We start from the raw sequence: 121,896 nt of genomic DNA on the forward strand, positions 1-121,896 counted from the left end.
GAATGCCTAGGGATGGAACACCCCACACCCAATCTTCCCCATACGTGGAGCCAAGATCATCCCAATCTAAAGGCTTGAAAGTGACATTGAAGTCACCTGCTACAATGATTTTAAAATATTGGGGGCACTGCCTAAGAAATGCTTCCAGCACGTGAAGTGTGCCGGAGGACACGCCCGACCCCTCTTGCATAGAGATTAATAATAATTACTCCAGCCCAAATGATAACTGAGTACCTAATATATCAAAAGAGTCAATGGGTAACTGCAAAGTATGATAGTTTAATGTTGTTCTAACCCCTGTGGTTAGACCACCAGAGGGTCTACCCCTCTTGCTAGGAAGTGCTGGAATATGGAAATTCAGAAACCCAGACTGAAAGAACGATATAATGCCCCTGTTTCCTGGAAAAGGCAGATATTTTAATTCTCAATAAATTGATCAAAAACTTGCGAGGAGGTAGTAGAACTTAAACCTGCCACATTCCAGGAGACAAGACATACCCCATCATTATCAGATACCAGGTGCAACATGTATGTAGTTGTGGCACCATTGCCTGGGCAATTAGCTGACTGATTTAGCAATGTCTGGCAAGAGCTGTCAAAGATAGGGGAACTAATACACTCAGGGACAGGAGCAGGGAGAGCGCTAATGCCAGGACCGACTACTTAATGCAAAGCGGGAACTACAGATGAATGGACTGGAGCAATCTTAGATGAAACAACGAGTCGATCATTGTCATTTAAACATGGTGAACTACCCCCTGAAGGAGCGTTGTGGTGGGTAGGGAGCCTGGGGTATTTAAACTGGATGCGGGAGTTCCTTGGTGGACATGTTGTTGCATCTAAGGCCACCAGATCATTTACCATGCTCATGCCCCTGACTATCAACTCGATCGCATCATGTTGTGTATCCCGATCTGGTCCCCTAACTGCTCTAATTATGTCCTCACGGATCACAGATCGACAACATATCACTTAACGTATCTAGTGGATTATGTTGTTTTTAGTGGCTTCTCCAGTCTCTCTAAATGCAGCAGGGTGTATCTTGGGTACATTAACCATCAAAACAGTGTTTGTGAGTTTGTGCCTATCGAAAACAGAACCTCCCGCACATTTAGAGATACCATTATCTGCAGGCTCCAAGGGTTGGCAGTCGTCTCTTGGCTCCTGACCATGGCTATGTTACTACAGTTGGAAACCCCGCAAACATTCCCCAGCCTCGTGCCTGCTGGCCATTTGGCGACACAAGGAGCCAATCTAGCACTAGCAGAGCCAGGCATAGGGATAAAACTCTTGTTATCAGCTGCAAAGGAAGATTAGACAACACAGATACTGGACAGGGGGAACTGGACACAAGGCCATGGGCACCAACCAAGGGGGTCATCACGGCCGATGGAGTCATCTGCCAAACCATGGAGATTAATGTAGATACCATAGATTTGAGCTCAGCCACCTCAGCCTTTAAATCTTGTATATGAGAGAGATGTTGTGACTCAGCCGTATTGGGGGTGACCTTTGTGACTATGGCCTGTCCTGCTATAATACTGGGGACAGGGTCATCGTGTGTGTCTAGGGTGTCTCTTAGAGGACTAAAACGATTAATGTGAAGCAGGACATTACTGTCATCAAGTGGTGATTTATTCACCCACGTTGGTGATGTGCGACTGCCATGACCCCCCCCTTTCCCTTCATATGGACATTCCGGCAGGTCTCGTACTTTAAACGTGTCAGGGATTTTCTTGCATTTAACACCCCAATTTGTGGAAGAACACACACCCTCAGCATTTTCAGGGACATTATCGGTGGGGGGAGCTTAGTATTTCTTCACATTCGACTAGAAGATTATCAATCCTTGTCATCACACAATTATCTGCTGCATGCTTCCGGTTTTTACGTTTTTTTGTTCTGCATTGCCCCAGCCCCGCCCTCTGCCGCCTTTTTTTTACCCATATCACTTTGTTAAAAATAATAAATAGATTGGCCCCTGCAAGGCCTGTTAGATCAGTAACACTCCTGCCAAAATACAATAGCTACACCTGCAGCCTAAAATTAAAAAAGAAATGTTAGAGGGGTGGCCCAGCCCAGCCTCCTACGAGCGTGGACCGGCCCGCCCGTGGCCCGAGTTCTGCCCAGGTGCGTCCCACGCGCCTCCTGTGCAACAGTGATCTCAGTAGTGGTTTACAGTGCTCGTCATTAGTGTGAGCAGCTGGGCAGGAAAGATGGCCGTCTCCGGGGGCCAAGAGAGGTCTGGGATGTGTAGTCCCCCAGGCTGAGTTCACTGCGTCCCGCGCAGCAGGGATCGCGGTAGATCACCACTTTACATTCACATTTATTTGAAGTGAAAGGTTCCAACCATGAACTTTAATAACCGTCTCTTCTGACAACACCATGGGGGTTATTACAACTTTGGAGGAGGTGTTAATCCGTCCCAAAAGTGACGGTAAAGTGACGGATATACCACCAGACGTATTACGAGTCCATTATATCCTATGGAACTCGTAATACGGCTGGTGGTATATCCGTCACATTTGGGACGGATTAACACCTCCTCCAAAGTTGTAATCAGGCCCCCATGAGTGGACAAAGTGAACCACTTGCCTAGTGGCCCTTACATCATGGCCAAAGTTATTGTGATGGAAGGGGAAGATTACAGGCTATGAAAGCATATACGAGTGAGGTTTTTCTACAGGATCCACCTTGAACCAAATTCTTTGAAAGTGCGCTCATGTCCCTATCAAGTAAATTAACACACATGAAGTAAACTGTTGTGACTTATAGCACACAATTTAGTCACGCAGAGAAGCTGGGATTTGAACCCAGGTTTCCTGGTTGGCGCCGTGCAGTTACGCCACTGACTAGACTGACTAGATTTCTCAATCCCCTTTAACAATGGAAGGCAGGATTTTTATACTGATGAATAGTGCACTGTGTAAAACAAATACAGATAATCTCACACAATTGTCACAAAAAACAGGTCCATAGTGAAGGTAAGGGGAGCCAGGACACTGTAGGTTAAACCCGCTGGCCGTCTCAGACTCGGCTTTACGTAGCTATTCAACGCAGACGTCATTAAAAAAGTATGGATACTATGATCCCGAGTGCAGTGGGGATGGGGCGAGTGAGCATGCAGCTGGAGTCCAAGCATGGCTGAAGAGAACAAACTAATCTGTAAATATTTTGCTGATCTTTTTCCGTCAGGTAACTGCATATAAAATTAAGCTCCCTAAATGAAAAAAAAATGCAGGTTGCACTAATCAGTGGGAAATGCACTACTTTATGTTATGAAACCAGTATTGGTTAATGCAATCACCGCAGATGTCAGTGTGTGCAAGCAGAGGCCCAGAGAACTGAATCTTGTTCGGTGCAGCAGGGAATAGTGAATTGTGTATTTTTAGTGCTAGGAGTCACCAGCCTGTCACAGGAAGCACTATGAGCGTATATCTCATTATTTTAAGCTTGCATTACCACAGTATGAGATAGGCTGGCACAAAATGTACAAATACATTTAGGTAAAAGATAAAAAGTGCTTCCAACGTATAGATTCTAGTAATATGCAAGTTGTACTTAGTGCAAACATTATTTATAACTGTCCACTTAAAGAATGTGCTCCGCAACTCTGCTTACAACACACTTACAGGACTTCTCAAGAAGAATAAATATCTGTCATCAGAAAGCTTAAAGTGACTTCATCAATTAACATGTAGACAGGCATCCAAGCTGCCTTTTCATTAAGGGATTAACCACTTGCACAAATATTTAGATCTCTTTCAAGCAGCAAATCCCTGGCAAGAAGGCTTGTTTCTTGTTTAGCTGCCTGCCACTCCCTCTGGATCGCAGCACTGGAGACTCCCTGCCTTCTACTACAGCTGAGGCTTCTCAGCTGTGGGAATGAGCCATTATCTTTTAGCAGAAAGGCTAAGATTACAGACAAATGCTGTCTTTTGAAACATTGGTCATGGGCAACGGACATTAGGGTTAATTTATGGATAGTGCAAGTAAATTACAGAGGGGTGGTGTGAAAAATTGGGTTATTGGTTGGGGGTGTGATCCAACTGCAGTCTCTTTCAGGGTGAAACACAAAAAGTCAATAAATTAACCTGTGCTTAACCGTGTACTAGCTTGCCACAGAGCAGTCAGGCTTCCCTTATTGTCAATGTGTATAGCATTTTGGTGCTTAATTTGTAAATAAAAACATGCCAGTGCGCAAAGCTCTTCTCTGAGACACATGGCTACTGCAATTAAATGTGCAAGATCGGAATACTGAGGCAGCGTAATCCTGAAGCCATCTCGGGCCTCTTTAATCCATTTACTGCCACTCCCTGCCCCTTCAGCTCACTCATGCAGCTTTCTACTTTCTCCCTTTGTGACACTTTTTCGTTTTTCCCTTCTTTCATCTTTCCCACATGTCTTTTGCTTGCAGTAAATGCCTGAGTCAGAAGAAGAAGTGCGGGCCATCAAAAATAAGTGCTGGGGCTCCGCACCGGAGGCAACAAGCACAAATTAAGGGCTGACGTATTTATGCAGCACTTAAAGAGTAACTAGGTGAAAACACTACACACAAAATATTCCAAACACGTTTAGAAAACTAGAGTAAAATGTAATAAATAAAATGAGACCAAAATGACAAAAACATGATTAGTTAAAACAAAGATGCGCAAAGTTAGTTAAAAATAGTTCCTAGAAGGACAAAGCACTAACTGTGGTTATCTGGTTACACACAGCCAGGACAAAGTCACAAGTTCAGGCCATCTGCGAAGGTGCGCAGGCCGGATATAGGGACCAGGGTGGGTCTTCCGAGAACTGTACCTTATGTCTTGGATGTGGAGCATGTGTAGCAGTGGTTCCAAGGAGCGATGCGGCACTGCATCAAATTGTGTCATGCTGTGTAGGTCGCACTGAGGAGCTGTGATGTGCGGTCTGCGTTGAGTTGCTTCTCGTGCATTGGTTCTGTTAGGGTTGTCTGTGTTGTCAGCAGGGGTGTTTTTGTGGAGGAAGGGATAACTTATTAAAAATAATCCAGAGAGGCATTTCCCACTTTCTGTGTGTGCTGCAGAATGCAAGACACATGGAAAGAAGAAACAACGAGAAGAAATAAAGGTATTTCTCCTCATTGCACCCTCCCTGCGGAGGGGGACAGTTTTGATGCATTCCCAGGTTTGCAGAGTTTTGTAAATCGGGGGCAGCGTCAAAAGCCGTTGGTGTTGTGTGGGAACACTCACTGTAATGCCCACGGAAGTGGTTTTGCGTGGCGTTGTAGATATGGGTCTGCACTCTGCGCCACCCGAGTATCTCAAAAAGTGGCGCACCAGCGGCACACAGGGCTTGTAAATAAGCCCCTAACATTTCATGATAGAAGCCACTACTTGAAACCAAACTGGTATGTTGTTCAGAGTAAATTGTGCAGCCATTGAATGCCCTCTCTTTTTAGCAGTGAACGTGGGCGGAGCGGTGTGTCCAGAAGTCGGAATCTCTTATTACCAAGGCTAATGTTGGCAGCCGCGCCTCTGTTTGCCTGGATTAAATGTTACAAAATGGACGACACCCAGCAGTGTGCCAGGGATAACGAAGGATGTAATTGTGTCTGCACTTGGGGCTGGTGAGTGTTGTCAGTGTACATACAGATTGTGGTTGATAGCTTAGAAATGTGATAACATATGTGGCTTGAACAACAGCCTCTGTTTCCCGTTGATGTTTACATAGTACTAAAACCCAAGCAGGAGGCTAGCACTGCTTACTGCCTTGAAGATTTCCAGGGATGCGGTTTTGCCAAAATGCCATGGAAAGTGCAAGTGACATCACGCACTCTTCCACCCGCCCCTTTATGACATCACAAGAGGTGACTTTTGACACCGGTGGCCCTGGTGACATTCCAAGCTGTGACATCATTGATTTTCAAATACACACAATAAAAGGAACTTGTAGTAGTAATGCAGAAGATACAAAAGTGGATTTAAATGTTGTAGTGAAGGCGAAGTTCCAGTCCCTGTAGAGTGGGGGTGCACTGTCTGCTGGGTTCCTAACATTAGGAAGGCACTTCATGTCCCCCAGGGGAGATTAGAAGGGGATTCACCCAGGGGTGGGTGGTGTCCACTGTCAATGAGTGCACTCTGGAATTATCGTGGAAAGGGTTTATTTTTTTTACAAAGCAATGAATCAAGGATTTGTCACCCATGAGGGCCTCAAGGTGCTGGAACACAAAATGTAAGAAAAACAGTGAAAATGAGGGAAAAGCAAGGAGAAAACACACAAAAACAGGGGAGAAAGCAAGGAGAAGGCACACAAAAACAGGGGAGAAAGCAAGAAGAAGGCACACAAAAACAGAGGAGAAAGCAAGGAGAAGGCACACAAAAACTGGGGGAAAAACAAGGAGAAGGCACACAAAGACAGGGGAAAAACCAAGGAGAAGGCACACAAAAACAGGGGAGAAAGCAAGGAGAAGGCACACTAAGACAGGGGAAAAAGCAAGGAGAAGGCACACGAAAACAGGGGAGAAAGCAAGGAGAAGGCAGTGAAAAGAAACACAAATCAAGGAGCGGGTACACACAAAATAAGTGGAAAAGCAAGAAGGAAAGCAGTGAAAATGAAGGAAAAGCAAGGAGAGCACACACAAAAATGTGGATAAAGTAAGGAGAAAGCAGTGAAAATGAAGGCAAATCAAGGAGCGGGTACACACAAAAAAAGGGGAATAAGCCAGGTGAAAGCAGTGAAAATGTGGGAAAAGCACAGAGAAGGCACCTGAAAAGCGGGGAGAAAGCAAGGAGAAGACAGGAGCAAGAGCGATGCAAGAGCGGGGGAGAGCTGGGCCTGGGAAAACTTACAGTAAAACTGGACCACACATCTTTCACAATATAAAAGAGGGTGTTAATGTTTCATCCCTTGTTGATAGGAGAAGCAGGGACGTGTTCCCTGATTCTGCAGCCTCATATCTGAATACTTTTGATACATTTTCTAAATGCACTTGCACCATCAGATCGCGCACGGAGCCCCGCAGAGAGTGCGTTGACTGGGTAAACTATCTTACTTCTGCGTCTAGAGCTGGCACTGCGACACTACACTTGTTTCATGAGGACACAGGTGAGCTGAAGGTTGATTAAAAGGCACTAATGCAGGTCATGCCTTGTCTTTCAAATAAGACTGTCTAAAGCAAAACTCACAAAGGCCTTTCAAAGTATCATGCCAAGGATGAGGTACCTATGTTGTACCTCTCGCATCGAGCATTTTAAATTATATCAAGGACCCAATGGGCAGGATTATACTTCTCCTTTCTTTGCTGCAGGTATACAGCAACCAATCAAAACATTGGGAGTATAAACTACATTACCCATAAGCACAGGAGCATGTCATAATGCAGTCCACTGATCAACATTAATGTAACCCTCTAAACACAACAGACACAATTTTTCTGCCTCTTTCTTTTAGAAATCCTTGCCTTGTTATGCATCAATCTTAAAGTCTCAACTTCCAAATAACATTTCAACCGTACTGCTGAGTTCACCCTCATTACGACTGTTCACTCCTGGGCAAGCTTGAACTACAGGTTCCTATGCCAAGGCCGGTAACTGCAATGCGCCCCAGTTGTTCGACACAGCAGTCCCATTCTCATTTTTGCTTCTGTTCCTTTCCAGAAATGGGCACCAAAACATAATCCTTATGTCTGGAGATGAATCCTAACCATAATGTCAAGGTTGGGTATTCAGACATTTCGCAGCTAATTACATTTCAACTTTTCATTTATATAAGTGACAACCAATACCGATGTGTGGGAAACTCCTCGCCTCTGTGTCCTGAATAGGATTGAAAATTCTTGACGCATTAGCTAGAAAGTGTTTTATTCTATGGCAGGACTGGAGGCTTAGATTATGCTTGTTTACAGCTGTCCCACTGCAACAGATGCAATATCTTCAATACATTTACAATAAAACCTTTTAAATGTAGACTCTGAGGACCAGGCAGCGACTCCCATAACGACCCCCAACACAGAGACAAAAACACAAGACTTTGATGCCATTGCACCTCTCACTGAATGTGCCCTGTTGGAAATTACTATCTTTTGTGTGGTTTACTCCCAGGTTTTTGCCTGGACTACTTTGCTGGCTGTAGAACCTTCAGCAATTTTCCTCTGCTAGTTTTAAGACAAACCACAATGGAGCACAGGTCAGATACCGGGACCAAGCTTGCCTCTGTTGAAAGTTTTACCTTCTGGCTTAGTCCCTGCAATGGAAGTCAAAAATTCTCAGCGTGGTAAGGCAGCTGACTGTGACCAAGATGGCTTCCACCAGGCTAGATAGCCACCAGCAGAAGCCCCAGCAAAGCCATTGACTTTTGGTGTGAAAGCTCAGAGCGGGTACAATTCAAAACTTGTGCCCAAGAAAGGTCCCTCACAAGCCACGTACTTTGGTGTCTTCGCCTGGTGAAGATTTTTACCTTCAGACTTAGGCCCTCATTCTGACCCTGGCGGTCGGTGATAAAGCGGCGGCCAAGCCGCCAACAGGCCGGCGGTCTAAAATATGCAATTCTGACCCTGGCGGGAACCGCCAACACAGCCCGCCAACTTAACACTCCGACCGCCACAGCGGTACAAACAAACAGCGCGGCGGTTCCCGCCAACAGCCCGGCGGCAGACAAAGTACCGCCCACCCTATTACGACCCACCAATCTGCCACCTTTTCCGGGGCGGGAGCACCGCCGATAAGAACACGGCGGAAACAGACTACGAACGGGAAAACGCTCACCTCTACGCACTCCACGCGAGATTCCGGCAGTATGGAGCCAGAGTTACAGGTCATCCCCGCACTCCTATTCCTCCTCATATACCAGGAGCACGCCCGGCGGCGCGGAAGACATCGGTGAGTACTGCACCTACGACACAGGGGAGGGAAAAGATTACCGGCACACACCCACCCACCCACACCCACTACAACACACACATCAATGCATTCCCACAGATCACTGTCACAACCCACAAACCACCCCCCTCCGAAATAATGCAAAGACCAAAAGAAGAGATCATAAACGGGCAGATATATTGAAATATGTACGCCATTAATCCCAATAAATAAATAAACTATGTACAAAATATATACAGCTACTAAATGTAGTCCAACCACTGTCCGTGGATCACAGGGGTCCTGTGCAAAGGGGCAAGGCCCAGTCCCACGACAAGAACTCCACGGAGAGAACACTGCAGGGGCATCAGAAAGAAAATAGGACAGGCACCTCAGGGGGAAGGGAAGGGGGGGCACCTCAGCCACTTGAGTACACGACGCCAGATCCACGAGGGGACACAGTCCATACAGTCCATACAGTGGGTGGCCTGCCCACTGGGCCATCCTGGGGAGAGCAAAGCCACAGTCCATACAGTCCATACAGTGGGTGGCCTGCCCACTGGGCCATCCTGGGGAGAGCAAAGCCACAGTCCATACAGTCCATACAGTGGGTGGCCTGCCCACTGGGCCATCCTGGGGAGAGCAAAGCCACAGTCCAAACAGTCCATACAGTGGGTGGCCTGCCCACTGGGCCATCCTGGGGAGAGCAAAGCCACAGTCCATACAGTCCATACAGTGGGTGGCCTGCCCACTGGGCCATCCTGGGGAGAGCAAAGCCACAGTCCATACAGTCCATACAGTGGGTGGCCTGCCCACTGGGCCATCCTGGGGAGAGCAAAGCCACAGTCCAAACAGTCCATACAGTGGGTGGCCTGCCCACTGGGCCATCCTGGGGAGAGCAAAGCCACAATCCATACAGTCCATACAGTGGGTGGCCTGCCCACTGGGCCATCCTGGGGAGAGCAAAGCCACAGTCCAAACAGTCCATACAGTGGGTGGCCTGCCCACTGGGCCATCCTGGGGAGAGCAAAGCCACAGTCCATACAGTCCATAACAGACCCCACTGCCACTGGAGGAGGCAAGTTGGCCAGAGGACATCCTGCAGCCCTGCCCGAGATAGATCCTGCCCTGCCACGTCTGCCAAAGGGCCAGCGGTTCTTGCCCTGAAGGGCCCAGTTCAGCGGTTCATGAGACGGCGGGGCCCAGTTCAGCGGTTCTTGAGACGGCGGGGCCCAGTTCAGCGGTTCTTGAGACGGCGGGGCCCAGTTCAGCGGTTCTTGCCTTGAAGGGCCCAGTTCAGCGGTTCTTGAGACGGCGGGGCCCAGTTCAGCGGTTCTTGAGACGGCGGGGCCCAGTTCAGCGGTTCTTGAGACGGCGGGGCCCAGTTCAGCGGTTCTTGCCTTGAAGGGCCCAGTTCAGCGGTTCTTGCCTTGAAGGGCCCAGTTCAGCGGTTCTTGAGACGGCGGGGCCCAGTTCAGCGGTTCTTGCCTTGAAGGGCCCAGTTCAGCGGTTCTTGAGACGGCGGACGGTCTATGGCCAACTGCTAAATGCCTGGTGGTGCCCTCCTGGGCAGCGGGGATGGTGCTCCTTCACTGCCCACCTGGGCTGTGGGTGGTGGGGCCCTCCTGGCCAGCTGGGCTGGGTCCTCCCTGGGCAGCGGCTATGGGGCTGGTGGGCTCTCCCGGGGCAGCTGTGCCGGTTCCTCCCGGGGCAGCGGCTATGGGGGTTGTGGGCTCCTCCTGGGCAGCAGGCCTGCTGCCTGACCTCTCCAACTTGCTGCCCTTGCCCTCCTTAGTCGTCGGCCTGTGGCCCTTTCCTCCCTTTGGAGCTGTGGCTGGTGACTGTCTCTGGGTGGTGTCCGGGGGGGATGTAGAAGGCGGGCTCCTGCGGCGCCCCTTCCGCCTTCTGCTCCTCTTCCCAGGGGGTGGGCTGGCTGTCCCCTTGCTGCTGGGCGAAGATCCAGACATGCGGGCTGGCGGGCTCCAATACCCCTGCACCCTTGTCAAGGGGGCTGCAGGGCTGGTGGTGGCTGAGGTGCTCTTCTTACCCCGACGAGAAGGAGGGGGGGGCTCAGGGTCAGGAAAGAAGTTAGTAGTGGCGAGGAAGAGCTTCTTGGGACAATGGAGAGTGGTAGGTACAGTGGGAATGGGAGTGGAGGGAGAGGATGTGGTTGTAGGTGAGTCACGTTTGCTGTCTTTGGGTGCAGGTGCAGGAGGGATAGGCTTTCGTGAGGTGGATGGCTGTTGGGTGGGTGGGTGGCTGCGTTTGTGTGGTGTGGAAGAGGGGGTGACAGACACAGTGGGAGAGGACACAGGGGACGTGTAAATGGCAGTGGGGGTGGTGACTGCACGTGTGCGGACTGGAGTGGAGGGTGTGCTGTTGATGGAAACACTGGCTGATGGTGAGGTGAATGGAGGTGTGAGTGTAGACGTCACAGGGAGGGAGGAGGGAGACGAGGAGGTGGGGGTCACAGAGGTGGTAGTGACTGTTGGCATGTCTGCATCGGAATGTTGCGTGTGTGAATGTCTGCGTGATCTGTGGTGCTTATGTTTGGATGAGCTTCTCTTGGGTGTTGAGGTGTGTGCAGGCTGGTCTGATGGTGTGGGTGGGACAGGCAGAGGAACAGGAGACTGGGAGGAGGGAGTTAGTAGAGGCAGGCAGGAGACAGGGACAATGGCTGCCGTCAGTGCTGAGGCCAGAGCCTGGAACGATCGCTGATGGGCAGCCTGACCCGAATGAATGCCCTCCAGGTACGCATTGCTGCGATGAACCTCCCTCTCCACCCCCTGGATGGCATTCAAAAGGGTAGTCTGCCCAACAATGAGCGTTCGGAGGAGGTCAATGACCTCCTCACTGAGGGCAGCGGGGGTAACAGGGGCAGGGCCTGAGGTGCCTGGGGCGAAGGAGATGCCCGGCTTCCTGGCAGAGCGGGCACGGGGCGAACGCGGAGGGGCTGCTGGGAGGGCGGAGATGGTGCGCTGGGTGGCGGCTGTACCTGTAATGGCGGGGGCACGGATGGTGCCACCCCCGCAAGGGAGCCCCCTTCCGAGGACGTGTCCGTGTCGCTGCAGGCTCCAGTCGTCCCCGTCGTGGAGCTCCCCTCGCCCTCCGTCTCACTGGTCCAGTCTGACTCTGTGGCATGGCCCTCCTGGGCCATGTGAGATGCAGCTCCCTCCTGCCCCGATGCCACTTCTCCTCCGCCTGATGATGCTGATGCACACAAGCACAGAAAGACAAACAAAAAGGGGGGGGGAGAGAGAAATAAAGGGATATTGAGTACATGGATCTCCGGTACAGTTAGCGGACATGACAGACACAGATGCCCCCTGCACTAAGTTGCGCACTTGGGGTACGCTACGCATTCCGTGGAACATGCCCTACACGCCTAGAGTTGACAACTGCACCCATGGATGACACGGCCCAGGGATGGCTGTACTGACAAACTACTGAGGGTGGTGGCTGGGGACACAGGGGCTTACGGGGGTGCCCAGCCTACAGATATCGCCCTGGCCTAGGGGGACCCCCAGCCCTCCTCCCCCACCCAGACACCTCCACTGCGCGACAACAGAGTAGATAATGCTTGTACTCACCCCCTTGTGTCTGCTGTGCTGCCCTCACGCGCCCATCCAAATCAGGGTAGGCCACCGCCAGGATCCGGAACATCAGGGGGCTCAGTTGACGGCAGGCACCCCGCCTACGTTGGGAGGCCATCCCCAGCAGAGACTCGACGGTCTTCTTGGTCCCGCGGCGGATGTCCTCCCACCTCTTGCGGCAGTGGGTGCCCCGTCGATGGTGGACCCCCAGGGCCCGGACTTCCTTGGCGATGGCACGCCAAATCCCGATCTTCTCATGGGCGCGGACCTATGTGACACGTACAGGGAGGGAGAAATACCACGTTCAAGTTACTCAGCATTTTCCTTTCCAGTGGCCCAACGCCCCCCATCCCCGCCAGGCCCCCCGCCAGGCCCCCCGCCATGCCCAACATGCCCCCCATCCCCGCCAGGCCCCCCGCCATGCCCCCCGCCATGCCCAACATGCCCCCCATCCCCGCCAGGCCCCCCGCCAGGCCCAACATGCCCCCCATCCCCGCCAGGCCCCCCGCCAGGCCCAACATGCCCCCCATCCCCGCCAGGCCCCCCGCCATGCCCCCCGCCATGCCCAACATGCCCCCCATCCCCGCCAGGCCCCCCGCCAGGCCCAACATGCCCCCCATCCCCGCCAGGCCCCCCGCCAGGCCCAACATGCCCCCCATCCCCGCCATGCCCCCCGCCATGCCCAACATGCCCCCCATCCCCGCCAGGCCCCCCGCCAGGCCCCCCGCCAGCCCCAACATGCCCCCCATCCCCGCCAGGCCCCCAAGCCAGCCAGTGGCCCCAAATCCATATTGAATTAAACTCACTTGTTGGTCTGGAGGACCGTAGAGTAGCGCATACTGGGGGAGGACCCCATCCACAAGTTTCTCCAACTCCTCTCCAGTGAAGGCAGGGGCCCTTTCCCCAGTCGCAGCAGCCATTGTCCCTTCCAGACCGAGGTCACAGCAACACTTGCAGTATAGGTCCTCTCCTGTGAAAGTTCAAGTCGCAAGTGGATAAGTAGATAGAAAATGGCGGTCACGTCCGCGGCGGTGCGTACCGCGGCGGTGCGTCCCGCCACCGCCGGCGCCCTTCGCCATTGGCTCCTGAAACCCATAGGCTTCAATGTTAACCAATGCGGCTTCGCGCCGCGGTCTTGGCCCGCCGCCCGCCGCGGTGTGCCACGCCAGCGCATTGACCTCACATCCCATTGTCACACTTCACAGGTCAGGCAGCCGCCATTTCCAGGGCCCACATGGCTCAATTTCAACTGCGTCACACAGGCCTAGGCCTTGCATAGCCACTCAGACACGCCATTCACTGCATAGAGAATCGTATACTGTGCTAGCTGTGAGTACGTACCTGTGGGTTGCTTGACTGTGTGCTCCATGTTGTCCTTCCTAGGCACCGTCCGCTGGGTTGGGCGAGGAGACGGATGAATCCTCCCGTGTACCGACCGCTGGTGGACCTGTCGACAATGGAAGAACGCCACATTATCCTGACCTACCGTCTTAACCGTGCCACTATCCATGAACTGTGTGCCCGGCTGGAGCCCGACCTGATGTCCCCCATCCGCCAACCCACAGGGATTCCCCCTCTGGTGCAGGTCATGTCAGTACTACATTTCTTGGCAAGTGGGTCATTTCAGACAACTGTGGGAATTGCTTCTGGGATGTCTCAGCCCATGTTTTCGAAGGTGTTATCCAGAGTGTTGTCTGCCCTGATGAAATCCGTGAGGAACTACATAATTTTCCCTGAGGTGGGCGAATTGGCTACAGTGAAGGGTGATTTCTACGCCCTTGGACATATTCCCAACGTAATTGGTGCCATTGATGGGACCCATGTGGCTTTGGTTCCCCCAAGAGACAGGGAGCAGGTGTACAGGAACAGAAAAAATTACCATTCAATGAACATCCAGGTGGTGTGTTTGGCTGACCAGTACATCTCGCATGTAAATGCCAAATTCCCAGGGTCAGTGCATGACGCCTACATCCTCAGGAATAGCAGCATCCCTTACGTGATGGAACAGCTACAGAGACACCGTGTCTGGCTAGTGGGGGACTCTGGGTACCCCAACCTGTCGTGGCTACTGACCCCAGTAAGGAATCCCCGGACCAGGGCAGAGGAACGGTACAATGAGGCCCATGGGCGTACTAGGAGGGTGATCGAACGCACCTTTGGCCTCCTGAAGGCCAGGTTTAGGTGCCTGCATATGACAGGTGGATCCCTAATATACTCACCTAAGAAGGTGTGTCACATCATCGTGGCCTGCTGCATGCTTCACAACCTGGCTTTGCGCCGCCAGGTGCCTTTCCTGCAGGAGGATGGTCGAGACGGTGGTGTTGTGGCAGCGGTGGAACCTGAGGAGAGTGACGAGGAGGAAGACGACGGGGCTGAAACAGACAACAGGGACAGAATCATTGAACAGTACTTCCAATAGGACACAGGTAACATTTCAAAGATAATTTAGTAAATGTTAACTACTCTGCTGCATCTCTGCTGCCTGTCTATTTGCCCCAGTGTATGATGACTGAGTTTTGGCTTTTCCCTCCCTATTTCAGATCTGTGGTCCCCACTACGAGTCCTGTGCTTCGTTTCCCCATGGACTACAGCTTTGTGGCAGCTGTTTGTTGACTTCACCATGTACAAGGACATATTTGCACTGTCATGTCAATTACAATCTATTGAAATCACAGCCAGACTCCTGATATTTTGGTGCAAAATAGGTGTTTATTGAAGTGCTCAAAATGGGATGGGTGGTTTCAAGTGGGTGGGGGCTATGGTGAAGGAATGTCCATGGCAGAGTCCAGAGTAACAGTCACACAGGTGCATTGTCCAGAGGCCTGTGGAGAGATGGAGCATGGGCAGTTCAAGGATGGACAGGGTGACAATGTGGGACAGTGGGATGACATCAGGTGGTATCCATTGCTGGCGGGGGTCTTGACATCCTACTCTGTCTTCTTGCGAGATCTCAGGGCCCTCTTGCGGGGTGGTTCTTCTCCTGCAGGAGGTGGGGGTCTGGTGGGCTGCTGCTGTGCGGGGGCCTCCTGTCCACTAGCGCCGGCGGAGGTGGATGGCTGTTCTTGGTCCAGGCTAGTGGCAGGGGCCCTTGGGTGTTGTTCAGTGTCCGCCCTGCTGTTTACGAGGTCCTGCAGCAGCCCTACCATGGTAACCAGGGTGGTGTTGATGGCTCTGATGTCCTCCCTGTACCCCCGATAGTGTTCCTCCTGCAGCACCTGGATCTCCTGGATGCCGGCCCAGTACCGTCGCCATCGTCTCCTGGGAGCGGTTGTATGCTCCCATGATGGTGGTGAGGACCTCGTGGAGAGTGGGTTCCCTGGGCCTCTCCTCCCCCCCCTGTCGCAAGCTGCCCGCCGAGTTGCCCTGTTTCCCTGGGCCTCTGCCCCCTGGCCGGTGTGCCCACTACCACTGCCCCCAGGTCCCTGTTGTTGTTGGGGTGGTGGGTTATCCTGGGTGCCCTGTAGTGGTAGACACACCGCAGATTGACGCGCCCTGGAGACAGAGGCATGGGCCCGCTGGGTGGGAGCTGTGCTGGTGTTCCCAGAGGGGTTAGGGTCTGTAGTGGCCTGGGCCTGTGTGAGGGGAACCGACTGTCCAGAGGTCCCCGATGGTCCGGGCTGGTCATCGGTGTCCAGGTCGACAGAGCTGCTGTCATCGCTGACGGCCTCTTGGGTGGGGGGTGTGGAGAATTCTGGCCCCTCCGCCGCGGTGTGTTGACGGTCGGGTCCTGCAGGGGTATAGAGGTATGGTTATAGTTTCAATGTGTGGCATATGGGTGTATCTGTGGGTTCTCGTGTCCCCAAGTGCTGGCATTCGTGTGTGGGGGCTTTGGTGAGGGTGGCTTGTGAGGGGGATGTGTATATGCATTGGGCATGCTTTGGTGATGGGTGTCCATGCTTAGTGGACGCATGCAGGCCTAGGTTTTGGGATGTGTGGGTTGTGATGGTGAGACATTGGCGGGGAATAGGTGTGCTGGGGGTGGGGGTGAGGATGGTGGTGGGGGTGAGGATGGTGGTGGGGGTGAGGATGGTGGTGGGGGTGAGGGTGGGGGTGAGGATGGGGGTGGGGGTGAGGGTGGGGTTCGAGGATGGGGGTGAGGGTTGGGGTCTGATTTGGCATGCAGGTGGGGGGGAAGCAGTATTGAAGCTTCAACTTACCAGTATCCATTCCTCCGCCGACTCCTGCGAGGCCGTCAGGATGCAGGATGTTCAAGACTTCCTCCTCCCATGATGTGAATTGTGGGGGTTGAGGTGGGGGTCCTCCGCCAGTCTTCTGCACGGCGATGTTGTGCCTGGATACCATGGAACGCACCTTCCCCCGTAGGTCGTTCCATCGCTTCCTGATGTCTTCCCGATTTCTGGGGTGCTGTCCCACTGCGTTCACCCTGTCGACAATCCTCTGCCATAGCTCCGTCCTCCGGGCAATGCTGGTGTATTGTATCTGTGTGCCGAACAGCTGGGGCTCTACCCGAACGATTTCCTCCACCATGACCCTGAGTTCTTCGTCTGTGAAGCGGGGTTGTCTTTGGGGTGCCATGGGGTGGTGTGTATGATGTGTGGGGTGGAGTATGTGTATTTAAGTGAGTTGAGTGTGGTGGTGTGTGTTGTTTTGTGTGTGGATAGTGTGTGGGTGATGGTGTTGAGTGGCTGTGGCTGTTATGTTTTGGATGCTGGTGTCTCGCTCTTGTCTTCTTTACGAATTTTTAAGCGTAGGGGTTTGTGGGTGATGTGGGTGGGTGTTTTATATTGTATTGTGTGTGTGGGAGTGGTGTGTGTATGTGTATCAGGTGTGTGGGATTCAAATCGTCCAATGTGGGTGAGTTTTGTTCGTTTGTGTGTATTCTGACCGCGCCGGTGTGTCCCGCCAATGGAATACCGCGTTTGAATGACCGCCGCGTGGATTCGTGGGTCGTAATGGCATGGGCGTATTTCTGTTGGCGTGGCGGTGGAGGTTTGGTCACCTCCACCTTTCCGCCGACCGCTGGTCTGGCGGTCTGTTGTGGCGGTCGGATTTTCGGAGGTTTGCCTTCTGCGGGTCAGAATGACCGTGGCGGGTTTCCGCGACCGCGGCGGGATTATGGAGGATTTCTGACCGGCGGTAGGCGCCTTTTACCGCCGAGGTCAGAATGACCACCTTAGTCACTTATTTGGAGGTCAGATTCCTCCAGCAGAGCAAGTCTGCGTGTTAAGCAAGACTCCCAAGGCTAGATACCTTCTCCGCTTTGTTCCACTGAAATTAATTTGATGCTGCAGAAAAGCCGAAACAACCTCAAACTTTGGTCCCCCAGCAAAGCTCCTTCATTGAATTGTCTTGGTAGTTTTGCTCCAGTGTTCTGTTTGTTCTTCATACAAAAAGCCTTGAAGATGTTTCTAAGTCCCAGGTTATTGAGTTTTGCAATGTGTTTGAGGAGTGAACTCTGACACCAGCCAAGGGTTCTAGAACCTCAGGAACAGGAACTAGGGATCAGGACTCACTTCATAGAAACCACCAGCAGGGCCAAGGAAGGTCCGATTCAAAATGGTCAGGTCAGTTCCTTCAGGAAATTGGAATTTGTTAGAAATTGGGTCTTTGGTTGGCAGTCAGTTACTCCCTGTCCAAGCAAGGACCTTCACTCTAGTCAGGGTAAAGAAGAATCACCTTCAGCCAACCCCCCCTCATCTCCTTGGTAGCTTGGCATGAGCAGGCAGGCTTAACTTCAGAAGCAATGTGTAAAGTATTTGTATCAACACACACAGTAACTCAGTGAAAACACTAAAAAATGACACAACACAGGTTTAGAAAAATAGGTAATATTTATCTAAACAAAACAAGACCAAAACGACAAAAATCCAACATACACGAGTCAAGTTATGAATTTTCAAAGAGTAAGAGTCTTAAATCCTTTAGAAAACAGTGAGAACATTGGTAGCTTACAAAAGTACCTGGGTAGCGTCAAAATAACACCACACAGGCGAGGGTGCATCGTAAAAGGGCCAGCGATGCATTGATTTCTCACTCGTACGCAAGACCGTGCCTCGTTCCTCCTCCGGTTGGGTCGGCGTGCGTCGTTTCTTCTCTCCCGCAAGAGAGCAATGCGTCGACTTGGACAGGCACCTCAGGTCCAGGCAGGCTTTGCATTGTTCTTCCACCCGTTGAAAATCCGGTTGCACTGTATCACAAAACCGTGCTGCGTGGAGTTTGCATCATTATCAGGCCTCCGTTAGTGGGTGTTGTGCATGGTGTCTCCAGCTGCGTTGCATAGATCTTCCCTGCCGGATTTTAGACTCGAAGCCGGCGGCGTGTCGTTTATCAGCCGTGTCACGGAAGGTGCATCGAAAATGTTCCCGCACGGCGGTCTGTGAGTGAATTTTCAGGCTTTGTTTACCAGCTTCACCTTTCAAGGGCCCAGTAACTGGATAGGGCACCACTTGGCAGGGCAGGAGTCTCATCTGAGACTTCAACAACAGGAAGCAAGCTCAGTTCAAGCCCTGGGAGATTCTTTACAAGCAGGAATGCACAACAAAGTCCGGTCTATGTCCCCTTTCACAGGCAGAAGCAGCAACTGCAGGATAGCTCCACAAAGCACAGTCACAGGCAGGTCAGCACTTCTCCTCAGATTCCAGAAGTGATCTCATGTTCAGGGGTTGTGGGTCCTTTTTTTCTACTCCTTTCTGCCTTTGAAGTAGGCCTACTTCAAAGCAAAGTATCTCTTGTTTGGTAGTTCCTGCCTTGCCCAGGCCATGCTACAGACACTCACCAGGGCAGGGGGAAGGAGACTGCATTGTATGAGGACAGGCGCAGCCCTTTCGGGTGTAAGTGACCACTTCTCCCCTCCCTCCTAGCACACATGGCTCATCAGGATATGCAGGTTACACCTCAGCTCCCTTTGTGTCACTATCTGGAGAGAGGTGCAAACAGCCCAACTGTCAAACTAACCCAGACAGGGAATCCACAAACAAGCAGCGTCACAGAATGGTTTAAACAAGAAAATGCCCACTTTCTAAAAGTGACATTTTCAAACACACAATCTCAAAACCAACTTCACTAAACGATGTATTTTTAAATTGTGAGTTCAGAGACCCCAAACTCCATATTGGGGAACTGCACTTAAAAGATATTTAAAGGCAGTCCCTATGAGAGAGATAGGCCTTGCAACAGTGAAAACCGAATTTGGCAGTATTTCACTGTCAGGACATATAAAGCACATAAGTATATGTCCTACCTTAACCATACACTGCACCCTGCCCATGGGGCTACCCAGGGCCTACCTTAGCGGTTTCTTACATGTAAGAAACGGGAAGGTTTAGGCCTGGCAAGTGGGTACACTTGCCAAGTCAAATTGGCAGTTTAAAACTGCCCACACAGACATTGCAGTGGCAGGGCAGAGCCATGTTTACAGGGCTACTAATGTGGGTGGCACAGTGTAGGAAAGTACCATCTTGCCTGGCATGTTACCCCCATATTTCCCTGTATATATGTTGTTTTAGTGTATGTGTCACTGGGACCCTGCCAGCCAGGGCCCCAGTGCTCATAAGTGTGCCCTGTATGTGTTCCCTGTGTGATGACTAACTGTCTCACTGAGGCTATGCTAACCAGAACCTCAGTGGTTATGCTCTCTCTTTACTTTCCAAATTGTCACTAACAGGCTAGTGACCAATTTCACCAATTCACATTGGCATACTGGAACACCCTTATAATTCCCTAGTATATGGTACTGAGGTACCCAGGGTATCGGGGTTCCAGGAGATCCCTATGGGCTGCAGCATTTCTTTTGCCACCCATAGGGAGATCTGACAATTCTTACACAGGCCTGCCACTGCAGCCTGAGTGAAATAATGTCCACGTTATTTCACAGCCATTTACCACTGCACTTAAGTAACTTATAAGTCACCTATATGTCTAACCTTTACCTGGTAAAGGTTGGGTGCTAAGTTACTTAGTGTGTGGGCACCCTGGCACTAGCCAAGGTGCCCCCACATTGTTCAGGGCAAATTCCCCAGACTTTGTGAGTGACGGGACACCATTACACGCGTGCACTGTACATTGGTCACTACCTATGTATAGCGTCACAATGGTAACTCCGAACATGGCCATGTAACATGTCTAAGATCATGGAATTGTCACCCCAATGCCATTCTGGCATTGGGGTGACAATTCCATGATCCCCTGAGTCTCTAGCACAGACCCGGGTACTGCCAAACTACCTTTCCCAGGGTTTCACTGCAGCTGCTGCTGCTGCCAACCCCTCAGACAGGTTTCTGCCCTCCTGGGGTCCAGCCAGGCTTGGCCCAGGAAGGCAGAACAAAGGACTTCCTCAGAGAGAGGGTGTTACACCCTCTCCCTTTGGAAAAAGGTGTCAAGGCTGGGGAGGAATAGCCTCCCCCAGCCTCTGGAAATGCTTTGATGGGCACAGATGGTGCCCATCTCTGCATAAGCCAGTCTACACCGGTTCAGGGATCCCCTAGCCCTGCTCTGGCACGAAACTGGACAAAGGAAAGGGGAGTGACCACTCCCCTGACCTGCACCTCCCAGGGGAGGTGCCCAGAGCTCCTCCAGTGTGCTCCAGACCTCTGCCATCTTGGAAACAGAGGTGCTGCTGGCACACTGGACTGCTCTGAGTGGCCAGTGCCGGCAGGTGACGTCAGAGACTCCTCCTGATAGGCTCTTACCTGTGTTGCTAGCCTATCCTCCTTCCTAGGTAGCCAAACCTCCTTTTCTGGCTATTTAGGGTCTCTGCTTTGGGGAATTCTTTAGATAACGAATGCAAGAGCTCATCAGAGTTCCTCTGCATCTCTCTCTTCACCTTCTGCCAAGGAATCAACCGCTGACTGCTCAGGATGCCTGCAAAACCGCAACAAAGTAGCAAAGACGACTACTGCAACCTTGTATCGCTGATCCGGCCGCCTTCTCAACTGTTTTCCTGGTGGTGCATGCTGTGGGGGTAGTCTGCCTCCTCTCTGCACTAGAAGCTCTGAAGAAATCTCCCGTGGGTCGACGGAATCTTCCCCCTGCAACCGCAGGCACCAAAAGACTGCATCACCGGTCCTCTGCACGACGAGCGTTGTCCCTGGAACTCAGCAACTCTGTCCAAGTGACTCCCACAGTCCAGTGACTCTTCAGTCCAAGTTTGGTGGAGGTAAGTCCTTGCCTCACCTCGCTAGACTGCATTGCTGGGAACCGCGTGATTTGCAGCTGCTCCGGCTCCTGTGCACTCTTCCAGGATTTCCTTTCTGCACAGCCAAGCCTGGGTCCCCGGCACTCTAACCTGCATTGCACAACCTCCTGAGTTGTCCTCCAGTGTCGTGGGACCTTCTTTTGTGACTTTGGGTGAGCTCCGGTTCACTCCTCTTCCAAGTGCCTGTTCCTGCACTTCTGTGGGTGCTGCCTGCTTCTGTGAGGGCTCCCTGTCTTGCTGGACGCCCCCTCTCTCTCCTCACGCAAGTGGCGACATCCTGGTCCCTCCTGGGCAACAGCAGCATCCAAAAACCGTAACCGCGACCCTTGCAGCTAGCAAGGCTTGTTTATGGTCTTTCTGCGTGGGAATACCTCTGCAAGCTTCTTCACGATGTGGGACATCCATCCTCCAAAGGGGAAGTTCCTAGTCCTCTTCGTTTTTGCAGAATCCACAGCTTCTACCATCCAGTGGCAGCTTCTTTGCACCCTCAGCTGGCATTTCCTGGGCATCTGCCCAATCTCGACAATGTTGTGACTCTTGGACTTGGTCCCCTTGTTTCACAGGTACTCAGGTCCAGAAATCCACCTTTGTTGCATTGCTGGTGTTGGTCTTCCTTGCAGAATTCCCCTATCACCACTTCTGTGCTCTCTGGGGAATATAGGTGCACTTTACACCTACTTTTCAGGGTCTTGTGGTGGGCTATTTTTCTAACCCTCACTGTTTTCTTACAGTCCCAGCGACCCTCTACAAGCTCACATAGGTTTGGGGTCCATTCGTGGTTCGCATTCCACTTTTGGAGTATATGGTTTGTGTTGCCCCTGTACGTATGTGCTCCTATGGCAATCTACTGTAACTTTACATTGCTTGCATTACTTTCTTTTGCTATTACTGCATATTTTTGGTTTTGTGTACATATATCTTGTGTATATTTGGCATCCTCATACTGAGGGTACTCACTGAGATACTTTTGGCATATTGTCATAAAAATAAAGTACCTTTATTTTTAGTATATCTGTGTATTGTGTTTTCTTATGATATTGTGCTATATGATACAAGTGGTATAGTAGGAGCTTTACATGTCTCCTAGTTCAGCCTAAGCTGCTTTGCCATAGCTACCTTCTATCAGCCTAAGCTGCTAGAAACACCTCTTCTACACTAATAAGGGATAACTGGACCTGGCACAAGGTGTAAGTACCTCTGGTACCCACTACAAGCCAGGCCAGCCTCCTACACACAACCAGTGCTGCAGGCCCTCTAGTAGCATTTGATTCACAGGTATCGTGGTACCATGTTCAGTGGTGCCTGGATATTGCAGAAAAATAAGTCCTCCCTATTACTGCTGGTCCTGGGTATCTGGGCGTGCAGATACGAGAGGACAACTGTAGTCCCCAGTCGTGGTGATGAAGATTAATGTGTCATGATGAGGAAACTTTTTTTCAGTGTTATTTAGCACAAACGTGATGCAAAGTTTTTGGAGCACTGTACACATGCACAACCAAGCCCGGTATCTTGGATGCTGAAGCCACACTAATCCTCAGTTTGAGGTTATGTTCACATTAGGCTTTTTGCTACTTCATGTGCATACATTCCGATAGACCTGATTCAGGCTGGAGACTCAAAAAGAGTTTTATTTTGGTTGTAGGTACAGAAGATGGATTAAACAGCCGTCTATGGGACACTAGCATGCCAAAAGGATCACCTTAAAAGACCACACTAAATAACGTTCTTTAAACTGGTGTTAGCGCACAAACTTGTCTTAAATGATCATACCAATCAATCAATCAATCAATCAGGAATTTGTAAAGCGCACTACTCACCCGTGAGGGTCTCAAGGTGCTGAGGAGGGGAGGGAGGGATTGGGGGGATGGTGTTGCTCCTGCTCGAGCAGCCAGGTCTTGAGAAATTTCCTGAAGGCAGGGAGGTCTTTGGTCTGGCGCTGGTGGGTGGGAAGATTGTTCCACATTTTGGCGGGGAGGTGCGAGAACGATCTACCGCCGGTTGTAATTCTGCAGACGTGTAGGATGGTTGCGAGGGTGAGGTCAGCGGAGCGGAGATGTTGGGTCGGGGTGTAGAAGGAGAGCCATCTGTTGAGGTATTCTGGTCCAGTGTTGTGCAGTGCTTTGTCAGCGTGGGTGAGGAGTTTGAAGGTGATTCTCTTGTTGACTGGGAGCCAGTGCAGGTTTTTCTGGTGGTCTGTGATGTGGCAGTGGACAGAGATGTCCAAGATGAGGCGTTTGAAGGCGTTCTGGATGCGTTTCAGCCTCTTCTGGAGTTTGGGCATGGTTCCTGCATAGAGGACACTGCCGTAGTATAGTTTGCTGCTTACACGAATGATACATTTTTATACATGAACAAAGTCACATCACCTCTGTTAGATTCCCCCACTGTGAACTTCCTGTCAATCCCAGCTCTGAGGTACGTGGTCAGGCAGGATCTGTGACCCAGGCCTGGAGGTCAATGACTGGCAGGTCTCAGGTGGGGTAACAGCCGACAGCCAAACGTACAAACAGTGAAACTTAGATCAGATCCCACAGATAGGCAGCAACACTGCAATGGTCCCCGGAGATCGGCCCCAGTAAAGCACACATGGCCAGAGGGAAGTGTTTATTTCCAAACCACCATAAAGTTAGATGCCACATGTAGTTAGGCACACTTAGCCCACCAGGACACAGAGCACACAGCACACACAGTGCCCGTGCACCCCTCAGGCGGGACATCAGGACACATACTTGCTGACCCACATTGTGTTCAACTGCATTCCCTGTCAGAAATTGTATTTACCACTCCTTGACTACTGTTGCATTTTTCACCAAGGAAGTAATGTTTTATCATTTTACTGCACCCAGAGAGTTGTATAAAACGCACCTCAGCTCAATGTACAGTGAGAGACAGTCCTCATGCCCCGGAGTTGTAACTGCTTTCCCGGCCGTAATGTTTAATTAAATAAACTGTTTCCTGTTTTGCCAGAATCCTCGTCTCTCGTTTTTTAAAAAGTAAATTCTCATTCGAGAAACAAAAGGTTAGCAGCAAAGAGTACAATTCATAATTACAGGGACCCCAGTGAAGTTCCTCATGAATTCCGGCATATATTCGCCGTCTAAAGGTGGGAATAAGGGACTTCAGGGTACAGAGAAATGCTTGTCTTTTATGGGACTTTTACACGCAACGGTGGTGCTAAACAGTGCTTTACACTGCTCCATGTGTACAAACAGGCGCACTGGGCCCAGTGCATCAGTCTGTAAAGCCTTGCGTCACATTATACCTGAGCCGGGTATAATGTATCCCAGGTAGCGTTCCCAGGCAAGAAGCCACGCAGAGCTGACGCAGTGAACTTTACAACATTTCACTGCGTTGTTCTGTGACTTCACTGCATCAGAATTTTTACACCTGCTCAGAGCAGGCGTTAAACTGATGCAAGGCTTTTCTCTATGGGAGCCTTCTTGTCTTGCTGGAGTAGCGTAATTGTTTTTTACACTAGCCCAGCAGCTTGTCAGTTTAGTGCCACAGATGCATCAGATTTTCTGAAGCATCCGTGAACATGTGTACCACGGAGCTCTGCATTATAAATACAGTGCATCCATGGCGTCGTTAGAGGGTCGCAAGGCACAACAAGAAATCTGACGCATTGGAGCCGATGCGTCAGATTCTTGTAAATGATGCCCAAAGACATTCATACATTCTACACAGGTACCTGGTTCCTCAGTGTGAGAAGGTAGCCTCTTTCTAGCCTTGTTACCCCCACTTTTGGCCTGTTTGTGAGTGTATGTCAGGGTGTTTGTCACTGTTTTCACTGTCTCACTGGGATCCTGATAGCCAGGCCTCAGTGCTCATAGTGAAAACACTATGGTTTCAGTATGTTTGTTATGTGTCACTGGGATCCTGCTGGTCAGGACCCCAGTGCTCATAGGTTTGTGGCCTATATGTATGTGTCACTGGGACCCTGTCACACAGGGCCCCAGTGCTCATAGGTGTGCATGTATATGTTCCCTGTGTGGTGCCTAACTGTCTCACTGAGGCTCTGCTAACCAGAACCTCAGTGGTTATGCTCTCTCATTACTTTCAAATTGTCACTAACAGGCTAGTGACCATTTTTTCCAATTTACATTGGCTTACTGGAACACCCTTATAATTCCCTAGTATATGGTACTGAGGTACCCAGGGTATTGGGGTTCCAGGAGATCCCTATGGGCTGCAGCATTTCTTTTGCCACCCATAGGGAGCTCTGACAATTCTTACACAGGCCTGCCACTTTACACTGCACTTAAGTAACGTATATGTCACCTATATGTCTAACCTTTACCTGGTAAAGGTTAGGTGCAAAGTTACTTAGTGTGAGGGCACCCTGGCACTAGCCAAGGTGCCCCCACATTGTTCAGAGCCAATTCCCTGAACTTTGTGAGTGCGGGGACACCATTACACGCGTGCACTACATATAGGTCACTACCTATATGTAGCTTCACAATGGTAACTCCGAATATGGCCATGTAACATGTCTATGATCATGGAATTACCCCCTCTATGCCATCCTGGCATAGTTGGCACAATCCCATGATCCCAGTGGTCTGTAGCACAGACCCTGGTACTGCCAGACTGCCCTTCCTGGGGTTTCACTGCAGCTGCTGCTGCTGCCAACCCCTCAGACAGGCAGCTGCCCTCCTGGGGTCCAGCCAGGCCTGGCCCAGGATGGCAGAACAAAGAACTTCCTCTGAGAGAGGGTGTGACACCCTCTCCCTTTGGAAAATGGTGTGAAGGCAGGGGAGGAGTAGCCTCCCCCAGCCTCTGGAAATGCTTTGTTGGACACAGATGTGCCCAATTCTGCATAAGCCAGTCTACACTGGTTCAGGGACCCCTTAGCCCCTGCTCTGGCGCGAAGCTGGACAAAGGAAAGGGGAGTGACCACTCCCCTGACCTGCACCTCCCCTGGGAGGTGTCCAGAGCTCCTCCAGTGTGCTCCAGACCTCTGCCATCTTGGAAACAGAGGTGCTGCTGGCACACTGGACTGCTCTGAGTGGCCAGTGCCACCAGGTGACGTCAGAGACTCCTGCTGATAGGCTCCTTCAGGTGTTAGTAGCCTTTCCTCTCTCCTAGGTAGCCAAACCCTCTTTTCTGGCTATTTAGGGTCTCTGTCTCTGGGGAAACTTTAGATAACGAATGCATGAGCTCAGCCAAGTTCCTCTGCATCTCTCTCTTCACCTTCTGATAAGGAAACGACCGCTGACCGCGCTGGAAGCCTGCAAACCTGCAACATAGTAGCAAAGACGACTACTGCAACTCTGTAACGCTGATCCTGCCGCCTTCTCGACTGTTTTCCTGCTTGTGCATGCTGTGGGGGTAGCCTGCCTCCTCTCTGCACCAGAAGCTCCGAAGAAATCTCCCGTGGGTCGACGGAATCTTCCCCCTGCAACCGCAGGCACCAAAAAGCTGCATCACCGGTCCCTTGGGTCTCCTCTCAGCACGACGAGCGAGGTCCCTCGAATCCAGCGACGCTGTCCAAGTGACCCCCACAGTCCAGTGACTCTTCAGTCCAAGTTTGGTGGAGGTAAGTCCTTGCCTCACCTCGCTGGGCTGCATTGCTGGGAACCGCGACTTTGCAGCTACTCCGGCCCCTGCGCACTTCCGGCGGAAATCCTTCGTGCACAGCCAAGCCTGGGTCCATGGCACTCTAACCTGCATTGCACGACTTTCTAAGTTGGTCTCCGGCGACGTGGGACTCCTTTGTGCAACTTCGGCGAGCACCGTTTCATGCATCCTCGTAGTGCCTGTTTCTGGCACTTCTGTGGGTGCTACCTGCTTCAGTGAGGGCTCTTTGTCTTGCACGACGTCCCCTCTCTCTGCAGGTCCAATTTGCGACCTCCTGGGCCCCAGCAGCGTCCAAAAACGCCAAACGCACGATTTGCGTGTAGCAAGGCTTGTTGGCGTCCTTTCGGCGGGAAAACACATCTGCACGACTCTCCAAGGCGAGAGGGATCCGTCCACCAAAGGGGAAGTCTCTAGCCCTTTTCGTTCCTGCAGAAACCTCAGCTTCTTCTGTCCAGTCGAAGCTTCTTTGCACCCACAGCTGGCATTTCCTGGGCATCTGCCCATCTCCGACTTGCTTGTGACTTTTGGACTTGGTCCCCTTGTTCCACAGGTACCCTAGATTGGAAATCCACAGTTGTTGCATTGCTGGTTTGTGTCTTTCCTGCATTATTCCTCTAACACGACTCTTTTGTCCTTAGGGGAACTTTAGTGCACTTTGCACTCACTTTTCAGGGTCTTGGGGAGGGTTATTTTTCTAACTCTCACTATTTTCTAATAGTCCCAGCGACCCTCTACAAGGTCACATAGGTTTGGGGTCCATTCGTGGTTCGCATTCCACTTTTGGAGTATATGGTTTGTGTTGCCCCTATCCCTATGTTTCCCCATTGCATCCTATTGTAACTATACATTGTTTGCACTGTTTTCTAAGACTATACTGCATATTTTTGCTATTGTGTATATATATCTTGTGTATATTTCCTATCCTCTCACTGAGGGTACACTCTAAGATACTTTGGCATATTGTCATAAAAATAAAGTACCTTTATTTTTAGTATAACTGTGTATTGTGTTTTCTTATGATATTGTGCATATGACACTAAGTGGTACTGTAGTAGCTTCACACGTCTCCTAGTTCAGCCTAAGCTGCTCTGCTAAGCTACCATTATCTATCAGCCTAAGCTGCTAGACACCCTATACACTAATAAGGGATAACTGGGCCTGGTGCAAGGTACAAGTACCCCTTGGTACTCACTACAAGCCAGTCCAGCCTCCTACACTCAGGATATGCACCAATGGGAGACAAGCAAAAAGGAACACTTTACTATGGAATATACTCAGGGATGCTCTCATAAGCTGTGAGAAAGTAGCCTCTTTCTAGCCTTGTTACCCCCACTTTTGGCCTGTTTGTGAGTGTATGTCAGGGTGTTTTCACTGTCTCACTGGAATCCTGCTAGCCAGGGCCCAGTGCTCATAGTGAAAACCCTATGTTTTCAGTATGTTTGTTATGTGTCACTGGGACCCTGCTAGTCAGGAACCCAGTGCTCATTAGTTTGTGGCCTATATGTATGTGTTCCCTGTGTGGTGCCTAACTGTCTCACTGAGGCTCTGCTAATCAGAACCTCAGTGGTTATGCTCTCTCATTTCTTTCAAATTGTCACTAACAGGCTAGTGACCAATTTTACCAATTTACATTGGCTTACTGGAACACCCTTATAATTCCCTAGTATATGGTACTGAGGTACCCAGGGTATTGGGGTTCCAGGAGATCCCTATGGGCTGCAGCATTTCTTTTGCCACCCATAGGGAGCTCTGACAATTCTTACACAGGCCTGCCACTGCAGCCTGAGTGAAATAACGTCCACGTTATTTCACAGCCATTTTACACTGCACTTAAGTAACTTATAAGTCACCTATATGTCTAACCTTTACCTGGTAAAGGTTAGGTGCAAAGTTACTTAGTGTGAGGGCACCCTGGCACTAGCCAAGGTGCCCCCATATTGTTCAGGGCCAATTCCCCAGACTTTGTGAGTGCGGGGACACCATTACACGCGTGCACTACATATAGGTCACTACCTATATGTAGCTTCACAATGGTAACTCCGAATATGGCCATGTAACATGTCTATGATCATGGAATTGCCCCCTCTATGCCATCCTGGCATAGTTGGCACAATCCCATGATCCCAGTGGTCTGTAGCACAGACCTTGGTACTGCCAAACTGCCTTTCCTGGGGATTCACTGCAGCTGCTGCTGCTGCCAACCCCTCAGACAGGTTTCTGCCCTCCTGGGGTCAAGCCAGGCTTGTCCCAGGATGGCAGAACAAAGGACTTCCTCTGAGAGAGGGTGTTACACCCTCTCCCTTTGGAAAATGGTGTGAAGGCAGGGGAGGAGTAGCTTCCCCCGGCCTCTGGAAATGCTTTCTTGGGCACAGATGTGCCCAATTCTGCATAAGCCAGTCTACACCGGTTCAGGGGACCCCTTAGCCCTGCTCTGGCGCGAAACTGGACAAAGGAAAGGGGAGTGACCACTCCCCTGACCTGCACCTCCCCTGCGAGGTGTCCAGAGCTCCTCCAGTGTGCTCCAGACCTCTGCCATCTTGGAAACAGAGGTGCTGCTGGCACACTGGACTGCTCTGAGTGGCCAGTGCCACCAGGTGACGTCAGAGACTCTTTCTGATAGGATCCTTCAGGTGTTGCTAGCCTATCCTCTCTCCTAAGTAGCCAAACCCTCTTTTCTGGCTATTTAGGGTCTCTGTCTCTGGGGAAACTTTAGATAACGAATGCAAGAGCTCATCAGAGTTCCTCTGCATCTCTCTCTTCACCTTCTGCCAAGGAATCGACTGCTGACCGCGCTGGAAGCCTGCAAAACTGCAACAAAGTAGCTAAGACGACTGCTGCAACTCTGTAACGCTGATCCTGCCGCCTTCTCAACTGTTTTCCTGGTGGTGCATGCTGTGGGGGTAGTCTGCCTCCTCTCTGCACTAGAAGCTCCGAAGAAATCTCCCGTGGGTCGACGGAATCTTCCCCCTGCAACCGCAGGCACCAAAAAGCTGCATTACCGGTCCCTTGGGTCTCCTCTCAGCACGACGAGCGAGGTCCCTCGAATCCAGCAACTCTGTCCAAGTGACTCCCACAGTCCAGTGACTCTTCAGTCCAAGTTTGGTGGAGGTAAGTCCTTGCCTCACCTCGCTAGACTGCATTGCTGGGAACCGCGACTTTTGCAGCTACTCCGGACCCTGTGCACTTCCGGCGGAAATCCTTTGTGCACAGCCAAGCCTGGGCCCACGGCACTCTAACCTGCATTGCACGACTTTCTAAGTTGGTCTCCGGCGACGTGGGACTCCTTTGTGTAACTTCGGGTGAGCACTGTTTCACGCATCTTGTAGTGCCTGTTTCTGGCACTTCTCCGGGTGCTACCTGCTGCTGAGAGGGCTCTTTGTCTTACTCGATGTCCCTTTTACCTCCTGACACAATTTGCGACATCCTGGTCCTTCCTGGGCCACAGCAGCGTCCAAAAACGCTAAGCACACGATTTGCAGCTAGCAAGGCTTGTTGGCGTTCTTTCGGCGGGAAAATACTTCTGCATGACTCTCGACGGCGAGAGGGATCAGTCCACCAAAGAAGACGTCTCTAGCCCTTTTCGTTCCTGCAGAAACCTCAGCTTCTTCTGTCCAGTATAAGCTTCTTTGCACCCACAGCTGGCATTTCCTGGGCATATGCCCATCTCCGACTTGCTTGTGACTTTTGGATTTGGTCCCCTTGTTCCACAAGTACCCTAGATTGGAAATCCAGCATTGTTGCATTGTTGGTTTGTGTCTTTCCTGCATTATTCCTCTATCACGACTTCTTGGTCTTTGGGGGAACTTTAGTGCACTTTGCACTCACTTTTCAGGGTCTTGGGGAGGGCTATTTTTCTAACGCTCACTATTTTCTAATAGTCCGAGTGACCCTCTACAAGGCCACATAGGTTTGGGGTCCATTCGTGGTTCACATTCCACTTTTGGAGTATATGGTTTGTGTTGCCCCTATCCCTATGTGTCCCCATTGCATCCTATTGTAACTATACATTGTTTGCACTGTTTTCTAAGACTATACTGCATATTTTTGCTATTGTGTACATATATCTGGTGTATATTTCCTATCCTCTCACTGAGGGTACACTCTGAGATACTTTGGCATATTGTCATCAAAATAAAGTACCTTTATTTTTAGTATAACTGTGTATTGTGTTTTCTTATGATATTGTGCAAGTGACACTTGTGGTACTGTAGTAGCTTCACACGTCTCCTAGTTCAGCCTAAGCTGTTCTGCTAAGCTACCATTATCTATCAGCCTAAGCTGCTAGACACCCTATACACTAATAAGGGATAACTGGGCCTGGTGCAAGGTGCAAGTACCCCTTGGTACTCACTACAAGCCAGTCCAGCCTCCTACATTGGTTGTGCAGCGGTGGGATAAGTGCTTTGAGACTACTTACCACTCTTGTCATTGTACTTTTCATAAGAGAAAAATATACAAAACAAGTTCAGTGTGTGTACACATAGCTAAAAAGTTTTTGCATTTCCTCTTTTCACTCTTTTCTAAAGTGCTGAAAAGTACTTCTAAACTTTCAAAAAGTTCTTAAAAGTTTAAAAAGTTTTTTTTCTGTCTTTCTAAAAAGCTCTGACAAACTTTTTTCTCTTTTTCTATCACTTTTAACTCTCTCTAAAAATGTCTGGCACAGGCCAAAATGTTGACCTGTCTAAGATTGCATATGACCACCTTAGCTGGAAAGGAGCAAGGAGTCTCTGTGTAGAGAGAGGTTTGAGTGTAGGGAAGAATCCTTCCTTGGAATTGTTACTTAACATGCTTAGAGAACAGGATAAGGCTAAAAGTGCCCCATCTGTTGAAAAAGTAGCTAATGGTTCTGTAGGAGGCTGGACTGGCTTGTAGTGAGTACCATGGGGTACTTGCACCTTGCACCAGGCCCAGTTATCCCTTATTAGTGTATAGGGTGTCTAGCAGCTTAGGCTGATAGATAATGGTAGCTTAGCAGAGCAGCTTAGGCTGAACTAGGAGACGTGTGAAGCTACTACAGTACCACTTTGTCACCCCCTGTATGAACTTTTCTGTTCACCCTTGTTCTGACCCATTTGTCTGCCTTCTTTCCCAATTCTTGGGGAGAGGTCAGATCAGAGTCTACCAGGTACTGGTGCAACAAATCAGACACACAATTATTAAGAATATGCTCTCTCAGGATCAAGTTATACAGGCTTTCATAATCAGTAACTTTACTGCCATGTAACCACCCCTCCAAGGCCTTCACTGAATGGTCAATGAAATCAACCCAGTCTTGTGAAGACTCCTTTTTGGTCTCTCTGAACTTTATCCTGTATTGTTCAGTGGTTAAGCCATAACCATCCAGGAGTGCATTCTTAAGAACTGTAAAATTATTGGCATCACTTTCTTTCACAGTAAGGAGCCTATCCCTACCTTCTCCACTAAATGATAGCCATAGGATAGCAGCCCACTGCCTTTGAGGGACATCCTGTACAACACAGGCCCTCTCAAGTGCAGCAAACCACTTGTTAATGTCATCCCCCTCCTTATAAGGGGGAACTATCTTGTGCAGATTCCTGGAATCATGCTCTTTTGCAGGATGACTATGGGGAATACTGCTGCTGCCACCATGGGTTTCTAAACCCAGTTTCTGTCTCTCCTTCTCTACTTCTAAAGTCTGTCTATCCAAATCCAGCTGTTGCTTCTTGAGCTTCAGTCTGGTTTGTTCCACTCTCAATCTATTGAGCTCCCTTTCTAACAATCTGTCATCAGGGTGGGCGGGAGCGACATTCCTTGAAACAGAAGTATGGTGAGAATAGACAGAAGGAGACCTGTCCCTTACAGAGGGCACCCTAACAGCTTGGCTCACAGTATAATGTGAGAGCACACCATCAGTATGGTGTGATTCAACCTCTGTACCAACTATGCTAGACTGTCTAGTAATGGGCAGGCTGAGAAGTTTATTTCCTGAATCTTTTCCTGGGGGAGTCCCTGGATCAGATTGAGAACCATTAGCTACTTTTTCAACAGATGGGGCACTTTTAGCCTTATCCTGTTCTCTAAGCATATTAAGTAACAGTTCCAAGGAAGGATTCTTCCCTACACTCAAACCTCTCTCTATGCAGAGACTCCTTGCTCCTTTCCAGCTAAGGTGATCATATGCAATCTTAGACAGGTCAACATTTTGGCCTGTGCCAGACATTTTTAGAGAGAGTTAAAGTGATAGAAAAAGAGAAAAAAGTTTGTCAGAGCTTTTAGAAAGACAGAGAAAAAAACTTTAAAAACTTTTTAGAACTTTTTAGAAAGTTAGAAGTACTTTTCAGCACTTAGAAAAGAGTGAAAAGAGGAAATGCAAAACTTTTTGGCTATGTGTATATACACTGACCTTGTTTTGTATATTTTTCTCTTATGAAAAGTACAATGACAAGAGTGGTAAGTAGTCTCAAAGCACTTATCCCACCGCTGCACAACCAATGTAGGAGGCTGGACTGGCTTGTAGTGAGTACCTAGGGGTACTTGCACCTTGCACCAGGCCCAGTTATCCCTTATTAGTGTATAGGGTGTCTAGCAGCATAGGCTGATAGATAATGGTAGCTTAGCAGAGCAGCTTAGGCTGAAATAGGAGACGAGTGAAGCTCCTACAGTACCACTTAGTGTCATATGCACAATATCATAAGAAAACACAATACACAGTTATACTAAAAATAAAGGTACTTTATTTTTATGACAATATGCCAAAGTATCTTAGAGTGTACCCTCAGTGAGAGGATAGGAAATATACACAAGATATATATACACAATAGCAAAAATATGCAGTATAGTCTTAGAAAACAGTGCAAACAATGTATAGTTACAATAGGATGCAATGGGGAAACATAGGGATAGGGGCAACACAAACCATATACTCCAAAAGTGGAATGCGAACCACGAATGGACCCCAAACCTATGTGACCTTGTAGAGGGTCGCTGGGACTATTAGAAAATAGTGAGAGTTAGGAAAATAACCCTCCCCAAGACCCTGAAAAGTGAGTGCAAAGTGCACTAAAGTTCCCCTAAGGATAAAGAAGTCGTGTTAGAGGAATAATGCAGGAAAGACACAAACCAACAATGCAACAACTGTGGATTTCCAATCTAGGGTACCTGTGGAACAAGGGGACCAAGTCCAAAAGTCACAAGCAAGTCGGAGATGGGCAGATGCCCAGGAAATGCCAGCTGCGGGTGCAAAGAAGCTTCTACTGGACAGAAGAAGCTGCGGTTTCTGCAGGAACGCAAAGGGCTAGAGACTTCCCCTTTGGAGGACGGATCCCTCTCGCCTTGTAGAGTTGTGCAGAAGTGTTTTCCCGACGAAAGAACGGCAACAAGCCTTGCTCGCTGCAAATCGTGCGGTTAGCGTTTTTGGATGCTGCTGTGGCCCAGGAGGGACCAGGAGTTCGCAAATTGGACCAGGAGGTAGAGGTGACGTCGAGCAAGACAAGGCGCCCTCTTAGCAGCAGGTAGCACCCGGAGAAGTGCCAGAAACAGGCACTACAAGGATGCATGAAACAGTGCTCACCCGAAGTCGCACAAAGAAGTCCCACGTCGCCGGAGAACAACTTAGGAGGTCGTGCAATGCAGGTTAGAGTGCCGTGGACCCAGGCTGGACTGTGCACAAAGGATTTCCGCCGGAAGTGCACGGAGGCCGGAGTAGCTGCAAAAGTCGCAGTTCCCAGCAATGCAGTCTAGCGAGGTGAGGCAAGGACTTACCTCCACCAAACTTGGACTGAAGAGTCACTGGACTGTGGGGGCCACTTGGACAGAGTTGCTGGATTCGAGGGACCTCGCTCGTCGTGCTGAGAGGAGACCCAAGGGACCGGTAATGCAGCTTTTTGGTGCCTGCGGTTGCAGGGGGAAGATTCCGTCGACCCACGGGAGATTTCTTCGGAGCTTCTAGTGCAGAGAGGAGGCAGACTACCCCCACAGCATGCACCACCAGGAAAACAGTCGAGAAGGCGGCAGGATCAGCATTACAGAGTTGCAGTAGTCGTCTTTGCTACTATGTTGCAGGTTTGCAGGCTTCCAGCGCGGTCAGCAGTCGATTCCTTGGCAGAAGGTGAAGAGAGAGATGCAGAGGAACTCGGCTGAGCTATTGCATTCATTATCTAAGGAATCCCAAGAGACAGAGACCCTAAATAGCCAGAAAAGAGGGGTTGGCTACCCAGGAGAGAGGATAGGCTAGCAACACCTGAAGGAGCCTATCACAAGGAGTCTCTGACGTCACCTGGTGGCACTGGCCACTCAGAGCTGTCCAGTGTGCCAGCAGCACCTCTGTTTCCAAGATGGCAGAGGTCTGGAGCACACTGGAGGAGCTCTGGGCACCTCCCAGGGGAGGTACAGGTCAGGGGAGTGGTCACTCCCCTTTCCTTTGTCCAGTTTCGCGCCAGAGCAGGGCTAAGGGGTCCCTGAACCGGTGTAGACTGGCTTATGCAGAATTGGGCACATCTGTGCCCAAGAAAGCATTTCCAGAGGCTGGGGGAGGCTACTCCTCCCCTGCCTTCACACCATTTTCCAAAGGGAGAGGGTGTAACACCCTCTCTCAGAGGAGGTCCTTTGTTCTGCCATCCTGGGCCAGGCCTGGCTGGACCCCAGGAGGGCAGATGCCTGTCTGAGGGGTTGGCAGCAGCAGCAGCTGCAGTGAAACCCCGGGAAAGGCAGTATGGCAGTACCAGGGTCTGTGCTACAGACCACTGGGATCATGGGATTGTGCCAACTATGCCAGGATGGTATAGAGGGGGTAATTCCATGATCATAGACATATTACATGGCCATATTCGGAGTTACCATTGTGAAGCTACATATAGGTAGTGACCTATATGTAGTGCACATGTGTAATGGTGTCCCCGCACTCACAAAGTCCGGGGAATTGGCCCTGAACAATGTGGGGGCACCTTGGCTAGTGCGAGGGTGCCCACACACTAAGTAACTTAGCACCCAACCTTTACTAGGTAAAGGTTAGACATATAGGTGACTTATAAGTTACTTAAGTGCAGTGAAAAATGGCTGTGAAATAACGTGGACGTTATTTCACTCAGGCTGCAGTGGCAGGCCTGTGTAAGATTTGTCAGAGCTCCCTATGGGTGGCAAAAGAAATGCTGCAGCCCATAGGGATCTCCTGGAACCCCAATACCCTGGGTACCTCAGTACCATATACTAGGGAATTATAAGGGTGTTCCAGTAAGACAATGTAAATTGGTAAAATTGGTCACTAGCCTGTTAGTGACAATTTGAAAGAAATGAGAGAGCATAACCACTGAGGTTCTGGTTAGCAGAGCCTCAGTGAGACAGTTAGGCACCACACAGGGAACACATACATATAGGCCACAAACTTATGAGCACTGGGGTCCTGACTAGCAGGGTCCCAGTGACACATAACAAACATACTGAAAACATAGGGTTTTCACTATGAGCACTGGGCCCTGGATAGCAGGATCCCAGTGAGACAGTGAAAACACCCTGACAGACACTCACAAACAGGCCAAAAGTGGGGGTAACAAGGCTAGAAAGAGGCTACTTTCTCACACAAACCCCCCCCCAAACGAAGGACAATAAGGCTAACCTTGGCCAGTTGAGACTTTATTGTCTAAGTGGTGATAAGTAGAGAGTAGCTCTGCAATAGACTGGTTACTCCCTTTATCATCCACTATATGGTTACTTCCCTGTGGGGATGTAAACCACCCTGTTTGAAGTTTTTCAGCTTAGCAACAATGTGAAGATGTATTTTCAGAGTTTCTATCAGTAAGTTTTAGTTTAGAGTAGTGGGAATTGTCCACTGAACCTATTTGTAGTGATGGAAATGCCAGACAGGGATGCTGCCTCAGTAAAGCCATAGCTGGGCAAAAACTTTGTCCATATGGCTGGAAGAGAGAACAGGGATGCTGTTTCTCTTGAGTTGGAGCAGGGCAGGGATGCTGTCCTATCAGTTCCACACTAGGGCAGGGATGCTGTCCTAAGTGTTGTGAGGCAGTGCAGAGTTTCTGCACTAAAGTTTCTCTGGGAGGGTTAGAGGGATGCTCCATGTTAACTAAAATGGTGCTCTTTTTCTCACCAATGTTAGTTATCCCACAGAGAGGTACTTCTACCTCAGGGAGTACAGTTTTGCCAACTGATGATTCCCTTGGAACAGGTGCCACCCCAGGAGAGGTTTCTCCCACCACAGGAATGGTATCCTGAATGGTAGGGTGGTTAGGGGATACTGTGATACCCCTTTTACCTGTTGTTGGAGAGGGATCCTGAGTTTTCAGGCCTTCTCTCCTTTGCTTTTTCATTTCAGTAGAAATGAGAGGGAACAATTCCTCTGGGATGCCCAGCATGGCTGCATGGGCATAAAACTCTACATCAGCCCAACCTGAGGCCTCTAGGTCATTACCTAAGAGACAGTCTACAGGTAAGCTAGGTGATACCACCACCTGCTTAGGGCCAGTAACTCCACCCCAACTAAACTGAATTATAGCTAAGGGAAGAAACTTAGTGGAGTTATGGACATCAATAATTTTATACTGTTGTCCAATGATGTGTTGTTCAGGAGGCACTAGGTTTTCAGTCACCAAAGTGATACTGGCACCTCTGTCCCTGTAGGCCAAGGCCTCAACACCATTTATTGAAACTGTCTGCCTGTACTTATCCATTGTAAGGGGACAAGCAGCCAGTGTGGCAAGGCCAATGCCACTAGGTGTGACAGAAACTGTCTTGGGACTGACTACCCCAGTTTCTATGATGGACCCATAAGTGAACCCAACTACACCCTTTGCTTGACTGTTGCCAGCAGTCCCACCACTAGTACCACTACTGCTAGGGGCACTAGAGCTTGATGTATTAGTGGTGGTAGGCTCAGGGGGTTTACCTGGACAGGACTTATCCCCTGGCCTATGGCCTCTGTTTTTACACACAAAGCACCAAGGCTTTTTAATGTGTGCAGGTTGAGAAGAAGAGGAAGAATTAGTTTTATCACCACCCTCTGAAGAGTGTTTAAGATTTGAAGTGGGATCTTTGGTTTTACCCTTATCCCCATGCTTATCTTGAGATTTTTCACCATCTTTCTTCTTATTGCCATCTTTGTCACCCCCTGTATGAACTTTTCTGTTCACCCTTGTTCTGACCCATTTGTCTGCCTTCTTTCCCAATTCTTGGGGAGAGGTCAGATCAGAGTCTACCAGGTACTGGTGCAACAAATCAGACACACAATTATTAAGAATATGCTCTCTCAGGATCAAGTTATACAGGCTTTCATAATCAGTAACTTTACTGCCATGTAACCACCCCTCCAAGGCCTTCACTGAATGGTCAATGAAATCAACCCAGTCTTGTGAAGACTCCTTTTTGGTCTCTCTGAACTTTATCCTGTATTGTTCAGTGGTTAAGCCATAACCATCCAGGAGTGCATTCTTAAGAACTGTAAAATTATTGGCATCACTTTCTTTCACAGTAAGGAGCCTATCCCTACCTTTTCCACTAAATGATAGCCATAGGATAGCAGCCCACTGCCTTTGAGGGACATCCTGTACAGCACAGGCCCTCTCAAGTGCAGCAAACCACTTGTTAATGTCATCCCCCTCCTTATAAGGGGGAACTATCTTGTGCAGATTCCTGGAATCATGCTCTTTTGCAGGATGACTATGGGGAATACTGCTGCTGCCACCATGGGTTTCTAAACCCAGTTTCTGTCTCTCCTTCTCTACTTCTAAAGTCTGTCTATCCAAATCCAGCTGTTGCTTCTTGAGCTTCAGTCTGGTTTGTTCCACTCTCAATCTATTGAGCTCCCTTTCTAACAATCTGTCATCAGGGTGGGTGGGAGGGACATTCCTTGAAACAGAAGTATGGTGAGAATGGACAGAAGGAGACCTGTCCCTTACAGAGGGCACCCTAACAGCTTGGCTCACAGTATAATGTGAGAGCACACCATCAGTATGGTGTGATTCAACCTCTGTACCAGCTATGCTAGACTGTCTAGTAATGGGCAGGCTGAGAAGTTTCTTTCCTGAATCTTTTCCTGGGGGAGTCCCTGGATCAGATTGAGAACCATTAGCTACTTTTTCAACAGATGGGGCACTTTTAGCCTTATCCTGTTCTCTAAGCATATTAAGTAACAGTTCCAAGGAAGGATTCTTCCCTACACTCAAACCTCTCTCTATGCAGAGACTCCTTGCTCCTTTCCAGCTAAGGTGATCATATGCAATCTTAGACAGGTCAACATTTTGGCCTGTGCCAGACATTTTTAGAGAGAGTTAAAGTGATAGAAAAAGAGAAAAAAGTTTGTCAGAGCTTTTAGAAAGACAGAGAAAAAAAACTTTTAAAACTTTTTAGAACTTTTTAGAAAGTTAGAAGTACTTTTCAGCACTTAGAAAAGAGTGAAAAGAGGAAATGCAAAACTTTTTGGCTATGTGTATATACACTGACCTTGTTTTGTATATTTTTCTCTTATGAAAAGTACAATGACAAGAGTGGTAAGTAGTCTCAAAGCACTTATCCCACCGCTGCACAACCAATGTAGGAGGCTGGACTGGCTTGTAGTGAGTACCTAGGGGTACTTGCACCTTGCACCAGGCCCAGTTATCCCTTATTAGTGTATAGGGTGTCTAGCAGCATAGGCTGATAGATAATGGTAGCTTAGCAGAGCAGCTTAGGCTGAAATAGGAGACGAGTGAAGCTCCTACAGTACCACTTAGTGTCATATGCACAATATCATAAGAAAACACAATACACAGTTATACTAAAAATAAAGGTACTTTATTTTTATGACAATATGCCAAAGTATCTTAGAGTGTACCCTCAGTGAGAGGATAGGAAATATACACAAGATATATATACACAATAGCAAAAATATGCAGTATAGTCTTAGAAAACAGTGCAAACAATGTATAGTTACAATAGGATGCAATGGGGAAACATAGGGATAGGGGCAACACAAACCATATACTCCAAAAGTGGAATGCGAACCACGAATGGACCCCAAACCTATGTGACCTTGTAGAGGGTCGCTGGGACTATTAGAAAATAGTGAGAGTTAGGAAAATAACCCTCCCCAAGACCCTGAAAAGTGAGTGCAAAGTGCACTAAAGTTCCCCTAAGGATAAAGAAGTTGTGTTAGAGGAATAATGCAGGAAAGACACAAACCAACAATGCAACAACTGTGGATTTCCAATCTAGGGTACCTGTGGAACAAGGGGACCAAGTCCAAAAGTCACAAGCAAGTCGGAGATGGGAAGATGCCCAGGAAATGCCAGCTGCGGGTGCAAAGAAGCTTCTACTGGACAGAAGAAGCTGCGGTTTCTGCAGGAACGCAAAGGGTTAGAGACTTCCCCTTTGGAGGACAGATCCCACTCGCTTTGTAGAGTCGTGCAGAAGTGTTTTCCCGCCGAAAGAATGCCAACAAGCCTTGTTAGCTGCAAATCGTGTGGTTAGAGTTTTTTGGATGCTGCTGTAGACCAGGAGGGACCAGGAGGTCGCAAATTGGACCAGGAGGTAGAGGGGATATCGAGCAAGACAAGGAGCCCTCTTAGCAGCAGGTAGCACCCAGAAAAGTGCCAGAAACAGGCACTACAAGGATGCGTGAAATGGTGCTCACCCGAAGTTGCACAAAGAAGTCCCACGTCGCCGGAGAACAACTTAGGAGGTCGTGCAATGCAGGTTAGAGTGCCGTGGACCCAGGCTGGACTGTGCACAAAGGATTTCCGCCGGAAGTGCACGGAGGCCGGAGTAGCTGCAAAAGTCGCGGTTCCCAGCATTGCAGTCTAGCGAGGTGAGGCAAGGACTTACCTCCACCAAACTTGGACTGAAGAGTCACTGGACTGTGGGGGCTACTGGGACAGAGTTGCTGGATTCGAGGGACCTCGCTCTTCATGCTGAGAGGAGACCCAAGGGACCGGTAATGCAGCTTTTTGGTGCCTGCGGTTGCAGGGGGAAGATTCCGTCGACCCACGGGAGATTTCTTCGGAGCTTCTAGTGCAGAGAGGAGGCAGACTACCCCCACAGCATGCACCACCAGGAAAACAGTTGAGAAGGCGGCAGGATCAGCGTTACAGAGTTGCAGTAGTCGTCTTTGCTACTATGTTGCAGGTTTGCAGGCTTCCAGCGCGGTCAGCAGTCGATTCCTTGGCAGAAGGTGAAGAGAGAGATGCAGAGGAACTCGGCTGAGCTCTTGCATTCGTTATCTAAGGAATCCCAAGAGACAGAGACCCTAAATAGCCAGAAAAGAGGGTTTGGCTACCCAGGAGAGAGGATAGGCTAGCAACACCTGAAGGAGCCTATCACAAGGAGTCTCTGACGTCACCTGGTGGCACTGGCCACTCAGAGCTGTCCAGTGTGCCAGCAGCACCTCTGTTTCCAAGATGGCAGAGGTCTGGAGCACACTGGAGGAGCTCTGGGCACCTCCCAGGGGAGGTACAGGTCAGGGGAGTGGTCACTCCCCTTTCCTTTGTCCAGTTTCGCGCCAGAGCAGGGCTAAGGGGTCCCTGAACCGGTGTAGACTGGCTTATGCAGAATTGGGCACATCTGTGCCCAAGAATGCATTTCCAGAGGCTGGGGGAGGCTACTCCTCCCCTGCCTTCACACCATTTTCCAAAGGGAGAGGGTGTAACACCCTCTCTCAGAGGAGGTCCTTTGTTCTGCCATCCTGGGCCAGGCCTGGCTGGACCCCAGGAGGGCAGATGCCTGTCTGAGGGGTTGGCAGCAGCTGCAGTGAAACCCCAGGAAAGGCAGTATGGCAGTACCAGGGTCTGTGCTACAGACCACTGGGATCATGGGATTGTGCCAACTATGCCAGGATGGTATAGAGGGGGCAATTCCATGATCATAGACATATTACATGGCCATATTCGGAGTTACCATTGTGAAGCTACATATAGGTAGTGACCTATGTGTAGTGCACGCGTGTAATGGTGTCCCCGCACTCACAAAGTCCGGGGAATTGGCCCTGAACAATGTGGGGGCACCTTGGCTAGTGCCAGGGTGCCCACACACTAAGACACTTAGCACCCAACCTTTACTAGGTAAAGGTTAGACATATAGGTGACTTATAAGTTACTTAAGTGCAGTGAAAAATGGCTGTGAAATAACGTGGACGTTATTTCACTCAGGCTGCAGTGGCAGGCCTGTGTAAGATTTGTCAGAGCTCCCTATGGGTGGCAAAAGAAATGCTGCAGCCCATAGGGATCTCCTGGAACCCCAATACCCTGGGTACCTCAGTACCATATACTAGGGAATTATAAGGGTGTTCCAGTAAGCCAATGTAAATTGGTAAAATTGGTCACTAGCCTGTTAGTGACAATTTGAAAGAAATGAGAGGGCATAACCACTGAGGTTCTGGTTAGCAGAGCCTCAGTGAGACAGTTAGGCACCACACAGGGAACACATACATATAGGCCACAAACTTATGAGCACTGGGGTCCTGACTAGCAGGGTCCCAGTGACACATAACAAACATACTGAAAACATAGGGTTTTCACTATGAGCACTGGGCCCTGGCCAGCAGGATCCCAGTGAGACAGTGAAAACACCCTGACATACACTCACAAACAGGCCAAAAGTGGGGGTAACAAGGCTAGAAAGAGGCTACTTTCTCACAGGTTCCCAATCTGATCCAGGGACTCCCCCAGGAAAAGGTTCAGGAAAGAAACTTCTTAGCCTTCCCATTACAAGAAAGTCTAGCATAGTTGGTACTGAGGTGGAGTCACATCATCCAGATGATGTGCTCTCACATTACACTGTCAGCCAAGCTGTTAGGGTGCCCTCTGTAAGGGACAGGTCTCCTTCTGTTCATTCCCATCATACCTCTGTATCTAGGAATGTCCCTCCCACCAACCCTGATGACAGATTGTTAGAAAGTGAACTCAATAAGTTGAGGGTGGAACAAACCAGACTGAAGCTTAAAAAGCAACAGCTGGATTTGGATATACAGTCTTTAGAACTAGAGAAGGAAAGACAGAAGTTGGGTTTAGAAACCCATGGTGGCAGCAGCAGTATTCCCCATAGTCATCCTGCAAAAGAGCATGATTCCAGGAATCTGCATAAGATAGTTCCCCCTTATAAGGAGGGGGATGACATTAACAAGTGGTTTGCTGCACTTGAGAGGGCCTGTGTTGTACAGGATGTCCCTCAAAGGCAGTGGGCTGCTATCCTATGGCTATCATTTAGTGGAAAAGGTAGGGATAGGCTCCTTACTGTGAAAGAAAGTGATGCCAATAATTTTACAGTTCTTAAGAATGCACTCCTGGATGGTTATGGCTTAACCACTGAACAATACAGGATAAAGTTCAGAGAGACCAAAAAGGAGTCTTCACAAGACTGGGTTGATTTCATTGACCATTCAGTGAAGGCCTTGGAGGGGTGGTTACATGGCAGTAAAGTTACTGATTATGACAGCCTGTATAACTTGATCCTGAGAGAGCATATTCTTAATAATTGTGTGTCTGATTTGTTGCACCAGTACTTGGTGGACTCTGATCTGACCTCTCCCCAAGAATTGGGAAAGAAGGCAGACAAATGGGTCAGAACAAGGGTGAACAGAAAAGTTCATACAGGGGGTGACAAAGATGGCAATAAGAAGAAAGATGGTGAAAAATCTCAAGATAAGCATGGGGATAAGGGTAAAACCAAAGATCCCACTTCAAATCTTAAACACTCTTCAGAGGGTGGTGATAAAACTAATTCTTCCTCTTCTTCTCAACCTGCACACATTAAAAAGCCTTGGTGCTTTGTGTGTAAAAACAGAGGCCATAGGCCAGGGGATAAGTCCTGTCCAGGTAAACCCCCTGAGCCTACCACCACTAATACATCAAGCTCTAGTGCCCCTAGCAGTAGTGGTACTAGTGGTGGGACTGCTGGCAACAGTCAAGCAAAGGGTGTAGTTGGGTTCACTTATGGGTCCATCATAGAAACTGGGGTAGTCAGTCCCAAGACAGTTTCTGTCACACCTAGTGGCATTGGCCTTGCCACACTGGCTGCTTGTCCCCTTACAATGGATAAGTACAGGCAGACAGTTTCAATAAATGGGGTTGAGGCCTTGGCCTACAGGGACACAGGTGCCAGTATCACTTTGGTGACTGAAAACCTAGTGCATCCTGATCAACACATCATTGGACAACAGTATAAGATTATTGATGTCCATAACTCCACTACGTTTCTTCCCTTAGCTATAATTCAGTTTAGTTGGGGTGGAGTTACTGGCCCTAAGCAGGTGGTGGTATCACCTAGCTTACCTGTAGACTGTCTCTTAGGTAATGACCTAGAGGCCTCAGGTTGGGCTGATGTAGAGTTTTATGCCCATGCAGCCATGCTGGGCATCCAAGAGGAATTGTTCCCTCTCATTTCTACTGAAATGAAAAAGCAAAGGAGAGAAGGCCTGAAAACTCAGGATCCCTCTCCAACAACAGGTAAAAGGGGTATCACAGTATCCCCTAACCACCCTACCATTCAGGATACCATTCCTGTGGTGGGAGAAACCTCTCCTGGGGTGGCACCTGTTCCAAGGGAATCATCAGTTGGCAAAACTGTACTCCCTGAGGTAGAAGTACCTCTCTGTGGGATAACTAACATTGGTGAGAAAAAGAGCACCATTTTAGTTAACATGGAGCATCCCTCCAAAACTCCCAGAGAAACTTTAGTGCAGAAACTCTGCACTGCCTCACAACACTTAGGACAGCATCCCTGCCCTAGTGTGGAGCTCATAGGACAGCATCCCTGCCCTGCTCCAACTCAAGAGAAACAGCATCCCTGTTCTCTTTTCCAGCCATATGGACAAAGTTTTTGCCCAGCTATGGCTTTTCTGAGACAGCATCCCTGTCTGGCATTTCCATCACTACAAATAGGTTCAGTGGACAATTCCCACTGCTCTAAACTAAAACTTACTGATAGAAACTCTGAAAATACATCTTCACATTGTTACTTAGCTAAAAAACTTCAAACAGGGTGGTTTACATCCCCACAGGGAAGTAACCATATAGTGGATGATTAAGGGAGTAACCAGTCTATTGCAGAGCTACTCTCTACTTATCACCACTTAGACAATAAAGTCTCAACTGGCCAAGGTTAACCTTATTGTCCTTCGTTTGGGGGGGGGGGGGTTGTGTGAGAAAGTAGCCTCTTTCTAGCCTTGTTACCCCCACTTTTGGCCTGTTTGTGAGTGTATGTCAGGGTGTTTTCACTGTCTCACTGGAATCCTGCTAGCCAGGGCCCAGTGCTCATAGTGAAAACCCTATGTTTTCAGTATGTTTGTAATGTGTCACTGGGACCCTGCTAGTCAGGACCCCAGTGCTCATAAGTTTGTGGCCTATATGTATGTGTTCCCTGTGTGGTGCCTAACTGTCTCACTGAGGCTCTGCTAATCAGAACCTCAGTGGTTATGCCCTCTCATTTCTTTAAAATTGTCACTAACAGGCTAGTGACCAATTTTACCAATTTACATTGGCTTACTGGAACACCCTTATAATTCCCTAGTATATGGTACTGAGGTACCCAGGGTATTGGGGTTCCAGGAGATCCCTATGGGCTGCAGCATTTCTTTTGCCACCCATAGGGAGCTCTGACAATTCTTACACAGGCCTGCCACTGCAGCCTGAGTGAAATAACGTCCACGTTATTTCACAGCCATTTTACACTGCACTTAAGTAACTTATAAGTCACCTATATGTCTATCCTTTACCTGGTAAAGGTTAGGTGCAAAGTTACTTAGTGTGAGGGCACCCTGGCACTAGCCAAGGTGCCCCCACATTGTTCAGGGCCAATTCCCCGGACTTTGTGAGTGCGGGGACACCATTACACGCGTGCACTACATATAGGTCACTACATATATGTAGCTTCACAATGGTAACTCCGAATATGGCCATGTAACATGTCTATGATCATGGAATTGCCCCCTCTATGCCATCCTGGCATAGTTGGCACAATCCCATGATCCCAGTGGTCTGTAGCACAGACCCTGGTACTGCCAAACTGCCTTTCCTGGGGTTTCACTGCAGCTGCTGCTGCTGCCAACCCCTCAGACAGGTTTCTGCCCTCCTGGGGTCAAGCCAGGCTTGTCCCAGGATGGCAGAACAAAGGACTTCCTCTGAGAGAGGGTGTTACACCCTCTCCCTTTGGAAAATGGTTTGAAGGCAGGGGAGGAGTAGCCTCCCCCAGCCTCTGGAAATGCTTTCTTGGGCACAGATGTGCCCAATTCTGCATAAGCCAGTCTACACCGGTTCAGGGGACCCCTTAGCCCTGCTCTGGCGCGAAACTGAACAAAGGAAAGGGGAGTGACCACTTCCCTGACCTGCACCTCCCCTGGGAGGTGTCCAGAGCTCCTCCAGTGTACTCCAGACCTCTGCCATCTTGGAAACAGAGGTGCTGCTGGCACACTGGACTGCTCTGAGTGGCCAGTGCCACCAGGTGACGTCAGAAACTCCTTCTGATAGGCTCCTTCAGGTGTTGCTAGCCTATCCTCTCTCGTAAGTAGCCAAACCCTCTTTTCTGGCTATTTAGGGTCTCTGTCTCTGGGGAAACTTTAGATAACGAATGCAAGAGCTCATCAGAGTTCCTCTGCATCTCTCTCTTCACCTTCTGCCAAGGAATCGACTGCTGACCGCGCTGGAAGCCTGCAAAACTGCAACAAAGTAGCTAAGACGACTACTGCAACTCTGTAACGCTGATCCTGCCGCCTTCTCGACTGTTTTCCTGGTGGTTCATGCTGTGGGGGTAGTCTGCCTCCTCTCTGCACTTGAAGCTCCGAAGAAATCTCCCGTGGGTCGACGGAATCTTCCCCCTGCAACCGCAGGCACCAAAAAGCTGCATTACCGGTCCCTTGGGTCTCCTCTCAGCACGACGAGCGAGGTCCCTCGAATCCAGCAACTCTGTCCAAGTGACTCCCACAGTCCTGTGACTCTTCAGTCCAAGTTTGGTGGAGGTAAGTCCTTGCCTCACCTCGCTAGACTGCATTGCTGGGAACCGCGACTTTTGCAGCTACTCCGGCCCCTGTGCACTTCCGGCGGAAATCCTTTGTGCACAGCCAAGCCTGGGCCCACGGCACTCTAACCTGCATTGCACGACTTTCTAAGTTGGTCTCCGGCGACGTGGGACTCCTTTGTGTAACTTCGGGTGAGCACCATTTCACGCATCCTCGTAGTGCCTGTTTCTGGCACTTCTCCGGGTGCTACCTGCTGCTGAGAGGGCTCCTTGTCTTGCTCGACATCCCCTCTACCTCCTGACGCAATTTGCGACATCCTGATCCTTCCTGGGCCACAGCAGCGTCCAAAAACGCTAACCGCATGATTTGCAGCTAGCAAGGCTTGTTGGCGTTCTTTCGGCGGGAAAACACTTTTGCACGACTTTCCACGGCAAGAGGGATCGTCCACCAAAGGGGAAGTCTCTAGCCCTTTTCGTTCCTGCAGAAACCTCAGCTTCTTCTGTCCAGTAGAAGCTTCTTTGCACCCACAGCTGGCATTACCTGGGCATATGCCCATCTCCGACTTGCTTGTGACTTTTGGACTTGGTCCCCTTGTTCCACAGGTACCCTATATTGGAAATCCAGCGTTGTTGCATTGTTGGTTTGTGTCTTTCCTGCATTATTCCTCTATCACGACTTCTTTGTCCTTGGGGGAACTTTAGTGCACTTTGCACTCACTTTTCAGGGTCTTGGGGAGGGTTATTTTTCTAACTCTCACTATTTTCTAATAGTCCCAGCGACCCTCTACAAGGTCACATAGGTTTGGGGTCCATTCGTGGTTCGCATTCCACTTTTGGAGTATATGGTTTGTGTTGCCCCTATCCCTATGTGTCCCCATTGCATCCTATTGTAACTATACATTGTTTGCACTGTTTTCTAAGACTATACTGCATATTTTTGCTATTGTGTACATATATCTGGTGTATATTTCCTATCCTCTCACTGAGGGTACACTCTAAGATACTTTGCCATATTGTCATAAAAATAAAGTTCCTTTATTTTTAGTATAACTGTGTATTGTGTTTTCTTATGATATTGTGCAAGTGACACTTGTGGTACTGTAGTAGCTTCACACGTCTCCTAGTTCAGCCTAAGCTGCTCTGCTAAGCTACCATTATCTATCAGCCTAAGCTGCTAGACACCCTATACACTAATAAGGGATAACTGGGCCCTTGTGGAAGGTGCAAGTACCCCTTGGTACTCACTACAAGCCAGTCCAGCCTCCTACATAAGCAGCCTTGGATTGGATTTTAGCGGTTCACACAGTTTATTAAAACATACTAATTGATACAGTGTACAACGAGAGTAGGGGTGTCCTTGATTAGGTAGAGCACGGGGAAGGTCTCCGGAAACGCTTGCAGTCTATCAGAGCAAAGCTCACACTTTCTTTATTTAGCATGAAAAGCAACAGCAGTAGTCGTCACGTGGCGCGCGGTGAACTCGACATAAGATGGAGGGCAGGTTAAATGCAGTTTATGTTACCACACGCTCGGTTTATAGCATCTCTAAATGAGAAAAGAAGAACAATTCTATATCAGGACCGGAGGCTCGGATTATGCTATCTCTTTCTTTACTGGAAAATCACAGCAGCCAATTAAAACACAATAAACAAAAAACTATATTTCCCAAGATGCTCAAGTCCTTGCATCACATGTACCAATCACAGTATGTGACCTTAGTCCTTATAAGCCATAACCTCAAACGTCATATCCTCTTTCTTTGCTGCTTCGGAGCAAGTAACATGTATCTCTCGTTCTGTCTATATTGTATGCTGTTATCCAATCTTTAATTGTTATTGTAAAATTGTTCAAGCGACGCAATTCCGCTTGCTTTTTAGACTTAAATTAAAGTAATTTTGGCTTCCCGCCGAGTTTTTGGCACGGTTTTTATTACCCCGGTCTGGTGGAGTGAAGCAGGAGTGTTCTACGCGCCGAGCGCGTAGTCTGTTTTCTATGGCAACGGAGGTTGCCATGCGCGCGTGATCTTGACGAGCCGATCTCCTTTCCCTGTGCTTTTCAAGGAGATCGGTTCATTTTGAGTGGCGCGCGAGGCATCGGAGTTTTGCTTTTTGAAATACCTCCCTGACGCCCAGCTTAAATCCTTGCTGGGTTGTAAAATCAAAATAAGGCTTTGCCTAGAGTGTTGATTACAAGCAGCTTCCTCCACAATTATATTTGATTGTATATTTATATATATTTATACCCTGGTTTATATGTTTGTGCATATTTATATATATATATTTATATACATTTTAAAGTGCTTGTAGGGTTTTTTTCACTCCCCCTCTATATTTTCTGACTGCGTTGAATCTATCAATAATATCTATGGCTCCGTGGAGTGACCAAGATGCAGGGTACTACCCTGACGATACTGACAACCAATTGGAGGTGAATTTGGTTGAGGCACTAGACTCCAGAGTGCAACAGTCAGTTAATGATGCCCTGGTGAGAGCGCTTGGCCCATTCTCAGGGCAATTGTTAGAATATGCCCAATCTCAGGGCTGGATGGCTGGCAATGCATCCCCCCTCACTGAAGAAACTATTCCTAAGGTACCCTCAAAGTCGAAGTCTAAATCTAAGAACCTGACAAGGGATGATCCTTCTGGAGATTTACATGCAGATATGTTTGAGAAACTGCGTAAGAAAAGGAGTGCAGAGCATAATTATAGCACTCAACGGGATTCTTCCTCTTCTGAGGATTCTGACAATCCTGATTCGGATGACTTAACCGAACCAGCTCCCAGTAAAAAAGCCAAAAAACAGTCTACGACCCTTCATTTGTTAGACTTTGATCCTTCTGATATTATGCACCCTAGGTCCTCTAATTGGGTTCCATCTTCGGAGGTTGCTCAATATGTGCACGCAAACATAAGAAAGAGTTTTGATAAGGAGGTTCGCTCTCGACTCAAGGCGGAATGTCCTAGACCAGATCTGGACAATAATGTGACGGACACGCCAGAAATTGACCCAACTATGATCACATTTTTGAAAAAATATGCGAAGGATCCCAAAAAAGTTTTAGACAGATCGTGGCGCCTCTGTCAGGATAAATTACTTGATATATCAGGCCCGCTAACAAAAATCTTAGATTTGGCTGTCGATTCCAAGGAGTCGGACACCCCTGTTAACACGGACATCCTATTAGGCTGGGCTCAGAGAGTGGTGTGCCTGTTGGGTAACACAAATTGTGCTATTTCCACTGAGCGCAGAAAGTCTATACTCATGCGAATGGACCCTAAATTAGTAGACTTGGCATCGTCAGAAGCGGGTCCGGCAGCCGAAGGTCTCCTTTTTGGCTCATCCTTCATTAAAGAACTGGCCAATTTTTTTTCTACCTTTTCAACCCTTGATAAGGCTCAGTTGTCCCTCAAAAAAGTTTTTAGAAGAGGTCTTTTTATCAGGGCTGGGCGTTATGGCGGACGAATGCCCAGCCGAGGTAGTTTTGTCAGTCCCCAAAACTATTACCCGAGAGGTAGAGGTAACTGGTCCGGAGACCAAGCAGATACCACGTTCCATCCTTCCCGCCCCCGAGGAGGGAGGTCCAGATTCCGCAGGGGACACCGCAGAGGTCAACAAGGAGATATTCAAGACTCCTCCTTTACCGGTAAGATTTATTCACCATTCACAAGTTATGCTTAGGGGAAGAGTGAGACTGTTTGTGGACAAATGGAAAGAGATCTCTGGGGATCCTTGGGTTATTCAGACTGTGACAAGTTTTCACCTGGAATTTATCAGCACCACGATCCAACTATCTCCTCCTGTAAATATGAGTTTTTCCCCCAAAAATCAGAATTTTATAGATCTAGAAGTACAAGCTTTCTTAAACAAAGGGGCAGTAATTTATTCAACCCCTCATCCTTCCGGGTTCTGCAATCCCATCTTTGTAGTAGACAAGAAGGGAGGAGGTCATCGACTGGTGTTGAACTTAAAAGACTTCAATTCTTGGATAGTGTACAGACACTTCAAGATGGAAGGGATTCACATGTTGAGAGATATCCTTTTAGAAGGAGACTGGATGGTACGATTAGATCTAAAGGATGCATACCTCTCAATTCCGATTTTTTGCCCCTCACAGGAGATTCCTTCAATTTCAGTGGAAAGGTCATTGGATGGAGTTCACGGCTCTCCCGTTCGGCCTGTCCTCGGCCCCATGGTGTTTCACAAAACTATTGAGACCAGTGGTGGAATGGTTGAGAAACAAGGGTGTTCGTCTTATCATATATCTGGACGACATCTTATTGATGGCGCAAGACTTCCTGACTTTGCTGACTCATTTGAATTGGACAATCAGTCTGTTACAAGATTTAGGTTTCCTTATCAATGCACAGAAGTCATTGTTGAAACCATCCCAAGTGATAGAGTTTTTGGGTTTCAAGATCGATTCGATTCACTCGCAATTGATTCTCCCTGTGTTAAAAATTCGCAACATCAAGAGGGAGTTGAGATCGGCTTTAATCAGTCCGACAATCTCTCTAAGGGACATTGCTCGCCTGGTGGGTCTGTTAGCCTCATCCATTCAAGCAATTTTTCCGGCCCCCTTGCATTATCGAGCTCTCCAGAGACTGAAGATCCAGTACTTGAGACAGGGTTTGAGTTACTCAGCTTTGATTCCTCTGACCCCAGAGGTCAAGGAAGAGATTCAGTGGTGGCTTCACCACATGGAAGCATGGAATGGCAGGGCCATATTCGGATCTCATCCAGAAATTGTCATAGAATCAGACGCCAGCCAGTGGGGTTGGAGAGCTCGCTGCAGCTCGGTGGTGACAGGGGGACGTTGGTCAATGAGGGAACAAGATCTTCACATCAATTGCTTAGAACTTCTAGCGGGGTCTTTTGCGATAAAGAGTTTATCCCCGCGCAAGACAGACTGCTGCATTCTTCTGAGAATGGACAATATTTCGGCAGTGCGTTATGTCAACAAGTTGGGAGGAACGAAATCCAGAGTTCTTGCGGAGATAGCCAAGGAATTTTGGCATTATTGTCTGAGCCACAGATTAGTGGTAATGCCGGAATATCTCCCGGGAGATCAGAACACAGTAGCAGACTGGAACTCCAGATATCTGACGGATCCCAGCGATTGGAGACTGGATCCAATGATTTACCAACAGATAGTCCAGGAATGGGGTTGTTGCGAGATAGATCACTTTGCGTCTCGCCACAGCTAGAGACCAGACCTACAGGCTATAGCAACAGATGCCTTTTTACAGAATTGGCACCCTGTTTGGAGTTATGCATTCCCTCCATTTCTCTTGATCCCCAGAGTCCTGTCTCAAGTTCGGAGGCAGAAGGCAGATCTGATCCTGGTGACTCCATTGTGGAGGTCTCAGCCTTGGTTTCCTATTGCACTTCAATTAGCATGTGCTCTGCCATTGCTCATTCCTCCTCGTCAGAACCTGTTGTTGAGTCCGGAGGGCCTTCAACATCCCTTGATTGTCTCGGGGACTCTAGCGTTGATGGCATGGAGGGTTTCAGGTCAAGATGGAAAACCCCAGGACTTTCGCAACAAGCTGAAAGCTATATCAAACAGGCCTGAGCAACTAGCACCCACAAGAGATATGCTTCTGCATTGCGTAGATGGGATAGTTGGTGCAATGGAAGGGGTACTAATCCCTTGGAGTCAAGTATTGATGTAATTATCAATTTTTTGGCTGAATTTGCTTCTTTTGGTCTGGCCTATAGGACGATTAATAATTTTAGATTGGCAATTTCCTCGGGTCATATACTCATTGATGGTAAACCGGTAGGTGAACATCCACTTGTGTGTAAGCTGTTGACGGGTATTCATTTTTTGAACCCACTCCAAGCCAAATATTCTGTTCTTTAGGATGTGAACATTGTGTTAAAATGTTTAGATTCTTGGCCCAGTAACAAATACTTATCCCACAAACAGCTTTCAGCCAAGCTGACTATGTTGCTATGTTTAGTCTCATGCAAGAGGGTTTCAGATGTTAGAGCATTAGACTTATCGGGTAGGATTTACTCTCCGGAAGGTGTAACCTTGAGTATTTCCAGGAGAACTAAGACTAATTGCAGGTCAGTATCCTATCCTTGGTTTCCAGACAATTCAAAGTTATGTGTGGTGCAGTGTCTTAAAGATTATAAAGTGGTTACAGAGGAGCTTAGACAAAACATGAATGGGCAAGTCTTCATTGCGTTGCAGAAACCATTTAAGCCAGTTTCCTTTGCCACTCTTGCGAGATGGATAAAGTGGCTAATGAATGAAGCAGGTATTGATACCAGTCATTTCGGCGCTCATTCAGTTAGAGGAGCCATGGCGTCAAAATCATTTACTCTAGGTTCTAGTCTGGAGGACATTATGAAAACAGCAGACTGGTCATCTGAGGGTACTTTTCGTAAGTTTTATTTTAAACCTGTGCTAGATGTGGCCTCTGTTGTTATGGGTCAGCTTTGAACTAGCATAATCCGAGCCTCCGGTCCTGATATAGAATAAAAAAAAATCTAGTTTACGCGTCAAGAATTTTCAATTCTATTAAGGACACGGAGGCTCGGATTATCCCACCCTATATTGAATAATGGTATTTATATTTATATGTTTATGAACCCTATTCATTTATACCCTCCCAGTGTGATATATTGGGGATTGAAGTGGAAACTTTTGTGGTTGCTGTTTTTCTACCATTGTGAGATATTACCGTCCTGTATTTGTCGCTTCTCTCAGGTTCGGATCAGAAGAATTCTTGATGGTTTCATTCCGGTATCTGCGTTTTACAGATACATTTTCTTCCATGAGTAAGAAGCCGACTTGAGGTTCAGTCTGGTTTATTGTTCGTTGGACGTTCCATTCCAGGATGAGGTTCTGTATCATCCATTGCAGAAGAAGGTCGTTGGAAAAGAGTTTAAAGTTATTGGTTTGGTCAAAGAAAGAGGATATGAAGTTTGAGGTTATGGCTCATAAGGACTAAGGTCACATACTGTGATTGGTACATGTGATGCAAGGACTTGAGCATCTTGGGAAATGTCGTTTTTTGTTTATTGTGTTTTCATTGGCTGCTGTGATTTTCCAGTAAAGAAAGAGATAGCATAATCCGAGCCTCCGTGTCCTTAATAGAATTGAAAATTCTTGACGCGTAAGCTAGAATTTTTTTTACTCTCACAAAGGCAATAACGATTCTAGGAAGTAAGAGTAACAATACCAAACCTTTAAAATCTAGTAAATACACCTCAAAGCACCTTTAGTGAAGTAACGCGTCTTCCATGTACTGAGAAACCAAAAAACAGAATATAAATGAATAAGAATTGTCTGCGTGCTCCTTTATGGATTATATAAGTAGTAACTACTATCGTGACAAGAGGGCTGCCTGATTTTCAAAGTGTACACTCAAAAGACAAATGCGCGGAGCAAACTCGAGGCCATTCTGAGTTGTAAATTGTTGAAAACAATCTCCATAATAGATGCATTCGAGGAATGCAGTAGTTTAGCACGTGGTATATGTTTATGAACGAAACTGATGTCCTAATATTTTGATTGTTTCTGATAAATATTGGATAAAGTTTATGAATGACTATAAAAGAACCTTACTGCGATGCGTAGAAACTTTTTTAATCCAATTTAAATTCATAGTTTATAAGCAGAATCTTTACCAAGATCATAAGACCTTGCATTTGAAGAAGACGTGCTTCACTTTAGCAATGATAATACTTGTTGGATGTGTCGTTTCATCTTCCATTCGTAAGAAAATCTGTTCTTGCCATAACTTACACAGATGGTGGGAAGGAATCTGACGAACGCTTGATCATTGCTGTTATGATTTTTCCAGCTGTCTGTGAGACAATCCCCAGGGTGCTGAAAAAAACCTGCAGCCTTTGGGACATCCATCTCTGACCCAGGCAATCCCTATGTGTAAAGATTAGGAGGCCATCTTAAGATCAGGCTTGCACTTGAGCATGACAAATGCAGTTAAAATGCTTTGATGTCTTGCACTGTGCAAAAATCTATTAATTTCAGTTTAGATCCGACAATTGGCAAAGGATTAAATCTACAATAAAGTGTGATTATTCTTGTAGATATGAGATATAAATAAACCCTTATGCACTGCCATGGAATTACTGCTATTAGGTGATGGAAAGTGCACAGACAGCTGTCTAGCCAGACCCAAAACGGGAGAAAAGACATAAGGCAAGCAAAGGTAAAATTGGAAACCATATGAGCTTGTGAATCCACACTCTAGAGGGTACTTCTAAGTCGCTGTGCCTGTGCGTAAGTGCACACAGCACATGCAGCCGTGCCCAGTTTCCGAGCTCCAGTCCACGCTTTTTATTTGAAATCTGTGACTTGTAGTCTTGTTTATTCCATTATAAAACGGAACTACAAGTCCCAGAATTCAACAGTAAAAACTGGGACTAGAGCCGGACATCAGGCATGGACTTGGGAAACTTGGCAGCTATTCATGTATCTGGCCTGTAAAATATTACATGAAATCACACAGCCCTGTGCGGAGACAGGGGTCGGCGCCCACCATGGAACAGCCCTTGGGTGCCCACCATGGTACAGCCTTGGGTTCCCACCATGGTACAGCCCTTGGGCTCCCACCATGGTACAGCCCCTTCGGTGCCCACCATGGTACAGCCCTTGGGCGCCCACCATGGTACAGCCCTTGCTCGCCCACCATGGTACAGCCCCTTGGGCTCCCACCATGGTACAGCCCCTTGGGTGGTACAGCCCCTTGGGTGGCCACCATGGTACAGCCCTTGGGCGCCCACCACGGTATAGCCCCTTGGGTGCCCACCACGGTACAGCCCCTTGGGTGCCCACCACGGTACAGCCCCTTGGGTGCCCACTATGGTACAGCCCTTGGGCTCCCACCACGGTATAGCCTCTTGGGTGCCCACCACGGTACACCCCCTTGGGTGCCCACCATGGTACAGCCCTTGGGCCATGGTCTGTCTCCCTGCTTTCTGGTTCTAATTCAAGTGACTGGGTGCGGCCTGGTTATCTGCCTGGGCTCAACTGAAACCAGCACACCTTCCTGCAGAAGAGCAGGGCGTGGCTCACCGGGGCCATAAACCATGACATGACTTTGGAGCGGCTCTGCTTCCTGCTCAGTGTGACTCAGTGCACCCCTCCCCCAGAGGGTGGAATGGGATAGCAGCAGAGGGCGGTGAAGGCCAGTGCCAGAGTTAGACTCCTTACCTCTTCCCCTGGAGTCATGCCAAGAGGCAGAGAGTGCAGAGGAAGGAGAGGCGAACCCTCAGCAGACCATGAGTCACCTGCCCCTCAGCAGGCAATCCAGAGGTGCTATAGACCCATCCATGGGAAGCCTGGGCTTCTCCTGGAAGCAAACCATAAACTCCACCTCTACTGCACACCAACCCGGGGAAAGAAGCTCGAATCACCTCCCCTTGATACCGTGAAATCCAGCACCAGTCCCTTCTGAGATCCCACACCCCCCCGAGATGCTAGTCTTTTAGAAATGGGTGAAGCCCCTGGCACTTACATGAAGTGTGCCTCTCGCCCCGTTGGCCGTTCCTTGCCCTCACCGCCGTGAGAGCCGATCGGTTGGCATGTAGTGCCTAGGGTGTGAGAATGTAGGCTTTTAGCTGAGGCAAGGACAGCTTAGGTCTTGTGGTCCATTTTACTGTGATGATGTGTGATGCTGACGGGTTAGGTCTTGTGGCCCATTTTACTGTGATGCTGTGTGATGCTGACGGGTTAGGTCTTGTGGTCCATTTTACTGTGATGTTGCCAGGTTAGGTCTTGTGGTCCATTTTACTGTGATTCTGTGTGATGCTGACGGGTTAGGTCTTGTGGTCCATTTTACTGCGATGCTGTGTGATGCTGACGGGTTAGGTCTTGTGGTCCATTTCACTGTGATGCTGTGTGATGCTGACGGGTTAGGTCTTGTGGTCCATTTTACTGTGATGATGTGTGCTGCGCACAGGTTAGGTCTTGTGGTCCATTTTACTGTGATTCTGTGTGATGCTGACGGGTTAGGTCTTGTGGTCCATTTTACTGTGATTCTGTGTGATGCTGACGGGTTAGGTCTTGTGGTCCATTTTACTGTGATTCTGTGTGATGCTGACGGGTTAGGTCTTGTGGTCCATTTTACTGTGATGCTGTGTGATGCGGACGGGTTAGGTCTTGTGGTCCATTTTACTGTGATGCTGACAGGTTAGGTCTTGTGGTCCATCTTACTGTGATTCTGTGTGATGCTGACGGGTTAGGTCTTGTGGCCCATTTTACTGTGATGCTGTGTGATGCTGACAGGTTAGGTCTTGTGGTCCATTTTATTGTGATGCTATGTGATGCGGACGGGTAAGGTCTTGTGGTCCATTTTACTGTGATGCTGCAGTCTAACATGGTTTATTCTATGTCACCATAAAGACTCCTAGACGTTCACAGGCTGAGAAATGATGTCCAGTGACTTTCTGAGCAGATTGGACCTTCTCAAGGAGAAAGTAGCTGTCCCTACCTGAGTAACAAACTATCTAACACTTCACCTCCGAGAGCAGGTTCTGTGAACAGCAGAACTGCATGTCTTAGAGCACTGAACACATCCTGAAGTGTATTTCTTTACCAGTTGTTGGTCTCTGCTTTATTCCTATTGGTTGTGAGCACGTGACCCATGTACTAATGTAGTGAATGGATGAAGTTTTTGTCTAAGACCCTATAAAAGGGGGAGGTTTCTCCGTGTTGGAGAGAGACCCTTCCCCACCCCCTGAGGGTGAATCCACGCTAGGCTAGAACTCTCCTGAGTTTTTCTGCATTTCCTACTGTAACTGATGCCTTTAGATTAAGCTTCGATGGCCCGGGTCCAGCATGTCTGTATTGGGAATCATTTCAATAAATCTTAAAACTGAGATGCTTGTCTGCCAGTGTTCACCAGAGTAGACTCAGGAGGTCCACCCTCAGCACCTTCAACCCACCTTAGATCTCGCCTAAGGGATCCGCTGCCTGCAGACGTGCCCCCTTGGGTCATCACAGTTCCTCATAGACGCAGAAAGGGTAGAACCCCCTGGTGCACCGAGCCTGAAGGTACAACAAGACTACAAACGCCCTCCTGGCACTCTGCAGGGCAGCCTGTGCTCTTCAGGACACCCCAGGACAGCAAACGTGGTTCTCAGGCCTGTTGGTCACAAGGAAACCCCATTCGCAGCAGCACCGCCCCATGAGATATTTATTTATTCAGTAGAAAGAGTCAAATAAAAACCTCTGGAGACACTTCTACTACCTCCACTCGCTTCTTCCAGCCCATGTCACTTGGTGACGTTGTGGCTCATTTCAACCAAAGCATGCTGGTACCTGTAGTCCACCATCTCCTAAACATATGGCTCCATTTATCCCAACAGTCAGTGATTGTTTAATGCCCTTTAAATACACGTATCCTTCCAATGCCACTAGCCGCTTCCAATCCCGGGCTTTTTGGTTGCAAGTGGGATCCGTACTTATTCTGAAAAACCCTTCATCATTTGTGATCCATGGACCTCCATCCTTGCTAGCTGATGAATCCAACTCAGAAACATCTGGTGTGTCCTAACGTCTTCCAAGTGTTTTTTATAAAACTGGTACCCTGGCAGACAAGATTATGCTCTGATTTCACATCCTTTGCTCACACAGCTGGTGCCCAAATGATGTTCTTCCAAAGTCATGAACACACTCTGCCAACATGGTCTTACTGCCCAAGGGCACCGCACACGATGCAATGCTTTACTGAGCAGCGCCAACTTACGCCAACATGGGCTTCAAAGCTCGGACAGCGACCAGAGGCAGGAACAGCCCCTTGCTCCACTGAAGCAAGAAGGAAGCCGAGCTCAGTGTGACTCGACCAACTGATCATCCTCTGCAGACCTCAACTCTCTCAAACCTTCACCAACCAACGCCACCATAACCTCCGGAGCAAAGAACACCCTCTACAAAGTCACCTTCAGGAGCTGAGTGGATATTTCTCCCATAAAATAAATCTCCCTTCCTAAACCAAAGCCAATGAATCTCAAACCCTCCACAATTTGTCAACAAGATCTAAACTTTGGAGATGACATTCAACAGATCCTTGAGGCCCATTATTTATCAGAATATCATGTACAGAAAAATCGTCTGACATAAAATACCATTTCCTAAAAATTTTTTACAAAAGTATCATCCCACTGGATGTCGATAGTTTTTAACGCCTGCGAAGAAACGTTTTGTAGGCAACATTCTGGCCACGATATCAGACAATATTTTGACAATATTCTTCTGGTGCCGTCCCTCTAGCCCAGAAACCCCCCGGACCCCCCAGCAGACAGCCTCAAGTCTGTCCCTTCTCCGTACCCCCAGTTTAGCTAAACTCAAACCCCAATCCCTGATGTAAAGGCTTTGCTGATGGTCCCCCTCTGCTGTGGTGTAACATGGAGATGTTTTACCACCTCTGGGCATGGTAATGCGCACAGGTCAGGACTCCCTCTGGGCCCTGACAGGCTGAACCATGCTGTGGCGGGGAGGGTGGGCTTTACAATGTGCTGTGGAAGGGGTGACCGCACAGAAGCATCAGTGACTTGGGGAGACCACCCATGGTCTTCCAAGGAGGTGTCCCTCTAGGACAGTGGTCTCCAAACGTTTTAATTCCGCGCCCCTCCATTTGAAAAATAAAAATCAGTGGGCCCCCCTTCAGAATTTTTCACAATTATTTTATAAACATGGCAATGTTTAAATGAGTCTAGGCCTATTTAAACATTTCAGTTAAGTACTGTTACCTTTTTCTAATGCAATAATACGCTTCTACTTAAAACAAAGGCCTGTTATCTGTAAAATGCTTCTTTTGGCCAGAGTCTCCCCCCCCCCCCCCCCCGATCACTTGAGGCCCCCCTAGGGGGGTTCGCTCCCTAGTTTGAAGACCTCTGCCTAGGAGGACCTACGCTGACCGCAGATGGACACCTTGACCTTCTCCTGAGAGGCGGCGGGGGGGCCGTGGGTACCTGATGGGAGGGGGCGGCGCACGCACAAGGTGGTCAAGGACATTCTCTGAAGTGTTGCCACACACACCCGGGCATCCTCACCAGAGGGTGCCCATTTGTGGTGTTAATGCCTTGTGTGAAGGATTTACAAACAAACCCCATCCCCGGGTGGGTGGGGGAGGGAGGAGTGTTGTGGAAACACGTTTGGGATGAGACAAGGTGTTTGCATTCATCTTTCTGACCGTCAGGACTGTTACCTGCACGAGTCTTGTACCGTAAACCTGGCGCCACGAGGACCTCTTGTCACCCACTGGCGCTGACGTCAGCCCCTCTTTGGGGAGTATTGGATCCAACATTTCAAACACCCCTCAGATGTGTCCCGGTGCTCTGCCTGCTTTCATGAGTTACAGGGTGAAGCGTAGTTTAAAAACACACGTAAATATCATTTACAACTACCGCAATTTACGCCTCTCTTTGTTTGAGATTGCTGCAATAAAAATGTTATGTGGCCGAAGGTGTCACAGGGGACGGGGTCCCTTGGTATGTGTGGCTGGAGCTCACAAGGGGGGGGCAGTGGCAGGGCAGTGGGGGTGCTGTGCTCCACAAGCAGGGTACTGAAAAGGTTGGGAAAGTACACAGAAGTGAGTGATAACAATACTGAAAGGAGGCCGGACGGCAGGAGTGAAGAATGACTTCAGTGACTGTGCAGAGTTCAGTGCAGAGACAAGGAAGTCTGGTTAATAATCAATAACACGAGGTAATGCTCTGAAAGCAGATACATATTCTAGTTACACATTAACCAGAACAGATCTCGACGAGAAGTTAATGATTTAAGTGTCTTCAGAAACCACTCCTCGCAGTCAGGGCCAAGAGATGCCGGTGCCAGGGAGAAATAAGGTGGGACAGGGCGGGATGGGCAGTCCTGTAGGCAGCGCTTAATTTGTAAAGCAAAAGGTGCCGGAGCCCAAAGCTCTCCCCTGAATCACGCGGCTGCTGCAATTAAATGTACAAGCGCTGAATACTGAGGCAGCGCAATCCTGCAGCCATCTCGTGTCTTTTCCTCGCAGGAAATGCTTGAGGCAGAAAAATAAGTGCTGGTCCTCAAACATAAGTGCCGGTGCCCCGCAGCTGGCTCAAATTAAGCACTGCTCTGTAGGGCACACCCTGTGGGCCACAGGCTTTCTCCGGGCCTGTGCTCCTATGGACAAGAGCAGGTTATGGGAGGAGAGAAGGGCAGGCTGATCCAAGGAAATAGAGGGATTTCCTGAACACTCAGGCCCTCATTTACGGGAATTTGGCGTAGGGCAGCGTCGCAGGTCACCATCCTGTGCTGCCCTGGCCACAGTGAAAGGGGAGGAGTGCGCTGTATCTGTGGCACAGGGTGCGTTTCTGTCCTTTCCCTCCGCGCTGGCGCTCTTTTGGTTGCCTAGCACCAACGCAGAAGGCAACACACATAGAAAGACGAAAAAAATTGTATTTCTCTTCGTTGTGCATCATCTGAGGAAGCGTAAGGTTTTGACACATCCCCAGGTTTACATACATTTGTAAATCTGGGAAAGCATCCACATGTATGGGTGTTGCGAGGGAACCCCCACCGCAATGCCCATGGAACGCCCTCTGGCGCAGAGTAAGGCAACGCAGCGACCTGCGCTGCCTTACTTCATATCTATGAGGCCACTCAAAGCCAGGCATAATGACTTTGCGTCGCCTTATAGATATGATTTTGTGGACTACGCCACTGGAGTGCCACAAAAAGTGACACTCTAGTGGCATATGGGGCTCATAAATTTGCCCCCCATGCTTTTCAAATGAAAATAGAGCTGGAGTAGAGTCAGTGTCATGCCACCAAGGGCCCATCACAAACAAAAACATTTAGAGGCACCAGACTGTTGGCAGTGCACCTATGTCGCCCCAGGACAGTCCAGTTGCGGTTGGGTAGGAAGGGTTTGAGATGCCTTGCCCAGTGCTTAATTTGAACATAAAAAGGTGCCGGTGCCTAAAGCCCTCCTCTTAAACACGCGGCTGCTGCAATTAAATGAGTGAACATGGAATACTGAGGCGGCGTAATCCTGAAGCCATCGTGGGCATATTCAATCTATATAAAGCCACTCCCTGCCCCTTCAGCTCACTTTTGCAGCTTTCTACTTTCTCCCTTTGTGACGCTTTTTAGTTTTTCTCTTCCTCCATCTTTCCCATATGTGTAATTTGCTCGCTGGAAATGTTTGAGGCAGAAGAATAAGACCCGGCCCTCAAAAATAAGTGCTGGTGCTCAGCACCGGAAACAACAAGCACAGATTAAGCACTGGCCTTGCCGTTTGTCAGTTTTGATGCTTCAGCCCTGAGCAATGGGAGGAGGGGAAGCCGAGACCTTCTTATTGAACCTGTTTTTTTTATTCACTTTTTGCAGCTCAGCCATTGCTCTCCCCAAAGGTAAACAATACAGATTGACCGCCACAGCAGTAACAGCCTCCAGGCTGGAGATATCCATCTCTAGCCCGGCGGCCATCACTGTTCTGCCTGTGGAATTAGGACCCCACCTACCACCATGGTTTTCGTGGCTTCCTTAACGCCACAAAAACCATGGCGGTAGGCACAATCAGTGACAGGGAATTCCGTCCCTGTCACTGATAGGGGCCTCCCCTCCTCCAGTTAGCCCCCCCACCCTACCATACGTCTCAAAAGCCCCCGCCAAGGTCCCCCTACATTCACGCCCCCTTCACACACACACACACACACGCATACACACTCCCATTCCCACATGCATCCACGCATGCATGCAACCATTCACACACATATCCGCACACATTTTCGAACATACACCCAGACAAGCATTCACATAACACAACATACACACACTCACGCCTCCATACATGCAGACACACATTCAACACGCAACACACACCCGGATCCATGCATACAAAAACTTTCACACACACAGCCACACACACACAGAACACCCCCCACCCCTGTCGAGACCCGACTTACCTGTGTGCAGGGGGTCCTCCGGCAGGAGATGGGACGGGGCGCTGCTGCCACCAGCAGAACACCGCCAGACCATGTTATGGGTCATAACACGGCTGGTGGCAGTCTACTGGCGTGGCTCAGCTCCTGGCAGCAGCGCCACCTTACCGCCATCCGCCGGCATGGCCACAGCTGAATTTCTGACATTCTTCTGGTGGAAATCCGGCTGTGGTCATAATACGGTGGAAGGCTGGTAGCCGCGGCGATGTTCTTTTGGAGGCCGTTGGCGCTGCGGTTGGTGGTTTTTACCACCATTGTCATAATGAGGGCCTATGTCCTCCTGTGCGTGGTGATGAGCAGGTCACCGCGGGTTAGCTATGGCAGCACTGCTAACTGTAACTGGAGAATTATAGTTTTTGTTTTTTAAATTAAAGTGATTACGATAATGTCCCTCCTACTGTCATTTTTAAAGAACATTTAAACGTTTTTTTAACAATTATCTTTTACTTAACTTACTTTTTCATTACTCTTCTTGACAATATTTTCAGTGTCTTTATTATACGCTGCACCCAGATCGATCCGAGGCAAGCCAGCTCTGCGCGGCCTTTGGCTGAGTACAATTGCTTCTATGGCCTAGAGGGTCTCCAGGCCAGTATCTCACCCAAAGTTACTGCACACGGCCTTCAGTGTGTCTCTGCATACAGGGCCTGCCTACGGCCAGGCCTTGCATTCAATCCACATCTCTATAAAAGACAGTGCTCTTATCGCACAGTCGTACCCATCACAGTGCACCAGTTTCTTGTAAATGAGCTCCTTAGAGCCTCATTTACAAACCCTAGCTCCACCGGATCACGTTTTGTGACGCTGTGTGTGCACCATATCTATAAGATAGTGTTAAGCTCCTTTTCCTAGCTAAACACGCCCTTGTAGATATGGGCTGCCTCGACGCAGTTTTCTGGGTGTGCAACAGGTGTTGCTGTGGGCGTACCCACACAATACACATTGCTTTTTCACACTGCCTCACATTTACGAGAAATTGTAAACCTGAGGCAGCGTCAAAAACTAACGCCTCCCAGGGGAGGTGTTAGAGCAGCGCAACGAGAAAAAATCTTTTATTTCTCCTCGTTTTTTGCTCTGTCTATGTGTGCTGCATTTTACAGCACACATAGAAGGAGCCAATCGCCATTAAAGATTGTTTTTGTGCAGGAAGGTGTCCCTTCCTGCACAAAACATCTCCCCGGCAACGTAGCCATCCTTGCACCGAGGCACAAGGGTGCTGCACTGGTGCTAGGCAGCTAATTTACGCCAGCGCCGGGGGAAACACAGGGATGCGCCGTGTTCTTTTGAATATGGCACATCCCTGCGTTTTGGAAATGACGCCGTTCGGTTCAGCCAGATTGCTTCCGACACCACTCTGCACCATTTCCTTGTAGATGAGACCCTTAGTTCTCTTTTGTCCTGCCTCAATGACTGTTGGGGAACCCCAGATCCCACCCTTTGTAAAAGGGAAAAGTGTGGGAGAACATGACACTAACTTTGTTGGATTATCTGGAGTTGTTTCATCCACCTTATTTCTTGTACCCATAAGAATAACCACCCTAGGAGGTCCAGGTTGCCTAGTTAACACCTTGCTTTATCGTGTAACCACTGGCCTGTTTGTAGATTAGAAGTGAATATCAGCAAAGGGTATTGTCTGAACGTCCAAGGAAATTCCTCAGCAAGTCTAAACACTGGATGTTAATCCCTTAGCAATGGTACCAATCAAAGGACATATTATTTCTCTGATCATGGCGGTTGGGAACAATAAGGAGATGGTCTCCTGGACTCCTCAAAAGTGAAAACTATGCTGTAACCCTTAGAGTATCTTGATGCATAGGACATGACCCCTACACCAACTGGGTGACTAGGTCTGTGTTGCTTTCCTCTCAGTTCTGTCATCACAACGGTTCCTTCAATGGCTTTTGGTCTCCAAAAGATGTCAAGTCTGAATCTGCCTCAACTGGAAAGATGATAAACAATTCATTATCTATTACAGAGAAATAACAAGCATATACAGTTATGTCTTGTGCATAGTGGAAGTCCACAAACTCCGCCCAGGCCTACTTTACGTGGGCTACAAATCGCACCTAAATCCCAGTGTATTGTTTGACAGTACGCCTCGTTAAGGATTCATGATTTTTGGGGCTATTTTTATTTAAAACTTTTAAAATCCACAGCTCCAGTTCCCCTTGTTGGATTTCTGTTGTTTTGGTATCATTATATTTATTTAAATGTTCTCACATTTTCTATATTGGTTTGAGACTTTTGTTGTTGATTCTGACTTTATTACTGTTTGAAGTGCTTCATAAATACTTACACATTGGCTCTAAGTCAACTGTGTCTGCTCTGTACCGGGGGATCAGCTCAGGTTCTCCCTGACAGGATTGTGTTTGTGCTTAAGGTGTGTAGTCACTCCCCTTAACAGACCAGTTTCTTACAGTATGGAAATAAAATCTTAACTTCTGTTTAAAAAAAGCTGAAATTCACTTTTAAAAAACAGGTGAAAGTGGCTTTATGTTAGGTGTTCAGATGAGGTAAGAAGTTACCTTTAAATACAGTAGATACAACTCAAGATATTTGCCAGTTATAGGTCAGTATAACTTGCGTCCCCGTCCTGTGCGGTGCCACCAGTGGTGTTATCTAACCTGACTGACTCAATATGTGGCCATGAGCAGGCCGGAAGCTAGCTGTTTATCCTGAGAGGTTCAACAGTGACCAGATCATGTTATATAAGTTAGGAAGAGTGTGCGACGAGGTGAAGAGGAAGATTGTGCAGTGGTTCCCAACCTTTTGATTTCTGTGGACTCCCACTTTAACATTAATGGAACCCAGGGACCCCCACTGAATCATCATGGGAATCCGGGGACCCGCGCCTGAGTCATTACTGGAAGCTGGGGACCTAATTTGTCAAAATGTGTACATATTTTTTATTTTTCTAGGCTCTCGCGGACCCCCTGAGAAGGCTTCGCGGACCCCCAGGAGTTCCCGGACCACAGGTTGGGAACCACTGCGCTAGACAACAGAGACGAGTAAGGTTGCGCAGAAGGCGTCTCACCTGCGTCTGCTGAACGCTAAGGAGAGTGTTTATGAGGAACAAGGGAAAGCAATGGATATAGTGGGACCTGGGGGGGTGTTTGTAAAGGAACAGCACCCCCTTCTGCAGAACACGTAAACAAATGATGCCTATACATGATGTCTAGTGTACACTTCATAAGTTATTTATTTGCATTAATGTCAAACAATAGCGTAGGAAGGAAAAACAGTTTGTTTTGACTTCAAATACTCAGGCATGTGGGCAAACACAATCAATGGGTGTAGTCAGAATTCACAAGTACCACTGCTCTCGTGTACAGTAGTATCAACCTTTAAAATTGAGTCCGGGTACTGAAGTCAATGACGTTTCAATCCTTAGAAGATAATAGGAGGATCATCAGGATAGACTCTATTGCTCACTCGAAGACAGGCAGCTCAAGGCATCGCTCATCCTCTTCGGGCCCTGCGTATCAAGGAATTGCTCATCCTCTATGGGCCTTGCGTCTCAAGGTATTGCTCATCCTCTATGGGCCCTGCATATCAAGGCATCGCTCATCCTCTACGGGCCCTGCGTATCAAGGTATCGCTCATCCTCTACGGGCCCTGCGTATCAAGGTATCGCTCATCCGCTATGGGCCCTGCGTTTCAAGGTATCGCTCATCCTCTATGGGCCTTGCGTCTCAAGGTATCGCTCATCCTCTATGGGCCCTGCATATCAAGGCATCGCTCATCCTCTACGGGCCCTGCGTATCAAGGTATCGCTCATCCTCTACGGGCCCTGCGTATCAAGGTATCGCTCATCCGCTATGGGCCCTGCGTTTCAAGGTATCGCTCATCCTCTATGGGCCTTGCGTATCAAGGTGTCGCTCATCCTCTACGGGCCCTGTGTATCAAGGTGTCGCTCATCCTCTTCGGGCCCTGCGTATCAAGGTACCGCTCATCCTCTACGGGCCCTGCGTTTCAAGGTATCGCTCATCCTCTATGGGCCCTGCGTATCAAGGTATCGCTCATCCTCTACGGGCCCTGCGTATCAAGGTATCGCTCATCCGCTATGGGCCCTGCGTTTCAAGGTATCGCTCATCCTCTATGGGCCTTGCGTCTCAAGGTATCGCTCATCCTCTATGGGCCCTGCATATCAAGGCATCGCTCATCCTCTACGGGCCCTGCATATCAAGGTATCGCTCATCCTCTACGGCCCTGCGTATCAAGGTATCGCTCATCCGCTATGGACCCTGCGTTTCAAGGTATCGCTCATCCTATATGGGCCTTGCGTACCAAGGTGTCGCTCATCCTCTACGGGCCCTGTGTATCAAGGTGTCGCTCATCCTCTTCGGGCCCTGCGTATCAAGGTATCGCTCATCCTCTACGGGCCCTGCGTATCAAGGTACTGCTCATCCTCTACGGGCCCTGCATATCAAGGTATCGCTCATCCTCTTCGGGCCCTGCGTATCAAGGTATCGCTCATCCTCTACGGCCCTGCGTATCAAGGTATCGCTCATCCTCTACGGGCCCTGCGTTTCAAGGTATCGCTCATCCTCTATGGGCCTTGCGTATCAAGGTATCGCTCATCCTCTACGGGCCCTGTGTATCAAGGTGTCGCTCATCCTCTACGGGCCCTGTGTATCAAGGTACCGCTCATCCTCTACGGGCCCTGCGTATCAAGGTGTCGCTCATCCTCTACGGGCCCTGCGTATCAAGGTATCGCTCATCCTCTATGGGCCCTGCGTATCAAGGTGTCGCTCATCCTCTACGGGCCCTGCATATCAAGGTATCGCTCATCCTCTACGGCCCTGCGTATCAAGGTATCGCTCATCCTCTACGGGCCCTGCGTTTCAAGGTATCGCTCATCCTCTATGGGCCTTGCGTATCAAGGTGTCGCTCATCCTCTTCGGGCCCTGCGTTTCAAGGTATCGCTCATCCTCTATGGGCCTTGCGTATCAAGGTACCGCTCATCCTCTATGGGCCTTGCGTACCAAGGTGTCGCTCATCCTCTACGGGCCCTGCGTATCAAGGTGTCGCTCATCCTCTACGGGCCCTGCGTATCAAGGTATCCCTCATCCTCTACGGCCCTGCGTATCAAGGTACCGCTCATCCTCTACGGCCCTGCGTATCAAGGTACCGCTCATCCTCTATGGGCCTTGCGTATCAAGGTGTCGCTCATCCTCTTCGGGCCCTGCGTTTCAAGGTATCGCTCATCCTCTATGGGCCTTGCGTATCAAGGTACCGCTCATCCTCTATGGGCCTTGCGTATCAAGGTACCGCTCATCCTCTACGGGCCCTGCGTATCAAGGTACCGCTCATCCTATATGGGCCTTGCGTACCAAGGTATCGCTCATCCTCTTCGGGCCCTGCGTATCAAGGTATCGCTCATCCTCTTCGGGCCCTGCGTATCAAGGTGTCGCTCATCCTCTTCGGGCCCTGCGTATCAAGGTACCGCTCATCCTCTACGGGCCCTGCGTATCAAGGTGTCGCTCATCCTCTACGGGCCCTGCGTATCAAGGTACCGCTCATCCTCTACGGGCCCTGCGTATCAAGGTACCGCTCATCCTCTTCGGGCCCTGCGTATCAAGGTGTCGCTCATCCTCTTCGGGCCCTGCGTATCAAGGTACCGCTCATCCTCTACGGGCCCTGTGTATCAAGGTACCGCTCATCCTCTATGGGCCTTGCGTATCAAGGTACCGCTCATCCTCTACGGGCCCTGCGTATCAAGGTACCGCTCATCCTCTTCGGGCCCTGCGTATCAAGGTGTCGCTCATCCTCTTCGGGCCCTGCGTATCAAGGTACCGCTCATCCTCTTCGGGCCCTGCGTATCAAGGTACCGCTCATCCTCTTCGGGCCCTGCGTATCAAGGTACCGCTCATCCTCTACGGGCCCTGCGTATCAAGGTACCGCTCATCCTCTTCGGGCCCTGCGTATCAAGGTACCGCTCATCCTCTTCGGGCCCTGTGTATCAAGGTATCGCTCATCCGCTATGGGCCCTGCGTATCAAGGTGTCGCTCATCCTCTACGGGCCCTGCGTATCAAGGTGTCGCTCATCCTCTACGGGCCCTGCGTATCAAGGTATCGCTCATCCTCTACGGGCCCTGCGTATCAAGGTATCGCTCATCCGCTATGGGCCCTGCGTATCAAGGTATCGCTCATCCTCTACGGGCCCTGCGTATCAAGGTACCGCTCATCCTCTACGGGCCCTGCATATCAAGGTATCGCTCATCCTCTACGGGCCCTGCGTATCAAGGTGTCGCTCATCCTCTACGGGCCCTGCGTATCAAGGTATCGCTCATCCTCTACGGGCCCTGCGTATCAAGGTGTCGCTCATCCTCTACGGGCCCTGCGTATCAAGGTGTCGCTCATCCTCTACGGGCCCTGCGTATCAAGGTACCGCTCATCCTCTACGGCCCTGCGTATCAAGGTGTCGCTCATCCTCTACGGGCCCTGCGTATCAAGGTGTCGCTCATCCTCTACGGGCCCTGCGTATCAAGGTACCGCTCATCCTCTACGGGCCTGCGTATCAAGGTACCGCTCATCCTCTACGGCCCTGCGTATCAAGGTGTCGCTCATCCTCTACGGGCCCTGCGTATCAAGGTGTCGCTCATCCTCTACGGGCCCTGCGTATCAAGGTATCGCTCATCCTCTACGGCCCTGCGTATCAAGGTACCGCTCATCCTCTACGGCCCTGCGTATCAAGGTACCGCTCATCCTCTATGGGCCTTGCGTATCAAGGTGTCGCTCATCCTCTTCGGGCCCTGCGTTTCAAGGTATCGCTCATCCTCTATGGGCCTTGCGTATCAAGGTACCGCTCATCCTCTATGGGCCTTGCGTATCAAGGTACCGCTCATCCTCTACGGGCCCTGCGTATCAAGGTACCGCTCATCCTATATGGGCCTTGCGTACCAAGGTATCGCTCATCCTCTTCGGGCCCTGCGTATCAAGGTATCGCTCATCCTCTTCGGGCCCTGCGTATCAAGGTGTCGCTCATCCTCTTCGGGCCCTGCGTATCAAGGTACCGCTCATCCTCTACGGGCCCTGCGTATCAAGGTGTCGCTCATCCTCTACGGGCCCTGCGTATCAAGGTACCGCTCATCCTCTACGGGCCCTGCGTATCAAGGTACCGCTCATCCTCTTCGGGCCCTGCGTATCAAGGTGTCGCTCATCCTCTTCGGGCCCTGCGTATCAAGGTACCGCTCATCCTCTACGGGCCCTGTGTTTCAAGGTACCGCTCATCCTCTATGGGCCTTGCGTATCAAGGTACCGCTCATCCTCTACGGGCCCTGCGTATCAAGGTACCGCTCATCCTCTTCGGGCCCTGCGTATCAAGGTGTCGCTCATCCTCTTCGGGCCCTGCGTATCAAGGTACCGCTCATCCTCTTCGGGCCCTGCGTATCAAGGTACCGCTCATCCTCTTCGGGCCCTGCGTATCAAGGTACCGCTCATCCTCTACGGGCCCTGCGTATCAAGGTACCGCTCATCCTCTTCGGGCCCTGCGTATCAAGGTACCGCTCATCCTCTTCGGGCCCTGTGTATCAAGGTATCGCTCATCCGCTATGGGCCCTGCGTATCAAGGTGTCGCTCATCCTCTACGGGCCCTGCGTATCAAGGTGTCGCTCATCCTCTACGGGCCCTGCGTATCAAGGTATCGCTCATCCTCTACGGGCCCTGCGTATCAAGGTATCGCTCATCCGCTATGGGCCCTGCGTATCAAGGTATCGCTCATCCTCTACGGGCCCTGCGTATCAAGGTACCGCTCATCCTCTACGGGCCCTGCATATCAAGGTATCGCTCATCCTCTACGGGCCCTGCGTATCAAGGTGTCACTCATCCTCTACGGGCCCTGCGTATCAAGGTATCGCTCATCCTCTACGGGCCCTGCGTATCAAGGTGTCGCTCATCCTCTACGGGCCCTGCGTATCAAGGTGTCGCTCATCCTCTACGGGCCCTGCGTATCAAGGTACCGCTCATCCTCTACGGCCCTGCGTATCAAGGTGTCGCTCATCCTCTACGGGCCCTGCGTATCAAGGTGTCGCTCATCCTCTACGGGCCCTGCGTATCAAGGTACCGCTCATCCTCTACGGGCCTGCGTATCAAGGTACCGCTCATCCTCTACGGCCCTGCGTATCAAGGTGTCGCTCATCCTCTACGGGCCCTGCGTATCAAGGTACCGCTCATCCTCTACGGGCCCTGCGTATCAAGGTACCGCTCATCCTCTACGGGACCTGCGTATCAAGGTGTCGCTCATCCTCTACGGGCCCTGCGTTTCAAGGTACCGCTCATCCTCTACGGGCCCTGCGTATCAAGGTGTCGCTCATCCTCTACGGGCCCTGCGTATCAAGGTGTCGCTCATCCTCTACGGGCCTGCGTATCAAGGTACCGCTCATCCTCTACGGCCCTGCGTATCAAGGTGTCGCTCATCCTCTACGGGCCCTGCGTATCAAGGTACCGCTCATCCGCTACGGGCCCTGCGTATCAAGGTACCGCTCATCCTCTACGGGCCCTGCGTATCAAGGTACCGCTCATCCTCTACGGGCCCTGCGTATCAAGGTACCGCTCATCCTCTACGGGCCCTGCGTATCAAGGTGTCGCTCATCCTCTACGGGCCCTGTGTATCAAGGTGTCGCTCATCCTCTACGGGCCCTGCGTATCAAGGTACCGCTCATCCTCTACGGGCCCTGCGTATCAAGGTATCGCTCATCCTCTACGGGCCCTGCATATCAAGGTATCGCTCATCCTCTACGGGCCCTGCATATCAAGGTGTCGCTCATCCTCTACGGGCCCTGCGTATCAAGGTACCGCTCATCCTCTATGGGCCCTGCGTTTATTACTGGCTCTTCCTATGGACATTGTGTTCCATGGACTCCGAGGTGATGTTGGTTCACAATTTTCAAGTCTTCTCTCAGGCATAATATTTCTATGTCCTGATGAAGATCCAATGATCTTCTGAGGATTGAAAGGTCATTGACTTCAGTATCATCGTATTCCTCTTGCATTGGGTTGTTTTTATGCTTTGCGCGAGGGACCACTGGTCGCTGGCGAGAGGCGCACGTAGCCTTGGCTCCCAGCGCAGGCGAGAATAGCTGGGGATGTCACTATGCTGGACAGCAGCTTCGTTAGAGCAGCTCTGCGGGTGGCAGCCATCTTTGAAATTTAAATTAGGCTCTTCTTTTATTGATTTAGTTAGCAAAAGATGTGGATGAGATTTTCTGGTGTTGACTCTTCCCGCAAACGTCGCACCACTATCTGACTGCTTTGATTACAGTTTCCATTCTTAGTCAGAGAATTATGACAGCATTTTTTAATTTGTAAATAAACACATAAAATATATCCTTTGTTTCCTAGTTATCTTGAGAGTGGCTTTTCATTATGAAAGAGGGCTTGGGTGCCGATAACCACCCCTGTATTATTTCACGGAATTGATCATTGCTTCACTCACATACTGCTCAGTGGGTTGTGTGGTGGTTGCAGTCCAGATGTCTTTCTGTCTCGGTTTGGCACATTGACAATGTCCTTAGCACCAGGCACTATAGAAAAACATATTGTTGGGACGTGTTTCGGAAAACACAGAAAATGTATCCCCATAAAGAAGCCAAGAGGGAAATGTCAGGTTTCTGCAGGTCCAAGGGGGTTAAGGTGATGACGTCCAATGAGTAAATATTTGAGTCGTGGGCTCTGTTTCATCAGAATGAAAGTGTCCCTCCTTGTTGGGGGACTAGTTATTCTTAGAGAAGACTAAGACAGAGAAATGGAGAAATGAGACATGACCACGTGCGGGGGACAGAAGTAACTTATCGGAGGGTTTTTCTGGAGCACGTAGATGTGGAAAAGATAGAGAGAATGATAATTGAGAGAAAAAGAGAACAGGGGAATTGCGGAAGGAATGAGGAATCAACAAGCTGGGCCTGGTCCAAGGCCAGACAGGCGACACAATCAACTAACTGGACTGACAGAAAGAAGAACACATGAATATCTAATGTCATAACATTGAGGGTTGTTGTTATTGTGTGGGAAGCAAATGGGAAAGGGAGCAGAATAGGGGTGAGGGGAAGGGGAATTAGCAAATGTTAGAATATTGTTTAGGACTAGGGCAGAATTCGCTGAGTTCAGCTATGCAGAACTCCGCAAAGTGACCAAAAACTCTGCTGCGTTACGCAGAGTTCCACAAGCAGCAGAGTGCATTAGCTCACAGCGTTCCTGATGATTTTTAGCGGCAGCTGAAAAGTCAGCGCAAACAGCACCATGTGCAGTGCAAGAGGGGGCTGCTTCTTTTTTGCAGCTCAAATAGATTTTCTATTTGAGCATCCGCTTCCTCAAAGCGAACGGAACATTTCTCATCACAAGCGATAGCGACCATCCGTGACTGCCCGCATTGAGAAATCTCACTGGGAGGTGGTCTGACGTAAGATTTTCCTCAAGCGCGCTCGCCACCTTAACAGTGCATTCTACGGGATACGTAGAAAGAGGAAAACACGTGTAGAAATAAAGATATTTCTCCTTGTTACGTCTCACCTGGGAGGCCTAGGATTTGATGCATTCTCAGGTTTACCAGTGTTGGGGATGCATCAAAAACCATGGGAGCTCAGTAGGAACCTCCACACCACACTCATGGAACACCTCCCCGGGGCAGAGTAAGAGAACGTAGAGATTTGGGCTGTGTTGCCTTCCTCCATATTTTTGAAGCCATTGAAAGTCAAGCAAAGTGGCTTCAAAAATATGACTTAGTGGTTTGCGCCACTCATGTACCACATTGCGTGGTGTATGCATGGCGCAAACCCCTCATAAATCTGAACCCCTGTTATTAGGAAAGGTCTCTGTGTTTCCCTGAGGTAACTAATTCTTTTCAGAGTCTTGCTGAAAGGACTCTATGATCTATAGAGACCTTTGGGGTTACCTTTCACTGGTGACTAGATTATTGGGCACCTATCCTCGCCCTTCCACCAGTCTGTGTCCGAAGTTCCCGCTTTTCATTTTTCCGCCTTGGTCTGAAGCTGGTTTGTGTTTCTCAGTTCCTGCTGTCTTGACGGTAGCCGGCTTCCTCTTGAGCTTAGATTGCTTTCAATACTCTGCTCTTGGTTGGGGTCTGTGATGTTGGGCTGATGGTGGTCACACTTTCCCAGAATTAGAGAATGTTCTTGAACAGTGAGGATGAATCCATCGTGAAAGAGTCATAGGCCGTTTTTTACAGGGTTTTGGTGTAGAGCAGCTCCTATCGCAAGTCACCTTGCTACGCTGTCCTATGCCAAAGTGAAAGGACAGGAACGCACAGTATTTATGTAATGCGGTGCATTCCTGTCCTTTCCCCCTGTGCGGGTGCCGCTTTGGTAGCCCACTCTGGTGCAAATGTGCCGCATTGCGTTCAGGATTGTTTTTGTGCAGCAAGGGGCACCTTCCTGCACAAAAACAATCCAGAAGCGTTTTCCACTTTCTTGAACACAGCACACATGGACAGAGTAAAAAAAAGGAGAAATAACAATATTTCTTCTCATTACGCTTCACCTGAGGAGGCGTAAGGTTTTGGCGCTTTCCTAGGTTTAAGTGATTAAGTAAATATGTGGCAGTGTCAAAATGCATAGGTGTTGTTTGGGAAAACCCACTGCAATGCCTATGGAATGCCTCCTTGATGTGGATTAAGGCAACACAGTGACTTGAGCTGCCTTGCCTTACTCCATATACATATGGCCATGCAAAGTGGCTTTGTGTGGCCTTGTAGATATGGTTGAGAGGTTCGCGCCATTCAAACATCACAAAAAGTGGTGCTCCGGTGGCACAATCCTCTCATAATTAAGCCCCATTGTGTAGGGCAAGTAACACCAGCGTGGGCATGGTGGAACTCCAACTGACCACTTGTTAAGGGTCTCCTGTGAAGCAATGCTTTTGCAAGAAACAAGGAAGAAGTGCCCTGACGCATGACTGGTGGACTTTATGGGCGGCATGACGTGTTGCTGCTTGTGTGATGTGTGGCGCATCAGGTTTGGACTCGTTCCATTTCTGTGGTTAGTTATATTGGAGTTAATAGTTTGTGTGTTGTACCTGAGCTCTCTATTTGATTTGGCTTCCTGCTGATGGATGGCGGAGGTGGCCAAGAGAAGCCTGGAGTTCTTCAGGGATTTTTGCATGTTTGTCTGGAAGAGTCAGTCGGCGAATAAACTTTGCAATCCTTTTTTGCCTCTGGAATTTAAGTTCAGCACTTTTGATTGCATGTGAGTTTCGGGCCCATATTTACGGGCTTTGTGGCGCAGACATCGCAGCAGGTCCCCTTGCAGCGCTGCCCTGAGTCACAGGGAAGGGGCAGGAATGTGTAGTATTTAAAAGACACCACACATTCCTGTCTCTCACCTGTGCTGGCCCACAGTGGGCTGCCTAGCGCCAATGCAGGCACCCTTGCACCGTGGTGGAAGGGTGCCTCCGTTGGATGCAGGATTGTTTTTGTGCAGGAAGGGACACCTCCCTGCACAAAACCAATCCCAAGAGGCTTTTTCCTCTTTCTGTTTTTCTATGTGTGTTGTATTTTACAGCACACGTGGAAAGAGGAAAAACTGAGGAGAAACAGATATTTCTCCTCGATATGCCTCATCTGGGAAGGCGTATGATTTTGGTGCATTCCCATGGTTTACCAGTGCTTGTAAATCTGGGAATGCCTCAAAATCCTTGGATGTTGCGTGGGAACACCAGTTGAAATCCTTCTCTGGCACAGAGTAATGTAACACAATGATCTGAACTGGGTTACATTAGTCGAGATTTATGACGCCGCGCAGGGCCACGCAAGGTGGCCTTATGTGGCTTCATAAGAGCCACTTAAGGTGTGCGTCGCTCTTGCACCACGTTGCGTGGTGCAAGAGCGAGGCAAACCAGGTCATAAATATGGCTCTGAGCTTGTATTGAGCTTGCAGCGTTGCCGCTGTCTTGGGATGTTTCAGTTACCCCGTTTTCTGTGTGAATCCCTGATAACGGGCGTTGGTTGTGTGTGTGGTTGAGTGTCTGTGGGTGTTCACCCATTCAGTGTTCTACATCTCCTATCTTGTGGGAGCACCTCAGACACTATGGAGTTTATCTGATGGTGCTACGGGGCTGCGCTCTCTTTAAGGCTGGCACGTACCATGTTCAAGCCCCTACCGCAGCTAAGAAGAGCCCCCACCACTGAAAGTTTGACAATCTATTATTTCCTATGTTATGTTACTGACAGTAACTTGGGGCACGCTGTGGGGGTGCAGACTTGTTCTTACCTCGTGAGCAGGAGTGTCGGGGAGTCAGGGCGCACATCCACCATGGAGGAGAGGGAAGGACCAGGTAGGGTTGAGTCCTTGTGCCACTGGAGTACCACTGGAGTACCACTAGAGTACCACTTTCTTTGATGGTCCAGCAGCGCAGGCCTCTGAGATATATCTACGAGGCACCCAACGCCACTTTGCGTGGCTTTTCATGGCCGCATAGATATGATGTAAGGCAAAGCAGCGCAAGTCGCGGTGTTGCCTTACTCTGCGCCAGGGAGGCGTTCCACGGGCGTTGCAGTGGGTTTTCCCAGACAACAGCTATAAATAATGACGCTGTCCCACATGCACCTAATCCCGTAATCCTGGGGCAGCCCCAAAACCTCACGCCTCCCAGAGCAGGCATAACAAGGAGGAATTGTTTAATTTCTCCTTGATTGTTCCTGGCTCTGCAGCACACATAGAAAGCACATCTTGGGATTGTTTTGTGCAGGAAGGTGCCCATTCCTGCATAAAAACAGTCCTGCAAGCAACACCATGATACAACGGTGCCTGAGTTGGCGGTAGGCTCCCAGTTGTGCGCCAGCACAGGGGGAAGGTCAGGAAAGCAAAGTATTAAAAAATGTGGTGCATTCCTCCCTTTCACATTGGCATTGACAGCGCGGCAGGAAGACTTGTGGGGCGTCCCTACGTCAACTCCCCATAAATGAGGGCCATGAAATGCAGTGCACTTTGAGAGTTAAGTGATTGGGTCATACACCTACTATTAAGTAGGGGGATACAGAGAACATACCAGTTTCTGGCACATACATGAATTGCATAGCAGCAGTGACGGAGACTGGCGGTGTGCATGCCACATACGCACCCATGCACACGGTGCGTGTCCTGTTTGCACAGATAGTGAGCAGCCAAACCCTCCCTATCTCCTAGAGGCAGCACTCTCCTGATACCCCATAGTTCAGTCATCTGGCGCCTCTCGACCCATGAGCCTACTCCAAAGAGCACCTGACAGTAAACATGAGGGGGCAAAGTCTAGGAACGGCACCTGACGAAGAGCGCCTGCTCTGGGCCTTATAGGGAGTTGCTGGGATATTATCAGCAATTACTTATCAATTGATTCATTTTACTGCCTTCCGCAAAGCTCCTCCTGTCCCAAAGGTTGTCATCCTCTGGTCCCACCTCACAGTTTATCAAATACTCTTTAGGTGCACAGGGCCAGCTGCGTGGGAGCCACAAACCATCTGTGTCCGCGCGGATTTGTGACCTGAGCACCGGGCCATCTCATTGGTATTCACACATCATCGACTGTGTCCGTGTGGATTTGAGATCTGAGCACCGGGCCATCTCCCTGGGATCCACACACCACTGACTGTGTCCGTGTGGATTTGAGATCTGAGCACCGGGCCATCTCCCTGGGATCCACACACCACTTGACTGTGTCCGTGTGGATTTGAGATCTGAGCACCGGGCCATCTCCCTGGGATCCACACACCACTTGACTGTGTCCGTGTGGATTTGAGATCTGAGCACCGGGCCATCTCCCTGGGATCCACACGCCACTGACTGTGTCCACGTGGATTTGAGATCTGAGCACCGGGCCATCTCCCTGGGATCCTCACACCACTGACTGTGTCTGTGTGGATTTGTGACCTGAGCACCGGGCCATCTCCCTGGGATCCACACACCACTGACTGTGTCCGTGTGGATTTGAGATCAGAGCACAGGGCCATCTCCTTGTGATCCACACATCGTCAACGGTGTTTGTGTGGATTTGGGATCCGCTACCTCCTGCTGCCGTGGCTGAGTCTACCTTGGCAGCTCACAACCACCTTCTGAGTCTACGTAAAGCTTTACCTTCAGGATTGTGAGCCCTCCTCCTGAGGAGTCTGTTTGGAAGTTCTACCTCAGCTGGTGGCGTGTGAAGTCCACATAAACTCTACCACTGTGCGTCTTCTTGCATAGAGTGGCTACGTCTGATGAACTCCTGTGATTGACCCCATCAGTGGACCTTCTGCCTCCACGTAAGCCCAACCTCCCTGGTCAATGTGTAGATGACTTCCTGGACCACCTGAAAGCTATTCCTTCCTGGATCACCTCAGTGTGTGAAGTTTGAAGTCCACATAAACTCTACCGCTGTGGATGTTCTCACTTTGAGCCGCTACAACTGAGGAAGTCCTGTGTTTGCCCACACCAGTGGCTACCGGGCTCTTGGAGAACCTTCCAAGTTCACGTAAACCCGACCCTTGTGGTCAATGTTTGCCTGACCTCTTGGTCCTTCTGGAAAGATTTCCTTCCTGGATCTGAAGTGTTGGAGCTGCTGCGCTCAGGTGGAAGTTGTCACCTCTGCTTTCCTCAGCTGCAGGATGGTGGCTTTGGTGGCCCTGTGGATCCCCCTGCTAGGACTCACCCTGTGCCCTTCTGCAAGCGCCGCCAGTAAGTAACAGAGCCCGCCTAGAAGTCTGGGGTTAGGAGCAGTGCTTTACCAGGGTGGTGGGGGGTGTTTACAGCAGTGCAAGATTAGACAACAGTACCACTGTGGCAACAACTGTCTCTTGTGATTGTGCTTTTATGGGACAGTGTGTGATGGTGGGGGGGGGACACTGAAATATGGGCAGCACCAAAGGGAAAGAAAGTGCAGTCCTTAACGCATGAGGGTGTGTGTGGGGGGGGATAAAACAGAGTGCATTATTTCTATGGAATTTCAACATCAGAGTCTAAACTGTGATCAGTGGATACTGGGAGCTCCGGGTCAGATGGACCCCAAACCATCCCCCTTAGGAGCGTTATATCTCATCACAGAGCGCCTCCTGCGCCCTGATGCATCCAGGCGCTTACTGAGGTTAAGGGGGCCTGCGCGCGGCTAGAAGCACATTGTGAACACATTATCCTATGGACGATAAAGTAAACTGAGTGAGAGTGTGAGGAACTATGAAATGTCACGTAAACATGAGCCACCTACTCCTACTCCGGGCGATCATTCACTTGACAGACCGGAAGGGGCGCGTTTCGAAGTCGAATGGATTTTCTAAGCCACTGGGGCTCCTTCGAGTGTTGGCAGCATCTTCCTTTAGTTCACACAATCAGTTTTTTTTTCTAAAAACTTTATATTGATGATTTGTTTACTCTCTACCCACTGGACCCACCCAGACCCATAAAATACCATCTCCGTGCCCCGCTCTCGGCATCCGTCTAAATCCAGCAAGGGGGCTCTTCTCAAAATCCTTCCACCCCTCAAACATGTGCATCAGATCAGTCACCGACTGACACCTCCCTCGAGGAATGACCCCCCCTGAAGGACTGCCCCCCCTCAAGGACTGGCGCCCTCTCAAGGACTGACAACTCCCTCAAAGACTGACACCCCCCTCAAGGACTGGCACCTCCCTCAAGGACTGACACACCCCACAAGGACTGACACCCCCCACAAGGACCACCCATCCCCTCTAGGGACTGAAACCCCCCTCAAGGACTGACACCTCCCTTAAGGACTGACACCCCCCTCAAGGACTGACACCCCCCTCAAGGACTGGCACCTCCCTCAAGGACTGACACACCCCTCAAGGACTGACCCCCCTCAAGGAGTGACACCCCCCACAAGGACCACCCATCCCCTCTAGGAACTGAAACCCCCCTCAAGAACTGACACCTCCCTTAAGGACTGACACCCATTCAAGGACTACCCCTCCCTCAAGGACTGACACCCCCTCAAGGACTGGCACCTCCCTCGAGGACTGACACCCCCTCAAGGACTGCCTCTCTCAAGGATTGACACCTGGCTGTATTGAAGACTGCACCCCTCAAGGACTGATACTTTCCCTCAAGGAGTGCCTCCCCTCAGGGACTCACAACCCCCCTCAAGGACTGACACCTCCCTGGCACCCCCTTAAGGACTGACTCCTCACTCAAGGACTTGTACACCCCCTGAAGGACTGACACCCCCCTACAGTGACTATTCCCCCCCAGACTGAAACCCCCCTCAAAGACTGACACCTCCCTCGAGGACTGACACCCCCTCAAGGACTACCCCCTCAAGGACTGAATCCCCCGTCAAGGACTAACACCCCCCTCAAATAGTAAAACCTTCCTCGAGGACGGACACCCCCTAAGGAGTCACACTTCTCACGAGGAGTGAGACCTCCCTGGCACCCCCTCAAGGACGTACTCCTCCCTCAAGGTCTGACTCCTCCCTCGAGGACTGACTCCCCCTGAAAGAGTGCCTTACCTTAGGGACTGACACATCCCTCGAGGACTGACACCCCCTCAAGGACTCCCCCCCTCAAGGACTGGCACCCCCCTTAAGGACTGACACCCCCCTCAAAACCCCCATCAAGGACTTGCACCTCCCTCAAGGAGTGACTCCTCCCTCAAGGACGGACACCCCCTGATATCCCCTCAAGGACTGACTCCTCCCTCAAGGACTGACACTCCCCTCAAGGACTCACAACCCTCCTCAAGGAATGACATCTCCCTCAAGGACTCACAACCCCCCTAAAGGACTGACACCTCCATCAAGGAGTGAAACCCCCCACAAGGACTGACACCCACCTCAAGCAGTGACTCCTCCCACAAGGGCTGACTCCCCCTGACACCCCCTCATGGACTGACTCCTCTCTCAAAGACTGACACTCCCTTCATGGACTGACACCCCCTGGCACTCCCTTAAGGACTAACTCCTCCCTCAGGGACTGACACTGCCCTCCAGGAGTGCCCCCATCAAGGACTGACATCCCCCTCAAGGACTGACACCTCCCTTGAGGACTGACACCCTCTCAAGGAGTGTCCCCCTCAGAACTGACACCTCCTTCAAGGACTGACACTCCCCTCAAGGACTGACACCCCCTGCTACCTCCTCAAGGACTGACTCCTCTCTCAGGAGCTGACACTCCCCTCAAGGACTCACAACCTCACTAAAGGACTGACACCTTCCTCAAGGACTCACACTTTCCTCCAGGACTGACACCTCCGTCAAGGACTGACACCCCCCACAAGGACTGACACCCACCTCAAGAAGTGACACCTCCCTCAAGGACTGACACCCCCCTGCGACCCTCTAAAGGACTGACTCCTCCCTCAAGGACTGACACTCCCCTCAAGGACTCACTCCCCCTTGAAGGACTGACACCTCCCTCAAGGACTCACACCTTTCTCAAGGACTGATACCACCCTCAAAGGACTGACACCTCCCTCAAGGACTCACACCATCCTCAAGGACTGACATCTCCCTCTAGGCCTCACACCTCACTCAAGGACTGACACCCCTCTCAAGGACTGACACCTCCCTCAAAGACTGACACACCCCTCAAGAAGGTAATATATTTTGTTTTAATGTGGGAGGGGGGCTGGACAGCCCCACTCCCACGGCTGATCTTGGCCCCGTGGCCTGGCCATGTCACCTGAGTGCCCCACAGGGTACCCAGTCACCATCGTTGGGGTCTGAAGGGGGACCCTGAAGGCCCCGTGGTACCAGCTGGCTCCCTGCCTCCTGCTCTCACAGACAGGTAGATGCTAAATATACAGCTCACTATCTGTGAGAGCAATCATTTCCTCTGTTTCCCTGCCCACATGTCTGCAAGCAGGGAAAAAGAGGAAACCTCCACTTCCAGTGCGCAGGAGTACTTTAACAACTCTCGTTTGTGATCGTAGTTGTGTTTGCTTTGACTTGTTGTGAGCTGTCAAAGCTCCTGCCAAGTCACAGTAAACAGCTATGCCCTGGGGGTGGGCACCCGGGACATAGCAGGAGCCGGCCCTGGGTGGTGGTAGTCCCCAGGGCCAATATTGACTCCTGAAGGGGGACATGCGGCCCCCCCTCCAACATTTGAATTTGTCCTTGGGAGGTGGTGGTCCCTTGGGCTGGGGGTCTCCCATCATTATTTCAATTTTTACAGGGTAGGTGGCAGTTCCTAGGGCTGCGGGGGCGAGGGCATTCGCCAGTGGGTAGGTATAGTTAAGACCTAGTTTCCATTGAAAAAGCATTTTTTTAACTTTGCTGTATCCTTGGCACCGTTTGACGATTCTTCACAAATTTTCCACAAAAAGAGTGCCTAAAGGTCTTGTTGTGCATGGAAAGTTTCAGGAAGATCTGTCAAGTGGGGGCAGAGAAAAAGGTGAGGTTCCAAAAAGTGCATTTCCCACGTTAATTCTCATGGGGATTTTGAACGCAACTATAGCCCGAACCGCTGGACGGAATTACACCAAATTTGGCAGTAAGGGAGCTCTTGGTCCAGAAAGAGTGCATTTTGTTCTTCGGGGGTATATTTACTAAGATTGTATGCTGTGCTTGCATCACAAAAGTGAGGCAAATAGACACAAAATCTTTTTTCACCTATTTACCTATTTACTTTCCAATGCAAAAATTGCTTTGCACTGGAAATTGCCCTAAAATTAACGCAAAGCACCGCATAGCACAGCTTTGCATTATTTAACACTAAGGGGGCCATTGTTTGGGTGCTACATGGGCGTTCCCAAGCAACCACCCATGTCTTCAGATGCAAAACTCTATCTGCAAACAATAGTAGACAGGGTTTTGCACCAAAAGTTAAAGCCATGTGAAAGGACGCGTAAAAAGAAGAAATGTTTTCATTCCTCTTTTCTTTTCTGACTTTGCATGCGTGCTGCACTGTACAACACGCATACAAAGTAGGAAAAGTTTTAAAGTGTGTCTACGCTTTGTATTTTGTACAGGAAGCGAACCCTTCCAGTACAAAAACTAAGCTGGACTCATACACACATCATGGTACTATAGTGAAAAGGTGTATGTGTGGTGCATGGCAGCACATTTCTGTGCCACCACTAGGGAGATGGGAGGAGAGTGGCAAAGGTCTGTAAATATAGCACTCTCCTGCTCTCTCTTTCACAGCTGCACTAAGCTGCATGACTATTTAGTAAATCTTGGCCTTGGTGTAAATCCGTTCAGTAGTTTTTGAAATATTAAAAGAAAGCCAAATGTGTATGTCTAAAGGCACAAATTATTTGCAAATACTCCCAATCTCATGCAGAGATCTTATTGGCTGCCAATACTTCAACCAGGAAGTGTTGGTAGCCATTTTGAGACTCAGCTTCAGCTGAGTTTTGAAAACAAAGGTAAAAAAAAAGAAAAGAAAAGGGGGCAGGGTTCATAAAGGAGTGGGGTGCATAAGCCCCCCTCCTAGGGCTTTCAGAAACCCCACAGACCACCACCTCCCTGGGGCTATGCTTACTAAGTATGCAAGAGGGGACCACAGCCTCCCTGCGGCAATATATGAATCATGTAAGCAGGGGAGTCAGCCCCCTTGTGCCCGGGGACCACCACCTCCCAGGGGCACATAGACTATAAGGGGGGGCACGCCTGGGGCCATATATGGCCCTGGAGACTGCCACCCCCCAGGCCGGCTCCTGCTACCTCCCGAGGTGCCCACTCTTGGGCAGTAGCTGTTTGTTTAGCAGGATCTGACAGCTGAACAGGTGAATTTCTATGGTTTTGAATGTTTAAAATATGAGCCTAACTATAACCTCTTGGTAAACTTTGTTTTTTTAAGTGAATTATATACATATATATATATATATATATATATATATATATATATATATATATATATACATACACACACACACACACAAATATATATACATATATATATATTCAATTAAAAAGAGTTAAAAAAAAACTAAGTTTACAGGGACGTTATAGTTAGGTTTTCACACAAAACCATAGAAACTCAGCAGTTATCAAGTTATTTCAAGTAATTATAACTCGAGCCTTAAGCTAACTATTACTATCGGCCCCATCATATACAGTTTTTTATTATGGTTTTGTGCAAGTAAATTCAGAGCATCACTATAACGTCCCTGTAACCTTAGATTTTTTCTGTGAATGTCTATGTATTTTTTAACGTAAAGTAATTTTAATTACAATACGCTCATCCAACCACCGGCCCACAAGACCTTTGGCCATGCATAGCGGGGGTTGGTGGGAGAAAGGGCCTCTTTTGACACAGTTAGACTCCACTTTTTGTCTGGAAAATGATGTGGTTCCAAACTGTAAGTGCCCGGAGGCACCGCTGAACGGATTCCCAGGGCCAGATCTCTTTCCCTAAAGCATACTATGTTTGGCACTTCAGCTACCTTTATCAGTCCCTACTAAATGGTACCCCTGGTAAATAGGGAATAGGTACTGTAGAGTCACCCCTCTGGCAGGCCTTACAACCCTAAAGGAGGGTGCATTATGATGCATGTGAGGGTATATGTGTACATCAGCAAATATGTCCCTACAGTGTCTTTACAAAACCTTAAGACATTGTAAGTGTACAGGGGTGCCCTAGCAAATGGATGTAGGAAAGTACCATCTTGCCTGGCATGTTACCCCCATATTTCACTGTATATATGTTGTTTTAGTTGTATGTGTCACTAGGGACCCTGCCAGCCAGGGCCCCAGTGCTCATAAGTGTGCATGAATGTGTTACCTGTGTAGTGACTAACTGTCTCACTGAGGCTCTGCTAATCAGAACCTCAGTGGTTATGCTCTCTCATTTCTTTCCAAATTGTCACTAACAGGCTAGTGACCAATTTTACCAATTTACATTGGCATACTGGTACACCCATATAATTCCCTAGTATATGGTACTGAGGTACCCAGGGTATTGGGGTTTCAGGAGATCGCTATGGGCTGCAGCATTTCTTTTGCCATCCATAGGGAGCTCTGGCAATTCGTACACTACCACTGCACTTAAGTAACTTATAAGTCACCTATATGTCTAACCTTTACCTGGTAAAGGTTGGGTGCTAAGTTACTTAGTGTGTGGGCACCCTGGCACTAGCCAAGGTGCTCCCACATTGTTCAGGGCAAATTCCCCGGACTTTGTGAGTGCGGGGACACCATTACACGTGTGCACTACACATAGGTCACTACCTATGTGTAGCTTCACAATGGTAACTCCGAATATGGCCATGTAACATGTCTAAGATCATGGAATTGCCCTACCAATGCCATCCTGGTATTGGGGGGACAATCCCATGATTCCCCTGGTCTCTAGCACAGACCCGGGTACTGCCAAACTACCTTTTCAGGGGTTTCACTGCAGCTGCTGCTGCTGCCAACCCCTCAGACAGGTTTCTGCCCTCCTGGGGTCCAGCCAGGCTTGGCCCAGGAAGGCAGAACAAAGGACTTCCTCAGAGAGAGGGTGTTACACCCTCTCCCTTTGGAAAAAGGTGTTAAGGCAGGGGAGGAGTAGCCTCCCCCAGCCTCTGAAAATGCTTTCATGGGCACAGATGGTGCCCATTTCTGCATAAGCCAGTCTACACCGGTTCAGGGACCCCTCAGCCCTGCTCTGGCGCGAAACTGGACAAAGGAAAGGGGAGTGACCACTCCCCTGACCTGCACCTCCCCTGGGAGGTGCCCAGAGCTCCTCCAGTGTGCTCCAGACCTCTGCCATCTTGGAAACAGAGGTGCTGCTGGTACACTGGACTGCTCTGAGTGGCCAGGGCCAGCAGGTGACGTCAGAGACTCCTTCTGATAGGCTCCTTCAGGTGTTGCTAGCCTATCCTCTCTCGTAAGTAGCCATACCCTCTTTTCTGGCTATTTAGGGTCTCTGCTCTGGGGAATTCCTTAGATAACTAATGCAAGAGCTCATCAGAGTTCCTCTGCATCTCTCTCTTCACCTTCTGCCAAGGAATCGATGGGTCTTCCCCATACTAGTGATCATGCTCCCCTCCAGATCACATACAAGAGTTCTCTCCTAGTAGGGGTCGCACTTCCCCCTGTCTCCTCTACTGCTATGGAGCTGTCCAGTAATAAGCGTACAGTAAGGTGGGACTCCTTTGTGCAATCAAATAAGCTTCAAGGAAAATTGCGTGCCCTAACCTCTTCTCACCAGTTATTTGATACCAACCTTATTCTGGCTCCATTAGAAATATTGCCTCTTCATTTGGACCTTTTTTCTACTCTGAAAGAGCTGTTTACTAAACGTCCAAGGCCACTGACTATTTCCTGTATTCGACCACATACTAAATGGTTCAACAAGAGGTGTAGGGAGGCCAAAAATACTTTGGCCATCGCGCTAAAGACCAAAGACAGATCAGGCATCATCACTGCTAGACGTCATTATGCTTCCATTTGCAACAAAAGTAAATTCGAGTACGAAGAGGGGCTATGGAGCAATTTACTCGAGGCAGCTACCGTTCATGATTCAAAACGGTTCTGGCTCCTAGTTTCCTGCGGTGATCAGAACCGTGCATCTCACCTGGAGTCTTATATTTCTCCTGACATCTGGCTCTCCTACTTTAAGGAATTGTATGGACCATTGTCGGCAAGTCATACTTCTGACATAATTTCGGAGGAGCCAACAACTTTTGACGAGCCTTTGGCTTTCTTGCCCCCTTTTACACTGAACGAAACTGTGTCGGCCATTGCAGCCCAGAAAGCAGCAAAAGCCCCTGGGATGGACGGGATCCCCTCTGATATGTTTAAAGTGGACCAGAACACCTGGGGCCCATATATTAACAGACTTTCTAATGCCATCTTGACTAGCAGAATTTATCCTGACTCATGGAAAGAGGCGATTATAGTGCCCATCCATAAGAAAGGAGAGAGGAACAACCCGGGTAATTATAGACCCATCAGCCTCCTCGACAACCTTCAAAAAATTTTCTGTTACCAGTTGTTGAGCAGGCTGAACAAGTGGCTAGTTGAAAATCAAATCTTAAATCATCTACAAGCGGGCTTCAGAGAAAAAACTAGCACATTAGATCAGATATTTCGTTTTACTTCTATTAAATGGAAAGTTGTCGATGTTGACTTAGGCCATCTATATGTAGCATTTGTAGATCTAAAATCGGCCTTTGATCTAGTACCCCGCCACAAACTGTGGGAAGTTCTGTCTAAAATAGGAGTCCCGTGTTCTATTTTAAATATTATTAGGGATCTTTACACTGGCAACTATGGCAGAATTAGATGGGGCCCACAAGGTGAATTAACAGAAAAATTCCTTACTGCCCGAGGTGTAAGACAAGGTTGTGTTCTTGCCCCTACCTTATTCCTTCTCTTCATAAACGCATGCATCCCTTATCTTATGGAGTGCTCTAACGACTCGCCTAAAATAGGAGGGCAGAAGATCCCCTGCCTTCTTTTTGCCGATGACACCCTGCTGGTTTCTCAAACAGCCACAGGCCTATCAACCCTGCTTTCAAGATTCATTGACTATTGCAATGATTATGGGCTCGAAATCAACCGATTAAAAACCAAGTGCATGGTGTTTGGCGATAGGAAAGGCAGAATGAGACGACCTATCTATTTAGAGGGTGCCGCGCTGGAAAGAGTCAGCGATTTTGATTATTTAGGCCTGAAACTAGAAGACTCGCACAAGTGGCAGCGCCACATCCAGAAGGCAACTTTACGATTGCAACAGCGAGCGAGTGGCATTGCAAGATTTGCAGCTAGATCTCCTAGCTTTGCCATGACGCCCGCAGTAGAAATTTACAAACTACAAGCAAGAGGGGGAGCAATCTATGGAGCTGAACTGTGGGGCCACTGTTGCCTGGATGATTTGATAAAAGTGGAGAACTCTTTCTTAAGGTCATTGCTAAGAGTTCCTTCCAGTACCCCAATGCTCCCAATACGCATGGACCTAAATCTCCCTTCTATCAGCCAGATTGTTGCACTCAAGCCCCTGTTGTACTGGATTCGCCTATGGTCATCAGATTCTCTTGTCCATTATAGATGTGCGCTAGCTAACTTGATGGCCAACAACACTAGCTCCAAAATCAAGTGGTGTGCATATGTAGAAAGGACCCTCTCGCTTCTTGGTTTGGGGTCCTATTGGAAGGAACCATTATCTATTCCTAAGAATGCAACCCAGACTCTAAAGGATGCTTTCTGGCTCCATGTTCAACTTTCCCAACTGTCCGCTGTCTCGTCATCATCCATGACGGGAAACTTTTTATATTTTAAATGTCATTATGAATTTGCACAATATATGGATATAGTATCTTCCCCATTTGCTCGTTCATTATACATTAGATTCAGGGTGGGCTCTCTTCCTTTGCGTTCCCTCACTTATAAATGGCCTAATTTTAGTTGTTCTTCTAAGATGTGTCCGATGGGCTGTGCTAGAGAAGAATCAGTAACTCATATTCTCTTCCAATGCCCCGCATACTCCAAACAAAGAGCCCGTTGGATCATTCCTCTGTGCAGAAGTAAGGGTTTTAAAAACTGCTTGCTAGCTTTGAGAATTTTTAAATCTGATTCATCGGTTTTAGTGGTTTGTTGTTTGACAAAATATTTAGACTCAATCTGGCGTATCAGATTGAACACGCTTAAAAAAGCAGAGGGAAATTTAACAATGAATGTGGTAAACAACAATTGATGGACTTATCATTGCATGCACATATCACTTTTATTGCTTCAGATGCATCCCCTACCTGCTGTTTTTATCTTTCTTAGATATTTTTTAAATCGAAATGTCCTTTTTATCTGATATGGTTTGCCAGGCTTGTATTTTATTCTTTTACCTATAATGCGTTTTTACACAACTATAAGGTGCGATTTTCCATGAGGGAACTGCTTATGTGTAAATATTTCTCTTTTCTTTTCCTTCTCCTTTTCAATCTTTTATGACTTAAATTGTTTATTATGTAGCTTGCCGTTTCTTTTTTGTGTGATGCGCTTTTATGGTATTTATATTTACCGAAATAAAGCTAATGAATGAATGAATCGACTGCTGACCGCGCTGGAAGCCTGCAAAACTGCAACAAAGTAGCAAAGACGACTACTGCGACCTTGTAACGCTGATCCTGCCGCCTTCTCGACTGTTTTCCTGGTGGTGCATGCTGTGGGGGTAGTCTGCCTCCTCTCTGCACTAGAAGCTCCGAAGAAATCTCCCGTGGGTCGACGGAATCTTCCCCCTGCAACCGCAGGCACCAAAGAACTGCATCACCGGTCCTCTGGGTCTCCTCTCAGCACGACGAGCGAGGTCTCTTGAACTCAGCAACTCTGTCCAAGTGACTCCCACAGTCCAGTGACTCTTCAGTCCAAGTTTGGTGGAGGTAAGTCCTTGCCTCCCCACGCTAGACTGCATTGCTGGGAACCACGTGTTTTGCAGCTACTCCAGCTCCTGTGCACTCACCGAGGATTTCCTTTGTGCACAGCCAAGCCTGGGTCCACGGTACTCTAACCTGCATTGCACGACCTCCTGAGTTGTCCTCCGGCGGCGTGGGACCCTCTTGTGCAACTTCGGGTGAGCACTGTTTCACTCCACTTTGTAGTGCCTGTTCCGGCACTTCTGTGGGTGCTGCCTGCTTCTGAGAGTACTCCTTGTCTTGCTGGACGCCCCCTCTGTTCCCTCACGCAATTGGCGACATCCTGGTCACTCGTGGGCCACAGCAACATCCAAAAACCCTAACCATGAGCTTTGCAGCTAGCAAGGCTTGTTTGCAGTCTTTCTGTGGGAAAACAATTCTGCACGACTCTTCGCAACGCGGGACATCCATCCTCCAAAGGAGAAGTTTCTAGTCCTTGTCGTTCTTGCAGAATCCTCAGCTTCTACCATCTGGTGGCAGCTTCTTTGCACCCACAGCTGGCATTTCCTGGGCATCTGCCCACTCCCGACTTAATCGTGACTTTTGGACTTGGTCCCCTTGTTCCACAGGTACTCTCGTCTGGAAATCCATCGTTGTTGCATTGCTGGTGTTGGTCTTTCCTGCAGAATTCCCCTATCACGATTTCTGTGCTCTTTGGGGAACTTCAGTGCACTTTGCACTCACTTTTCAGGGTCTTGGGGTGGGCTATTTTTCTAACCCTCACTGTTTTCTTACAGCCCCAGCGACCCTCTACAAGGTCACATAGGTTTGGGGTCCTTTCGTGGTTCGCATTCCACTTTTGGAGTATATGGTTTGTGTTGCCCCTATCCCTATGTGTCCCCATTGCATCCTATTGTAACTATACATTGTTTGCACTGTTTTCTAAGACTATACTGCATATTTTTGGTATTGTGTACATATATCTTGTGTATATTTCCTATCCTCTCACTGAGGGTACACTCTGAGATACTTTGGCATATTGTCATAAAAATAAATTACCTTTATTTTTAGTATAACTGTGTATTGTGTTTTCTTATGATATTGTGCATATGACACTAAGTGGTACTGTAGTAGCTTCACACGTCTCCTAGTTCAGCCTAAGCTGCTCTGCTAAGCTACCATTATCTATCAGCCTAAGCTGCTAGACACCCTATACACTAATAAGGGATAACTGGGCCTGGTGCAAGGTGCAAGTACCCCTTGGTACTCACTACAAGCCAGTCCAGCCTCCTACATTGGACACTGGTCATTACAAGTTCCCCAGCTACATGATGGCCTCTCTGAAGTGTGTGGCTCTCTGTGCTTACAGCATCATGTGATACAGGACACAAGGGTGTCCCAGTATGTGACCCTCACTACGTACAGCATCTTCTTGTCCCGACCCTGATGTTCTCGTGAGCCACTGATGCTGTTCTGCCTGTTTTCATGTTCTCTTCATCTCGCCCTCTTACAGGTGATGCATGTTTTGACGTCATGATTGAAGCAGACTTCAGTACAAGCAGTCAGACCCGGTGGTCATACGACCGTGTCGCCAATGTCTGCAAACCCTTCCAGTACGATGGCACTGAAAGGAGCACAAATGTCTTCCCAACAGTACAAGCATGCATGAAGGAGTGTTCTTTGAAATACTTCCAGCTTAACCCTGAAGGAGGTAATGTTGCCTTGGCGTCCTTCACTGATATGTTCCACTAGCACTGAAGTTCACAACACTACAGGTTGTTTGTTAGCTAGTCGAGTTGACTGGTTGACTAAACTCAAGGCCTTTCTCCTCTTTGGGACGCTCTAATGCCTCACCTGCAGAGGAGTTGCCTTTTGTTGCGCTCCCAGGTTTACAAAACCTTGTAAATCTGGGAATGCATCAGACCCAGAAAACATCTCTTTGATACAAGTAAGACAATGCAGCGACTTGCGATGCGTTGCCTTACTCCATATCTACAAGGCCATTGAGAGCCAAGTAAAGTGGCTCTGTGTGGCCTTGTAGATATGGACCAGCAGCTTGCGCCACCGGTGAGTTACGAAAAGCAACGCACCGACGGCATAGCCCACTTTTAAATATGGCTCTAGGCGTGTGCAAAATGCATGTAACCGTGCAACATTTGGTGAAAATGATGTTTTATGTCTAACTATGCAAAATGCAAATGGTCCATATAGCACTTCATTTTAGTGCAAAATGCATCTTTGTGCCAATTTTTGATGCAAGGATGCATCAGGAAGGCTTCTTGAGATGTCATCCTTTACGAAGAATAAAGTCATAAAGTAATCCTTCTTGTGCATTATACCTCGGGTTTAGTATTGAGTTCCACCATCCAATAGCACAAAGCTGCCTTGTGAAACATTCAAAAAGGGTAGAGAACTTGTTGTTTCAGCTTCACATCTTCATATGAATGGCCTGTTATCTCCTTTTGATAGCCACTGTTAATATTTTTAGTAAACATCATTTACTCATGGTTGAGATCAACTTTCTCTTCCTTTGAATTTTATATGCAATTGCATGACCGTATGTCAAGGTTTTCACCCTAACTGTATAATGCATTTTGCTGCTATTGTTAAAGCCACTTCTGGGAAAAGCGCTGTGCCGCAAAACGGGGCACAGGGTGACGCAAAACCTAGAATGAGATTTCCCAAGCCACGCAAGACCACCTTGCACATCTTAGTAAATCTGGAGTAACACAAGGCAGTGCAAGAGTCTGTATAGCTTTATTCTGCAGTGGGAAGGTGATCCATGGGTGGAGCTTGTACCCCACATCCACCCATGGATTTTAGTGCATTCCAAGGTTTACTAAAGATGAAAAACCAGGGGATGCGTCAAACCCTTACGCCTTCCCATGGAAGCCACAACAAGGAGAAATATCTCTATTTCTCCTCGTTGTTTCCTCTTTCTAAGTGTGCTGCATTATACAGCACATTTCGAAAGAGGAAATACCTCTGATATTCTTTTTAGTGGGGAAAGTGCCCCTTCCTGCACAAAAACAATGTGATACACTGTGATCACATTGGTCCACTGCCGTCAATAAGCCAATGCAGATAGATATGTTGGTTTTGATTCATTCATTAGATGTCTGTACATCCGTCTCATTGTGAGGGTACACTGGGCACTGGACAACTGGACTCTTGGCTACCTTAGTAGCCATGAGTCCAGTTCACACCTTTCATGCAGGTAGTTATCAGACCTTTGCAGACAAAACGCTGCCTGATTCCTTAGCAGTAGTGGCAGAACATCTGAGTTCTCCTTCGCACTCTGGTGTCAAACCAATGGGGTAGTGAAGAGGAAGAATGAGACACTGAAGCAGCCACTGCCATCTTAGGTATTAAGGGCCTGATTACGACCTTGGCGGATGGGATACTCTGCCACAAATGTGACAGTTATCCCGTCCGCCGTATTATAAGTTCCATTATATCCTGTGCAACTTGTAAAATGGTGGGCAGGATATCCGTCACATTTGTGGCGGAGTATCCCATCCGCGAAGGTCGTAATCATGTTAATCAATAAATGTTTGCACTTTATGGTACCAAGATTTTACAGTGCTAGTTATTGTTAAACAATCTACTGCATGCAAAGTTATGTGAACATTGGGCTCGGGACCAGCGTCCATCCCATGGTGAGGGTACACTGAGCTTGGGACCCAGCTCAATCTCATAGTGAGGGTACAATGAGCTCAGGACCAACCTTCACCTTATGGTGAGGATACCCTGGTCTCAGGACCCGCCTCTATCTCATGGTGAGGGTACACCAGGCTCATGGTGAGGGTACACCGGGCTTGGGAGCCTCCTCCATGGCATGGTGAGGATTCATTGAGCTTGGGACAAGCCTCTATCTCATGATGAATGTTCACTACACCCAGGACTCACCTCGAACGATTTGGGAGGGTATAATTAGCTTGGGACCCACCTCCACCTTATGGTGAGGGTACGCTGGGCTCAGGAACCACCATCTCATGGGGAGGGTACACTGGGCACGGACCTACTTCCATCTCATGGAGAAGGGCATACTGGGCTTAGGATGAGGGTACACTGAGGTCTGGATCCTTCTCCTTCTCATGGTAAGGGTACATTAGGCTCGTGACCTGCCTCCAACTTATGGTGAGGGTACAATGGGCTTGGGACCAACCTCCATCTCATGGTGAGGGTACAACAGGTTGGGACCAACCTCCATCTCATGGTGAGGGTACAATGGGCTTGGGACCAAACTCCATCTCATGGTGAGGGTACAACGGGATTGGGACCAAACTCCATCTCATGGTGAGGGTACAACGGGCTTGGGACCAACCTCCATCTCATGGTGAGGGTACAACAGGTTGGGACCAACCTCCATCTCATGGTGAGGGTAGAATGGGCTTGGGACCAACCTCCATCTCATGGTGAGGGTACAACGGGCTTGGGACCAAACTGCATCTCATGGTGAGGGTACAACGGGCGTGGGACCAACCTCCATCTCATGGTGAGTGTACACTGGGCTTGTTACCTGCCTGATTCTTCAGAAAGAAAAAGAGTATGTCAGTCTGGTCCTCATTCATCCTAGAGGATGCTGCAAGCCACCATACGACAAGACGCAGATAGGGCAAGAGTAAATGTATTGTATGCATGACAAAAGGTAAGATTCAATCAATCAATCAATCAGTCTATTTGTAAAGCGCGCTACTCACCCGGAGGGTCTCAAGGCGCTAGGGGAAGGGGGGAAGATTGTGAATATTTTCTGGCCAAGAAGTTTCTTTGGAAACTACCAGCATGCTGCAGCCATGGATTGACCTGCTGTTCTCTCCCTCCGTGCAGATGACGTGTGCAGTCTGCCGCAGGACAGGGGGCCCTGCATGGCCACCCTGGTGATGTGGTTCTACGACAGCGCGCGGAAGGAGTGCGACACCTTCTTCTACGGGGGATGTGTGGGCAATGGAAACCGCTTCATCAGCAAGAAGAACTGCACCAGCACCTGCCTGAGCTCCAAGAAAGGTACAGACCGCCCAGGGCACTTCCGCTTTGTAAACTGCGCCGAGGCGAGATGTAGGCGCTCCAACCTGTCCCTCTAGTGCAAGGATCCGGGTTCAAAAGCGCCTTGAGTCGCGCTGCGGGTGGGAGCTGTGCCTTTGGTGTGGTCAGGAGATGCAGCCGGGACAGAGCGAGCTAGCAGGAGAGGCAGACGTGGCCCGGAGGCTCGGAGCTGTCGCTGCATCGATGGATGGAGTTTGAGGGACAGGCTGGAGAGCGCATGCGCAGGTGATGGAGCATCTGCCCCGGTGCGAGGGTGACCGCCGGGTAAGAAGGCAAACTCTGGACAGTGACAGTAAAAATCAGGGCAAACCGTCGAAATATAGGACACAAATTCAGAACAAAAGGTAATTTTTAAAGACACAAGTGAAGACGTCGCATGATTACAAGATAGGAAGCTGGCAGAGGCCAACCTGAAATATGTTTATGTTCTTTAGTTTATATTATACATTGGAGGAAAGAACAAACATTTACACATAGCTGGACAGATGTAACGATGAAAAAACTAGCAAAGACAAGGCCGCTCTCAAAGAATGAGAAGTGCGCTCGAGGCCCCGGCTGGGAGCGTGTCGGGGGTGAGGCTGGCACCAGAAGATGTTGGGATGAGTCTGGGGTGAGGCTGGCACCAGAAGATGTTGGGATGAGTCTGGGGTGAGGCTGGCACCAGAAGATGTTGGGATGAGTCTGGGGTGAGGCTGGCACCAGAAGATGTTGGGATGAGTCTGGGGTGAGGCTGGCACCAGAAGATGTTGGGATGAGTCTGGGGTGAGGCTGGCACCAGAAGATGTTGGGATGAGTCTGGGGTGAGGCTGGCACCAGAAGATGTTGGGATGAGTCTGGGGTGAGGCTGGCACCAGAAGATGTTGGGATGAGTCTGGGTGAGGCTGGCACCAGAAGATGTTGGGATGAGTCTGGGGTGAGGCTGGCACCAGAAGATGTTGGGGTGAGTCTGGGGTGAGGCTGGCACCAGAAGATGTTGGGGTGAGTCTGGGGTGAGGCTGGCACCAGAAGATGTTGGGGTGAGTCTGGGGTGAGGCTGGCACCAGAAGATGTTGGGATGAGTCTGGGGTGAGGCTGGCACCAGAAGATGTTGGGTGAGTCTGGGGTGAGGCTGGCACCAGAAGATGTTGGGGTGAGTCTGGGGTGAGGCTGGCACCAGAAGATGTTGGGATGAGTCTGGGGTGAGGCTGGCACCAGAAGATGTTGGGGTGAGTCTGGGGTGAGGCTGGCACCAGAAGATGTTGGGGTGAGTCTGGGGTGAGGCTGGCACCAGAAGATGTTGGGATGAGTCTGGGGTGAGGCTGGCACCAGAAGATGTTGGGATGAGTCTGGGGTGAGGCTGGCACCAGAAGATGTTGGGGTGAGTCTGGGGTGAGGCTGGCACCAGAAGATGTTGGGATGAGTCTGGGGTGAGGCTGGCACCAGAAGATGTTGGGGTGAGTCTGGGGTGAGGCTGGCACCAGAAGATGTTGGGATGAGTCTGGGGTGAGGCTGGCACCAGAAGATGTTGGGGTGAGTCTGGGGTGAGGCTGGCACCAGAAGATGTTGGGATGAGTCTGGGGTGAGGCTGGCACCAGAAGATGTTGGGGTGAGTCTGGGGTGAGGCTGGCACCAGAAGATGTTGGGGTGAGTCTGGGGTGAGGCTGGCACCAGAAGATGTTGGGATGAGTCTGGGGTGAGGCTGGCACCAGAAGATGTTGGGATGAGTCTGGGGTGAGGCTGGCACCAGAAGATGTTGGGATGAGTCTGGGGTGAGGCTGGCACCAGAAGATGTTGGGGTGAGTCTGGGGTGAGGCTGGCACCAGAAGATGTTGGGGTGAGTCTGGGGTGAGGCTGGCACCAGAAGATGTTGGGGTGAGTCTGGGGTGAGGCTGGCACCAGAAGATGTTGGGGTGAGTCTGGGGTGAGGCTGGCACCAGAAGATGTTGGGGTGAGTCTGGGGTGAGGCTGGCACCAGAAGATGTTGGGGTGAGTCTGGGGTGAGGCTGGCACCAGAAGATGTTGGGGTGAGTCTGGGGTGAGGCTGGCACCAGAAGATGTTGGGATGAGTCGGGGGTGAGGCTGGCACCAGAAGATGTTGGGGTGAGTCTGGGGTGAGGCTGGCACCAGAAGATGTTGGGGTGAGTCTGGGGTGAGGCTGGCACCAGAAGATGTTGGGATGAGTCTGGGGTGAGGCTGGCACCAGAAGATGTTGGGATGAGTCGGGGGTGAGGCTGGCACCAGAAGATGTTGGGATGAGTCGGGGGTGAGGCTGGCACCAGAAGATGTTGGGATGAGTCGGGGGTGAGGCTGGCACCAGAAGATGTTGGGATGAGTCTGGGGTGAGGCTGGCACCAGAAGATGTTGGGATGAGTCTGGGGTGAGGCTGGCACCAGAAGATGTTGGGATGAGTCTGGGGTGAGGCTGGCACCAGAAGATGTTGGGATGAGTCTGGGGTGAGGCTGGCACCAGAAGATGTTGGGGTGAGTCTGGGGTGAGGCTGGCACCAGAAGATGTTGGGGTGAGTCTGGGGTGAGGCTGGCACCAGAAGATGTTGGGATGAGTCTGGGGTGAGGCTGGCACCAGAAGATGTTGGGGTGAGTCTGGGGTGAGGCTGGCACCAGAAGATGTTGGGATGAGTCTGGGGTGAGGCTGGCACCAGAAGATGTTGGGATGAGTCTGGGGTGAGGCTGGCACCAGAAGATGTTGGGGTGAGTCTGGGGTGAGGCTGGCACCAGAAGATGTTGGGATGAGTCTGGGGTGAGGCTGGCACCAGAAGATGTTGGGATGAGTCTGGGGTGAGGCTGGCACCAGAAGATGTTGGGGTGAGTCGGGGGTGAGGCTGGCACCAGAAGATGTTGGGGTGAGTCTGGGGTGAGGCTGGCACCAGAAGATGTTGGGATGAGTCGGGGGTGAGGCTGGCACCAGAAGATGTTGGGATGAGTCTGGGGTGAGGCTGGCACCAGAAGATGTTGGGGTGAGTCTGGGGTGAGGCTGGCACCAGAAGATGTTGGGGTGAGTCGGGGGTGAGGCTGGCACCAGAAGATGTTGGGGTGAGTCTGGGGTGAGGCTGGCACCAGAAGATGTTGGGGTGAGTCTGGGGTGAGGCTGGCACCAGAAGATGTTGGGATGAGTCTGGGGTGAGGCTGGCACCAGAAGATGTTGGGGTGAGTCTGGGGTGAGGCTGGCACCAGAAGATGTTGGGGTGAGTCTGGGGTGAGGCTGGCACCAGAAGATGTTGGGATGAGTCTGGGGTGAGGCTGGCACCAGAAGATGTTGGGGTGAGTCTGGGGTGAGGCTGGCACCAGAAGATGTTGGGGTGAGTCTGGGGTGAGGCTGGCACCAGAAGATGTTGGGATGAGTCGGGGGTGAGGCTGGCACCAGAAGATGTTGGGATGAGTCGGGGGTGAGGCTGGCACCAGAAGATGTTGGGATGAGTCGGGGGTGAGGCTGGCACCAGAAGATGTTGGGATGAGTCTGGGGTGAGGCTGGCACCAGAAGATGTTGGGATGAGTCGGGGGTGAGGCTGGCACCAGAAGATGTTGGGATGAGTCTGGGGTGAGGCTGGCACCAGAAGATGTTGGGATGAGTCTGGGGTGAGGCTGGCACCAGAAGATGTTGGGATGAGTCGGGGGTGAGGCTGGCACCAGAAGATGTTGGGGTGAGTCTGGGGTGAGTCTGGCACCAGAAGATGTTGGGGTGAGTCGGGGGTGAGGCTGGCACCAGAAGATGTTGGGGTGAGTCGGGGGTGAGGCTGGCACCAGAAGATGTTGGGGTGAGTCGGGGGTGAGGCTGGCACCAGAAGATGTTGGGGTGAGTCGGGGGTGAGGCTGGCACCAGAAGATGTTGGGATGAGTCTGGGGTGAGGCTGGCACCAGAAGATGTTGGGATGAGTCGGGGGTGAGGCTGGCACCAGAAGATGTTGGGGTGAGTCGGGGGTGAGGCTGGCACCAGAAGATGTTGGGATGAGTCGGGGGTGAGGCTGGCACCAGAAGATGTTGGGATGAGTCGGGGGTGAGGCTGGCACCAGAAGATGTTGGGGTGAGTCTGGGGTGAGGCTGGCACCAGAAGATGTTGGGATGAGTCTGGGGTGAGGCTGGCACCAGAAGATGTTGGGGTGAGTCTGGGGTGAGGCTGGCACCAGAAGATGTTGGGATGAGTCTGGGGTGAGGCTGGCACCAGAAGATGTTGGGGTGAGTCTGGGGTGAGGCTGGCACCAGAAGATGTTGGGATGAGTCTGGGGTGAGGCTGGCACCAGAAGATGTTGGGGTGAGTCTGGGGTGAGGCTGGCACCAGAAGATGTTGGGATGAGTCTGGGGTGAGGCTGGCACCAGAAGATGTTGGGATGAGTCTGGGGTGAGGCTGGCACCAGAAGATGTTGGGGTGAGTCTGGGGTGAGGCTGGCACCAGAAGATGTTGGGGTGAGTCTGGGGTGAGGCTGGCACCAGAAGATGTTGGGGTGAGTCTGGGGTGAGGCTGGCACCAGAAGATGTTGGGATGAGTCGGGGGTGAGGCTGGCACCAGAAGATGTTGGGGTGAGTCGGGGGTGAGGCTGGCACCAGAAGATGTTGGGGTGAGTCTGGGGTGAGGCTGGCACCAGAAGATGTTGGGATGAGTCGGGGGTGAGGCTGGCACCAGAAGATGTTGGGATGAGTCGGGGGTGAGGCTGGCACCAGAAGATGTTGGGATGAGTCGGGGGTGAGGCTGGCACCAGAAGATGTTGGGATGAGTCGGGGGTGAGGCTGGCACCAGAAGATGTTGGGATGAGTCGGGGGTGAGGCTGGCACCAGAAGATGTTGGGGTGAGTCTGGGGTGAGGCTGGCACCAGAAGATGTTGGGATGAGTCGGGGGTGAGGCTGGCACCAGAAGATGTTGGGATGAGTCGGGGGTGAGGCTGGCACCAGAAGATGTTGGGATGAGTCGGGGGTGAGGCTGGCACCAGAAGATGTTGGGATGAGTCGGGGGTGAGGCTGGCACCAGAAGATGTTGGGATGAGTCGGGGGTGAGGCTGGCACCAGAAGATGTTGGGGTGAGTCGGGGGTGAGGCTGGCACCAGAAGATGTTGGGATGAGTCGGGGGTGAGGCTGGCACCAGAAGATGTTGGGGTGAGTCGGGGGTGAGGCTGGCACCAGAAGATGTTGGGATGAGTCGGGGGTGAGGCTGGCACCAGAAGATGTTGGGGTGAGTCGGGGGTGAGGCTGGCACCAGAAGATGTTGGGGTGAGTCGGGGGTGAGGCTGGCACCAGAAGATGTTGGGATGAGTCGGGGGTGAGGCTGGCACCAGAAGATGTTGGGGTGAGTCGGGGGTGAGGCTGGCACCAGAAGATGTTGGGATGAGTCGGGGGTGAGGCTGGCACCAGAAGATGTTGGGGTGAGTCGGGGGTGAGGCTGGCACCAGAAGATGTTGGGGTGAGTCTGGGGTGAGGCTGGCACCAGAAGATGTTGGGGTGAGTCTGGGGTGAGGCTGGCACCAGAAGATGTTGGGGTGAGTCTGGGGTGAGGCTGGCACCAGAAGATGTTGGGGTGAGTCTGAGGTGAGGCTGGCACCAGAAGATGTTGGGGTGAGTCTGGGGTGAGGCTGGCACCAGAAGATGTTGGGGTGAGTCTGGGGTGAGGCTGGCACCAGAAGATGTTGGGGTGAGTCTGGGGTGAGGCTGGCACCAGAAGATGTTGGGGTGAGTCTGGGGTGAGGCTGGCACCAGAAGATGTTGGGGTGAGTCGGGGGTGAGGCTGGCACCAGAAGATGTTGGGGTGAGTCTGAGGTGAGGCTGGCACCAGAAGATGTTGGGGTGAGTCTGGGGTGAGGCTGGCACCAGAAGATGTTGGGATGAGTCGGGGGTGAGGCTGGCACCAGAAGATGTTGGGATGAGTCGGGGGTGAGGCTGGCACCAGAAGATGTTGGGGTGAGTCTGGGGTGAGGCTGGCACCAGAAGATGTTGGGGTGAGTCTGGGGTGAGGCTGGCACCAGAAGATGTTGGGATGAGTCGGGGGTGAGGCTGGCACCAGAAGATGTTGGGGTGAGTCGGGGGTGAGGCTGGCACCAGAAGATGTTGGGATGAGTCGGGGGTGAGGCTGGCACCAGAAGATGTTGGGGTGAGTCTGGGGTGAGGCTGGCACCAGAAGATGTTGGGATGAGTCGGGGGTGAGGCTGGCACCAGAAGATGTTGGGATGAGTCGGGGGTGAGGCTGGCACCAGAAGATGTTGGGATGAGTCGGGGGTGAGGCTGGCACCAGAAGATGTTGGGATGAGTCTGGGGTGAGGCTGGCACCAGAAGATGTTGGGGTGAGTCTGGGGTGAGGCTGGCACCAGAAGATGTTGGGATGAGTCTGGGGTGAGGCTGGCACCAGAAGATGTTGGGATGAGTCTGGGGTGAGGCTGGCACCAGAAGATGTTGGGGTGAGTCTGGGGTGAGGCTGGCACCAGAAGATGTTGGGATGAGTCTGGGGTGAGGCTGGCACCAGAAGATGTTGGGGTGAGTCTGGGGTGAGGCTGGCACCAGAAGATGTTGGGGTGAGTCTGGGGTGAGGCTGGCACCAGAAGATGTTGGGATGAGTCTGGGGTGAGGCTGGCACCAGAAGATGTTGGGGTGAGTCGGGGGTGAGGCTGGCACCAGAAGATGTTGGGGTGAGTGCACCGGTCTGCGCCTCGTGCACCAGGAACTCAAGGGGAAATAACAACTTTACAGTGAAATGGAAGCCTCCGTGCCAGCCAGCTCCTGGAGTGCCTCTGCCCAGGGCCTGGAGCTCTGCACGGGCTCCGGGGGTGAGGGGTGGACGAGCCGACACATGAACAGGGGACGCAGAGCCGGGCACGAGCTGAGCCGTGGACATGTTCCCCGTCTGACAAAAGCACCGTGCACAACATGACAAAGTCTCTTCGTAACTCAGAACTTCTGTAACGTGCAGAAGCTTTGACATTAGTACGCCACGGGATGGCGCTGCCACGGGAAGCACTTACTAGAGGCTCCCCCAGTGAGTAGCTCGTGAGCACCAGCAGCTCTCCTGACACCCGCTAGCAGCTCCCTGGGGGCACCCGGGCCACCCAATGAAAGGTTTGGAATTAATATGTGCTTGGATTTTCCAAATATATTCAAATGAGTGATTTGAGTGGTGAATCACCTTACGTTGATTCATATAATTACTCTGGTGCCCGCCCGGGGTGTCGCAGCTGTAGCTCTAGCTCAGAGGCAGAGACACCCCAGATTGATAGAGGTTTGCATTACACCTGGCACCCCCTGCTAGTAATGTTGAGTGAGATGCCAGCAATGCAATCTTGTCTGACGCGGTCACTGATACCACAGTAACAGTATTAGTACCTCGAGATGATTTCCGTTGAGCATACGTAGCTCCTGACTCAGAACCATTCCTGCGACAGAGCCAGGAGTGAACTTAGAGGCAAGACAGTTGTCACGTGAACCCTTCTGTGGCCCAGATTGTTCTATAAAGAGCAACATTATAGTCCCTTAACGCAAACATTATAGGTCTTTGTACAGCTGGTACTCAGAACACACGTATTCGAAGGTACCTTCATATGTGAAAAGGAGGATCAGTAAAATTAAATATTTGCCTAAGATCACACAACTTGGCTAAATGGGTAGCCGTGATTAACCCTGGTATTGCTGTTTCACTTTGTGCAAATCAGCCACTTAATGGATATCCATTTGTCTCGCCTTTCGACCTAAGATGTTTTGTTTTTGCATCTTTGTGCATGAAGTTAGAATGAGGGTGACAGGCAGAAGCCATATGAGCTTGGTATGGGCCCGAGATTCCACCGGGACCCCGACCAGAGCCCGGCCTCAGACCTGCGCTGGCTCCAGCCATCATCGGCTCATCCAGTTCTAGTGCTGCCCCTGCCAGGGCCAGCTGCAGGGCTGGTGGCGGTCTGTGGGACGGTCTTTGTTGGCACACCCCCTTCTCCAAAGATTCCCTTAATAACACCCTCCAATGGTGCCTCCCATCTTCACATGTGAATGTCATTGCCTGCTAGTGCTACTGTACCCAAGCATGTAGGGCAGGGTGGAGTGTGTTAGATCACACACACGTTATAGCGAGACAATGACTTATGTAAGTGTGTAAGTCATTGTATATGAAATGTTACTTTGGACAATGAGGACTACAAGGTGTTGGATACAGCCGCCACCCATACTGGTAGGCATTATATGTTAAGAGTGCCTGGCCTGGAGAAAGATAGAAACTCAGACTTAATACATATCATTGTGGCTGGGGCTGTTTTTACTAGTAATTATGTATTATTGTCCATAAGACCCATATTTAGCAACCTTAGAATAATGCAAGATTGGGTAAAAACAACAGCAGGTAACAAAAAGAACTCCGCGACCACAGCTGTAACCCACTGAGCTATGCACAGAAAGCAATTACTCGATCTGTGAGTTACACCTTATGCTTTGCAGAAGCACATTATCACTCCAGTGCTTTATGAGTCAAAACTGGGGCAGGCAAAACTCAAATCCCTCGAACAGATGCATTAAACACCACAGTTAAACTGGCATTGCTATTATGGCATAATAATTGCTGGCACACAAGGTGCTCTGAATTCTATGTATGCTGTTTCAAAATACACCCCTCTCACCCCTGAGCTTACACCCTGATGCGGTGGACAGGCCTCTGGCCAAAAGCAGTATGTTTTACCCTTGGCCAGAGCAGGAGGAGTTGAGCACCCATGAAACATTTCAACACCACAGGCACGAATTTGTGAAAACAAAACACCCAGATAAACACAGGGAGGGTCCTTTGCTTGGCTGCATGTATTCCTTTCTCATAGCAGCTGAAGCACATAGAATAAACAAGCATTGGAAATGCTAATGGCTCCAGCTTTAAAGGAATGTTATATGGTAATGTGAAACATTACACGTAAACATCATGTAAATAGCTATGTATTTGTGTGGAAGCAAAAAGCTGTAGAATAATATCAAATTAGGTTAAAAGGTGGGGGCGATAGTTGCACTGTTAGGCCAGAGCTAAAAATCCTCATAGGTTAATGACTGCCCTCCTCCCATCTGTGCGGCTGCAAGAGAAATGCAACATAAATGATCTGGTTATCTAAGACAATGGCTGAAAGTGTGGAAACACACAAATTCTGTCCAATCAAAATGTACTCCTGGTTCTCAACACGTGGGTGGAGCCCAAGACCCTCTCTGGTGATGCTCAGATAATTGTCTGGCGAAAGCTGTGCTGTCAATGCAGACAAACATACACGTGTGAGTCCGGCGGTCACAAATTATCCTGCTCAAGAGTTTGTTTTCAGGACTGACCTACTTTGGGCCGTGAAAAGATGCCTGATACCAAGAGGGTCACTGGGAGCATGGTAGCACGTGGCCCTGCTCAGCAGCGCTCCTGTTTGGAGGCGGAGCAAGCGCTGATTGGCTGCTGGTGGACAGGGAACCCCATACCCCAATAACTATACATGCATCCCAATAATCATGACACCCCAACATTTCAGAATACCACAATTTAACTCAGGAGGTCCCAGTCCCAATCAATTGTGCATAAAGGGCACCCACCCAGCTTCACCTCACCAGAGTAGCATATTGAGTCCTAAAGACCACTCAGTGACTGTGCCCCAAATCACAGCAAGGGACTTTATTACAGGAATCTCGTATCAGACAGAACAGTATAAATTGCCATGAAGGCTCAAGGTGCAAAGTTAATACAGAGTAGTAAAAAATCAGAAATAATTCCATGCCAAAATGAACAGCAAAAACAAGAAGTAACTGGACAGCATCCCTAAGTGTGAAATATTTCTCTAAAATATGGCTTGCCCCTGACTCAAGGGGTTCTTGTACACAATTCTTGCATAGAAAATCAGCTGAAAGCGCAGCTTCATTATTGCATGACCCAGGGTATCGGTTCTTTGGCGTCAGCCCTATCCGCTTTCTAAGGAAGTGTCCTGCTTCTTTACATCATTGTCATCTGGAGATGTTTAAAACAAAATATGCTGCATGTCACTCAGGCTATTCGTGAACATGCAAAACTGAACTGGACCACAGAAGCACAGCGGGATGTTGCAATCTTTCTAGTGCACTAAAAGTTTAATTAATACAGCTTTGCATTCCCGTATCTTCAAACATTGCGTCAGTTGATTTCGTGTAGATTGGCACCCTCACGTCATTGCATGGTCACTTCATGCCATAAGCTGGCATTCACAAATGTCATCACATCGTCACTCCCATGCTATAGGCTGGTACCCACACACGACATCGCCTTACATTCCCATGAATAGACTGGCACTGACACAATCATCCCCTGATCACTATCATGCCATAGCCTGGCACTTACTTCATTCTCTCATCACACCCATGATATAGGCTGGCACTCACACAATCATCACCTGGTCACTCCCATGTCATAGGCTGGCACTCACACACATCATCGCTTGGTCACTCCCATGCAATAGGCTGGTACTCACACATGACATCACCTTACATTCCCATTCATAGACTGGCACTCACACAATCATCGCCTGATCACTATCATGCCATAGCCTGGCACTCACGTCATTGTCTCGTCACACCCATATTATAGACTGGCACTCACACAATGATCGCCTGATCACTATCATGCCATAGCCTGGCACTCACGTCATTGTCTCGTCACACCCATGTTATAGACTGGCACTCACACAATCATCGCCTGATCACTATCATGCCATAGCCTGGCACTCACGTCATTGTCTCGTCACACCCATGTTATAGGCTGGCACTCATACAATCATCACCTGGTCACTACCATGTCATAGGCTGGCACTCACACAATCATCACCTGGTCACTCCCATGTCATAGGCTGGCACTCACACACATCATCGCTTGGTCACTCCCATGCAATAGGCTGGTACTCACACATGACATCACCTTACATTCCCATTCATAGACTGGCACTCACACAATCATCGCCTGATCACTATCATGCCATAGCCTGGCACTCACGTCATTGTCTCGTCACACCCATGTTATAGGCTGGCACTCATACAATCATCACCTGGTCACTACCATGCCATAGGCTGGTATTCACAAACATCATCGCTTGGTCATTCCCATGCCATAGGCTGGCACTCACACAAGTCATCGCTTGCTCAGTCCCATGCCATAGACTGGCACTCACACAAGTCATCGCCTGGTCACTACCATGTCATAGGCTGGCACTCACACAAGTCATCACCTGGTCACTACCATGTCATAGGCTGGCACTTCATCGTCTGTTCACTCCTGTGCCATAGGCTGGCACTCTTGTCATCGTCTTATCACTCCCATGTCATAGGCTGGCACTCACTTCATCATCTCGTCACTCCCATGTCATAGGCTGGCACTTACACATGTCATCGCTTGGTCATCCCCATGCCATAGGCTAGCACTCACGTGATCGTCTACTCACTCCCATGTTATAGGCTGGCACTCACACACATCATCACTTGGTCATCCCCATGCCATAGGCTGGCACTCACATGATCGTCTACTCACTCTCTTGTTATCGGCTGGCTTTCACACACATCATCGCTTGGTCATTCCCATGCCATAGACTGGCATTTACTTCATCGTCTGTTCACTCCTGTGCCATAGGCTGGCACTCACTGATGTGCTCTCTCTCCTCTTACAGGAAAGTCGGGCAGTAGTCTGGTGGTTGATGAAGAGGAACCCGCCCAGAGCTCCACTGATGAAGGTAAATCCACCGCCCATGGTCAGATTGTATTTTCCTCCCTCTGAGGCCAGATATAACCATCTCTCTAGCTCTCGGCTTCCTCTGTTGTCAGATGAAGAAGGATGTTTGTGTTTCCTGAACAGCACTTGTGTCTTTGGGAATTTCCTCCTCTGCTCTGGGCTCTCTGAGTTGTGTGCAGGAATGCCTGGACCCCGCAGGGCACAGTGGTGTGTATACACACATCAGATGTAGGGCAGTGATGGAGACAGGTTTGTGCAACAGCAGCTCATCCAGATGGGCTGGGGGGGCCACGCCCCCCACACCTTTTTCCCATCAAGAAGAGTGTCTGTCAGATTGAACAAAGGTCAGCTTGACAGACACCCTTCTTGTTCAGGTCAGGTGGCCAGGAGCGAGACATGTGCTGAATGTTCAGGTTTCCGGCTGCCTGAGCTGACGTCTGACACGCTGAGGGGTTCAAGGCCCTGTGTGAGCGACCTCAGCCTGGCAAAAGTGCCTCAAGGCCCCACTCCTAGTGATGAAGGGGGGTCGTCACTGATTGTCTCTGACCTGGGTGCTTCAGTTTTCAGCCCTAAAGTGCCCAGGGCCGGGTGTCAATCAATGACACCTCATCACAGAGTGGGGTGGGGTCAGCAGTCTCATTGACCCCCATCCCTCTCTGCGATGAGTGAGGGACTACTGCCTACCCTCGTTAGATCAGTCAATGAGGGAAGGCAGCGGTCTCAAGCCTCTTGTGACCTCCGAGGCTCGCGACTGCTGCCTTCTCGGATTGGCTGACCTAAGATCAACCAGATAGGGAAGGCAGAAGCCCCAACCCTCCTGGGACCTCCGAGTCTTCACTCTCTACACTGAAGTTTGATAAGTGTATGTGTGAATGTGAGTGTTGTGAATGGGTGTATGTGTGCATGTATGTGCATGAGTGAATGCATGGGTGTGTGGGTGAGTGTGTAGGTGTGCCTGTATCCTTCCCACCCCCCACCTCTGATAAAATTACCAGCCACCACTGGGTTTGTGTGGTCTCCACACTGTCTCCCACAGCGGCCCTCAGCGATGGGGCGGTTTCCAGAGGAGAGATCCCACAGTTTTGTTGGTCTGTCACTGAGATCCTTAGTGACCTCCAGAGAGGACACTGAGTACTGTGGGCGCAGCTGAGAGAGGGCCATCGTGCTCTTGTTATTTTACGGCGTGCACCATTGTAAGAACAAAATGTCTCACTGGAAAAAATATTGTCCTGAAAGAGGTGCAAATTGAAAAGTGGTTGTTGATAACTTGATAAATCCCGTAAAGCTGGTTGCACGATTCAGGAACAGATCCTGGAAAGGAACATTCCTTAGACTTGGCTGCCTCAAAGTGGGTGCAACAGCTTGAAGGGACCCCAAAGGATCCCAAGGGGCCCACGCCTTTGTAAATGCAAAAACACGTTTGTTGAAGAGCAGATAATAGTCCACGTGAACCGCTGCCATCTCTTAAACAAACAAAGTGTAAAACTAGTAACATTTTCTTTAAGGAAAGCGGGCTGCATTTAAGAAAGAAAAGTTTAGTTTATTGAAAGTCAGGCACGGACAGGATGGTCTCCTGGCCCCTGAAGGCCACTGTGCTGTGATGGCCTCCAACCGGAGTGGGTCACACTGTGGCATCTACCGCAGTAATACTTGTGAGGGAGGGAGAGTTGTGAACCACTAGGAGTCGGGTGTGTAACATCCGATCTGTTAGTGCAACGCACGCTGTTGCTTAGAAACCTTTACTGGTCTCAAAAACCACAGTTCCTTACTTGTAGTCACTCGTTGGGAATATTATGTGTACTGATTCCATTAGGTAAACACTGCTACCCGGTGGTAGAAGTTGAGGTTGCATCCAGGATATGACCCAGTTGATTCCAGAGTAGAGACAGGGTATTCACAAAGGAATACATCATTATATTATGATCCATTGTGTGGAACTCCTGGAGTTTAATGGCAGTGTTTGTGTACTCACCTACTGTCACGGTTCTTGCCTAGTAATACAGATATCCTGGGGTAACAAGCAAGGTTCATGCAGGAGGGTACCCTTCCTCCCACACCTGAAGTCAGGCATGGCGGGGTACAGATGCTGACGTCATGCTCTGTGTACCCTACAGACCCTGACAGTAGCCTGTTCATGACCCCGCCCACTTTTCAGAGTTAACAGATACAGCTCAATAAATCCAGAAAGCTCTTTTCTGGAGCCAAAGCAGCAGAGATTCAAGAGGTGAGCTACCGGACCGGTGTGCACACGCAGGAGAAGGGGTGAGCTTCTCGTGTGCACACACGTGAGCAGAGGTGAGCTTCCAGCGTGCACACTCATGAGAAGAGGTGAGCTTCTGGCATGCACATAAATGAGCAGAAGTGAGCTTCTGGCGTGCACACGTGTGAGAAGAGGTGAGCTTCTGGCGTGCATACTCATGAGAAGAGGTGAGCTTCTCGTGTGCACACACGTGAGCAAAAGTGAGCATCCAGCGTGCACACTCTTGAGAAGAGGTGAACTTCTGACATGCACACACATGAGCAGAGGTGAGCTTCTGGCATGCACACGTGTGAGAAGAGGTGAGCTTCTGGCATGCACACACGTGAGCAGAGGTGAGCTTCTGGTGTGCACACTCATGAGAAGAGGTGAGCTTCTGGCGTGCACACACGTGAGCAGAAGTGAGCATCTAGCGTGCACACTCATGAGAATAGGTGAGCTTCTGGCATGCACACACGTGAGCAGAGGTGAGCTTCTGGCATGCACACGTGTGAGAAGAGGCGAGCTTCTGGCATGCACACGTGTGAGAAGAGGCGAGCTTCTGGCATGCACACACGTGAGCAGAGGTGAGCTTCTGGCATGCACATATGTAAGAAGAGGCAAGCTATTGGTGTGCACACTTGTAAGAAGAGGTGAGCTATCAGAATGCACGCGTGGGAAGAGGCGAGCAATCAGTGTGCACCCTTGTAAGAAGAGGTGAGCTTCCGGTGTGCACACGTGTGACGTGGAGTCTCAGCGTACCATACAAAGAGACCACGAAACATGTAAAACAGGAGGTGCCGCGAAACCCACAAGTGGCATTCACACAGCAAGAGAGGCCCGCTATCTGTGTACGACCACTCATAAAAAGAAGGTCCTGGAAACTAAGGGGTAGCGGGATGGAGCTCACAGGGAAAGGAGTGAATAATATGGATCAGCCTTCCAGAGGGTACAGTCCAGGTGAGAACTCTCAATCGCCCCAGAGATGCACACATCCATTAAAAGGTCCTGGCACAAAATCCTGGGGACACTGGGAGAGGGACAGGGTCCAGCGGAGGCCAGGGAGAGGGTCTGGGTTGCCTTAATGGACACTAGGAGAGGGCCAGGGTCCAGCAGGAGGCCAGGGAGGGTCTGCGTTGTCATGAGTCACACAGGGAGAGGTGCCAGGGTCCAGCAGGAGGCCAAGGATAGGGTCTGCGTTGCCTTGATGGACACTGGGAGAGGGCCAGGGTGCAGCGGGAGGCCAAGGATAGGGTCTGTGTTGCCTTGATGGACACTGGGAGAGGGCCAGGGTCCAGCGGGTGGCCAAGGATAGGGTCTGCGTTGCCTTGATGGACACTAGGAGAGGGCCAGGGTCCAGCGGGAGGCCAAGGATAGGGTCTGCGTTGCCTTGATGGACACTGGGAGAGGGCCAGGGTGCAGCGGGAGGCCAAGGATAGGGTCTGCGTTGCCTTGATGGACACTGGGAGAGGGCCAGGGTCCAGCGGGTGGCCAAGGATAGGGTCTGCGTTGCCTTGATGGACACTAGGAGAGGGCCAGGGTCCAGCGGGAGGCCAAGGATAGGGTCTGCGTTGCCTTGATGGACACTAGGAGAGGGCCAGGGTCCAGCGGGAGGCCAAGGATAGGGTCTGCGTTGCCTTGATGGACACTTGGAGAGGGCCAGGGTCCAGCGGGAGGCCAAGGATAGGGTCTGCGTTGCCTTGATGGACACTAAGAGAGGGCCAGGGTCCAGCAGGAGGCCAGGGAGGTTCTGCGTTGCCATGAGGGACACTGGGAGAGGGGCAGGGTCCAGTGGAGGCCAGGCAAGGTCTGCGTTGCCATGAGTCACACAAGGAGAGGTGCCAGGGTCCAGCAGGAGGCCAGGGTGGGTCTGCGTTGCCATGGGTCACACAGGGAGAGGTGCCAAGGTCCAGCAGAGGCCAGGGAGGGTCTGTGTTACCTTGATGGACACAGGGAGAGGTGCCAGGGTCCAGCGGGAGGCCAGGGAGAGGGTCTGCATTGCCTTGATGGACACTAGGAGAGGGCCAGGGTCCAGCCGAGGCCAGGGAGAGGGTCTGTGTTACCTTGATGGACACTGAGAGAGGGCAGGGTCCAGCAGAGGCCAGGGAGAGGGTCTGCGTTGCCATGAGGGACACTGGGAGAGGGAAAGGGTCCAGCAGGAGGCCAGGCAGGGTCTGCGTTGCCACGAGTCACACAGGGAGAGGTGCCAGGGTCCAGCAGAAGGGCAGGGTGGGTCTGCGTTGCCACGAGTGACACTGGATGAGGGGCAGGGTGCAGCGGGAGGCAGAAGAGAGGGTCTGCGTTGCCATAAGGGACACTGGGAGAGGGTGCAGGGTCCAGTGGGATGCCAGACAGAGGGTGTGCATTGCCATGATGAACACTGGGAGAGGACCAGGGTCCAGAGGGGACCAGCGAGGGTCTGTGTTGCTATGAGGGACACTGAGAGAGGGGCAGGTTCCAGCAGGAGGCCAGGGGGGGTTGGGGTGCCATGAAGGACACTGGGAGAGGGCCACGGTTCAGCGGGAGGCCAGGGACAGGGTCTGTGTTGCCATAGGGAACACTGGGAGTGGGCCAGGGTCCAGAGGGAGGCCAGGGACAGGATCTGCGTTGCCATGAGGGACACTGGGAGAGGGCCAGGGAGAGTCTGTGTTGCCATGAGGGACACTGGGAGAGGGCCAGGGACAGGGTCTGGGTTGCCTTGATGGACAATGGGAGAGGGCCAGGGTCCAGCGAGAGGCAAGGGAGGGTCTGTGTTGCCATGATTGACAATGGTAGCGGGGGCAGGATCCAACGGAAGGCCAGGAAGGGTCTGTGGTGCCTTGATGGACACTGGGAGAGGGACCAGGGGCCAGCGGGAGGGTCTGCGTTGCCATGAGGGACACTGGGAGAGGGGCAGAGGCCAGCAGGAGGCCAGCGAGAGTCTGCGTTGCCATGAGGGACACTGGGAGTGGGCCAGGGTCCAGTGGGAGGCCAGGGAGGTTCTTTCTAGCATGAGGGACATTGGGAGTGGGCCAGGATCCAGCAGGAGGCCAGGGAGGGTCTGCGTTGCCATGAGGGACACTGGAAGAGGGACAGGGTCTGCGTTGCCTTGATGGACACTGGGAGAGGGCCAGGGTCTAGTGGGAGGCCAGGGACATGGTCTGCATTCCCATGAGGGACACTGGGAGAGGGGCAGGGTCCAGCAGGAGGCCACCTCGACAACCTACAAGACTTCAACACTGCACCCCTTCTAGACAACCTCCACAACATAGGGCTCCAACAGATCGTGACGGAACCAATGCATTCAGCAGGACACACCCTTGACCCCCTCTCCACAGCAGGAACCTCTGCCACCTTCAGCCACACCTCCGAACTACATTGGACGGACCATTGCTGCATCCATTTCACCTTCAACACACCCACCATCAGCAGATCCCAACACCAACCATCTCGTTGAAGCTGGGCAAGAATCACGATGACCAGCTCACTGCCACCTTCCTCAACTCCGCCCCCCGTCGCACACAATGACGACGCAAACATCGCATCCCGCACTTTGCACAAATGGATCACCGACTGCGCCAACACCATAGCCCCCCTCAAAAAGAACAACAGCACCCACGCCAAGAAAGCCAGCTGGTTCACCACAGACCTCCGAGAATCCAGCACGTTGACGCTTTGAGAAAATCTGGAGAAACAGCAAATCCACAGAAGCCCAAATCAACTTCAGAGCCAACACCACTGCACACCACCATCTCATCAAAAGCACCAGAAAGAAAGCAGTACAAGAAAGAATCTCCTCACATGCACACAACAGCAAGGAACTCTTCAACATCATCAAGGAGTTCGCCCAACCCAACAGCGAAGCAACGGACATCCCACCCTCACAAGACCTCTGCAACAAACTCAACACATACTTCCACCACAAAATCAAGACCATCTACGATAACTTTAGCGAGGACAACCTACGTGCAGAACCCCCTCCACCGGAACCCGACACCAAAAAACCAATGATCACCAACTGGACCCCCCTCACCACTGAAGATACACTGAAGACAATGAGGACCATACACTCCGGGGCTCCCACGGACCCATGCCCCATCACTTCTTCAACAAAGCCACTGAAATCCTCACCCCCAAGCTCCGCCTCACCTTCAACTGCTCCCTAGCAGACGCCTTCTTCCCCAACGACTGGAAACACGCCGACATCAACCCTCTCCTCAAGAAACCCTTGGAGGACCCCACCGACCTCAAGAACTACAGGCCCATCTCCCTGCTCCCTTTTCCAGCGAAAGCCATTGAGAAATACATCAACAGCCAACTCGCCACTTTCATCGAAGACCACAACATCCTCAAGGCCTCCCAATCTGGCTTCAGAAAAAAACACAGCACCGAAACAGCCCTCCAAGCCGCAACAGGCGACATCTGCTCCCTGCTGGACAAGAAAGAGACTGTGGCCTTCATCCTTCTCAACCTCTTGGCGGCCTTCGACACAGTCTCCCACCACACCCTGATGCACAGACTTCACAAGGTTGGCATCAGAGACAAGGCCCTTGACTGGATCCGATCTTTCCTCTCCAGCAGGACCCAACGAGTAAGAATTCCCCCCTGCCTCTCGGACCCCACACCTACCACCTGCGGAGTTCCCCAGGGATCCTCCCTCAGCCCCACGCTGTTTAACATCTACATGGTCCCACTAGCCATCATCGTCAGAAACCACAGGCTCAACATTGTCTCCTACGCTGACGACACCAACCTCATCCTCTCCCTATCCAACAAACCCAACACAGCCAGACACAACTTCCGCAAAGGCAGGGGAGCAGTCGCCAACTGGATAAAAAGTAGCTGCCTACAACTCAATGCAGACAAAACTGAAGTACTCATCATGGGACGTCAACCTGATGTGTGGAACGACTCCTAGTGGCCCTCCACCCTCAGAAGCTGACCCACTCCCACGAACCAGGCCTGCAACCTCGAAAACATCCTGGACTCCAAACTCAACATGGACCGCCAAATCATCTCACCTGTATCCACCTGCTTCCGCACCCTCCGCCTCCTATGCAAGACATTCAAATGGATCGAACACTGAAAGACCGTCACACATGCCCTGATTACCAGCAGACTACAGCAACGCGCTCTACGCCTGATTCAACATCCAGAACGCCACCGCCAGACTGGTCCTCCGCCTACCCCAACGCTGTCACATCTCCAAGAACCTGTGCAAACTACACTGGCTCCCCGTAGAGAAAAGAAATCACATTGAAGATCCTCATCCACGCACACAAAGCCCTCCGCGACACCGGACCAGCCTACCAGAATAGGGGACTCAATTTTTACGTACCCAACAGCACCCTACGCTCAGCCCTGCTCTCCCTCACCGAAGTACCCCCATCAAAAAAACAAGAACAGGGGGACGCTCATTCTCCTACCTCGCCACCACAGCCTGGAACACCCTCCCACCCCACCTCACACTGACCACACCCCTCCCCAACTTCACCAAAGAACCACCGGAATGATGGACGCTCCCCCCACACCCTCAGCGCCTTGAGACCCTCACAGGTGAGTGGCTGCGCTTAACAAACGCTGATTTGATTTGGATTTGATGAGGGACACCGGGAGAGGGCCAGGGTCCAGCAGGAGGCCAGGGAGGGTCTGCGTTGTTATGAGGGACACTGGGAGAGGGCCACGGTCCAGCAGGAGGCCAGGGATGGTCTGCGTTGTCATGAGGGACACTGGGAGAGGACCATGGTCCAGTGGGAGGCCAGTGAGGGTCTGCGTTGCCATGAAGGACACTGGAAGAGGGCCAGGGTCCAGCGGGAGGCCAGGGAGGGTCTGTGTTGCCATGAGGGACAAAGGAGAGGGACAGGGTCTGCGTTGCCATGAAGGACACTGGGAGAGGGCCACGGTCCAGCGGGAGGCCAGGGAGGGTCTACGTTGCCATGAAGGACACTGGAAGAGGGCCAGGGTCCAGCGGGAGGCCAGGGAGGGTCTGCGTTGCCATGAGGGACAAAGGAGAGGGACAGGGTCTGCGTTGCCATGAAGGACACTGGGAGAGGGCCAGGGTCCAGCAGGAGGCCAAGGAGGCTCTGCGTTGCCATGAGGGACACAGGAGAGGGACAGGGTCTGCGTTGTCATGAGGGACACTGGGAGAGGGTCAGGGTCCAGCGGGAGGCCAGGGAGGGTCTGTGTTGCCATGAGGGACACAGGAGAGGGACAGGGTCTGCGTTGCCATGAAGGACACTGGGAGAGGGCCACGGTCCAGCGGGAGGCCAGGGAGGGTCTACGTTGCCATGAAGGACACTGGAAGAGGGCCAGGGTCCAGCGGGAGGCCAGGGAGGGTCTGCGTTGCCATGAGGGACAAAGGAGAAGGACAGGGTCTGCGTTGCCATGAAGGACACTGGGAGAGGGCCAGGGTCCAGCAGGAGGCCAAGGAGGCTCTGCGTTGCCATGAGGGACACAGGAGAGGGACAGGGTCTGCGTTGTCATGAGGGACACTGGGAGAGGGTCAGGGTCCAGCGGGAGGCCAGGGAGGGTCTGCGTTGCCATGAGGGACACAGGAGAGGGACAGGGTCTGCGTTGCCATGAAGGACACCGGGAGAGGGCCAGGGTCCAGCAGGAGGCCAAGGAGGGTCTGCGTTGCCATGGGCAACCGTTTCCCTTGGGGTGATGACCGCAGGGTGGGCTGTTCAGAATTCACCCTCTGCCCTTCAGCGGAGGCCTCAGACTCTCTTTGTCCTTCCAGGTACCATCGTGGCCATCGTCTTCAGTGTCATCTTCGCAGTCGCCTTCATCATCAGCCTGACGATGTTTCTGCGCCAGAGGTGAGGCCTGAATGCTTAATTCCGGGGTTGGAGGTGGTCTGTGCCCTTCATTAAGGAGTTGGAGGTGGTATGTGCCCCATTCAGGGGTTGCAGGTGGTAGATGCCATTCATTCAGGGGTTGATGGTGGTCTGTACCATTCATTCAGTGGTTGGAGGTGGTCTGTCCTCTTCAATCAGGTGTTGGTGGTGGCCTGTTCGTTAGTTTGAGGTGGTTTGTGGCACTGCCCTTCATTTAGAGATTGGAGGGGGCTGTGGCAGTGCCCTTCGTTCAAGGGTTGGAGGTGGTCTGTGGCTTTTTATTCAGGGGTTGGAGGTGGCCTGTGCCCTTCATTCAAGGGTTGGAGGTGGTCTGTGTCCCTCATTCAGGGTTTGAAGGTGGTCTGTGGCACTGCCCTTCATTTAGAGATTAGGGGTGGTCTGTGGCACTGTCCTTCATTTAGTGATTGGAGGGGGCTGTGGCACTGCTCTTCATTCGTTGGTTGGAGGTGGTCTGTGGCTTTTTATTCAGGGGTTGGAGGTGGTCTGTGCCCTTCATTCAAGGGTTGGAGGTGGTCTGTGTCCCTCATTCAGAGGTTGGAGGTGGTATGTAGCACTGCCCTTCATTCGTTGGTTGGAGGTGGTCTGTGGCAGTGCCCTTCATTCGTTGGTTGGAGGTGGTCTGTGGTACTGTCCTTCATTCATTAGTTGGAGGTGGTGTGTGGCACTGCCCTTCATTCGTTGGTTGGAGGTGGTCTGTGGTACTGTCCCTCATTCAGAGGTTGGAGGTGGTCTGTAGCACTGCCCTTCATTCGTTGGTTGGAGGTGGTCTGTGGCAGTGCCCTTCATTCGTTGGTTGGAGGTGGTCTGTGGCACTGCCCTTCATTCGTTGGTTGAAGGTGGTCTGTGCCCTTCATTCCTTGGTTGGAGGTGGTCTGTGCCCTTCATTCCTTGGTTGGAGGTGGTCTGTGGTCTTCATTCCTTGGTTGGAGGTGGTCTGTGGTATTCCCTTCATTCCTTGGTTGAAGGTGGTCTGAGCCCTTCACTCCTTGGTTGGAGGTGGTCTGTGGCACTGCCCTTCATTCCTTGCTTGGAGGTGGCCTGTGGTTCTGTGTAACAGGAGAGGTTTAATGTGGGTGAGTGACTGTCAGTCTGTAAACAGACGGAGAAGGCGGCCACCTGCTTTCAATAAAACACTGAACATCTACAAACAAGCATTGTCGGGGAGATTCTGCTAATGCAGGTAGAGTCTGTGGGGGGTGACTGCACCCCAATCCGCGCACTCTACTCGTGTTAACTTGGCCACTGACTCAAAATGCAATGATCTTCACTATACGTGGCCAGCTGTGAGTGAGTGCACCCCGGCTGAGAGTGGGCAGTGCCACACAGCAACATGGCAGTGGTTATTGTGCTCCACAGATCATCGATGACAAAGCCAATAGGTCTGTCTTTTTAATACTTAAAAGTACTCCTTTGTTAATTGTTGTGTAAAAGGCAAGAAAAAGGTCAGTGGAAGGAAGAGTGAGCTCGTAGATGGATGAATAGGTGAGTGGGCACAGGGTAGTGTAAGGGCATTGGTGAATAAATGTGCAGCAGTAGTGAGAATGGAGAATAGCCTCTGCCACTCACATGCCTCTGGTCATCCATGCCCAAACTCATCTTGTTGCTCATTCCTCCATGCACTCACCCATCCATGAACTCATCTGTTCATCAAGGTATCTGTTCCAGTATTCACTCACCCATGTATCCTTCCATGCACTGATTCTCTGACTCTTATACTTATCCATACATCCAAACCTCATTCAGCTATACACTTATTCATCCATAAGTTCATCCATCCATTCATTTTCAAATATACTCACCAATGCACATAACCCTAATACTAAGTCTCCAATCCATGAAGAGCTTTGTTTAAAAAAAAAAAAAACTCAGAATGAATGGCTTTGTCAGTGGTAGCTTATAATTGAAAGTACTTGTTCATTAATTTGTGGCTGTGTACGTGTGGGTGGTGTATGTGCTCCCAGATGAGTGAGTAGGAGGTAACTGAATGGGCGGATGGATGAGTGATTGCCAGGGGTATATATTAGTGAGTCAGTGAATGGGTTGAAGGGTGCGAGTGTGTAAAAAGATGAACAGATGAGTGAGTGCCTGGATGGATGAATGGGTGAGTAGATGGTCGCATGATGGTTTTTAAGCGTTTTTGCCCCAAGAAGAGGCCACTGTGATTGAAAGGGTGGCCTGACTTTTATAGCGCTCCGATGCCTGGTGTACACAGCAGTTGCTGTTTGCTGTGGTGGTGTATGTCCCTTGGTGTGTGCTCAGGGGCGTGGCTTGGTGAGTATGTTTGGGGGGGGGGGGGGAGGGGGGAGTATCAGATTTGCAACAATCAGGCCGGCACCTAATATTAAACCACACCACCCACAAGCAGGGCAGGAGAGGGGCCGGAGGCCAGTGGACAGGGAGAGGAGGGCGGATTGGTTCGAGCACCTGGTGAGAGAAAACACGATATTTTGTTAAATCACCAACATTTTTGATGACTTTCAAAGCAGAGTGAGCAGTGTGTGCGCTTTGTCTGCATTTATTTAAAAATCCCTTGTGAAAATGGACAGAGGCCTCACCATACTCCACTGAAAGCGCCTGCACCCAACTAGTTTCCAGAAAGTAGATTTATGAGGGGGTGCAACACCGTAAACGCACCCCCTGAATAGGGTGACCAGATTTTGAGGACCAAAACCGGGACAGGACAGACATAAAAGAAGGACTATGGCCTTTACTCTCACTTTTATATCTGGCCTGTCCCGTATTTTTTTGCGTAGCTGTGTGAATGCGTGCCTATACATGTGAGTGTGTTTATATGTATATGTATATATTTATATACAAACACACTCACACACGCATTTACAAGACTACACATATAAAATTAGCTATGGCGTGACCTTCCACCCTCCACCCGCCCCCACCCACCTTTCTCTCTGCTCCCCCCTCCGTCTCTCTGCTGGGAGCAGACAGGGGACTGTGTTGCCTGACAGTAACAGATAAATTACTGTAACTATTTCATACTCTGTAGGCGTCTTTAACTTATGCTTCCCTACATGATCTGACCTTTGTCCCAAAAACCGGGACATTTATTTAAAATTAAGAGAAGGGTGGGGACACCAGGACAGTCCTCTCAAGACCCCACCCCTGAAACTACACCCGTGTGCCCTTCTAGGTTCAGTGCTGTGTAAGCCTCGGTGGCACGAGATGTATTAATGCATGTATTCTGCAGCACACTTAGAAAGATGAAAAAGCCGCAGAGGATTGTTTTTGTACAGGAAAGTGTCCGTTTTGCACAAAACCAATCCTGGCTCTCTCGCAGGCACGCTGGCACCAGGGTCCCAAGATGCCTGCTCTGGCACTTGGCACCAAGGCTGTGAAAGTAGAGATGGGCATTCCTGCCCTCTCCGTTTGACGGGGCAAGTTGTCTTTCTGCGTTGGGTTACGCCAAATATTAGCAAATCTGCCCCTTAATATGCGAGGACCAACCCCATAGAAAGTACAGCAGAGGTGGAGATTTACACTTGTAGGTTTGTGAATAGCATCTTGCAGTACTTCAGTAGCTCTGCTGTACTACCACTGACCCTCAATATCCTTGTACCAAACCGGTGCCTCCTGCCCCCCAGCCCACAGCACCTCCTCCACCGCCGGCCACCACACAGCACAAAGGTCTCCGCCGCAGCGCACTAACATGTCTCTTCCCCTCGTCACTCAGGAAAGCGATGAAGAAGAAGGAGGCGAAGCACAAGTTTGTGGCCGTTGAGATGAACTGACCACGGTTGGGTGCGGAGGAGGACACGCGGGGTCGTAGAGTGTGCACCGGCTCCGGGAGCCCAATCGCAGAGTTCCACCCACACCACACTCCGAAATCAGGTCCCACACCAGCGAGTGACTTACCTGGAAGAGTTTGTGAAGTGCTTCCTGACGTCCTCTTGTGATATGTTCAAGTATGAGTGGCAATGAGTGAGCAAAACCATCGCCAGTCGCGGCGATGGAGATTTTTTTCTAATAAAGTCCTTTGCAACAATTACTCCTGGCTCCTTAACTCACACAGAATTACAGTGTCATGAGTTGTTGTGGTTAAAAGATTTTTGTCGAAAGAGAATATAAGCATGAAATTCATACTATTTAAGGTGATGGGGTCAGTCAAAGGGTTGTTCAAATCGCTTGGAGGGTAACCAGTGGGCGTAGATCTCACACCTACCTTGAGTTCTAATCATCACCTTCTAAAGTGATATCCCACCAGGGCCTTAGCGCCTACATCTATGTGGGACATATATTTATGGGGAAGATCAGCCAAGAGTCCGCTCAGGTGTGATTAAGGTATCATACCAGTTTGATCAAAGACCCGTTGCGGAGGACCCATATGACCGCTAAGTTAGATACCTAGCTAGACATTCAGACAGCACACTGGTGGGTTTTAATACACAGTTCTAGGACAAGATATGGTCTGTCAGTCTTTCAAACACAGCCTCATGTTAGCTGCCCCTGAAGCACTGCACTCCTTGTGGACAAACCGCAGAGTCTTTAGGCTCCGCACGCTGGGTGGTGGAGGTGGCCCCACCTATGGGGTCACGTCGGAGTCGCGGCACAGCAGGCCAGGACCAACATTCAACTCTCCTTGGCTGCTGCAAACTCAGAGTTTGAGGAAGTCCATGACTGCAGTGGCGATGATGTCTAGATACACAGCCCGGGGGCAACAGCAGGCAGGAGCCTCGGTCTTGGCAGAGGTGCTTGGTGGCACACTATTGTTTAAAGTTAATGTTGCTTCATGTAGTTTGCCAAATGAATCATGCAGGGAGGTCATGGGGAGTTTCCTTATATCAGTACCAGGTGCAGTCCCACACACAACTTCACCTGAGTGTTCCCCACACAGCTTGGCTTGGATTATAGATCAGTCTCTCCTGTAGGGCCAAACACTCTCCTTCCCTCTCTGAGCAGGTAGGCAGTCTTCTAGGTGCTAGGAAGACCCACAGCTCCACCAAGCAGTTGTGCAGACTTCAGGAGAACACAACTCTTGGACCCAGCAGTCAAATATGCCAATTCCAACTCCGCTCCTCACATGATACAGTTCAGCAGTCGCCCTATCCAGGCACTGCTGTTCAAAGGGAAGGCATCGGTCTCCTTCTACTTGATTGGCCACCATCCACCCAATCAAAGAGGTGTAGCATGGTACACAATTCCATCCTTCTACTTGATTGGCCATCATCTACCCAATCAAAGAGCTGTAAGATGCCACACAATTCCTTCCCTCTACTTGATTGGCCATCATCCACCCAATCAAAGAGCTGCACGATGCCACACAATTCCAAGGACTTTGCACAGAAACTGCTCAGTCGCAAGCAATTGCCTTGCTCTCAAAATGGCCATAAGGGCCCACACAGAACCCGGAGAAGATGATCAGATGGAGAAAGGAGGGCGAAGAGGGCGAAGAGGGCAGCGCCTGGTGCCCACAAATGGCGCAGTCCATGGGACCCACTTCATTTGGAGACTCAATCTCATACACCGCAGTTTTGGGCACTTTTGCTTACTCAGGAACCACCAGCTGTAGTGTGTTACAGTGTTGGGGTTTTCCCACGTTGAGAAGGATGGGCTGAAGTCTGCCTGGCAGGATCTATAAATGTGGCAGGTGGCGTCTGTGCCAGGGCAGCGGTGGCCAGGGCCTGTGAAAATAACTAGCCAGAGCTAGCTACTGTTCACATCCTCTAGGAAGTGTGTGCATGAGCGCTGCATGACCAACCAATACAAGGGCCATGGACCAGAGACCTTCTCTGGACTGCTTCAAACCCAGGTGTGTTTGGTTACTGGCCCCGGCAGCAGGACGCATGTCCTGTAGATGTAGGCAGGGAGGGCTCGGAGATACTCTTGTATAAATAAAAGAAGGGACCCAGCAGCTCAGACCACAAGATCCGCATGGAGTGGAGAAGTGATAACAAAAGGCAGGTCAGGGAATAAGCGTAAGCCTGAGAAACCACACTTATTCCTTCACCTTGTTTATTAGAGTTGAGCCTGCATGACACTGTTGTATACATAAAAGGGCTTGGAGCCCACCCATTGCTCACCGTTTGTTGTTTTGCGTGGTACGCTTCTTTATTTACAGCCTCCTAATTTGTCACTGTAGTCCAAGCATAATTTTCCGTTCCTCTGTGTGGAGCAGGGACCTAGCACAGATCAATTCAACTTAATTGGCGCCGTCAGCTGCTCCTGACAAGAGTGAGGTACTATTTTGATCTTTTTAACTTTTAGTGCCCTGTAAACAGAAGGTGCGTGACTGACAAAACCTGCCCAGCAGGACAAACAAAATTGCAAAGATTTATTTTCTATAGCTAATTTTCTTTTGCCAGGTCTTCTTTTCTCATTTTGCACTCATGCTTTCTTTTGTTTTTGCTTGTGGGCGCTGTTCTCAAAATATGAGGACTATCTTATTGCAAAGTGACATTGATTATTTCTTATGTGTAAATTCTGAAATTATGCTTTAACACATAAGCGTGCAGTACACCCCAATCCTCCCCACTCCAATCCACCCCACCCTGCCCCAATCCAATCTGCTCACTCCAATCCAATCCACCACACTCCAATCCTCCCAAACCAACCCACTCCAGTCCGTCCCACTCCAATTCGCCCCACTCCAACACAAACCAATCGTCCCTACTCAATCTAAAAGAATGTGCCACACTCCAGTCTTCCACACTCTAGTATGCCCACTCCTATTTGCCCCAGTCCAAAACAATCTGCTCCAATCCAAAACAATTTATTTATGTATTCATTTATTTAAAGAGTTTTATATAGCGCTTGCAGGACCCAGGGGTAATAGAGCATGCAGTTTAGAGAACATGGATTACAAATTACAGACTTGTACATGCTAAGGTCACAGTGGATCGTAGAGAGGAACATCCATACAGTAAATAATATGAGGAAAAGAGTTCAGTTGTGTCCCACTCCAATCTGCCCCACTCCAATCCAAAACAATTTACCCC

General features: G+C 50.2%; 1 protein-coding gene across 1 annotated transcript; it reads left to right on the forward strand.

The window, feature by feature from the left end:
* Positions 1 to 77,359: 77,359 nt before the first annotated feature.
* On the forward strand, positions 77,360 to 118,949 carry LOC138252337 (carboxypeptidase inhibitor SmCI-like). Its single transcript, XM_069205729.1, has 6 exons — positions 77,360 to 78,628; positions 90,693 to 90,890; positions 94,010 to 94,186; positions 105,813 to 105,875; positions 114,829 to 114,907; positions 118,635 to 118,949. The coding sequence occupies exons 1-6, from the start codon at positions 78,559 to 78,561 to the stop codon at positions 118,690 to 118,692; spliced, it is 645 nt and encodes a 214-aa protein (XP_069061830.1). The 5' UTR covers positions 77,360 to 78,558; the 3' UTR covers positions 118,693 to 118,949.
* Positions 118,950 to 121,896: the final 2,947 nt, after the last annotated feature.

Source organism: Pleurodeles waltl, chromosome 1_2 (genome assembly GCF_031143425.1).
Source record: "Pleurodeles waltl isolate 20211129_DDA chromosome 1_2, aPleWal1.hap1.20221129, whole genome shotgun sequence".
NCBI classification, from domain to species: domain Eukaryota; kingdom Metazoa; phylum Chordata; class Amphibia; order Caudata; family Salamandridae; genus Pleurodeles; species Pleurodeles waltl.

What these genes read in the sequence shown, in the direction of transcription:
- LOC138252337 (XM_069205729.1), top strand. Translation starts at nt 78,559, where the DNA reads ATGGTGGCTTTGGTGGCCCTGTGGATCCCCCTGCTAGGACTCACCCTG. An exon ending in CTGCCTGAGCTCCAAGAAAG is followed by an intron (nt 94,187 to 105,812) that starts GTACAGACCGCC and finishes CTCCTCTTACAG; the next exon opens with GAAAGTCGGGCAGTAGTCTG. An exon ending in ACGATGTTTCTGCGCCAGAG is followed by an intron (nt 114,908 to 118,634) that starts GTGAGGCCTGAA and finishes CTCGTCACTCAG; the next exon opens with GAAAGCGATGAAGAAGAAGG.